At 38.0% G+C, this 144,179-nt stretch overlaps 3 protein-coding genes, 1 long non-coding RNA gene and 2 pseudogenes across 6 annotated transcripts in view; 2 read left to right on the forward strand and 4 right to left on the reverse strand.

Moving 5' to 3' along the window:
• Positions 1-2,314, forward strand: part of LOC306641402 (transport and Golgi organization protein 1 homolog) — a 19,475-nt gene extending 17,161 nt beyond the window's left edge. The window contains exons 22-23 of the mRNA XM_079106468.1: positions 450-609; positions 1,608-2,314. Coding sequence (XP_078962594.1) covers positions 450-609; positions 1,608-1,936 — 489 coding nt within the window. The 3' untranslated portion in view covers positions 1,937-2,314. The remainder of the gene's footprint in view (positions 1-449; positions 610-1,607) is intronic.
• Positions 2,315-24,874: 22,560 nt separating this feature from the next.
• LOC306641960 (refilin-B-like) lies at positions 24,875-28,831 on the reverse strand (the record flags this gene model as incomplete). Its single annotated transcript, XM_079107287.1, has 3 exons — positions 24,875-28,185; positions 28,227-28,434; positions 28,802-28,831. The coding sequence occupies 3 exons, from the start codon at positions 28,829-28,831 to the stop codon at positions 27,644-27,646; spliced, it is 780 nt and encodes a 259-aa protein (XP_078963413.1). The 3' UTR covers positions 24,875-27,643.
• Positions 28,832-30,237: 1,406 nt separating this feature from the next.
• On the forward strand, positions 30,238-114,524 carry LOC306641575. The gene is made up of 3 exons (XR_013758199.1): positions 30,238-30,482; positions 110,910-110,992; positions 114,391-114,524. It is a non-coding gene; the product is annotated as an uncharacterized lncRNA (long non-coding RNA).
• Positions 37,793-42,622, reverse strand: LOC306641404 (disks large homolog 5-like; annotated as a pseudogene). The gene is made up of 2 exons (XR_013766844.1): positions 42,601-42,622; positions 37,793-42,446 (listed from the first exon to the last, which is right to left on the reverse strand). The product of XR_013766844.1 is annotated as a disks large homolog 5-like (transcript).
• Positions 58,430-61,593, reverse strand: LOC306641543 (ribosome biogenesis protein BOP1-like). The gene is given in 3 exon segments (XM_079106680.1): positions 58,430-59,703; positions 59,709-59,814; positions 59,816-61,593. Coding segments are annotated over 3 exon segments (2,136 nt in total). The 5' UTR covers positions 60,625-61,593; the 3' UTR covers positions 58,430-58,482.
• Positions 74,184-77,528, reverse strand: LOC306641405 (dnaJ homolog subfamily C member 14-like; annotated as a pseudogene). Its single transcript has 2 exons — positions 77,493-77,528; positions 74,184-76,116 (listed from the first exon to the last, which is right to left on the reverse strand). The product of its transcript is annotated as a dnaJ homolog subfamily C member 14-like (transcript).
• Positions 114,525-144,179: the final 29,655 nt, after the last annotated feature.

Raw genomic sequence — 144,179 nt, forward strand, 5'->3', positions numbered from 1 at the left:
GAAAGGCTTGCCGAAGAGGCTCTGAATAATAGCTGTTATTGGATGCATAGAGAATGGAGTTTCCGTTATGTTCTGTACCTTCTTAATATGCAAGTCTTGAGCTATTGTGATGAAAGAGGTGTGGTGGGGGAGGGGCTCCCTTTGAAATCGGCTGTAGTGTATAGAGCATGGCGTACTGGTCAGAAATCACCTGTCAATACCTTCTGCCAGTCTTCCTGCCTTTCCCTTTCCCTTGCAGATATAATCGGTAACACACACTGCTCGCTCTTGCAGCATCCTTCTAACCTCTGTCAGCTGTCAATGGGAACCTGTGGGAGTGGTAGAGTTTTGTTGCACTGATGGTGCTCTCTGGACAGGTGCCTGTCCTGGGTTTTGGCGTTCACCTGGTTGTTACTTTGTCTTAATATACAGGAATTTTAAAACTAACTGCTCTCAATCTTAAATCACAGGTTAATATGGCTACCAAAGGGCCCCCTCGTTTCCCAGGGGTATCTCTCATGGGCTCCCCTGTGGGAGGGCCCCTACCACCACCTATTCGATATGGACCACCTCCTCGGCCACTTCCTTGGCCACTTCAGCTCGGTGGGCCTTTTGGACCTCCACCATTTGGTATGATGATCTGAACACTACTGATTGACCTGTAAATCATTTTCATCTTTTCTTTCTATTCCTTGCTAAACCAGTTGCTATCTCTGGGCTTTACAGTGCAGGGACAAAGGTGACTTAGTACATTTTAGCTTTTCCTCCAGTTTCTTGGGGCACATAGGGCAGGCACTACAATATTATACCGAGATAGGCAGTAGCTCTCTCTCATAGAGAAGGAAAGCGGCTATGTACAGGAAAACCAGAAAAATTACTTGTGCAGATGTTTGTTGGAAATCAGTTGGTATGTACTGCAATGGATGAAAAGGTGGATGAGATGGACAATGTCACAGATATGTACAGACTACAAGATAAAGTTGTAACCACCCATGATAGAAGCATAAGCAATAGGTTACAGAATATAGCAAAGGAAAAGTCAAACCCTCCTCACCTTGAGAAAATTCAGAGAGAAGTGTTAAGAAGGATTTAACACTGACCTAAAAAATGTTGCTGAGTTGAATTAGGTGGATGTGGAAGGCCTTTTCCAGGAGGGCATGCACCTTGATTCTGATGGCATGTATAAGGTCCATGCTGAAATACTGCATGAATTTTTAATTGATACAGTAGTAGACAATGGCATTTCCTTTTATCAAAATTTCTTTGATGCAATGAAGTTCTTATTTCACAATCTATCCTCTTGTCATGGTATATAGTACTTCCAAATAATAATGGAGGTCTTTTGAGGTAAAAATAATTCTGCCGTTATATGGTGGGGATACAAAAATGACAAGCCTGGAGCTAAGTAGAGCCATGCTTAAATCCTTCATATGTTGCTTCATGGCTGGTTGGCCATAGGCTGTGAGGTAAATTTGTTCAAGCTCAGTTTGCCTCTCCTGTCAAGGCAGGATGTCACCACTTGATTTTCTAGGCTTGGGAGAAATGATGAAAAACTATATTAACATACTTGAAATCATCCTCATTTATACTTTTGTGGGTATTTACATAACTTCCTTTTTATTTTCCAGGTCCTGGTGTGCATCCACCACTATGCTTAAGAGAATATGCACCAGGTGTTCCACCTGGAAAACGGGATCTGTCTCTTGACCCTCAGGAATTTTTACCAGGACCCACACCACTTAGACCTTTAGGTTCATTTGGTCCAAGAGAGTACTTCATTCCTGGTACCCGATTACCACCCCCAACCCATGGTCCCCAAGACTACTCACCATCACCTGCTGCAAGAGACTTGACACCTTCAGGCTCTAGAGATGAGCCTTCATCTGCCTCTCAGAGCAGTAGCCAGGACTGTTCGCAGGCTTTAAAACAGCCTGTAACCATGACCTCTGACACTTAGTCAGAATGTGGACTGTGCACTCTTCATTGTGTAAAGGGATTATTGGCTTTGAAATCCAAAAGTCTTAAGGGTTTATTTTTAGAAGTAAGCTGCCTTGGCAGTCTGGGTTTTTGAGCCAAAAAGTTCCAAACTATCATTCCCCTTTTAAATAATGATCACCACTTAAGCTAATGTAGCCTTCCAACTTTGAAGTGTGCAATAAGGAATACCTGTGTTTTAGTTAATGTAGCATATATAATTGGTAAATGATTTAGAAAGTCATAAAATATGAACATTTCCTGTGGAAATGCTTTAAGAACATGTATTTCCATTATCCTATTTTGAGTGCAGTCCAGTTGATAGAGAGCAATGGTGTTCATAAGCTTGATGTTTCTGCCTCAATACAATTACAATAGTATAATCCTATGAGAAAGAATGATTGAAACTAAGGTTTCTGACGTGTCTTCAGTCAGCACCTATGGGCTGAATTAAATCCTTTTTTTGTTAGATACTATTTTACAATGAATATTTGAACACTGCTACTTTTACTGAAAACTCAGTGAAGGCTCAGAATCTGGAATTTTACCATATTTAAAGTCCTGAACCTGTAACTAGTATCTTTAAAATGATACTTCTAAGAACTAGTTCTCCAGAGCTGTACTATCAATTATAGTCACTTTTACAGCACATTTAAAGATTTAGATGAAATTAACATTGTAAAAGGCTGGTGCTTTTGTTTACTGCCAGGCTACATTCTTCTATTCTTTTAAGTCCTAGGAAGTAATAGGATTATTGAAACCTAGAGCATGACATGTCATTGTTCTGTTGAACTCACTAAGAGTATTCTGAAAAGGGAGCAAAGGCTTCAGTGTGAAACAAAATCTGTTTATCCTAAAACTACTGAAGACAGTAGTTTAGAAAGACAGAATCCCTGAAAGAAGATAACTCAGAATTCAAAAGGAATTCATGAGTCCTCCAGGAGGAATTCAATCTACATGACTTCCATTTAATAACAAGAACAGAAGCAGCTGTATATAATAGGAAAACTTCATGTAATAGCATATGCCATTTTTAACCATGTAAAAATAAAATTAAATTCACAAACACCAATTTTGTGCGTTCCTTTCTTCCTCCTAAGGACATAAGGCAATACTGCAGTTAGTATAATTTCTAATTTTTTTTGGTACTGGGGATTGAAATCCAGTTTTCAACCAGAGGCACATCCCCAGTCTTATTTTGTATTTTATTTGGACAGGGTCTCACTGGGTTGCTTAGGGCCTTGCTTTTGCTCAGGCTGGCTTTGAACTCATGATCTTCTTGTCTGAACCTTCGGAGACCCTGGGATTACAAGTGTGTGCCACTGTACCGGGCTAATGTAACTTCTAATTTAAAAGTCAGATTTAAATAAAAGTGAAACCAGGTATGAAGATAATCAAACAGGAAAGGTAAATTTATTTTTTTATTCAAAACAATAGTATTTTTCCCTTTAAAGCCTTTTTTTTTTGTATTAATTCAGTTAGTAAGATGGAAAGCATTGTATGTAGTTTATGTGAGTAGTTCTGAACCCACCCATAGTTGCCTTCCCTTACATCCATCTGAGTGTAGCGCTTCTGTAGCAAAGCCCAAGCTAGCTGCCCATATGCAGATGGTGTAGAGAATACTGTCGTTTGTTTCAATCAAACTTTTCTGTCTCAAAGGTGATGTGTTTCAGAACTCCTCTTCTGCTCATTGTTTCTGGTTGTAGTTGCTAAGATTATTTCATTGGTGAAGTAGTAGTGTTTTAGCCTGAAAGTATTATGACTGCAGTTATAGTTATTATTCAGCAGCTCATTTTAGCCCCTCCCAATGGAAAGTGAATTTAAATAACTTGGGAGATATGGAGTATTTTGTGTGAACTGCTTCAAGACAATCACTTTTTTTTTGTTTGTTTTGTCATTTCATGCAGGCCTGAATTAAAACTAAGCTATTCATAATGTTCAATTTAAAGTTCTTTAATTCTGAAGAAATATATTTGTTCATTTAATCCATGCTTATGTGAAGGATGCTAGATGCTTCTTCGTATAAATTATTACTCTCATATACATGTGTTATGGTCTATGAGAAAAGAGAAAGAACAATTTTTCAGTTTTGCTACATTTAATAGTAGGTTTGAAGGGAGTATTTTGTAGATCTCCTCAGCAACATCAAACAAAAAGTTACTGAGTACTCCACAGGGTACAGCGTGTTGCCAAGCACCTTGGAAAATCTAGATGACATGGGGTAGATGGTATTCTTGTCCCTTGAGAAGTTTGCAGTGTGGAGATTTGACAACAGAGCTGTCTTAAAAATCTTAAGACACTTTAGTACATTGAATAATTTAAAAAATATTGACACAAAAATATACTTCAGTTTCACATATATGCAAAGGTAACAATATTTACAAGATTATCATTAAATATTTTTGTGTCTTAGTGTACTTTCTGAATGAGTATGCAGTTTTGAAAGTGGCCTACTAAACAATGTAAATATTCTCCCATATACTACATATGTGATGACTGGGAACATCAGAATTTAAAAATATCACAGTATTAGTGCTGTGAGTCATGTTCCCTACATAAATGTTTTTCTTTGTGGCCATATTACTTTTTCTTTTAATTAGCACTAATGAAACCATGGATCTGACTTTCTTTTTCCAATTGATAAAAATTCCTCCATTTAAAGAGTGAAACGGGGTATCGCAATACCAGATCTTCAACTCTACTACAAAGCAATAGTAACAAAAACGGCATGGTATTGGTACCAAAATAGAAAGGTAGATCAATGGTACAGAATAGAGGACACGGACACAAACCCAAATAAATACAATTTTCTCATACTAGACAAAGGGGCCAAAAATATGCAATGGAGAAAAGATAGCCTCTTCAACAAATGGTGCTGGGAGAATTGGAAATCCATATGCAACAGAATGAAACTAAACCCATATCTCTCACCATGCTGGAAACTAAACTCAAAATGGATTAAGGACCTCGGAATCAGACCAGAGACCCTGCAGATTATAGAAGAAAAAGTAGGTCCAGATCTTCAACATGTCGGCTTAGGATCAGACTTCCTTAACAGGACTCCCATAGCACAAGAAATAAAAGCAAGAATCAATAACTGGTATAGATTCAAACTAAAAAAGCTTTCTCTCAGCAAAGGAAACTATCAGCAATGTGAAGAAAGAGCCTACAGAGTGGGAGAAAATCTTTGCCAATCATACTTCAGATAGAGCACTAATCTCCAGAATCTATAAAGAACTCAAAAAACTCTACACCAAGAATACAAATAATCCAATCGACAAATGGGCTAAAGAAATGAATAGACACTTCACAGAAGAAGATCTACAAGCAATCAACAAACATGGAAAAATGTTCAACATCTCTAGTAATAAGAGAAATGCAAATCAAAACCACCCTAAGATTCCATCTCACCCCAATTAGAATGGCGATTATCAAGAATATGAGCAACAACAGGTGTTGGCGAGGATGTGGGGAGAAAGGTACACTCATACATTGCTGGTGGGACTGCAAATTAGTGCAGCCACTCTGGAAAGCAGTGTGGAGATTCCTTAGAAAACTAGGAATGGACCCTCCATTTGACCCAGCTATCCCACTCCTTGGCCTATACCCAAAGGACTTAAAATGAGCATACTACAGAGATACAGCCACATCAATGTTCATAGCTGCTCAATTCACAATAGCCAGACTGTGGAACCAACCTAGATGCCCTTCAATTGATGAGTGGATAAAGAAACTGTGGTATATATATCCAATGGAATATTACTCAGCCATAAAGAATGATAAAATTATGGCATTTGCAGGCAAATGGATGAAATTGGAGAATATCATGCTAAGTGAGATAAGCCAATCTCAAAAAGCCAAAGGACGAATGATATCGCTAATAATTGGATGATGACACATAATGGGGGGAGGGAAGGGTTAGTGTTAGGGTTAGAGTTAGGGTTAGGGAGGGGGCAAGTATGGAGGAAGGGAGCACTGTATAGAGGGAAAAGAGGGGTGGGAGGAGTGGGGGGAAGGGAAAAAATAACAATGAATCAAACAACATTACTGTATGTAAATTTATGATTACACAAATGGTATGCCTTTACACCATGTACAAACAGAGAAAGAACATGCATCCCATTTGTTTACAATAAAAAAAAAATATATATATATAATTAAAAAAAAATTCCTCCATTTAACTTTAGCCCTGAACTGTTTCTTTGATGCCAAATGACACATTAAAATAAGCCATAAGTGCCGATCCAAAATAGTGGACTAGAGGAAGGTTGCATTCACTTGTTGCTCCCTGACTCAGAATTCAAGCAGAGAAAATAGTGTTTATCTGTGAGGCATCAGTCACTGCCCAACTCTGCTGCTTACCCCCCATTTGTATGCAGAGATCACCCATCTTTTGAACGCAGATTGCTCTCTTACCGCCACGTATCAGTCACCATTTGCCCATCTGCCTACCTCTTGCCTGCCTATCACCCACCTTTCACATACCCATGCCTGACATCCACCCACCAGTTACTTGCTGTTAACCTGCAGATCATCTGCACACTGCAGCAGATCACCTGCTGCCCACTGTTGCCTGGAAGTTCATTTTCACACTACCCACATGTTTAGTTACACCCTGCTGCCCCATCTTGGGACACCGGCCACAGGCTGGGGATACATTGGGGTACCTGCAAGTCTGGTTGCACCTGAGATCTTTCTGCTAGATATGTTAGTGGATGCCATCTGGTTGCCTCTTTACAGGGTTGCTTCTTCATGTGAGCACATCCCTGGTTGTCCCCCTGCAAGTTGAAGGGTCACTGAGATATTGGGACTGCAGCAAGACAGAGCCTGGGGAAGGTGAAGCCCAGGTGCATCAGATTGTAGCTAGGTTGGCATGGCCCAGTCTGGGTCTGGCAAGCCTGTGGAAAGCCAGACACTAAGGGCAGTGCCTCAGGGGGAGCACAGGTTGGAGACACTGAATTAAACCAGGCTCTCTCCAGCTCAGTGAGACCTGAAGGATGCAGGGACAGAAGGGGCCAGCTACAATGGGTGGGAAGACTGGAAGAAGGTGTGAGGGCACCTTGTTATTGGCTCGTCCACTCAACTGCTCCCCCACTGGATGGAGCTAATATCAAACTTCAGAAAACCCCACGTATCGGTGGAGAAGGGAAGCTGGGAAAATTTTTGGATGTCAACACAAGTAATCATTCAATTTTCCATTGAGACTTTTCTTTTTATCGCCCTCCCTCACACATCTACCATCTTTGAATCTAAACAGGATTCACACAACAATTTATTGAGGAATGGAATATCTGAATAGTATATTCAAGTTTTGTTGAATAGTCTTATATTTTTACTTTAAAAAAAAAGTGTATGTATTTTTTCACTCACCTATCTGTCTCCCTGGGTTCTCCTTCTCACTTCTATCATACTAAACACCTATCTCTATTAATTCTTCCCTCGCTCCTACTATAAATTTTTACCTATATCTTCTCTCCTCCCTCATATACATCACACCTTACACTACTTCTCTTCCCTCATTTCCATCATTTGAAACAGTAAACCCTTTTAGCAAACTTAATGTTTATATCACAGACAATAATTGAACACTTCGTTACTGTATATCCTTAATTGGAACCATTTGGTTTAAGGTTGTGTATAGTTTGTATTGTGTGGAACTATTAATATTGGTCTCCCCCTTAAAGGTGAGGTGCTGGAAGCCTTCAGGGACACTAGAAGACTACAGGAGAGAAACTGCACTGCCTCTGATCCATACCGCTAGATAAGAAGACACACAAACAACATGAGAAAACAAGGGAACAAAGTGCCTCAAACAAACCAAGATCTTCCAACAATAGAATCCATGGACAACACTGTAGAAGAAATGTCAGAGACGGAGTTTAGAAAATACATAGTTACACTGATCTTCGAAATAAAGGATGATACCATAGAGAAACTTCAGGAAGTGAAAGATCACTTCAATAAAGAAGCAGAGATTATAAAAAGGAATCAAGCAGAAATCCCTGAAATGAAGGAAACAGTAAACCAAATTAAAAATTCAATGGAAATTGTCACCAACAGACTAGACCACTTATAAGACAGAACCTCAGACAATGAAAACAAAACATACATCTTGAAAATAAAGTGGGCCACACAGAAAAGATGGTAAGAAACCATGAACAACTTCCAAGAAATATGAGATAACATGAGAAGACCAAATTTAAGATTTATTGGAATAGATAAAGGCATGGAGATACACACCAAAGGAATACACAATCTTTTCAATGACATAATATCCCAAATCTAGAGAATGAAATGGAAAGTCAACTAAAGAGGCTTACAGGACCACAAATGTGTAAAATTACAGTAGTCTCAGTCCAAGGCACATTGCAATAAGAATGACTAACATCCAGAATAATGATAGAATTATAAAGGCTGGGAGGCAAAAAAAACCAAATTACATATGGGGGAAACTAATGAGAATTTCAACCCATTTCTCAGCCCAGATCCCCAGTGCCAGGAGGTCTGGAATAACATATATCAAGTTCTGAAAGAAAATGGATGCCAACTGAGAATTGTATATCCAGCAAAATTAAGCTTCCAATTTGATGATGAAATAAAAACCTTCCATGATAAACAGAAGTTAAAAGAACTCACAACCAGAAAGTGTGCACTACAGAATATTCTCAGCAAAATATTTCATGAGGAGGAAATGAAAAGAAGAAAAAAAACCATGAAAACCAGTAAAGGGAGAAACTACACTAAAGGAAAGGTCAATCATAGGAGAAACTAAGTCAAGTTAAAAACCAAATAAACCCCAAAATGGCCAGGAATACAAACCATATCTCAATAATAACCCTGAATGTTAATGGGCTAAACTCATCATTAAAGGACATAGACTGGCAGACTGGATTAAAGAAAAAAGACCCTGCAATATGCTGTCTTCAAGGGACTCAACTCCTAGGAAAAGACATCCACAGACTGAGGGTGAAAGGTTGGGATATAACGTACCACTCACATGGACTGTGAAAACAAGCAGAGGGTCCATCCTCATATCGATGTGGACTTCAAAACAAAGTTAGTCAGCAGGGAGAAAGGACATTTCATACTGCTTAAGAAAATCACATATCAACAAGACATAGCAATGGTAAATGTATATGCCCCAAACAATGGAGCATCTATGTACATCAAACAAATCTTTCTCAGTTTCAAGACTCAAAGAGACCACAACACAATCATACTGGGTGACTTTAATACACCTCTCTCACCACTGGATAGCTCTTCCAAACAAAAATTTAACAAAAACTATAAAACTAAATAATAATCTATTGATGATTTAAGACTTAACTGACTATATATAGAGTATTTCATCCATCATCAAGCAAATACACTTTCTTCTCAGCAGCACAAGGATTCTTCTCTCAAAGACCATATGTGATGCCATAAAGCAACTCTCAGCAAACACAAAAAAGTAGAAGCACTACCCTGCATTCTATCACATCATAATGGAATGAAACTAGAAATCAATGATAACATAAAAAATAGAAGGTACTCCAACACCTGGAGACTAAAGAGCATGCTATTGAACAATGAAAGGAAAGCAGAAGAACTCAGGGTTGAAATAAAAATATATTTAGCAGTAAATGAGAACACTGATACAACATATCAAAATCTCTGGGACACCATGAAGGCAGTACTAAGAGGAAAGTTCATTGCATTGAGCTCATCCATTAAAAGAATAAAAAAATCAACAGATAAGTGACCTAAAATTCCATCTCAAAGCCCTAGAAAAGGAAGAACAAATCAACATTGAAAGTAGAAGATAGGAAATACTTGAAATCAGAAAAAAGTAATTAAAATCAGAGCTGAAGTCAATGGAATTGAAACAAACATATTTTGAAAATTTATACTCAAATAAAATAGAAAATCTCAAAGACATAAACAAATTTCTAGAGACATACGATCTACCACACTGAAGCAGGAGGACATACACAGCAGATCAATTTTAAGCAGTGAAATAGAAGAAGCCATGAAAAGCATACCAGTCAAGAAAAGCCAAGGACCAGATGAATTCTCAGCCGAGTTCAACAAGACCTTCAAAAAAGAGTTAACACCAATACTCTTTCAAGTGATTCCATGAAATAGAAAAGGAGGGAACTCTCCAAACTTATTTTTGGAGGCAAATATCATCTTGATAACAAAGCCAGACAGAGACACATGAAGAAAAGAAAACTTCAGACCAATATCCCTGATGAACATAGAAGCAAAAATTCTCAATAAAATTCTGGTAAATCACACACAAAAACATATTAAAAAGATAGTGTGCAATGATCAAGAGGGTTTCACCCCAGGGATGCATGATATTTGGAAATCAATAAATGCAATATATCACAAGAAGTTGACTTAAAGATGAGAATCATATGATTATCTCAATAGTCACAGAGAAAGCATTTGATAAAATACAGCACTCCTTCATGTTCAAAACACTAGAAAAACTAGGGATAGTAGGAACATACCTCAAATTGTAAAAGCTATCTGTGTTAAGCCCAAGGCCAACATCATTCTAAATGGAGAAAAATTGAAAGCATTCCCTCTAATAACTGGAACAAGACAGGGATGCCCTCTTTCACCCCATCTATTCAACATTGTCCTTGAAACTCTAGCCAGAACAATTAGACAGAGCAAAGAAGTTAAAGAGATAAGAATAGGAAAAGAAGAACTCAAGCCATCACTTTTTGCCAATGACATGATTCTACAATTAGAAGATTCAGGCGGGGTTTCAAGATGGCGGCCTAGAGGGTGGCTGCATTTCATGTTGCTCCAGGACTCAGGATTCAAAAGAGGAGATATTGAGAGACTTGGGACCAACTCAAAGCAGCCAGGTGAGTCTCTCCCATTGGGGAGGCATCCCGGATGGGACGATAGTCCCGGAACGCAGGGAACTTTGTGAAGTAGAGCTGCCGGCGAGACGCCCCTTCCCCCGCTGGAGCAGTGAACTCGGACAACTGGGAGCATCGGAGAGGAGGCCGCTCAGCACAGCGCTGGGACTCGGAGCAACCACTGGGGCTCCGGCGGCTGCCCAGGGGAGGAGCAGCGAGGAGAGCTGTGTGGACTCAGAACACCGGGGCCTGCCCTGAGGAGGAGGAGGAGGAGCGTGGCCGCTTAGATTCGGAGTGGCTATGCCAGAGCTACAGGTGGTTGCCAGAGGAGGGGCTGCGTGGCGAGCTGTTTGGACTCAGACCACTTCTGAACACCAGGGCCTGTCCAGAGGAGTAGGAGTAGGAGTAGGAGGAGCACGGCGGGTCGTTTGGACTCGCAGTGACTGCATTAGAGCTCCAGGCAGCTGCTCAGAGGAGGCAGGGATTGGTGAGTTGTTTGGACTTAAAGCCACCGCTCCTGAATACAGGGGGGCTGCCTGGAGGAGAAGCGTGGTGGGTCGCTTGGTCTTGAGTGGCCGCACCAGAGCTCCAGGCGGTTGTCCAGAGGATGCGTGCAGCGGGTCACATGGATTCAGAGCCACTCAGAGCGACCGCTCCTGAACACCCGGGGGGTTACCAGGAGGAGGAGGAGGAACGGGGAGGGCCATTTCGACTTGGAGTGATTGATTGCCCAGGGCTACGGGTGATTGGTGGGAGGAGGCACGCAGTGAGTTTCTTGGACTCCTAGTGACCGCACCGGAATATTGGGCGGCTATCTGGAGGAAGAGGCATGTGGCGGGTCTCTGGGACTCCAGAGCGTTTGTACGGGGCCCCAGGTGGCTGCTTAGAGGAGGGGCCGCATAGCCAGGCGATTAGGTGCACAGCAGGGTCCCAGGATCTAGGAGGCTTCTTGGTGGAAGAGCCCCACAGAGACATGCTTAGGGGAGCAGCGAAGGTTCCAGGACTGCGGGCAGATTCTCTGAGGAGGGGCAGCCTAAGGAGATTCATCTGTGAAGGGTGAGACTCCCAGGCCCAGGAGGTAGGGCCGGGTCCCTGGGAACTTTGCAGAGGAAGGCAGCCCAGCCCAGGCAGTAACTGTAAATTGAGGGGAACCTCTAGGAGGGAACTGACCAACGAGACCTCCCCACCGCGTGAGTCTTCCCTGCCGGGTGAGGTTTCCCCACAAGGACGGTAAAACCAGAGACACAGGACCAAACAGGCCTTGCCTCAGCCCGCAGTCTAGTTCCCCTTTGGATGACCATTGATCAACAAGTGGAGGCACCTCTGCCCACTAGCAGGGAATATTCCCCACCTGAAGGCCACCACTCCTAGAGAGGCAGTTTCCTTGTGGAGCACCGCATTATCAACTTCCTCCAAGACTTCAGCCTACTGAAGGCTAAGAGGGGATATATATAGAAATCTTCAGGGACATTGTAAGTCAATAGAGGAAACCTACAATATCTCAGCGGTCCACTGATACCTGAACAATATGAGAAAACAAGGAAAGAAAATGCTGCAAACAAATCTAGATGTTACATCAATAAAACCCAATGACAGCATGGCAGAAGAAATGACAGAAAAGGAGTTCAGAATGTACATAATTAAAATGATCAGGGAAGCAAACGATGAGATGAAAGAGCAAATGCAGGCATTGAATGATCGCACCAATCGACAGTTAAAAGAGCAAATACAGGAAGCAAAAGATCATTTCAATAAAGAGTTAGAGATAATGAAAAAAAACCAAAGAGAAATCCTTGACATGAAGGAAACAAACCAAATTAAGAACTCCATAGAAAGCATATCCAGTAGGATAGAACACCTGGAAGACAGAACCTCAGACATTGAAGACAAAATATTTAACCTTGAAAACAAAGTTGAACAAACAGAGAAGATGGTAAGAAATCATGAACAGAATCTACAAGAACTATGGGATATCATGAAAAGGCCAAATTTAAGAATTATTGGGATTGAGGAAGGTCTAGAGAAACAAACCAAAGGAATGAACAATCTATTCAATGAAATAATATCAGAAAATTTCCCAAATCTGAAGAATGAAATGGAAAATCAAGTTCAAGAGGCTTATAGGACTCCAAATACACAAAATTACAACAGACCCACACCAAGGCACATTATAATGAAAATACTTAACATACAAAATAAAGACAGAATTTTGAAGGCTGTGAGAGAAAAGAACCAAATTACATACAGGGGGAAACCAATGCGGATATCAGCAGATTTTTCAATCCAGACCCTAAAAGCTAGAAGGGCCTGGAACAACATTTTTCAAGCCCTGAAAGAAAATGGATGCCAACCAAGAATCTTATACCCAGCAAAACTTACCTTCAAATTTGACGATGAAATAAAATCCTTCCATGATAAACAAAAGCTAAAAGAATTTACAAAAAGAAAGCCAGCATTACAGAACATTCTCAGCAAAATATTCCATGAGGAAAAGATGAAAAACAAAGAAGCAAATCAGCAAAGGGAGGAATTATCCTAAAGGAATTGTCAAATAAAGGAGGAACCAAGTTGTGTCAAACAAATAAATTAATAAAATTTAAAAAATGAACCAAATGACTGGGAAACCATATCATATCTCAATAATAACCCTGAACGTTAATGGCCTGAATTCATCAATCAAAAGACATAGACTGGCAGATTGGATTAAAAAGAAAGATCCAACAATATGTTGCCTGCAAGAGACTCACCTCATAGAAAAAGATACCCATAGACTAAAGGTGAAAGGATGGGAAAAACATACCATGCACATGGACTCAGCAAAAAAGCTGGAGTATCCATCCTCATTTCAGACAATGTGGACTTTAAGCCAAAGTGAGTCAGAAGGGATAAAGAAGGTCATTTCATACTGCTTAAGGGAAGCATAAATCAGCAAGATATAACAATCATAAACATCTATGCCCCAAACAGTGGCTCATCCATGTATGTCAAACAAATCCTTTTCAATTTCAGAAACCAAATAGACCATAACACAATAATACTAGGTGATTTTAACACGCCTCTCTCACCACTGGACAGATCTTCCAAACAAAAATTGAACAAAGAAACCATAGATCTCAATAACACAATCAACAATTTAGACTTAATGGACATTTATAGAATATACCATCCAACCAAGAGCGAATACACTTTCTTCTCAGCAGCACATTGATCCTTCTCTAAAATAGACCATATATTATGCCATAAAGCTAATGTTAGCAAATACAAGAAGATAGAGACACTACCATGTATTCTATCAGATCATAATGGATTGAAGTTAGAAATAAATGAAAGAGTAAAACACAGAAACTATTCCAACATCTGGAGATTAAACAATATGCTATTATATGATGAATGGATAACAGAAGATATTAGGAAGGAAATTAAAAAATTCTTAGAGGTAAATGAGAACAAAGAAACATCATATCAAAACCTCTGGGACACTATGAAAGCAGTACTTAGAGGGAAATTTATTTCATGGAGCGCATTTAATAAAAGAAGTAAAACTCAACAAATAAACGACCTAACACTGCAGCTCAAAGCCCTAGAAAAAGAAGAACAGACCAGCACCAAAAGTAGTAGAAGACAGGAAATAGTCAAACTCAGAGCTGAAATCAACAAAATTGAAACAAAAGAAACAATACAAAAAATTGACAAAATAAATAGTTGGCTCTTCGAAAAAATAAACAAAATTGATAAACCTTTAGCCACACTAACAAAGAGAAGACGAGAGAAAACCCAAATCACTAAAATTCAGAATGAACAAGGAAATATCACAACAGACAGGATTGAAATACAAAACATAATTAGAAGCTATTTTGAAAATCTATACTCCAACAAAACAGAAAACCTCGAAGACATCAACAGGTTTCTAGAGACATATGAATTGCCTAAACTGAATGAGGAGGACATACACAATTTAAATAGACCAATTTCAAGTACTGAAATAGAAGAAGTCATCAAAAGCCTACCAACAAAGAAAAGTCCGGAACCAGGTGGGTTCTCAGCCGAGTTCTACAGAACCTTTAAAGAAGAGCTCATTCCAATACTTCTCAAAGTATTCCATAAAATAGAAGAGGAGGGAACCCTCCCAAACTCATTCTATGAAGCCAATATCACCCTGATACCTAAACCAGACAGAGACTCATCAAGGAAAGAAAATTTCAGACCAATATCCTTAATGAACATCGACGCAAAAATTCTCAACAAAATTTTAGCAAATCGCATACAAAAACATATTAAAAGATAGTGCACCATGATCAAGTGGGTTTCATCCCAGGGATGCAAGGTTGGTTCAACATCAGGAAATCAATAAATGTAATTCACCATATCAATAGACGTAAAGTCAAGAATCACATGATTATTTCAATAGATGCAGAAAAAGCATTTGCTAAAATACAGCACCCCTTCATGCTCAAAACACTAGAAAAAATAGGGATAGTGGGAACATTCTTTAACATTGTAAAGGCCATCTATGCTAAGCCCATGGCTAATATCATTCTAAATGGTGAAAAACTGAAAGCATTCCCCCTAAAAACTGGAACAAGGCAGGGATGCCCTCTTTCACCACTTCTATTTAACATCATTCTTGAGACTCTAGCCAGAGCAATTAGACAAACCAAAGAAATTAAAGGGATACGAATTGAAAAAGAAGAACTCAAACTATCCCTGTTCGCTGATGACATGATTATATATTTAGAGGAACCTGGAAATTCCACCAGAAAACTCTTAGAACTCATAAGTGAATTCAGTAAAGTAGCAGGTTACAAGATCAATGCTCATAAATCCAATGCATTTTTATACATAAGTGATGAATCTTCAGAAAGAGAAATTAGGAAAACTACCCCATTCACAATAGCCTTGAAAAAAATAAAATACTTGGGAATCAAGCTCACAAAAGAGGTGAAACCTCTACAATGAGAACTATACAACACTAAAGAAAGAAATTAAAGAACACCTTAGAAGATGGAAAGATCTTCCATGTTCTTGGATAGGAAGAATTAATATTGTCAAAATGACCATACTACCTAAAGTGCTATACAAATTCAATGCAATTCCAATTAAAATCTCAGTGACGTACCTTACAGAAATAGAGCAAGCAATTATGAAATTCATCTGGAAGAATAAGAAACCCAGAATAGCTAAAGCAATCCTTAGCAGGAAGAGTGAAACAGGGGGTATTGCAATACCAGATCTTCAACTCTACTACAAAGCAATAGTAACAAAAACAGCATGGTATTGGTACCAAAATAGAAAGGTAGATCAATGGTACAGAATAGAGGACACGGACACAAACCCAAATAAATACAATTTTCTCATACTAGACAAAGGGGCCAAAAATATGCAATGGAGAAAAGATAGCCTCTTCAACAAATGGTGCTGGGAGAATTGGAAATCCATATGGAACAGAATGAAACTAAACCCATATCTCTCACCATGCATGAAACTAAACTCAAAATGGATTAAGTACCTTGGAATCAGACTAGAGACCCTGCAGATTATAGAAGAAAAAGTAGGTCCAAATCTTCACTTTGTTGGTCTAGGATGAGACTTCCTTAACAGGACTCCCATAGCACAAGAAATAAAAGCTAGAATCAACCACTGGGATAGATTCAAACTAAAAAGCTTTCTCTCAGCAAAGGAAACTATCAGCAATGCGAAGAAAGAGCCTACAGAGTGGGAGAAAATCTTTGCCAATCATACTTCAGATAGAGCACTAATCTCCAGAATCTATAAAGAACTCAAAAAACTCTACTCCAAGAATTCAAATAATCCAGTCGACAAATGGGTAAGGAAATGAATAGATACTTCACAGAAGAAGATCTACAAGCAATCAACAAACATATGGAAAAATGTTCAACATCTCTAGTAATAAGAGAAATGCAAATCAAAACCACCCTAAGATTCCATCTCACCCCAATTAGAATGGCGATTATCAAGAATATGAGCAACAACAGGTGTTGGCGAGGATGTGGGGAGAAAGGTACACTCATACATTGCTGGTGGGACTGCAAATTAGTGCAGCCACTCTGGAAAGCAGTGTGGAGATTCCTTAGAATACTAGGAATGGACCCTCCATTTGACCCAGCTATCCCATTCCTTGGCCTATACCCAAAGGACTTAAAATGAGCATACTACAGAGGTACAGCCACATCAATGTTCATAGCTGCTCAATTCACAATAGCCAGACTGTGGAACCAACCTAGATGCCCTTCAATTGATGAGTGGATAAAGAAACTGTGGTATATATATACAATGGAATATTACTCAGCCATAAAGAATGATAAAATTATGGCATTTGCAGGCAAATGGATGAAATTGGAGAATATTATGCTAAGTGAGAGAAGCCAATCTCAAAAAGCCAAAGGACGAATGATATCACTAATAATTGGATGATGACACATAATGGGGGGAGGGAAGGGTTAGTGTTAGGGTTAGAGTTAGGGTTAGGGAGGGGGGCAAGTATGGAGGAAGGAAGCACTGTATAGAGGGAAAAGAGGGGTGGGAGGAGAGGGGGGCAGGGAAAAAATAACAGAATGAATCAAACAACATTACTCTATGTAAATTTATGATTACACAAATGGTATGCCTTTATGCCATGTAGAAACAGAGAAACAACATGTATCCCATTTGTTTACAATAAAATAAAAAATAAAAAAACCAGAAGATTCAAAAATTCCACCAGAAAACTTCTAGAACTCATAAATGAATTCAGAAGAGTAGCAGGATATAAAATCAATACCCATATATCAGACTGTAGACCACATTTATACCTTTGCCAAAACATAGAATTTTATACTTAAGATGTAGGCACTTGAATAAATTAAGAGATTATGCTTCACATTCGTGAATATGTGTTCATATTTTGTCTGTCAAGATAAATGATATTTTCCCAAAGGTCAAGTTTACACACCCATTGCCTAAGATAACCACTTAGATATCATGCAAAAACATTGTTGAATGAGTAGGTGCCAGAAACTAAATTTGTTAAGTTTTATAGACTGAATTTGATTACTAAAGATAGTGAAGATTTGACTATGACATATATTTTTATCTTAAAAATGGATGATAGTGGGATCATTCAGAAGTGTTTTATTTGGGAAATGTTGAAGGGAAATTAAGTTAGTTTGAAGATATGAATGCAATTTTGAAAATAGTTTGGGATAATTATAGAGCATTCATAATAATACAAGAAATTACTGAGTTTATTTTTCATTATTCCTTCTAAAATAATGCAGGCAACAACAGATAACCCAATAACAGCTAAATCAGAATTGTGTCCTATTAACAAAGATATTTACTGAGAGATTTGTAATAGGAAGTATCTGTAAACACTAAGCATGAGTGAAACTTCTTTTTTCCTCCCTCTAATGTAATTTTGCCGGGAGATTGCTAAAAATATTACAAATTAGCCTGTGACATGATCATATTAGAAAATGTGTACTGATTAAAAAATATCAAAGACTAATCTTTCAAGAAAAGTTACTTAAAAAAAAAATACCCATAAATCAAATGCTCCTATACCTAAGCAATGAATCCACTGCAAGAGAATTTAGGAAAACCACCCCGTTCATAATAGGCTCAAAAAAAAAAAAAAACTTGGAAATCGATCTAACAGAAGAGGTGAAAGGCCTCTACAATGAAAACTGCAGAACACTGAAGAAAGAAATTGAAGAAGACCTTAGAAGATGGGACGATCTCCCATGCTCTTGGGAAGGCAGAATTAATATTGCAAAAATGGCCATACTACCAAAAGTATTAAACAGGTTTAAAGCAATTCCTATTAAAATCCCAGTGATGTTCTTCATAGAATTTGAGAAAGCAATCATGAAATTTATTTGGAAAAATAAGAAACTTAGAAGAGTCAAAGCAATTCTTAGCAAGAAGACTGAAGCAAGAGGCATCACAATACCAGACCTTAAACTATACTATAGAGCAAAAGAAAACAAAACTGGCATGGTATTGGCACCAAAATAGACATGTAGACCAATGATTCAAAATAGAAGACACAGAGACAAACCCACATAAATATGGTTATCTCATACTAGACAAAGGAGCCAAAAAACATACATTGGAGAAAAGATGGTCTATTCAACAAATGGGAATATTCAGACTTTGGATTGGCTTATTTCACTTAGCATAATAGTCTCCAGTTCCATCCATTTACCAGCAAATGCCATAATTTCATTCTTTAAAAGAGATTTTTAAAAACATATTTTCCACAATCAACTCTGCAAAATATATAAAGTTGCTGATAGGAGTAATAAATGAACAAGCCATGATACCTTGAGATTGTGAGACAATAGCAATAAATCCAGGGAAATCTATTTCTTTTCAGCTAAGAAAAATACAAGAAGGTGGCAAAATATGTCTTCCCATTTAAATTTGGAAGCTTAAAATTCAAGTTCACTGTTAAGTTGCATAAATAATCTTGCCACTTGCATTCTTGACATTTTAAATATTGCATTTCCATCTCTACCCTGGGGAAGAAATTTGTGCTGTCAATAGTGTTGCTTAAGTAGTGTGGGTTTTAAATTTCTGTTATGAATTCCTACTTTTAGTATAAACCACTGTATATTAAACAGTGGTTACAATAACATATCAATGAAGGCTATTTTCACCCATAAATGCAGTCTAATTGCTATTCCAGATTGTTGCTCATTTTATTTGTTTAGTGAATTATTTCTTTTATCTCTTCAGCAAAAATTTGACTAATCTAGAACATCTTAATACATAAGCAGATTGTTCTGAGATCTTTGTATTGGTATTAATGAGTCATATATTAGGTTTACCTGGAAATTTGGGTGGTTAATACACATAGTGAAAACACTTGTTATTTCTCATATTGAAATTAATTAAAAAGAGATTAATCTGCTGAACTTTTTCTAAAACTTAAAATATGTTCTGTATTATAAAAGACAAATCTTCAACGTTTTGTGGCCCTCTTCTATGAACTGAATAGTTGATTTGGTTTATGTTTTTTAGGAGGGCTAAAATTATATATATACTACAAATGTAATACACGTCTCATCCCATTCAGATACAATTGAAATAGTTTGTATGTTTCACTTATGTGTTCTTTCAAAATGCTTTGTCTTAAAAAAATAAAAATAAATAACCTGAGATTAGTTAATATTAACTGAGTTATCTGATGAGACCAGGAATGAATTGATTATAACTCAACCCTCAAAACATTAAATATTATTTTCCACATTATAAAAATGATGAAAATATTAGAGTCTAAGAATTTTTGAGCCGGTGTACTTTTGTAAAATGAAAACTTCTTGTTCTTGATTAGTTTCTTAAATTAAATCAATTTGCTTTGTTTTCTCTTTTAATTTGTTCATCAACTCTCTAGACTTAAACCTAGATGTCTTTGCTCGTCACATTAAATTTTGTAGGCCAAAGTACAAATTCCTTCAGTTACTTTATAGTGAATTTCCCCCCTCCTTTCTTTCTTTACCCCAAATTAAATAAGTGCTCTGTTTGAACTTTACAAAACTACCTATCATTACTCCCTCTTTTGCATGCTTTGTAGATATACCTGTGGAGCAAGGACAATGGGATGCCTCCCAGCCTTCACTCCTGCATCCTCTTTGAGGAATGTCTGTCTCTCCAGTGTTAATGATTGACATGAGAGGGGCTGCTCATAGTTTATCATCTTCAGTAATGAAGCTTGTGATCTTTTTCAGCATGTATCTGTAATGAGAACAGAAAAAATAATTGGCCAAATTTCCACTTTATGAAGTACAGAAGATAAAACTACTGACTTTCTGAGGTATTCTTTTGGCTTTCATTAACTCGTTAGTGCTTGCTAAAGCTAGAGTAGCGTTTTACAGTCACTCTCTAGACAGTTAGAAATAAATGACAACTTGAACATAGGAAGTTTGGTTACTCAAATAGTAAGGCAGAAAATTCTTTTATTTTTCTCTACTGTCATCTAATTGCATTTTCTTGTATAGAAGTATAGAAGTTTTGAAACTTGTAAACTAAATAAATTCATATCCACTATGAAAAGATGGAAAAGTATTTGTTTTTCTTTTTCTGCCTGAAAAAGTGAATGCTCTGGTAGTCATTTATTATGTGAAAGTCCTGTGTTTTAGAATTCACAAATACGAAATCTCTCTCTATACAAGGTGGAAAATGTCAGACTTATATCAATGTCACCAGGATCACAAGGCATATAGTACAATAATATAGTTTAGAGAGAGAAATATTATAATGGGCCACCTCCTTGACCCCAGGATGATATTCCCAAGATATCTTAAGTAAAAAGAGATGAAACTACTGAAGCTTAGCCTGTTTGGATAGGAGCCAGTATAAACACCCTATGAAGAACATTTTCCTATCTTAATTTCCTTGTAAGTTTTCAAAACCCCACGTTTCCATCTTTTACTTCTGAGCATCTACTCATATAGGTCCTTTACTTTCATCTTCAATTCTAATTTCTGCCCAAGGTTAGATGTTGCCCTCAGCTCTCTCTGTTCTTACATATTTTTTGTTTTGCTTCTATATTAAAACCTTCCCCTCTCCTTTATATTGTTGTGGTTGACTTTTTCTCTCATTAGATTTTAAGAGTATTTGGATGAGGCAGCTACCTACTCATCTTTTTGTCCCAGTGTTTAGGAAAATATATTGAACATATACTAAGATATATACATATATTACAGCTATTTAAGACATATCTGATGGATTAAATTAACAATCAAGTCATCAAGACTTTATTGTATACTTAATTTTAGCTTACTGTGTTAGTCAGCTTTCTCTCCTTTAACAAAATATCTGAGATAGTCAACTTAAAAAGAGGAGAAGTTTTTTTGGCTCACAGTTTTGGAAGTTTTATTTCATGGTCAGTCCTTTGCTTTGGGGACTGTGTCGAGATAACTCTTTATAATGGAAGTACACGGGAGAGAAAGCCCTCTCCTCCTGGCTGATAGGAAAAATGAGAAGTTGGGGGTCCTATTATCCCTTTCTTAGGTCATATCACAAGTGACCTTAGACCTCCCACTAGACCCCAACTCTTAAAGATTACACCACCTCTCAGTAGCGCCAAGCTAACGACCAAGACTTTAACACATGGGTCTTTGAAAGTCGTTCCAGATCCAAACTATAGCACTAATGTAATACGGGCCCAGAAGTAAGTATACATTTCAGTATTATAAGGAACCATTTCTAGGGGAAGCCCGATGCTCTGTTTGCTTCCCCTTCTTTCTCCTCCCCTTCTACTCTCTCCATTCAGTTTAAGAAGGAAAAGTTTGCTGTGATAGATCTCAGGAGGTTTCATGATTCTAATAATGAGACTTTCCTCTTTTTAGAAAATTTCTCTTGTCCCCTCAGGAGATTTGAGTTGTAAAATATCACCCTGAATTTGCTCCCTCTGGGGAAAATCCTTGTAGATCTCTTTTTCCTTTTCTTAGCTAGCGGTAAGGAAATATGTCTAATCTCCCTGGAGAGGCAACTCTGCTGTCTCTTAGCATATCTCTGATTTTTGCTGGCTGTTAAGACACTGAGGGCAGATCCTGGAGCAAGTCTCACATTAGAAAGCTTTGGATTATACAAGCTCTGCTGCAAATTTTGGGAGAACTTGCTGGAGCTGGCTATTTCTACTGCTTCCAGTTTACACAAAAAGACATATTTGAGTGCAGTCTGCAGTCAAGTTTCTAACTTGTATCAATGTACCCCTTTATCCTGCTTAGTTTTGGTGTACGTGTTGAACTGGAATCCCACCATCAGAAAGGGGGCTAGTCTACGACATGGGTGGTGTCTAAGGCCTGTACCATAGTCATGCTTCTTACTCTGTGAGTCTCCATCACCTTGTCCATTTTGAAATAATTTACCTAAGGCAGAATCCACAGTGGCTTGGATAACAATCCTATTTAGCAGTCAGAATTCATTTTTATGTAAAAATAAAGAAAAAATATTTGGCAATTTATAAAGATCTGTAATATATTACTATACATATTCTCTATAGCAAGTTCATCTCTACCCCAAGACTTTTCTGATCTTTTTTTCCCCTTCCAAACAACTCAATCTTTTGCTGTGCTGAATATCTTTTTGTTTCTTTCACATTCCTTTTTATGATATAATCATCTCTAATTGTTACATATACTGTTTCTTCTGTCTAAAATAGCCTTCACGAGATTCCCACCTTGATGAACTCTACTCATCTTTTAATAGTCAACTCTGGCATAAATGGTCTGGAAAGATAATTTTTCCTTGCCTCACTTCCCAAGTCCCTGCCAGTAGACCCTCAAATGGATACACACACATGCGTAAAGAAACATGAACTTTCCTCTGTGCATTTATTGCGTCTTGTGAGTATATCTACCATAAAACTTACCACATTCTACTTATGTTTGTTATCTCATTTCCTACCCTCTACTATTATGAAGTAAGTTGTATTTAGTTAGACTGCATCTTCTATCATATGTTTCATCATTATATCTTTTTCAAAGTACATAGTATGTAATAGCATTTCACTTAATTTTTGTTTAATGAATACATATCTAGACAATGGAGAATTCATATGGGTGGAAATGGGTACATTAAGCTACCTTGGAAAGCTAGGTGTTAAGCTGGGCTTTGAAAGATGGGTATTGCATGCATTCGCATTTCAGGAGGAGGAACATGCACAGAGGAACAGAGGCAGAAGGAGGACTAAAAGGTAAATGGCGATGACAGAACAGAAGGTAAGAAATCTGAACAGATCAAGCACATTCTAAGAAACCTGACAACTAGGTTGAAAATTTAGACTCGAATCAACAGGCTATAGAGGGTTTTAATTTGAAAGTTTGAGTGCTCCTTTAATGAAATAAATGGATTGTGCAGAAAACCTAGTTTTATGAATGAATATGGTAGGGCTACATGAAAAGGGGAGAAATGAAAGAGAGTTGTAAGGAAAAAGAATAAGTGTAATTTGTTAGAGTTCTTATTTGGGAAGCTCTATTAGTATATTATATGCTCAATGTATGAAGGTTTTATTGTATATTTACATCGGACCTATTTTCCCTGAAGCCAATTGACATTTTAATTTTTGCTTCTTGAGATCTCTACCAATTCTGTAACTGCCCATTCAAGTAATGGCTTATTTGTATAGACCACTGTATATCCACATTGTTTTGAAGAATTTATGACAGATCTCCTTGGTAAGGCTATAGAAATAACAGGCAGATCCATCTTTTTTTTTCTTTAATATGATGTTCAAATAATTGGAAAATAGTCACTAAAAGCATAAAGTACAACTGTATATTTAAAACTTGTAAATGATAACATTTTGAAATTAATTTATGTTCTCTAAAATTTGATTATAAACCAGAGTGATTTGTGATTTTAAGGGTTTTCCTAGCTATTTATACTCTTCCTTGAAGTGCTGGTGATTGAACCAGGCATCAAACATGCTAGGCAAGCACTTTAGCACTGAGTTGTACTTCTAGCCCTGCTTATATTTATCAAATCCTATTTGAGAATTAGATGATTTCTCTCTTAACTTTAACATAAATATTAAAGATTACTTATAAATATATATTTTTTGAATATGTATACTATATATGCACATATACACACACATTCTTGAGAATATGCATGCATGCCACTTCAATGAAATGTTATGTCTATGAAAGCAGAATTAATTCTTGAGCAGGGAAATACCTAGTCTTTCAGCCTTGTCTTCTCAGCCATCCATTCCCTTGAAGAAGCAAATATCATTCAGACACAAAACAAAGATGTACTATTAAAATGCAATTCAGAAGTGATAAAAATTGTAAGTTCAGCAGCCCGCTCACAACACCTCCTTTTTATACTCAGGGACATTGGGGCCACATTAATTTTTGTGTGTATGTGATGTACATCCCATGTGCAAATTAGCCCTGGAAGGATCCTAATCTATCTTATATGAGAGCTCTTTTCCCAAGAGCAAATATAATCCATGCTTCTGCAACTTTGTACATTACAGAGCTCTGTATTCTATTTATTTGTCTTATTTTAAATACTGTAAAAAATATTTTTTTTTATTTTAGATAATTTATTATTGAATGGAGAAGTCACAAAGCAAAATGGAATGGGCCAGGGGTGGCATAAATTTAAAACACAATTTTGTTCAATGCTATTCTGGATTTCCTAAGGTTAGAAATAGGAAAAAGGTCAAGTGGGAAGATACTCGTTCAAATGAAGTCTTTCTAAAAGTCTGAACTTTGAAAGGAAAACAACTTTTCTCTGAAAATATAAATCATCCTTATTCCATGAAAACCCTAGTTTAGGAAACTGAGCGAAAAGCTTTTAGTTAACAACTGTCTCTCTCAGGCACACTTAGGAATGTTTGCTTTTAATCAGTGAGTTTAAAAATCACCACTTCCATCCTGAAGACGAGCATGATTCCTCCACGGACTGGTGGCATTTCAGCCACACTGGAGAGTTCCACCGCGTCTCCCCGTGCTTCCGCTTCTGCAACCCTTAGCAAAGCAGGTTTGGAGGGAAAAAAAGGACTAGAAAGAACTACAACTAGTTCCCTAATGAATGACCTAACCACACGCCTGTCCACACGCCTTACACATCCGCCATCACTCACTTCTACGCACTTGACTGATAAGGTTTAAGTTCTTTCCACACCTAGAGTGACTTGCCTGAACTCAACACGATCCCCTAAGAAAATCTCATGAGGGCCCTCAAAACACCTCAGAGGCCACATTCTCGTACATTCTGTCCCCTGTCACCCTGTCCACAGGGTTCCTCAGAGCTCATCCAAGTGAGCTCTGGGAATTCTCCTAGCATAATTAAAAAATCACACTTACCACTTAAGTGTCCACACTAAGAAATCAGATAGAAAAATCCACTTTTACCAATAAATGTGGAATCTGCTCTTCCAAAGGCAGGCAGCATCTGTTGCTCTGCACATGATGGAAGAGACTGCGGAGTCCCAGAGTGACACTCCTGATCCCAGCTAAGACGCACCCTGGCAAACTTGGGACCCTGAAGTTGACTGCAGCTCCATCAGGGGATGTGTCCCATTTGTTAGGAGCATGAGTGGATCAGACATTGTTGTCTGTAGAGGACACCAGACTCAATGGCTCTAAGGAGGCTCCAGTGCCTTTAAATGAGATCAATTATCATGGCACCTACTTTCATTGTAACAAAAACCCCTGCTGTGGCTCCAGGGTTCCCAGAGAGCTCTCAGTTCTGCTTTTTAGAACACAAGGAAGCCATCTATAAAAACCTGGAGATAAGGGGGAAGCAGAGCTTGCGGAGCTCTGTAACCCTGGAGCACTTGACATAATTTGGATGCATTCAAAGGAAATCTGTGTGGTTTGTTTTTTCCAATATTAGGGGGCAAAGTCCATCTGCCACTTTCTATTCTCCAGCCCTGCAGAGAATGGCAGGAGGTTCTAAGAAGCAAGGGCTGGGGCTGGTGTGACAGTGGGGTGGTGGTGGTGGGAGGCAGGTGAGGAGGGGCAGCCTGGTGCCACTTTGCCCCACCCAGCACCATGCCTGCTGCAGCGGCTCAGCTGCGCTCTTGAGGTTGCCTTGGGAACATCTTCAGTTCACACCCAACCCCCATGGTGGTTACTTCCACATACACAGTGGCAGGAAAGAAGTATCCACTATGGCTACAGTAGCTGGGTTGTGACATTGTTCCTTACACTAAATTCACTGAAGCATAACCTGGGGGGACGTTAAACAAGATTCCTCGTTTGTTACAATTTCTCTGCAATTTTGATACCACCAAAGTCCTCAGCTTGCGTGCACTTAGACAATCATGATGACCCGGATCACCAGAAACATCTACATCTGTCTCCTCCTGGTGGCAGTGGGTCTTAGGCATGGCAGACCTGAGTGGAAACCTCCCACCTGGAGTCCCCAAAACATTTTCCAAAGCATTCTTTTAAAATGTGTCTCTCTCAGAAGAGCCCTCTGCTATGTTTTCCTTTATGAAAAAATTTTCTTTATGAAAGTATTTTTGAAACCCCAAAATACCTACCAGGAGAGTTACACAAGATGTTAACCAGATGCCAAGTGTGCCAGGCCACTGCCAGAGCCTGTGCCTGCAACCAACCTGCAGGGAGCAGACGGAAGCCACTGTCCCCAAAGTGGGCCATCTGTCCACCTGACCTTCTGAAACAGGAAAGAATGCAGTGATGTGGATTTTTTTTTTAAGGCATCTCTTATTTTGGTTAGGGGTTTTTCCATATCCTGAAAAAGATCTAGAGGATTCCAAAAGTTTTGGTTAACAGGAAATACAAATGGAAGTGGCAATGAAGAATGGAATGGAACTCAACTCTCCACAGACTGAACACATACGGGTGTCACGATCTACTGAAACAGCTCCACTTTCGTAGCAGGGAAGACACCTGTGGCTGAAAGGTCTTAAAACTCACTTTTTCTGTCCCAGAGACTTTTCCAACCTCTTTTTTTCAGACACACTGACAATGGAGGAAGAGCTGTCCTCCTCCCCTCCCTGGTTCAAACTGTTGCCACCGTTCCTCTGCTCTGGTTATCTTTTTATTTTCTCCTCAAATCAAGACTTTCAGGAAACTCTGGAAATAGACTCCTTCTAAAGCAGCAAACCAGGAAAAATAGTCCTTTGAAAGATAATTTGAAAATTGAAAAACCAAACCAAGTATCTCAATATTTGCAAGATGCAGTGATTTTTTTTCCCCTCTTCTTCCCCAGGCTGGGCCCAGAAGTATCCTCAGGTCATCCTGGGGTTGGAATGATAAGCAAGGGCAACATTGTCCAGCTTGCCCAGGGTGGTCTGGGGACCAAGGCCGCGGAAGAGCTGGCTCAACCCCAAGCCTCCTGCTCAGTCAGCACTCATCCGAGAGGCAATCGCTGCCCAGGAACTCTGTGGCCTCGAGCTCCACGCTGGACAGGAACCTTCTCAGCTTCTTGGGGCAGTTGTACTCCAGGGTGGTGGTGTAGATGGTCTCGGGGTACTTGGGGTAGACGAAGGTGGTGCTGAGGAAGCGTGTGGGCTTGTGGCGGTGCTCAAAGCGCACCTCAGCCTTGTAGGTGCGCCATGTGCAATTGGGGATGCAGGAGACCATCTGGGTGCAGGAGGCCACTGCCAGGCCCAGTGGCAGCTGCACGTCATCAATGAAGTGTCGCTCTGAGTCATACTGGATGGAAGAAGTGTACCTTACTTCCGTTGGTGGTAAGGGGTCAAACTCCACTCCTTCGCCAAAGGACAGCGGGCACAGCCTTGGTGAGCAGCTGGTAGCCAGGGTGCTGGGGAGAGATGCTGGGTTCGGAGCCGCTGGGGTCACCGCCGCATCGGACTCCAGCGTCCCGGGGCCGGCGCGCGCTCCCCGCCGCTGCCTCCACCCCGGCCGACGCCAGCCCCCAGTGGCTGGGGCTGGGGGGCAGCCCCGAGTCCGGGCTGTCCAGGACGCCGTCGCCCTTCTTCTTCGTGTCCAGGAGCTCGGGCACATCCTGCAGGCACAGCCGACACACCACGGCTGTGCGCGTGGCGGGCCCGGGAGCCCCGAGCGGGGTCGCGGATGGGAGAGCGCGGAGAGGGGCGCGCACGCCGCCAGGCGCCGGGGCCTCGGGCCGCCCTCCCTGCCCGCAGCCCGCGCGCGGTCTGGGTCTCGCCGGCCTAAAGGATTTCTTATGAAAACTATTAAGAAGAGATTTTTAAATGTTAAAAATAAATATGAAGAGAGGTACAAAGTGGATGAATGATACTCCTTTCCTAAGTTTATTATTTTCAAGGAAATTATGATCATAGTGGCAAAAATTGTCAACTGTCTTAATGAAATAATATGTATGAACATTTTAGTATATGATAAGGGTTCAGTAAAGATTTGTTGAACCTCACTAAACTTTAATTTTTCAAAGCCTAAATTTAAAATATTTTCTTTAGAATAATTTTCTATGTACTTTTCTTTAATTTTCCAGTTTGTTCTTTTTTTTTTAATTAATGTTCCTTTTATTAAAAAAAAAAAAACTAATTTCATTGGTACCATGTCTCCTTTGTTTACTCGTTTCCTCATGTTTAGATGTTCGTCTTCCTTTCATGTTGATTTTCCAATCACTAATCCACTCTTAAATTCATATTTAAAGGAGACTAAAAATTAAGCCAGGAACTGTAGGAGAGTGGCTTTTTGACTCAGAGGCTTTATTGCACTGTGATATGACCTTTTAATTAAGACGTCCTTGTAGGTTGAGACTTCAACTGACGTGTCTGGGAGTTCTCTGTGTCTTTTGATACAGGCAGTCCCCTGAAGCACGTTAGTGCAGCTGCCAGTTCATGCAAGAGATGACGGTGGGTAGTTAAAATCGTGTAATTCCATCTGTGCCTGCCATTGACTTTGTACTGTATCCGCTTTGCCTGAGACCTGAGTTCTTTTTGTAAACTCACGTGAGAATTGGCTCTTTTTATTGATATGTGGACAGGGACAAGGACCTGGGAGTTTATTCCAGATATAAACTTTTCATCTCTTTCCCTCACTCTCACTTCTGCAGTAACTTAGCTTCAGTTCCCAAGCTTTTCTGAGGATCTGTAGGACACATTGCCTTTCTGGGACCTCTCCTTCCTTTGGCACTTAGCTTTCAGTTTTAACTCTTCCCTATCATTTAGGTATTTGCAATCTTCTTGCCACCTGCCTAAACTTTGCTGTTATTTTCACCTATTATTTCTCATCTTCTACCTTATCAGATTTTTAAAATTCCTTTTATGTCAGTGGGTACTGGGAGGGATTTACACAATTGACCAGGTTACACACACACACACACACACACACACACACACACACACACACAAATCACAATCATAGATGTTCTCAGAGTTTGTAGGGTTTTAAAATCTTGATTTTTCTTTTATTTTGATTATACTAATACCTAAAGGTAATAAGAATGATAATAAAAAATAAGTATTGACACTCATTTTACTTCTATTTTTACTTCTACTTTTAGCACCACCATTATTTATTGGACTCTTGTTCTTTTCAGCTTCCGTGTTTAATGTTTTATGTATATTAAGTTTTTCATCCCTCATATCAACCCTGTATGGAAGTAGAGATTCACAGAGATCAAGAAACAGTAAGGGTATAGAGCTAGCAAAAGTAGAGCTAATACATGAATATGTCTAGCTGACTCAAAAGCCCCATTATTCATCACCCTTATCAAAAATGTCTCCATTTTGGTGGTGATAAGTTTTTAAGAAAACTTATTTCAATGAGAATTGTCTGTACTGACTATTTTTTTTTGAAGGGGAGCATCCTATTTTAATATTGAGTGTTTTTACTTACATGATAGATTTTGAGTAATTTGGCAACTTTATTGATAAATTCTTTACTTAACATTGTCTATATTTGAAACTTTACAAATTCCATGAGGAAAGTTTTACTTCGTGGAAGTTGGTAACACTGATAGTCAAAGGCAGAAGTTGAAATGGAATCCAGGTATTCTGATCTCAAACTATGGATTATTTTTACTATACTATTCTAATGTTTTAAATCAAATGTCTATAGAAATCAATTTAAGAATGTTCCTCAATATTCTTTCAGGTTTTTTCCATTTTCTTCTTATCATCAAAAAGAAAAGTATACCCCATCAATTCATTCATCAAGCAAGTATGAGCCTGATTCTTATGGAGAAAAACAATTTCGAAGTGAAAATCCTAAAAAATGGATCTGTGACAAGGTGAGTTAACAAAACATTAAAATTTGGAGTAAAAATTCACATTACCTAGAGCAAGTATAAATATTTTCATTAAAATTAGGAACTTTATGGTTACAAAATTATTTATAACTGTTATGTAAAGATAGTACAGCTGACTTAAGTCACAAGATATTTAAATTATTTTTCACTATTGTGTTCTTATATGTTTTATGGTCATATGCCCTATGATCAGTGACATGGAATATTGACTTTGGCATATGACCAGGGTCAGGATTTGAATGTGAAGTAACAGAAAGGAGTTAATTCTGAGGCATAGCACCAAGTACTTATTCGTTTGCTCTCAATCTCTGTGTGTAAGCATAAAGATAGGAGAGAGGAAGAAAGTTGTGAGATATATATTTTTTCTTTTATTTTGATTATACTAATACCTAGTTAGGTATTCGTATTTTATGTACATATATATATATATATATATATATCATGTATTCCATACATTTAACCTACATATATGTCTGTGTGCAAACACATTTTTTATATGCACATGTATAACAGGTGTATTTGTGGCCAGGCTGCAATAAAGAAATACCATAGGTTGTATGACTTAATAATAGATATTTATTTTCTTACCAATGTAGTTAACTTCTGGTGAGACTTCTTTTCCTGGATTATAGGTAGCTGTCGTCTCCCTGTGTGATCATATGACCTCTTCTTTATAGTCAGAGAGAAAGAGGCTCTCTATGTCTCTCCTTGTAAGTGTTTAAATCTCATCAGATCATGATCCTACCTTTGTGACTTGACATAATCCCCTTCTGAAAGGCACTATTTCCAATATAGTCATATTGGGGGTTAGGGCTTCAACATATAAATTTCAAGGATACACAATTCAGTTCATAGCATTCCATCTCTGCCCCACCCCACCATGTTCTCTTGCATGCCAAGTAATTCCTTCCATCCCAATAGTTCCAAGAGGTTTAAAATGTACCAGTATCTACTCATTTAAATATCATCTAAACCATAGGAACAGGACATGGATGCCCACTATGACTACTATTCTTCAGTAGGGTTCTATTGCAGCTATTTAATTTCATGTTTTGAATGTGAATAAAGTCATCTGTATCTCATTTTTTATTTGAAATAAACATTTTCGCTTTTGTGTCTCCTCACCATTCTATTTAATTCAAGGAAGTAGACCTTCCCTTAAAATATAAATGACTTATCTAGAACATTAAAGTACTTAAAGTAAGAAATGTTCTTGTGCAGAATTTGTTTCCTTAAATAAAATAGTACTTCCTTTTGTTTTTCTGCAGTAGATTCACTTTATATATTGTTTATGTATTCCAACAATATATTATATGGAAGAAGCAAATTAATGAAGCTTTTAGATACTCACTAAAAGGACAAATAGGTTATTTTGGAAGAATCATTGGGTTATTTCTGTATACCAAAATTAATCCTAAATAATTGTTCTTCTATGCCTTGAAAATTAAATAAAGTGCAGGAATTCTTTAAATCTTAATAAATCATTGGCCTAACTAAGCAAAACTATATATAAAATAGTAAATTCAAGTTTACATTCCTGCCTCCCTCCTTACCTGTCTTCATCCTTCCTCCTTTCCTCTATCCCTTTCTTATTACATCCCATCTTCCATCTTATCTCTTCAAATAACCATATTAAATAAACAAATTAGCCCTCTGTGTGACTAAAGGTAATCTTCACATATTATAGAAATAGTCCATTTGTTGTTTGATTCTATGTAAAATCATAGAATTACTTAAAATATTTTGTTTTGATTTGCTCTTAGGTGACTTGAGTGAGACTTGCGGCCAATAGGTTGCCAAAAGTAGGCTTATTTTTACAAAACTTTGTTTTTTGATCTTGAAAGTTAGATGGTAAAGCTTTTTATACTGGATTAAAGATAGTCTTGGGAAACTAGAGCTATTAATTTTGAAATGTTGAAGAAAGAAAGGACTGACATTGAATTATATGAAGATAGAGTACTCACACATTTAAATGTACATAAGTTTAGTTGAATTCAGTAGGATTGATTTCAGCTAAGAAATAGCTGGAGTAGGATATTTGCGTCTTATTCTCCACCTTTCCATTAAGTTTTAAGGTTGCCTGTATGAATAATTTACTTTTTCTTTTATCATCATTAAACATGGAAGTTATACTTTTCAAATTATTTGTTAACTAATTGTGTTGAACTGCCGCTTGCCGCCGCTTGCCATGGCTTGCCACTTGCCCTCAACCAGTGGGACAAATGACACGTATACTTCAGAAGTTCATGAAGCAGCTTCCACTCAATATATAAGCAGTCTCATGCATATGCAATTGTAACCAGATATGTCCATCCAATCCTATTAAAGGTCAAGCGATCACGAGCTCAAGCATACACGTAAGATATATCTGTCCATGTGCTAAGCGGCTGAACTAATTATCATACAGCCAATGGTGAATGCTTCCTGTTTTTCTCAAGGCACATTCAGCAGGCCTTTGGCTCTCTGCCAGTCGCCATCTTGGATGCATGTGGCATAACCCTGGGCCCCAGGTCTCGCCCGCCACATTGAACAATGTCAGTTGCCAGAAGATAAAATGTTCAATATTCTTTCTCTAATCACATTCATATTATATCAATTAATATATTTAGTATCATTTGATCTTTTTGTTTTATTTTTAATGATATTGACCTGAAAAGCACTGTACAAAGAAATCACTAAGTTAGCCCACCAAGAGCCGATAATACCATTTTCTTTCTGAATGTATGAAAATCAATAATGAAAAATAGCATGTACATAATTTTTCCAAAGAGTGAAAATAAATAATAAAATTACATACATATTATATAATTTACTCATATTTCTCTGATCTACTTATAAATTGTCCCACATTAAATTTAGACTCTAAGTTTGGGTTTTTCAATGGTCAAACTTTTAAGTTTGGGTAAATACTTTGTATTTATAAATTCAGTATTTAAAATAGACGTGAAATTAAATAAGGAGAGCCTATCAGTCAGTCACTTATTAATTTAGTCTATTTGGGTAGGTCTAAAAGAGTTGGACAGTAAAAATTCAGTGTACTAAAAACATTCTTTTGGTTGTCAAAACATTCACATATGTTCATATTTTTACTGAAGCAGAAATTATAGTCTTAGGCCTTTATCTGAATTGGAATGAGTTTCCATATGCATTTTCGACATCTGATTTTAATGGAACCATTTCATGTTTTTCCTTGTTTGCAAAAATCAGGAAGAGACTCTTTTAAGATGGTTCATGTTCATAGCTCCTTTCCTCACATGCCTTATTATAGGTGAATTATAACAGTGGAGCAGGCATTTCCCCTTATTTTCACAAGCATTTTTGGTGCTAAACAGGATTGTATAAGCCACAAAGCATAAAAATATCCAGTACTCCAAAGAATTAATTTAGAGAACCTAGGCATATTGCACAGAACATGAAGTTGACCTTTACTGTCTACAGCTTTTGGAATGGAGTGGGATGTGGAATACATCATAGATTTAATGTGGCACATCGTTGTCTGCAGAAACTTGGGTGGGACTGTGACTGCTTGCCCATTGCATCCAGTGATTGAATCTGCTGTCGCCAGCATCCTGAAAATAATGAACATGCAGCTTAATGACCGTGATTATGATTATCATAATTGATGTGCAAGTGTAGTGTGTGGAGCTCATTACAGGTGAACTGTACGGCAGAGAAACATGCCTCAGTTATGGATCATTTTACTTTTATGCATTGATTGGGATAAAATATGCTTTCTATTTAAACAGCTTTCCATAATTTTAAGAATCTTTCTGTATGTGCTGATTGATGATTATTCATTTGCTGAATGAATACATGAATACATGCCTAGGTTCTCTCAATTAATTCTTTGGAGTACTGGATATTTTTATGCTTTTCATTTGCTGAATGAAAACAACCCCTTACATTTGTTTGCTTTGTGTTGTTTCATTTCATTAGTAAATGTAAACAATGAAGTGTAATTGAGGGAAAATAGTTTGCTTATGAGGAAGGCCTTCAATAATCAAATATTCTGTTAAGTGTTTCTCTTTCTCCCTCTCTTTCTGCACTCCCTCTCACTCAGTAAAAAAGGTACTGAAATTCTTATTTCTCTCACTGATTACCCTTGCTTAGTCTTCTTAAGGTCGATAGGCTTTCAGAAAATATAAATTTATATAAATTTTTATTGTGAAACTAGAGATATTTATGCATGTATATGTATATGTATATATACCCTATTATGCATTTAAGGTATTAGGGCAGAACTAATATTGCATCATATTATTTGTCAAAATAATATTTAACCTATAGACAGTTTAAAGATGTAAAGATATATAAATTTATGTAATCTTTGCTTTTTAATCAGTTTTATTTCTGATCAATTTGTTACATTGTTCAGTAATTTTCAATTACAGTTCTAATAATGACTTCAACAGAGTTTCTGGTTTGAATTTTAACTTGTGAATAAAAATAAAATGTGCAGTAATGTATCCAAGATTTTCAAAAAATTAGGACTGACCTCATTAATCTATGACCATTAACCTAAGGACTTGATTTGCATTTCAGTGTATTTTATTTGAGTGATGAACAAACATAAAGAAAGCATGGTAAGCCACTTTTTAAAACTTTATAATTGCAGTAAAGTCTAAAATTGAGAGATTCTCAGATTATTAATAACTGAATAGCTCTAAAGAGATTCTACTTCCTGTTTCCTTTTGAGATCTGTAAAATTTACATCACCCCAGGTGAAATGCTTGCTCTAGATGTGCAGCTGGACGCTGTGGTGGAGGACAAAAGCTTGGTTTGACAGTGAGAGGTTTATAACTTACCTATAAAATTTTCCATCTGACATTTTTTAGATGAATGTGACTCGTAAACTTTATTAAAAAGTTTCCCTTGAAGGTTTTAAGTCTCTAAAAATTCAACGTGAGCATTTCCCCTACATTATTGATTTTCTAGAGTAGCAAGAATTAAATTCTTCATCTGATGAAGATCAGAGAATATGTTATTTCTGCACTTTTCTGTAATTAATCTCTTGACCTTATTGTTTTTAAACGTAAGGGCCTCAGTTTGCTTTCTCATGTTGTTGGTAACTAGGTCCAGCCCTCTGTGGGGATTTTGGTCTCTGTCCCTTAGTACTCTCATCTACATGTATAGGATCATTGCTCCAATTTCTTTCTGTGCTGTCCTTGTCTTGATTTGACTTGGCAAAAGAGCAAGTTTACCAGATTCACAGGGCCCTAGATGACTAGAAATATAACTAGTAAATAGACTTGTTGCTGTAGAAAGAGACTCGCTTTGATCTAAAGAACCTTGGAAGCATTGATGCATTTTGTGAATAGAGTAGTTAGCATTAACTGCACTTAGCTGACTATCACTGTGGCTATGCTGGAGGTTCCATGTGGAGAAGTAAAAGGAATGTGGGTGTGTCCTTATAGGAAGGCTCCTAATAAACTGCTTAGCACCAATGTTTCGGTATTGCCACTGAAATGAACATTCTGACACGTATGTTTTTGCCTTACTTAATTTCTGAAAGAAAGTTTCTGAGTCAGAAGATTGATGGTTAGTTTTATGTGTCAGTTTTACTAGGTTATCATACCATTATTTAATCAAATACTAATCTAAGTATGCTGTGCAGGTATTTTACAGATGAGGTTAACATCTACAGTCCGTTGACTATAAGTAGGCTCCCTTCCATAATGTGGGTGGGCTTCATCTAATCAGTTGAAAGCCTTGAGGGAAAAACTTAGGTTTCCCACAGAAGAAATTCTGCCTCAAGACTGAAACATCATCCCCTCCCTGTATTTTCAGCCTGTGAGTTTGCCCTACAGATTTTAGATCAGCCAGTTTCCAGAATTGCATTTGCCAATTTCTTTCTTTCTTTTTTTTTTTTTTTAACTGAAATTGACCTTTATTTGTTGTACTAAAACTTTTTGATACAAAGTAACATTTTAGTACAGAACATCCCAGGCTGTCAGATCTGCACCTGCCTGCACACTGCCCATCACAACCCAACCTGACTGCAACATAGAAAAACAGCATGCAAGCAATGTATCCAGAATAGTCTACAATTTTTCTCAGTTGTCTGAGCTAGAAAACTTGTACCTGGAAAACAAAGGACAGCATTGAGGACTGAAACTTGTTTTTCTTTTGAACAGCTGTGCAAGAAAATATATCCCTTTTTAAAAAATGTCAGTAATGGCTAAACTACAATCTAGTTTCTAGAATTCCAAAGAATAAAATCAAATCAAAGATATCCTGCTATTAAAATGAAATGTTAGGAACAGTATTAAAATATAGGTCCTACCCCATTGACACTTACGTGGAGCCTGGTACAGTACCTATTAACAGGACACACAGTTTAAGGAGGAACCACATCAAATCTTCAGCCAGACTTATCCAGCATCAGAAGTGCAAAAGAAAGAAAACAACAGAAACCCAACAAAACCCAAAATAACCCAATGAAGACCAAAGTCAGGTTCATGCCGTGAACCCTGGAACCAAGATGAACGAGGTTGCAGGTTTTATTTTTAGATTTTCAAAGGTGGCAATGCTAACCATTAAACTCCCCCTGAAAGCTCTCATTCAAAATATGAAACTCGAGTGTTTTCACATCCAAAATTGCCCACACTGCACTGAGAAAGGGCTGTTGGGGCTCTCGGAATCTTGAGGGGAGCCATGGCATGCGGCCACCCCGCCCAGGTCCCAGCCATGTCACTGAGACCCACGAAGCCCTGATGGACAACACACATGCTTAAATATACGGAAAACTGCTGCTTCTAGCCCGGGTTGCTCCAAGCGGCTCACCACGGCTTCTCGCTCTTATGGCCTGACCAACGGAACGAAAGACATGTACACTTCAGAGGTTCATGAAGCAGCTTCCCCTTTATTCAAATAACACCCTCAATATATAAGCAGTCTCATGCATAAGCAATTGTAACCAGATATGTCCATACAATCCTGTTAAAGGTCAAGCGATCACTCGCTCGAGCATACATGTAAAGTATATCTGTCCACGCTAGGCAGCTGAACTGATTATCGTACAGCCAATTGTAAACACTTCCTGCCTCTCTTCAGGCATAATCAGGACGCCGTTTGCTCTCTGCCAGTCGCCATCTTTAGATGCACGTGGTGTAACCCTGGGCCCCGGGTTTTGCCCGCCACATAAATAATAAACGCAACTGGAGAAGAACCAGGAGACCAATGACATTTGGAGGCAGGGGAAACAGGAGGGAGAGGCCAAGAGGCGAGCTTGTAAGGATGCCCAAGTCACGTCCCCTAGTGTGGGAGAAAAATGCTGCTCCGTCGAGCTGTCCTCACCCAGGCACTGGTTCTCCACCTCCAGCGGTCTGAGTACCTGCAGTCATGTCGCTGGGAATCTGCCCATGCTGGATCTTCTGGGCATTCTGGTCCAGCTGCCACGCCATCCAGGACCCAAATGTGCCCTGAGGCAAAGTGTCATCCATGTAGAGGATGTCCTCTTTCCTAAAGCTCAGCTCATGCTCCACCTCTGCCAGCCGGCCATACAGGGCCCTGATGTAGAAGCTGTTGCCAGGCAGGCCCTTGATCCTGGTGAACTACTCAGGGTGGTACTGCACCTTCAGGCAGACAGTGTCTTTTGGCTTCAGCATCTCCACATACACCTCCTCCACCATCTTATTGTGCACATCCAGGTTGCCATACTCGAGGATCAGGTCCCCTGGCACCAGGCCATCAGGACCCCTGGCAGGACTTGTCATCCTCCACTTCGGCCACAAACACCCTGTGCAGGTTCCCACCATACAAATGCACCCCAAGGTCCAGCTGGAACTTCTTGATGAGGACAATGCATGGTTCCAGGGTCTTCTTGTTGGCATCTCCCATGATCCTGGAGCAGGGGGTGCTCTGCTTGGCTGGGGGTGTGCCAGGCCCTTGTCCTGTTCCATGAGCAGATCAATGACAGAGGGATGCTCGGGGGTGGTCCTACCACTGCCCTGGAGAGTGGAGTGGGCACCAGCAGGGTCCAGGTGGGAGCCAGAGCGGGAGTGGCTGCCAAGCTGGTGCATGTGCGGGTTGTACTGGGCCAGGAGGTGATGGTGTCACACTGCTGCCCTATGATGAGCCAGGCCTGCTGCTCTGTGGCACTCTGCAGGTTTATACCATTGAACTCAAGTAACTAGTCCCCATACTCAAGGCCAGCCTGGTGGGCGATGCTTCCAGTGGTCACCTTGGAGATGTAGATCCCGTCCTCTCCACTCACAATGGAGATGCCCAATGGCTCTGAGCCCTTCTGTACCTTCACATGGCACGGTGGTTCCTCCACATAAGGCCTGTCCTTTCTCCGCTCCCCAAGGGATGCAGGGTTGACAGCAATTCTGGGCAACGTGGAGGCTGAGGTCTGGGACTGACTACAGGTAGACAGGGTGTTGATGTTGAGGGGTGACTGAGGAGTGCTGCATTCAAAATGTGACAATGAACCTCTGTCAGAGCCCATGAGAGAGTGAAGTTACCTGGGCGTTAATGGGATCTTAATGCATTTTGCCTTGAACTGCAAGTTACTCGAAGACGTGAGGCGGGCGCTGGAGGGCAGCGAGTTGGACCCGTGGGACACTCTCATCTCAGCGTAGTTGCTTCTGGCCCTGTAGCTGAGGTCTAGTCTCAGGTGGCCCTGGTGCTGGACACTGGGAGGCAAGCCCTGGGGGCCGGCATCTTGGGGCACAGGCGGAGAGCTGCAAGGGCCAACCCTGTGGCTACGCACAGTATAGATGGGGTTCCGCAGGATGGAGCTCACAGCAGTGCTGGGGGTCATGCTTCGGGGAACAGCGCCCATGGATGGCCTGTTGGGGCAGAGTGGGGGGTTTCCGTGCTGGCTGGAATGCCCTGGTGAATAAGGGGACTGCTCCTGGACCTCTGGGGACAGCTCTCCACTAGCTGGGATGCACTTCTGCTCTGGAGCAAGCTTGGGTGGAAAACTGGGCGCACACTTGGGCCGGCGGTGCTTCTGTCCCAGCTCTTCCACCTTCTGGGAAGTGAGATCCTCATCACAGGACTTCTTGGCTGGCAGGTAGGAGGAGTCCCTGACCCCTTCGGGGTGGTAGCTGGAGGCAGTGCAGACCCTGGCTTTGTGAGGGGGTGATGCATGCATGGGTTCCCCGAGGCTGGCGTCCGGGGCCAGGGCACCTGGTGGGCTGGTAGAGGCAAGCTGCCCACCAGTGTGGCCTTGGACTCAGAACTGGTTTCCAGTCTGTGCTGGAACTTGATGGAGTCACTTCTCCTGGGGATTTTGGGGGTGTCAGAGGCCCCATCCTTTTGGAAGGTTGGGGGGAGTGAGCAGGCCCAGGGTCTGGGAGTAAATAGTCTATTTTGGGGGGTGTCTGGGGACGTTTGAAAGTGTTTGGGTCAAAGGTAGATTTTCTTTGCTTTGGCTTCTTGTAAACGGAGAGCTTCTCCGGCCCTGCCATGGAGCCGGGCACGGCCTTGGGCCAGGTCACATAGCTGTTGGCGCCCTCACCATCCACCTTGTCCAGAGGGGCCTCCACCCCACAGGGGCCCGCCTCAGTCTCGAAGGGCAGCAGGGCTGCCTGCTCCGCATGTCCACCAGTATGTAGCTACGCTCCCCAGAGGCATCAGAGTGGAAGGAGCTCAGGCTGCGCTCTGAGGCGCTGGGACAGGTCTCTGGGGAGACTGGAAAGGGGCCCCAGGGAACGTTTTGTGCAAAGAGAAGGTGCTGCTTCCCCGGGGACTGGTTCCTTCCTGTCTTCCAGCCCAACACGGAAGCGCTCCATCTGCGGTGCTGCATCGAGGTGCGCTTGTGATGAGCCTGGACCTCCAGGCCGTGGGTCCGAAGACTCAGCATCTTATCAGAGTCCTTGACGTTTCCGAAGATGTTCTGGCCACTCCAAAAGGCGCTCTGAGGGAACACCTTCAGGAGGGAGAGGGTCAAGGATTCCTGGCAACTGCGTAAGAGATTCACATTCATTCAGGGACTTGTCCAGTGTGATGCCATTGATTTCCACAATCCTGTCTCCCACAGCGAGGGACCCTTCTTTGGCAGCAGGGCTTCCAGGTACCACAGCAGCAGCATACGCTCCACTCTCCAGACTGATGCCACTGTCTTTCTGTCCACTGAGGTTGATGTGGAGGGGCATGACCACTTTCCCACCTAGGGACTTCCTCCACTGCATGACCATGTTGATGGTCCCTCTCCATTGAGGAGGGCCTTGATGGCCTGCTTCTTGTCCTTGTTGATGAGGTCCACATGGTTGATTCTCAGCAGCTAGTCATTGACCCTTAAGCGGCCATCAGCAATGCTTCCTTTGTCCACTTTAGTGACAAATATGCCACAGTCCCCCAGGAAACGAGGCTCATTCACACCTTCTGCCATGTCAAACCCAAGTGCCTTCAAGTCAATATCCTCCGTCTCCCTTTCAAACTTGACCACTCTGTTTCCCACTCCATGGAATCCGTATCGATGGCCGAGTGGTGGGAGCTGTGGGCCATCAGTTGCGGAACCCGGCCTCGTTTTCCAGCTGGGATTCCATCTGCTCTTTGAGCTCCTTAAGCTCCCGGCTGACGTCATTCTTCTGTTTCCGAGAGTCCTCCTAGCTGCGCAGGGCCTCAGCCAGCTCACTCACTCCCCGTCCCAGGCCCACTCCAGCCCAAGATTGTCACACAGTGTCCCGGATGCTGTCTCGCTCCGCCACAATATTGTCCCGCTCCTGGAAGGCCCAATCCAGGCGGCACTTGGCCACATCCGCCTCCGGGAGGGCTTCCTTCAGCTCCTGGCACAGAGCCCTGCACTGGTTTCGAAAGATTTCCACCTCCTTGTTGGCTCTCCCAGCATCCATTGTCACAGTGTCTTTGATCTGCCGCAGCGCCTCCATCTCCTCCTTGGCTGCCTTCTTCTCAGAGGTGCTGCTCTTGAGCTTGGATTCGGCCAGCTCCACCTCGGTCTGCAGCTTGTCCAGCTCAGAGATGACCTGGTCGCGCTCGCTCACGATGAGCTCGTACTCGCTGTACACGGCATCCCGCTCCTCCCTGTACTTCTCCGACTCCTTGGCGGTTCTGACCTGCGTGGTCCTCAGCCATGTCAGCTCTGACTGCAGCAGCTCCATCTCCCACTGCAGGTCCTTGTTCTGGGCGGTGGCCTTGATCAGTTCGTGGTGGACTGCCTCGAACCTCCGCAGGGAGAGGGCACACTGGTGCTGCAGCTGGATGGCGGTGTCCCTCTGCTGGGTCAGCATCTCCGTCCGCTTCAGCAGGCGCTGGTTCTCCTCCCCCAGCTGCTCCAGGCGGCTCAGGTCTGAGTTGTGGATGGCGACTTTCTCGCTGCACCGCTTCCGCAGGGCGTCTAGTCCTTCTTGACCCCCTCCAGCTTGTCCATGGCCGTGTCGTACAGCTTGTTGAGGATCTGCAATGACCCGTTGTGCTTCGGCACCTGCCGCTCCTGTGCCCAGAGGTCTCCAATCATCTTCTGGTCCTCCTCGTGGAGCCGCTTCATGTCTTCCCAGGACTGTTGCAGTAGGTTCTGCTCCCGCAGCAGCTGCCCATTCTCCCGCCTCAGCATGTCCACATCATCCTTCAGCTGAGTCTGTTCACTCAGGAGTGTGGAGTGTGTGGTAGAAGTCGGTCTCCTTGGCCACCTCCTCGCACCTCTTCAAGGCATTGGTGTGCTGGTTCTGCAGACTCTGCAGGTCCGACATGGCCCGCACACACTGGATCTTCAGCCTCTCATAGTCAGATTCAGTCTGTGGTAGGGCCTCTTATCAAAGGTCGTCCCATGGGTCGCAAAGGCCAGGCGTTTGAGCAGCTCATTCCTCTCGCGGGTCATCAGCCACAGCTGAATGGACAGGTTCTCCACCTTCTAGTTTGCCTGCTGGTCGGTGAGGAGGGACGGTGGGGATGGCGCCTTCCGGGTGGTGCCCACACTGCTGAGGAAGCTGCTGCTCGCTGAGTCCGAGGGCATGATGGACAGGACACTGTAGGTGGAGCCTCATGGAGCTGCAGTGAGGGCCAAGTCAGTATATGAAAAGTGCCTAAAACACACCTGGCACTGCCAGTGTCCTGGGTGTTAGCTGTTGTGATTATGGCAGACCAGGCCTGCAGAGGGCCCTTCCCACCTTGCCCTTCGTGATTCCTGGATTACCAGCGCCCTTGGAGGGATGCGGCGGCCCCACGATGCCCAACTTCTTAAAATTAAATTCTCTCTCTCAACCGCATGACCCTGAAATCCCAGCATAATTTGAATTATGTGATTGCAGAATTTACATTTAAATGAGTCATATTACTTGAGTCTGTTATCTTTATTCTATGTACAGTCTTCTGCCCTGCCATTGGCCACATCTAGCTCCCTATCCATAGATTAATGACCAAGAATCACACATGCGTAGTCTGCAGAACTACACAATCATTCATGTCCAACTTTTGAGGCTCTTTATGTTACTGGACTTCAGTCTCCATTTATCTCTCCATGCGATTGTCCCCTGAATTTCAGCATTTCTGGTGCAATCTCTGTGCTTTGTTCCCATCAGAGAAGTGGAATAACAAGCAATTTAACTGAATTTTGTGTTAAAATTGCATTTTATATGACTGGATTACAGTAATAATTCATTACAGGTTTAGAAAATTTGGCAGGAAACACTTAAAAAAAACACTTATATTTACTCTTGTAGTCCTATTGCTAACTTTGATGTATATTATTTATCACACAGACACATACAGAAAGTGAAATTATACTTGATATATTCTTGTGTAGCTTGTTTTATTCACTTGCCATTTTCAGACATAATAACTTGCCTGGAGACCCTTGACTGTTTTTTCTTTAAAAATTCATAGTTATATTAGGATATGGCTTACAGTTTATAATTTTGATTTAATGTCCCCAGGTACACAGTGGTACCTTTCAACATATAGACTTAGGCTTTTCTATTACTGTTAAAATTTTTCCTTAGATTGTAGTTTTAAATATTCTTTTTTTAGTATTGTATCATCTCAGGAACTGTAATTATATTGAAGGTTGGATTTTCTTTGCCCATCTTCAGTGTTAAATACTTTCTCTTTGACCTTTTTACTTATTTATCTTGTTCCTTTTTTTGTTGTTTTTCTTCTTTTCTTTAGTGAACATTATTAAGGTTTCATTCAAATCTATTTCTCTTGGGCCAAGTATAATTTAATCTTCATATCTGATATGGTTTTTCTTTTCCTTGATTTCTTTCCTGGGTTCAAGTTAGTTTTCCTGCACATTATTTTATTTATTTATTTTTGATTCATTTAAGTTCTTTTTGCATATATGATTATAAGGATTTTATATAAAAATATTTTCTAAATCTGTACTAGAGGATATTTAATTCAATTTGGAGTTGAATTCATATCTTATTTATTTCTTATTTATTTATTTAACCTCTTTCATGAGATTTTTATTTTTCTTGTTCTTTTATATTTTATGGAAAGAGTTCCTAGGTTAAGTGCACACATTCCTGCCAGTATAGTAAGTTCAGTATTTTAGTGAAATGATGTTGTAAAGGAGAGAGAATTGATGTCTTGTGGTTTTGTTTCTACAGGATCCTTATTTTTCCACTCATATTTCCTTTCCTGATACTGTGACTCCAGAAGGGTATCTGTCTCCTCTTTTCCTAGAAGTAATCTCCTCTCTTCTCTATAGCTGATGCCACAAGCAGTCAAGTCCCAGGACTGTGTGCAGCATTTTGACATTTCAGTTTTGCACTTTCTCTTTCTGGAGGTGATTCTGTTCGTGCTTTGTCTGTGACTTCTATGCCCCTGGGCTCTTTCAGTTCATTCAGTAATCCTTCTTTAATCTTGTTTTCCACACACTCAGGTTTGCACCAGTGAGGGTATATACACATTCACTCTGAGGAAATTTGATATTTATTTCTTTAAGTACAAGTAATGTGTGTTCTCTGTCTCCTTGTTAATATCGAAGGAATTATTGCATATGGTTTCTCTTGTGCTCCTTGATATTAGTATGTGATTTTGGTGGCAGAGTGGATGCTTGATATTATTAAGTGCTTTTGATGGGAGGTGCTCGATATTATTGGGTGATTGGGGTAAGAGAGTGAGTTGGGGCTGATGTATAGAGAGATTTGGATTTAGGCAACTTCCATTTTCTTGGGACCAGCTAAACCTCCTTGAAGATCATATTTAGTGGCAGTTGTCTTCAACCATTCAACACATGCTCATTGAGCACCTTCTGTGGATGTGCCCAACAGGCTAGGTATCAAGGACAAAGGAGGTAGTGAAAAATAAAAAAGGAAATATTGAGGTATAGTTAATAACTGGTATGAGCTGGGATGTAACTGGAAAAAGAGCTCAAGGTGTAGGGAGATATATGATGGAAGACATTACCATGAATAAATTATGTTATGCTGTGTACTTGCATTGTTTTTTGTCTTTGAAAGTTATCTTCCCACATTTTCACATTTGGAATACTGAGGTAAACACTTCTGTAGCTCCATCTTTACCCAGATACGTATTTCCTTAGAAATAAGTTCCTTTAAACAGCAGTTTAAAGCAGTGCTTCTGTTCATGGGGTGATTTGGCGATTTTGCCAGTGTACTTTTAATTGTCACAACAGTGTAGAGGACGCTGCAGGAATCTAATAGGTGGTAACCAGGCATTCTTATAAAATACAGGTTAGCCCCTCACAATAATCGTCTGCTTAAAGTTGTCAGTCGTGCCATTGTTGAGAAACCTTTGGGAAAAATTATTGGGAAAATTAATTTATATTTCCAATAGTTTGTGTGAGTTTTCATTTTCCTACTTTCTCATTAGCACTGAATATTGTTATATCACCATTAATTTTATAGGTGAAAATGGAAACAGTAAAAGCTTACATTGTTTTGATAACATGCTAAAAACATTTTAAGACATTTACTGGCATCTCACTAGTTTGTAAATTATATGTTTATTGTTTATCCATGTTTCTTTTTATGAGCTTGTCATTTTCTTATCCCTTTTCCCATTATGTACTTTAAGAACATTTGTTTAAGTATAGATTTCTTCATATATTTCATGCTTAGAATTCCTCAGGTTCCTTAATCTATAGTGTCTTTCACAAAATCAGAAAGATTTCAGTCACTCTGTCTTCAAATAATGCCCTTTCCACCTCTTCTGTTGTATTTCCTGAAATTATATATATATATATATATATATATGTGTGTGTGTGTGTGTGTGTTATACATATTAATATTATAACCATTATTTCATAATTTTTATTACTTTGTGTTTTCCTGCTTGACTTTGATTACTTTTCATAGAGCTATTTTCCATTTCTTTTCAGTTGTGTGTACTGTTGTTCTCTTGGGGTTTTGTTTTTAATTATTGTTTTTATGTGAAGGTTCTATTTCATTCTTTCTCAAGTCAGTCTGGATAATTTTGATAATTATCTTGTTTGGTTTTCATATTTTCTTTTTTTCTTTAAATATAAAAATATTTTATAGTTAAGAATCCCTAAGACTTGTCTGATTCTAAAATTTGATTTAATCAACTCTTATTCATGATTGTTTTTTTATTTACTGTCTTTTTGTTATTTTTAAATTAAAAATGTTTCTTATTTGTTTTAATTAGTTATATATAACAGTAGAATGCACTTTGATACATCATATATAATGGAGAATGATTTATCATTTTTCTGGTTGTACTGATATAGAAATTACACAGGTCATGTAATCATATATGCACAAAGGGTAATAAGGTCTGATTGATTCTAGTATCTTTCCTATCCCCATACTCCCTCCTCTCACTTCAGTCCCTCTACCTAATCTAAAGTAACTCTGTTATTCCCTAGGTGCCCCCCACATTGTGAATATTCAGCTTCTTGTTTTGGGGGGTTGGTTTATTTTGCTTAGCATGATATTCTCCAGCTCCATCCATTTACCAACAAATGCCATAATTTCATTCTTTTTTTAGTTGAGTAATATTCCATCACACATATCCATTCATCTGTTGAGGGGCACCTAGATTGGTTCCTTAATTTAACTATTGTGAATTAAGCTGCTATAAACATTGATGTGGCTGTATCACTGTAATATGCTGATTTTAATTCCTTTGGGTATAAACCAAGAAGTGAAATAGGTGGGTCAAATGATGGTTCCATTCCAAGTTTTCTGAGGAATCTCCATACTGCTTTTCATAATGGTTGCACCAATTTGCCTTCCCACCAGCAATGTCTATCTTTGCCAACATTTATTATTGTTTGTATTCTTGATAATTGCCATTCTGACTGGGGTGAGATAAAATCTTCGAGTAGTTTTGATTTGCATTTCTCTAACTGCTGAAGAAGTTGAACATTTTTTTCTTATATTTGTTGACTGATTGTATTTCTTCTGTGAAGTGTCCATTCACTTCCTTAACCAATTTATTGATAGGGTTATTTGGTTTTTTGGTGTTACGTTTTTTTGAATTCTTTATATATCCTGGAGATTAATGCTCTGAGGTGCATGTGGTAAAGATTTTCTCCCATTCTGTAGGCTCTCTCTTCATGTTATTGATTGTTTCCTTTGCTGAGAAGAAGCTTTTTAGTTTGAATCTGTCCCTTTATTGATTCTCGATTTTATTTCTTACGCTTTAGGAGTCTTATTAAGGAAGTCAGATCCTAAGCCACCATGGTGAAGATTTGGGCCTACATTTTCTTCTATTAAGCACAGAGTTTCTGATCTAGTGCCTAAGTCTTTTATCCACTTTGAGTAGAGTTTCTTGCAGGGTGAAAGATAGGAGTTTAATTTCATTTTGTTAATGTGGATTTCCACTTTTCCCAGCATCATTTATCGAATAGGCTATCTTTTCTTCAGCGAATGTTTTTGGCTCCTTTTTCTAGTATGCGATAACTGTATTTATGTGGGTTTGTCTTTGTGTCTTCTATCTTGTACCATTGGTCCACGGGTTTGTTCTGGTGCCAAAACCATGCTGTTTTTGTTACTATGGTTCTGTAGTATAAGTTTAAGGTCTGATATTGTGATGCCTCCTGCTTCACTTTTCTTGCTAAGGTTTGCTTTGGCTAGAACTTTTTATTTTTCCAAATGAATTTCATGATGGCTTTTTCTAGTTCCTTGAAGACTGTCTTTGGGATTTTTTTTTTTTTTATTTTATTGTAAACAAATGGGATACATGTTGTTTCTCTGTTTGTACATGGCATAAAGGCATACCATTTGTGTAATCATAAATTTACATAGAGTAATGTTGTTTGATTCATTCTGTTATTTTTTCCCTTCCCCCCACCCCTCCCACCCCTCTTTTCCTTCTATACAGAGCTTCCTTCCTCCATACTTGCCCCCCTCCCTAACCCTAACTCTAACCCTAACACTAACCCTTCCCTCCCCCCATTATGTGTCATCATCCACTTATTAGCGATATCATTCTTCCTTTGGCTTTTTGAGATTGGCTTATCTCACTTAGCATGATATTCTCCAATTTCATCCATTTGCCTGCAAATGCCATAATTTTATCATTCTTTATGGCTGAGTAATATTCCATTGGATATATATACCACAGCTTCTTTATCCACTCATCAATTGAAGGGCTTCTAGGTTGGTTCCACAGTCTGGCTATTGTGAATTGAGCAGCTATGAACATTGATGTGGCTGTATCTCTGTAGTATGCTCATTTTAAGTCCTTTGGGTATAGGCCAAGGAGTGGGATAGCTGGGTCAAATGGAGGGTCCATTCCAAGTTTTCTAAGGAATCTCCACACTGCTTTCCATAGTGGCTGCACTAATTTGCAGTCCCACCAGCAGTGTATGAGTGTACCTTTCTCCCCACATCCTCGCCAACACCTGTTGTTGCTCGTATTCTTGATAATCGCCATTCTAATTGGGGTGAGATGGAATCTTAGGGTGGTTTTGATTTGCATTTCTCTTATTACTAGAGATGTTGAACATTTTTCCATATGTTTGTTGATTGCTTGTAGATCTTCTTCTGTGAAGTGTCTATTCATTTCCTTAGCCCATTTGTTGACTGGACTATTTGAATTCTTGGAGTAGAGTTTTTTGAGTTCTTTATAGATTCTGGAGATTAGTGCTCTATCTGAAGTATGATTGGCAAAGATTTTCTCCCACTCTGTAGGCTCTTTCTTCGCATTGCTGATAGTTTCCTTTGCTGAGAGAAAGCTTTTTAGTTTGAATCTATCCCAGTTATTGATTTTTGCTTTTATTTCTTGTGCTATGGGAGTCCTGTTAAGGAAGTCTGGTCCTAGGCCGACATGTTGAAGATCTGGACCTACTTTTTCTTCTATAATCTGCAGGGTCTCTGGTCTGATTCCGAGGTCCTTAATCCATTTTGAGTTTAGTTTCGTGCATGGTGAGAGATATGGGTTTAGTTTCATTCTGTTGCATATGGATTTCCAATTCTCCCAGCACCATTTGTTGAAGAGGCTATCTTTTCTCCATTGCATATATTTGGCCCCTTTGTCTAGTATGAGAAAATTGTATTTATTTGGGTTTGTGTCCGTGTCCTCTATTCTGTACCATTGATCTACCTTTCTATTTTGGTACCAATACCATGCTGTGTTTGTTACTATTGCTTTGTAGTAGAGTTGAAGATCTGGTATCGCAATACCCCCTGTTTCACTCTTCCTGCTAAGGATTGCTTTAGCTATTCTGGGTTTCTTATTCTTCCAGATGAATTTCATAATTGCTTGCTCTATTTCTGTAAGGTACATAATTGGGATTTTAATTGGAATTGCATTGAATTTGTATAGCACTTTAGGGAGTATGGCCATTTTGACAATATTAATTCTTCCTATCCAAGAACATGGAAGATCTTTCCATCTTCTAAGGTGTTCTTTAATTTCTTTCTTTAGTGTTGTATAGTTCTCATTGTAGAGGTCTTTCACCTCTTTTGTGAGATTGATTCCCAAGTATTTTATTTTTTTTGATGCTATTGTGAATGGGGTAGATTTCCTAATTTCTCTTTCTGAAGATTCATCAGTTATGTATAAAGAGTAAAACACAGAAACTATTCCAACATCTGGAGATTAAACAATATGCTATTATATGATGAATGGATAACAGAAGATATTAGGAAGGAAATTAAAAAATTCTTAGAGGTAAATGAGAACAAAGAAACATCATATCAAAATCTCTGGGACACTATTAAAGCAGTACTTAGAGGGAAATTTATTTCATGGAGCTCATTTAATAAAAGAAGTAAAACTCAACAAATAAACGACCTAACACTACAGCTCAAAGCCCTAGAAAAAGAAGAACAGATCAGCACCAAAAGTAGTAGAAGACAGGAAATAGTTAAACTGAGAGCTGAAATCAATGAAATTGAAACAAAAGAAACAATACAAAAAATTGACAAAATACATAGCTGGTTCTTCGAAAAAATAAACAAAATTGATAAACCTTTAGCCACACTAACAAAGAGAAGACGAGAGAAAAACCAAATCACTAAAATTCGGAATGAACAAGGAAATATCACAACGGACAGGAGTGAAATACAAAACATAATTAGAAGCTATTTTGAAAATCTATACTCCAACAAAACAGAAAACCTCGAAGACATCAACAGGTTTCTAGAGACATATGAATTGCCTAAACTGAATGAGGAGGACATACACAATTTAAATAGACCAATTTCAAGTACTGAAATAGAAGAAGTCATCAAAAGCCTACCAACAAAGAAAAGTCCGGAACCAGATGGGTTCTCAGCCGAGTTCTACAAAACCTTTAAAGAAGAGCTCATTCCAATACTTCTCAAAGTATTCCATAAAATAGAAGAGGAGGGAACCCTCCCAAACTCATTCTATGAAGCCAATATCACCCTGATACCTAAACCAGACAGAGACTCATCAAGGAAAGAAAATTTCAGACCAATATCCTTAATGAACATTGACGCAAAAATTCTCAACAAAATTTTAGCAAATCGCATACAAAAACATATTAAAAAGATAGTGCACCATGATCAAGTTGGTTTCATCCCAGGGATGCAAGGTTGGTTCAACATCAGGAAATCAATAAATGTCATTCACCATATCAATAGATGTAAAGTCAAGAATCACATGATTATTTCAATAGATGCAGAAAAAGCATTTGCTAAAATACAGCACCCCTTCATGCTCAAAACACTAGAAAAAATAGGGATAGTGGGAACATTCCTTAACATTGTAAAGGCTATCTATGCTAAGCCCATGGCTAATATCATTCTAAATGGTGAAAAACTGAAAGCATTCCCCCTAAAAACTGGAACAAGGCAGGGATGCCCTCTTTCACCACTTCTATTCAACATCGTTCTTGAGACTCTGGCCAGAGCAATTAGACAAACCAAAGAAATTAAAGGGATACGAATTGGAAAAGAAGAACTCAAACTATCCCTGTTCGCTGATGACATGATTATATATTTAGAGGAACCTGGAAATTCCGCTAGAAAACTCTTAGAACTCATAAGTGAATTCAGTAAAGTAGCAGGTTACAAGATCAATGCTCATAAATCCAATGTCTTTGGGATTTTAATTGGAATCACATTAAATCTGTAGAATGCTTTTGGTAGTACAGTCACTTTGACAATATTAATTCTCCCTTTCCAGGAGCATGGGAGGTCTTTCTGTCTTCTAAGGTCTTCTTCAATTTCTTTCTTTCGTTTTCTTAGTTTTCATTGTAGAGGCCTTTCACCTCTTTTGTTAGATTGATTCCCAAGTATTTTATTTTCTTTGAGGCTATTGTGAATGAGGTAGTTTTCCTAATTTCTCTTTCTAATTTCAGTAGATTTGTCAGTGTTGTATAGGAACACATTTGATATATGGTTATTAATTTTATAACCTGCTACCTTGCTGAATTCATTTATGAGTTTTGGGAGTTTTCTGGTAGAATTTTTTGGCTCTTCTAAATATAGAATCATGTCATTGGCAAGTAGTGATAGTTCGAGTTCGTCTTTTCCTATTTGTATCCCTTTAATTTCTTCTGTCTAATTTCTCTGGCTAGAATTTCAAGGATGATGTTGAATAAAAGAATTTTTTAAACCATTTTTTGTGTTAATACTTTTGATTTTAACATTTTGTTCCTTGAAACTTTATGTATGGGAATTCTTTGAAGCCTGCTTTAAAATCCATTTCTTCAGAGAAAGTTTTGTTTTCCTGCCAAGGACTTGTTGGCACTACCCACCAGGGACCATAAAAACCTAAATTTGACTTGAAAATTTTATGCATTTTTTTCTTCTTTATACTCAGTCCAGAACCAAGGATAAGACAGGTACATACACTGAAAGTCTTCCTACTACTGTCTTTTTCTAGTTAAACCTTGAGAATGTTATATTTCGGGAGTCCTGGTTTTATGCAGAGTTCTCTGGTTTAACTTCCCACTCTGCTCCAGCTCTAGATGTCTACTTCTTGAGCATGTGACAGATTATACCCAGGTTCTAGAACTCTATACATGAGTAAGTACCATAGCAAAATTACTAACTGTGACCCTCACTGGAATAGCAGCTTTTTTTCAGTTTTCTTCCAAGAAATGTCATTTTCTTGTTTATGATACAATTTTGAGGAAAAAAAAATTTAAAAGATTTTAAAATATATTTTCTTTCTTTTTTTTTTTTTGGTGGTGCTGGTTATGAAACCTAGGGCCTCACTCATGTTAAGCAATCCCTCTACCACTCTACCACTGAACTACATTGCCAGTGCTCTTACGATCTCTTATTCAGAAGAGGAATTTTCTTCCCCGCTCTGGTTTGCTATATGCCAGAAATTAAAGTGATGACATTTTTCCTTTCTCAAATGTTGGAAATATTTGGAAATGTTGGAAATATTTGCTAGGCAACAACTTCTTTGTTGATTTTATAGGATTGTTTTAGAAGAGAAATGATTTTTAACATAGGATAAACTTAAAAGATTCTTCTAAAAATTAAATAATTTTGTTTCTTTTGCTGTGTTCATGGTGGTAGAAATCGAGTTAAAGTTTATTCTTATATGGTAATGATTTAATTATATTTTTCCAATTTAGGCACATAATATTAAGCAAGTTATTTAAACTCTCTGTAACTTAGTTTCCTCATTTGTGGTAATTAGAAAATATTTTACCCTCTTCATAGCTCTATTGTGATGACTGAATTAGAGAATCATACAAATCATTTAGAAGGATACCCGACATGATAAACATAGTACATTTTAGTCATTATTATATTCACAATCCTTTTTATTTCTTTACCTATTAGTATAATTTTGCATGTGTGTGTGTGTGTGTGTGTGTGTGTGTGTGTATCAGGGATTGAACTCAGGGGCTCTTAACCACAGAGCCACATCCCCAGCCTTTTTTTATATTTTATTTAGAGACAGGGTCTCACTGAGTTGCTTAGTGCCTTGCTAAATTGCTGAGACTGGCTTTGAACTCATGCTCCTCCTGCCTCGGCCTGAGCTGCTGGGATTACAGACATGTGCCACCTCAGCTCGCTACCATTAGTATAATTTTCTGTAGGTGGAGTGACTGCACACTTCATTTTGGGGGATAATAGGGATTGAACCAGTTCTTTTTATTTTGAGACAGCCTCATTAAAATGCTGAGGCAGCCCTCAAACTTGCAATCTTCCTGCCTTGGCCTTCTGAGTTGCTGGGATTACAATACACACTGCACAGGGATATTAGTATAATTTTATTCCTTAACCTAAACTTCACATGCTATTTATATCATTTAAAATTTATCCATTGTTGACTTCATTTTATGTATGAATATTAGAATGACATATTTAGAAAAAGATTAAAATATGAATTTGCCTTTATTAATATAAGCTCATTTTCTATGCTGTATAGTTCATGTTTTAACATAAAATTTAAATATGTCAAATACGTAACATATTACTTCTTAAGGCAAATATATGAATGCTTACTGTCAAGTCAGATTTGAAATTGTAGATAGCATTTAATATTCTTTTGTATCTTATTTGATTTTATATCATAATATTAAAAAATTAGGTCTTTGAAAATTAGTTTTGGTAAATTCCCACGTCTGTGTTGTGTTTTTTTTTTCTTTTTATTTAAAAACATAAAAGAAAGCTAGTAGTGACACAGACCCTAAAAATAAAAGATATGTCACATAGTTCTCTTAACTTTGCCTTACCTGTTCACTTTATATCACTTTACGTAACGCGATATGAGCACTCAGGTTCACTCAGCATCCTGAGTCCTATACAGAGCACCTACCGAACTCAAGCAAAACTCCATTCTTTTGTGTCACATACTGGGCATCCTGCTTGAGAATTTGTTTGAAAAGAAATTGTTAAAATTATTGTTAATTTATTTTAGTATCCTTAACTGAGTATTTTGAATTCTGCCCAAATGCAATATATTTGTCTTAAAAGTTTTCTTCATGGAATTATTTTACCTAACCATTTGTATCCTAAGGTACTAAAAGTTATACTGCCAGGCTGAGTTTAAGAATGCTGCAGTTTGTAATTTCAATTATTTATGTGGGAGATTAATAATTTCTGAATTAATATACAGGTTACTTTTCGGTGACTATTTTAAGATTAGAAGTATTTTATTAGGGAAAATTTTAAATCTGCTTCCATGTTAAAATTTTAACAACTATATTTTGCCAGATGACCAGAAAGTGATTACTTGATAAATGCGGACTTTCAGGATAGCTATTAAATACTATAAAAGTACAAAACTAGGGAAAATATTTTATATTGTTGTTGTGAGGATAAAAATGTTGACCTTACTTTCTTATTAAATCTACTCCAAGAACTATTTGCAAAGGATTTGCTCACAACAATTGGGATATTTAATAAAATCGAATTTTCCTCTTTTGTAATTCTTCAGTTGGAAAATGTGGTCCCTTGATGATGATCCAGGGCTTTGAAGAATAAATGGATTCTAAAGAGAAAATTAGATGGTACTTATTATGCTGTCTAACTAGCAATGCATTGTCATTTGTCTGTTGTATTATAAATTCTTGCTTTCCCTACCTTCTTCATTTAATCATGTAACTTGCCAGTAAGCAGCAACAGAGGAAAAAATATGTTGCTGTATTACTCTTTCAATTGTTTTCTTTGCTTATTCCAGAAGTAGCTCACACTTACCATGCCCAATACAAAACCCACTCCCTGATAACTGTTCTCTTCTAAATTTCTTCCGCCCCTTCAGTCAATCCTTTGGTTCAATACCAGGGACAGTTACTAGTTTTCTCCTAATCCTTCCTTAGGAAAGGATCTTCTACCCACCCACCCCCTGACCTCGAAATTATACATGACTAGAAATTTAATTGTTATTTGAAAGATCAAATTCTAATGTAAAAATGACATCCAAGTCCAAAAAATATATATTCTTATGGTAAATAAAATCTAATTTTGTGCATTTACATAATGTTTTAATATTTTATTATATATCCTTTCTAAATATGTTTTTGAAAGAATCTATTTGCCATTAGACAACTGGAAGCATATCTGCCCAAATTTCTTTATAGCTCACCATCCTAAAGTCATATAATAGTATGACATTTATAGCATTAATAAAGAACAATTAACATTTACCTTATCATTTTTCCTCCATTTTTATGTCATGTGTGTACTACATTAAGAAAATAGCTTCTATCTTATTTTTCCATATATTCAGTAGAACCTCATTCATATTGTTAAAGCCTAGAAACAATTTAAAAAAGTTAGCATTTTAAAATATTATTTTCAAAAAGGAAACAATTAGAATTTAAAACTATACCTGTTTGAACCTGAAGCTTTGCTATACTCCATGATATTTGAGATACTGCATATTGTTTTGCTAATTGAATCCAGAAATCATCTGTCATCTTAGTTTTGATATCTAATATATATAAATAATGTTCAAAGGGTGGAAGCAATCTAATCTGGAAGGACTAATATACTTTCTAGTTCTAATAGCATAATTAAGGAAATACGAAATTTCTACATATAAAATGTATACCTAGTTCAATAAGGTAAGTTTCATGTTCATGGTTAGTGATACCTAAAATTCAAGGTATAGTAAAAATTCTAAAAATATATCAGAATTATAAAGTATATTAAGTTATGTTCATAACTAATGTACATTTGTTCTTATACAAAAACACTACAGATAAAATTTTCCATTTAACTTTCATCTTTCTGTTCTATAATAGATAGAAATGCTAATAATAAAAAAAGATTTGAAGTTGCATGAATTTGTGAGAATGGGAGAGTTTCAGGTTTCAAATGTTAAGTATTTGATGTTCTATGAAGAAAATCATTGCAGAATGTAGCCACTGCATTAACATAAAATTATGGCTTAGTAGCACTGAAATAATCAATGGTAGCTTTTATGTTACATGTCATTGATGTCATTGATTTTCAATGACATGTAACTTAAAAATAAAGTTCACTTTGAAGAAAACTTTTTTCTGCTGTATTTATAACACTGCCTCAAGAAAGCCTATTATTCCAAAGCAAAGACAGACATTTTCAAATTTTACCTATTCTTCTGATAACACATTCTGTAACACATTCTAATTTTTGTAATCATTTTCATCACTATTATTGTATGACATGATCTCATTGGGGATGACAGTATGCTTGATTTTGTTTTTTAAAGAAGAGTATTTACCTTCAGAATACCTTCGCTGAAGTATGTCTGCTGTGCTGAAATAAGGTTTGTCTGCCTTTGCCCCATTGAGCTCACTAGTCCTTTCCTGTACAAGTAGGAGCACATACCTGGGTATAGGAAAGGTGACATGGGAAAATAACTGGAAAACTGTCTTCTCATATTGAAACTTACATATCAAAGTAATGGTTTGTGCTATAGTATTTCCTCTACGAGAGTACAGTTAGAGTGATTCAAGACAAACAATAAGTTCCAAGTGTATGTTGCCTGCTTATGGGCTTGAGCTCCTGCATCAAGCCTGTCTACTCACAGATTCACTCGTTCTTAAATAAACCAAGTCACTACTTTTTTCCACTTAACCATTTGACTTTATTTTCCTTTGTGAGAAATCTTTTTGCCTACTTTATTTCTTGTACTTAATTGATGTGAGAAGTTTCATTTGTGGAGTGGCACAGTGAGTTTTCAGTTGAATATAGGAAACTGTTGTTTTCTTTTAAAATAATGTGAAAATACCAAGTTAATAGTTTGATACATTTTTGGATGTGTGACTTTAGAGAATCTGATTAAAGCTATGGACTTTCTCTCCAGAATAAAGTACAAACATAAAAATGTTCCCAAAATTTACATATAGCCAATTTTATTTTATTGGAAACTAATTTCCTTCACAGTCCAAATGAAATAAAATAATAGGTTTTTTAAAGTTACAATTAGAAAGTGTCTATTTTTAAAATGTAGAAATAAATTCACATTTTGCAAGTAAAGAAATTTTATAAAGCAAATTTTTATGAGAAAACTGCTATTTTTCACTTGAATAAAAATATTGGTTTGATTTTATTCTTCTAAATCACAAGGTAACTTCAACAATTATTTTCATGCCACAGGTTCCCCACTCCCCAGTGGTAGATGGCCTCTCTTGGTTGTATCATAATATGTTTTCAAGCAAAGATCTTTAGATGGGGTGAATAACAGTTTGGGATAATTTCCACTCTTTTCAAATCAAATCACTTTTTGTGACAAAGGGCACATTCTCTTAAATATTTTTACAAAGGACAGAAGTGCTCAAGTTGCATGTTTTTCATTTTTAATGGCAAAAATCTTCACTCAAGAAGTTATTTATTCTTTGCTATTTTGTAATTTAAGTTTAAAAATTCTGTGTGTGTAAAAGATGCATAAATCAACAATTTTGAGTATTATGGATCAACTCTAAGAGCTATTTTGGGGTGTATCTTTCACTATTTAAAAATTAAATCAAAGATAAAAGTAGATATGGAGAATTGTGGAAGTAAAATCTTCCACAAGCTGCAGTATCCTCACAGAAATAATCTTTATAATATTTTTGAATAACAAATAGCTTGGCAGACTTGATTGAGTTTAGTCTCTATGTGACTTGTATATGACTGTTCAGAGCTACTCAATTTAGGCCTTTTACTTATCAGTCTTTTTGCTGATGGTAGGAAGAAACAATTTGATGAAAAGATCAACACACAACAATATGACTAAATTAACTAGATTTGCTAGATAATTAACTGTGGTCATTATGAACAGCTAATTATGTATAGACATGAGTGATAGAAAAATATTTACTAAATACACTACACAAGCACTAAATAATCAGAATGGATAGTAATCCTGGGCTCCCAGCTGGAATAGAAAGTAACTCTTCAATTGCTGGACATAGGGGCATTTAGGGTTGGTAACTGAGTTAACAGTTATTTACTAACAAATAAGGAAAGCATTTTCATGTGATAATATCCTTTTTAACCATACTGGTGCATGCTGGCTGAATCTCAGCTCTGATTACAGCTAAGGAAAATGGTCTTGTTTTAATCACACACCTCTGTCCTAGGATTTGGCACTATCTTTGTGGCCCAGTGTGTGGCTCCATTCAGTCCCTGCAGTGTGCACAGTTCTCTGTCATCTGCACTTTCCCTCCTTGTCTGTTGATTTCTTTCCTTTTTAAAAAAAATATTAGAGCTTTATGATTGTATATAGTATGTGGGTTCATCCCTACAAACTCATTCATGCATGGAAATCGATTTCAGTTCATGATACACCCCCTCCATTCCCTCCTTCCTTTCTTTGACGTCCTCCCCTCTTCCCCTTCCTTTACTCTACTAGACTTCCTTTTGCTCATCTATTAATTTGTATTTGATTGGTTCTTTATGGTATCTTATCCTTCCCTCCCTCTTTCCATTATTTTACTCTAGCTTCTGCATATGAGAGAGAACATTATTTGACCTTTGAGTTTCTGACTTTGGTTAATTTCACTTAGCATGATATTCTCCATTTCCATCCATTTACTGGCAAATGCCATAATTTCATTCTTTTTAATGACTGAGTAGAACTCCACTGTGTGTGTGTGTGTGTGTGTGTGTGTTTATATGTGTGTGTGTGTGTGTGTGTGTGTGTGTGTGTGTGTGTATAACACAATTTTTTTTTTTTCACAGTAAGAAAGCCCCTGTTGAGAAGGTCAGCCCCCACCCCGCAGCAGGGCAGTAGCCTAGGTGAAGAGGCGGACAATGCCATCAGTCCCTGAGGAGAAGACCCACAGCTGCGTGGGGTGGAAGGCCATATCCAGCACACCCAGGTCCCGGGTCAGCACATGCCCCTTCAGCACCTTGACTGGCACCAGGAGTGGGTTCTGCAGCAGGTCATCGTACACCATGCCATGGCAGATAATGACGCTGCCGTCGTCCGAGCCCGACGCAAAGAATGGGTATCGGAAATGGAAGGCCACAGCCCACAGAGCCTTCCTGTGGTGCCTCAGCACTTTGTAGGGGTTGGTGGAAAGGTCCAGGTCAAACCACGCCAGCTTGCTGTCATAGCTGCCGCAGGTGATGTTGTCACCTGTACGGTGCACAGCCAGGCTGGACACACACTTGCAGTTGGGCATCAGTTTTTTGGTGAGTTCCTGGCGCAACAGGTGGTAGACTCGGATGCTGCACTGAGAAGCCACGATCTGGAAGGGCCGGGTGGGGTGGAAAGCCACGCACTGCACCTGTCCATGGCTATGGCGGAAGGGGCTCTGGCTGCGACGCTGGCTCAGCTGGTGAATCAGCACCACAGCCAGGTAGTCCCCGCGCCCGTACCAGGTCACCTGTGTCACGGGCTTTCCGTGGCAGATGCGCAGCTGCAGGCCCCGCTGTCGCTCCTCCTCCAAGGCCTCCATCCAGAGCGCAGGCTGCAGGGCAGGTTCCTCTGGCAGGGCGAAGGCGCTCAGCAGCTGGTCTGTGCTGTCCGCCAGCAGCCGGTCCCCCAAGGCTGGGTTCAGCAGCAGCACTGCGTCGTCCATGGCTGCGGCCACTAGGCAGACGCTGGGGTTGGGGTTCCAGGCAACACTCCTCACCACGCCACCCACGGGCACCACTCTCATGCAGCGGGCAGTGGCCACCTCCCAGAGCCGCAGCGAGCCATCATCTGAGCCTGAAACCAGCCACTGGCCCCCAGGGGAGACACTGAGGCAGCGGACAAGGTCACCGTGGCCCCTGTACACCAGGGCCTGGCACGTGGGGAAGAGCTGCAGGTCCCTGGGCCGAGGCAGTTTGGGGATGAGGTCTTCAGGATCCACGTTCACCCACATCATGCGCTGCCGTGGGCACAGGTAGAGATCAAGACAGCGCTCAAAGCGCTCCTGGATAAAGCGCCCATAAGCAGGAACAGCCTGCAGGCTTGGGAACTTCCGTGGCAGGAAACTGAGCTTCCTCTCTCCTGGCTCCTGCTGTCCCACACCAAGCGCTCCTCCTCGCTGGGCAGATACTCGGGAGGGGGGTTGTATGACTCGGCGTGGCCAGGCAGGGCCAGCTTGGGTGCAGGCACATGCGTCTTGTGGCGCCCACAAGTCATAAAATCTGGAGGTGGGGTCCCGGGACCTGCGAGGCTGGATCCAGCCCATCTTGATGGCACGCACCATGCAAGACACCTTCTCCTTCTCCACCAGGGACGGGATGAAGCTGCGTTTGTCTTCAGGGCGGTTGGTCACTGGGTGGATCATGACGTCCCCGCTGAAGAAGTCCACAGCCGGCTCATAAGGGTTGAAGCTCACATCCCCAAACTGGCCCCGCTGTAGTCGCTGCAGCAGGTCCACCTGCTCATCAGTCAGCCGCAGGTCCTGCCCCGTCATCCTGTCCTTCACTGTGCGCCAGAAGTCAGGATCGTCCAGTTCACCCCGGGTCCGCAGGGGCTTGTAGATGCGCCTGCCATCCAGGTCGTAGCCCACGTGTGGGAAGTCCTCGTACCACTCCAGAGGCACGTTGCCCACCGTGTTCCGGATGTCCTCCTCATCAGAGCTGTCTTCTGCGTACGCGTCCCTGCTCAGCACTCTCGCCATCTCTGTCGCTGGGCGAGAGGCTTGCGCCTGTGCCTGCTCCTCTGTGCTACCGTCGTCTTTGTCACAGTTGCTTCCATCTTCTTTATCCTCAGTGTCCTCACTACTGTCACCGCCAGAATCTTCCAGACCTGAGAATGCACTCTCCTTGCTGTCAGAAAGGCCAGAATCACTGTCATTGTGGTTGGGAGCAGGGTTGAAGAGAAGGGAGGGCTTCTCCAGTTGCGGTTCCAGTTGGCGCTCTGGCTCTGGCTCCGGACACCACTTTCCGGGCCGCACTCTAAGCGCCTCGCGCCGGGCACCCCTCTCCGCAGCCATTCTGAGTGGCTCCTGGCTCCTGATGGACGGCCACTTCCGGCCTATAACACAATTTTTTAATCCCTTCACACATTGACAGGCATCTGGGTTGATTCCATAATTTATCTATTGTGAATTGTGCTGCTATGAATATTGATATGGATGTGTCACTGTAGTATGCTGATTTTAGATCTTTGGGGAAAATATCAAGGAGTAGGAGCTGGGTTATATGGTGGTTCCATCCATAGTTTTCTGAGGAATCTCCAAACTGCTCTCCAGAGTGGTTGTATTAGTCTGCAATCTCACCAACAATGTGGAGGTGTTCCGTTTCCCCACAACCTCGCCAGCATTGATTGTCGTTTGTACTCTTGATCATTGTCATTCTGACTTAAGTGAAATGAAATCTTAGTGTAGTTTTATTAAGTCTTCCATTTCACACTGATTTGGGGTGTATTTATAAACTGTGTACATTTGTGAAGATGGAAGCACTTTTTACTCTTCATTTTCCTCTTTATTGAGTATGTAACTTCACAGAACTCTGAAATTGTTCTGTCCCCTAAATAGTCGCAACTGCTTTCTGGGAAAGAAGCCTACACATTGTCTAAATCTGTGTTGTCTGATATGATAGCCACGAAGGTATCGGACACTTGAAATGTGGTTCCTCTGAATTATATGCTATAATGTAAAGTGTGTTGGATCTTGAAGACCTATTTGGTTAGCATATCCTAAGTATTTCTGTATTAAGGACATGTGATGGTGGTATTTTAAATAACTTGGGTTAAAACACTTTCTTAACATATATTAATTTCGTCTGTTTCTGGTTACTCACTATGTAGCTACTAGATAAATAAAAGTATATTTGTGGCCTACATTATGTGTCTATTGGACAGTGCTGCTGTTCAGTGATGTATTTGCCAAATTGGGATAGAAGCAACTTGATTTTAACAGAATCTGTGGAAAATTTCCCTCTGGAAGCTCAGACAAGCCCTTTAATCTTATTTTTCTTGACTTTAAAACTTTTCTGCTCAGGTGTCGAAGTAGAATTGAAAACACTCCAATTTCTTCAGCGATGGCTATTTCCTCCACAACTCACTAAATGACTTCTTCCAGTTCATTTATGATAGGCCTATTAAAGAAATAAGTTTTGAAAAAAGATAGATAGGGTGTACTTTTTCCCTTTAAAGTAACAGTGAAAATAATTAAATAATAGTCAATCCAGGGGATTAAAATTAAGGTTTTTATGTAATTTTAATGATGTTGTCCACTAATACATGCTTTCAATTTGAGATCAATTTTACCTGAAGACTAAGTGCAAGTCCCTTCTTCCCATCCCCTTTAATGAGATTTCATGAATTTGTATTATGAAAAGTCAGAGTGCATGCCATTAATCCAGGGATAAGACTATAGTGTAATAGTTCTAAATATATGTACAATTAGCGTAGCTTTCTAGGTTGCTTTAAATCTTTTGTAGTCTTAGCAGATTTATAAAATTATTAGAAAGATGTCATTATGCAATCACAAAAATATATGAAATCGCTATTTAGCTAATATGTAGTAAGAAGGAAGCTATGACTTGTGGCAAAGTACATTAACAAAATCTCTCAATATTTTAGAGACAGTTTAAAAATTCTAATATAAATAAATAGTTGTGACTCATGGACCCAGAAAAAAGGAAGAAAAATCAATCAAGAACACCCTGGATATTAAAACCGACTTTGTGCTCTAATGTGAAGCTGCTTGATTGAGTAAAGCAGTGTCAACCATACCTTTCTTCTAATGCTAAAAGTAATGCACATAGACAGAGTGACAATCACAGCACAGCCTCCCATCAGCAATAATTAATCTTTTAGTTATCAGAGACCAGAAAAGCCTCTCATCAGCCTCTTCTGAAGTCTGAGGGACCCTTGTTTTTGATGTTTGCATTCTGAGGAAAATTGTCCCCACCAGTTCTAACAAATTGAAATACCAGGCTATTATGGCAGCTATTGAAGTGTGTGGAATGGTCATAGCTTGTCCTGAAACTGTTCCTTCAGCTTGGATTAGAGTTTCATTAATCACTTTTTAAAACTGATCCAGAATTGCTTCTGCCCAGTGCTTGACATTTTTAATGCTGTTTCTGTAATTGGTTTTTTCCCTAAAGCTTAGACTATTTTTTGAAAGATTACAGTCTCAGGACAGGACTTGCAAACCCCAGTTTATTAAAAAAAATATTATTAGTGATATCAGCTGATCAAGTGGTAGAAAGCTAATAAAAGGACCACCAAAATAAAAATTGATATAGTGTTACAGTCCTGCTAAAGGAAGTAACAACGCATATCCATTTATATCATTTTTTTTCATAGCATGTAAAACACAACTTAGGAAAATTATACTTGGTGGTTAGGTAAATAAAATTCCACCAAGAGTTTCTATGAAATTAGTACATAGGTGTTACCTTGTTTTTAGCTCTACATTTATAAGATTTGTAAGATGTCTGCATTTTTCATTGAGCCAAACATTTTAAAGCACTAATATTGAAAGTGTATGTATGTGAATGTGTGTGTGTGTCTATTATATAGATTGATTTTTCTCCCTATTTTCTGCATTCAGTTTAATCACGTTGCATAATCCTGAAGTTCAATTCATAAAACTACATTTACTTAAAAGTTTGGTCTTAGAGGGAATCTCTCATTTTGTACACGACGACAATTTCTGTATACTAAAATCTCATTTTTTTGTTAATTAAGAGTATCAACTACTGAGCACACTCTGTGTGCAGAGTACTGTCTTAATTTGTAAGACAATTCAATAAAACATTAAATTCTATTTCTATAGACATGTCCTTTAAAATGATACAAAAAAGATTTTTAGATGTTTTTGCTAGTTCTCTTTCCTTTGGAGGCAACAAAGTTTCTGTACATTTCAACTCTTCTCTTTTTATTGATGAATGATCTCAGTTACAATTGTGTTCATTAAATTAATATGTATTTAGAAAGAATTTTAGATATAATATCACTTTTAATCTTCTGAACTAATCTAGAATGCTTATTCCATCGCTTACTCTCATCTCATAGATTTAAAATTAGGAATAAATAAAAGTAATCATTGCCAAAGTCTCAACTGTTAACTAATATACTGTATTATCTCAATTAACACATTACCTATACTTTCTCCTATCATAAGTAGATTCTAAATTTCATAAATTCTCTTCAGGAATTTGGAAGATTTACTGGTAATCATACTATGTCAGAGCTAAAACCATATTAAAAATAATTTAGCTCTGCTTTATACATATTTATATATAGACATGCATATTTAGAAATGCATATGATATATAGAAATGCTTATTTTATATGCATATTGACATGCATATATATTCAAAAGTATGAAAGTGTGTTACTATTTTTTTTTTTGTTTTTTGGGTTCTTTTTTTTTTTTTTTTTGGGTTGGGATGGGGATCAAGCCCAGGACTTCTCCCAAGCTTTAAGCAAGCACTGTACCAATGAACCAGCTTCCCAGCCCCTAATATTTATTTTTTGAACTAAATTTTCTTTGACTTTTTATGATTCTTTGCATTGGGATACTTATTTTCACATTAAAGTGATAAAGTTTTTCATTAAGTCATATGGTTTTATTATGAGGCATCTATTAAATAATATACAAACCTTGAATTGGAAAATGTGTAACATAAAGTTTCTAAATGTGGTTTGTTATTTTTATTTTTTTGTTTTTGTGTTTTTTTAAAATTTATTTATTTATTTTTTTTAGTTAAACTTTAAGTTTTTTTCAGGAATGAAAAAGGGGAAATTTTGGGACATGAAGAGGAAGTGATAAAAAATTTATGAATATAAAAATACCTCTGAGAAGACATTTGACCATACTTGAAAATTTAGGTATTTATTTTTCTCATGAGACTCATATAACATTTTTAGTCATGGAAAATATGTATGTATGTAGAAAGTGGCAGAAAATATATCAGTTAAAGCTAGATAGTGGGTGCATTACATATATATTTATAGCTATATATGTAATTATATATTATTTAGGGTTCAATTCATATATTTACAGTTTAAAATATACAGAAATGATGTACTTTGTTTTGTAACATTTTTTCTCAGCTTTAATTTTGTGTCCAATGAGTCACTAATAATAATTTCTTACGTTTTTTCTATTTACAAAATCATGTTTTCTGTAAATTTTTATATCATTCTTTCTAATCATATCTGTTTTCAAGTGAAATATTTTTACTCTTTCCCATTAAGTGTGATGTTTTATGGTTCTTTTCTATTTTTCTGGGTTATTTTTAAAAATATTGAATGCTTCCTCTATATCTATGAGATGATCATGTGATTATTGCAGTGAACTAATAGGATTTGATTTTTTTAAAATATTAACCCAGCTTTCTATTCCTAGAATAGACTCAGCTTACTTATGTGATATCATTTTTATATATTAATGCATTGAATTTGCTAATATATTTAAAAATTTTCATGTCTATATTTATTAGACAGATTGCTTTTTAATTTTCCTCTCTTAAAATGTCCTAGTCAGGATTTTGGTAACAAGGTTACACTGACATCTTAAAATAATTTGGTTAGTATTCTCTCTTTTCTAATCTTGAAAAGAGTTTATATAAATTGTTATTTCTTCCTTGAATATTTAGAAGAATTGACAAGCTCTTAGAATACTCCTTGCAGAGTAGGTTTTTATTTATTGATTCAATTCTTTAATATATATAGGATAATTCAGATTTCTGTTTCCCGAGTGTGTGTGTTGTATTTTATTCCTTTCAGAATTTGATCTATGCATATGAATTTTCTAATTTATTGACAAGAAAATTATTCATTATTTTCTTTTGTTATTTATTTTATAGTATATGTAGTTATGTTACCTTTTTCATTCATGAATATTGATCAATGTTTTCCTATCAATTTTTCTAAGGATTTTTCAATTCCATCAATCCTTGTAAAGCTAATTTTGGCTTTGATGATTTTCTTGATTCAGTGATTACTTACTGTTTCTTTAATCTCTGTTCTTTTGGGGGTTTTTCTTCCTTAAGTTTTTTGAGTTTATTTTATTATCTCCTTATCACCCTTCTTTCTGTCCCTCTTTTCTCTTCTTTCCTTCCCTTTCCTTATCTCTCTTTTTTTGCAGTCCTGGAATTCAAAGCCAGGTCCTTGTGCATGCTAGGCAAGTGCTCTACTACGGAACAAACTCCTCATTTTGTTATTCTTGATATTTATACTTAGATAATACATTTTAAATAATTGTCTCTTACGTATGCCCTAAGTCTCTAAGTTTCTCTGTCCAACATGGAATTAGGACATCCCACAAGTTTTTATCTTAAATTTCAAAATGTTTTCTATTTTTAATTTCTGTACTGACTCATGTTATATATACTAAACTATATTATTGAACTTTATTTTGTTTGGGGATTTTCTAGTTGTATGTTTATTAACTTACTAGTTTAAAAGTCCTCTGTGGTCAGACTATACTCAGTGATTTTTATCCCCTGAAATTTCTTGAGTATTACTTTATGGCCCAGAATCTGGTTAGTTTTGGTAAATGTTTCAAGAACATCAAAATAATATATATTCTGAAGATGTTGGATACAATATTCCCTATCAATTTCCTGAATTTTACTAATTATCAAAATCCTCTTCATTCTCACTTATTGTTTGAGATTGTATTATTGATGTAAATATTATTGATATTAAAACAATCATTTATTGGTGCATGGGATATGGCTTTATTTAAAAAGGGTATCAAGAGTACATTTTCTGAGACCTTGAATATCGATGGCAGAGTTCATTAACCCTTGGTATCAGTTTTCCTCTTCTGTGCCACAAGTTAGAAACATTTTCCTTAAAGGAAAAGATAGTAGATATTTTAGGTTTTTATGGCCACAGGGTATATATTCCACTACTTTGCTCTGCCATTGTAGCATGAAGCAACCATAGGCAATACATAAAAGGCATGATTATATTCCAATGAAACTTGATTTCCAAATTAGGAAGTAAACTCATTTGAGCCTCAGATCTATATAACTTGCCAACACCTATTCTGTATTCATAGAACCTCTGATTTATGTCTGGGTACATGGCTGCCTAAAATAAAAGCTACATTTTCCAACCACTTTTTAAAACTAGGGGTAGCTCTGTGATTAAGTGCTACAAAGTGGAATAAAAGTGAAAGCTTGGGTCCACCTCCCGGTAAGTATTTATTGGAATCTTCCTTATATTAATAAGTCTGATAGGGTGATCAACAGCTAAAAGAAGGACTTTTTACAAAAAAAATCTATACAAGTTAGTAAATTAGTTTAATAGCTCCATAGATGCCAGTCAGTAAAAGATGGAAGTCTCCTAGGTCAGAGCCTTTATTCCTCACAGTATAAACAAGAAGTTTCAGCATTGTGGTGCTAGAGCCTCAAATTCTACAGTGGTGCAGAGAGCCTGCACATATGAGTGTGTGTCATAGGTGGATTTACTAAGTGTAAGAAGTCTATTACTTATATAGGAAACGATTAGCAAGCCCACTCTGCCCAGAGGATAACAGGCATAGCACAGAACTATGTGATATGTGCCTGTAATGACTTCAAGATTTCCAGTTGCATAAAGAAATTTGAGAAGTGGTCCCAGGTAAAAGAATGATAAAGACTTTATGATTTGGGTACCTTCATCAACACGTGTACTAAATCAAGAGTTATATGGTAGACTTCCTTTCAAAAATGCATTTCAAGAAAAGTATTTGTTGTTGTTTTTTCATTTCCTCCTTTGGATGTCTGGAATGGGGAATTTGATAGCTAGAGAGATTGATGGACTTCAGTCAGAATGTAATTCTTGAATCCATGTAGGGTACAAAAGATAAAGCAATAATATAGAAAAATGATGAGTCCCTTAAACTGTGGAATATCATCCTATCCATGAACTTTAATGTAAAAGAGAAATAAACTTTTTTCTTTGCTTAAGTCAATGTTAATTTGGACTTTCTGTCAGTTATACCTGAATCTAATTCACATTTATTTAATGTCTAAGAACGTCTTTCTGTTGCTTTCATAAGTAAGTGATAACTAATGTGTGCATAAAATACTAGGCTCAGATTCTTTTCTCAATTTTATAGATATTAGGTTGTAATCATCTCTTTATTACCAAGGAACTACTTAGGACTGATTGTTTTTGATAGGGAGAGAATGGAAGTACATTTTAAAATTATTTTATTTATTCTAAAATAGGACTGTCTTTGCTACTTCAATTTTGAGTAGCTAATTATTATCGCTAAAGAAAATTTTAGTTCTACCTTATAATATTTGTTTATTTACTCTTTTTTCCCCCTAACACATCTGACCTACTTTTCATGAATAACCTTTTTCTTTGAGCTTCTCTTATCTATTTAGTTTTTGATTTGGTCTTAGAGAAACCATGATTTTAGGAGTTGGTTGAAATTGCATATGCTCTTTACAATTACATTTTCTTTAGTCTCCTGTAAAGAATGATTCTCACATGTGTGCTTTTCATATGGCTTTTCAACATGTGGGTCTGCATTTCTTCCCTGGGCCTACATGATTCTATCCTCTTACCTTCTTTCTCATTTGAAGAACACTAGGCATATTGGCTGTGATTTGCCTACAATTCATTTAACTAAGACTATAACACGACCACTGGTGGAGGGCCTGTGGATGTTGGATCAAGATCTGTTTTCAGGTTCAATTTGGAAGGCAACCAAATTCAACTGTCTCTATTTCCAAGTTGTATAACACTAATAATTGATGGGAGAGATGAAAGATTATAGCTCTAACTAGCACTGCCTCTTGCTTGGCACAGAGATCCTACATGTAATGAGTCTCAGAGCAAGTGAGTTGATTGACCTGTGTCCAGCCCAGCCTACAGCTTGACTTCTACAACTCCTCAATGTTGTATTTTTCAACTCCTGATACTGGACTTTCTCTCTAAAGGAAAATGCCTTTCTTGAGTCAAATGTAAGGTGAAATTCCAGAGCAGTTGGACTGAGCATTATCTGCTCTTTGAAAGTTTCCAAATTTTACATAATTTCTATATTGTTAAAAATATTAAAGAAATATATTGAATATTGAGACTAAATTCTTTTATGTATCAGGTATTAGTATCCTTATATTTGACAGTTTTTCATTTATAAAGTCCAAATAAATTAGTAGTTATATTTATGTTTTTCACTAAGTTGCACTTTGAAAGGTAATATCAAATAAACATTCTTTAGTTTATTAAATACCAAAGTATTTTACCTACACGTGCTTTTTAGTTCAAGCTCAGTAAAGTTCAAGGACATCCAAGTATGAAATAGCTTGTGAGGAAATTCGCATTGCTTTCTTAGTTTGATTTAATTAGAGAAAAGGACACTAGTTCAGAAAATAGATCTCTAATAATTTTGGTTCAAATGTAGACACTAAACATTGTATGTAGACCTGTAAATGTGTATGTAATGTTCCCAAAACTTACAGAGGGAGTTGGCATTATAAAATAATAGATTCATTTCTGTTGACTATCTTATCTGCATTTTAATATGTTTTAATATCTGCACTAGCTTGTGGGAAACATTATTAAAATGTTCAGAAAGGAAAATATGACATAGATTTTTAAAAATCACATAATAAATCACATATTTAAGTATTTAGATATATGTAAGTATTTTGTATAAATGATTTTAAAGGCATCAGTTATTAAGAGGAATGTGGTTGTTTCATGATTAAATGTTCTAGTAAAAATAAAATTTAATTCTAAGAATGGTAAACATTCGATGCACTAGTTACCTTCTTTTTCTTTATATTAAAGTAAAATATGTGCATAAAGTATGTTCAAAGAATGATAACAAAAGATAAAAGACCCCTGACCCACTTATCCCCATTCTACTTATTCAGTCCTCCTTTTCAGAAGCTGCAATGTTCAACTCTTTTGTCTTCTAGTAGGCAAAATGCTATCTCTTGATTTATCAATTTTCAGTGTTAGCCATTGACCGTCAGCTATGGTAAATTTGGATTTGGGTCTCTTAAACCATTATCTCCGTGTTTTCATGGAATATAGTCATAGCTCATGAGTAAACAAATAGAATTGGCATTTTTTCAATATATAAAAATTATTATTATTATTTTTTTTGTTTTTTGGTACCAGGGCTTGAACTCAGGGACACTGGACCACTGAGCCACATTCCCAGCCCTATTTTGTATTTTATTTAGAGGCAGGGTCTAACTGAGTTGCTTAGTGCCTCGCTAAGTTGGAGGCTGGCTTTGAACTTGCAATCCTCCTGCCTCAGCCTCCTGAGTTGCTGGATTACAGGCGTGCACCACACCGCCTGGCTTAGAAATTGTTTCTTATTAAACCAAGACATGTTCTATGATGTTTCCTTCTGTATCTCTTTTTATATTTCCTGCTATTGCTTATCTTTTCTCCATTTGCTTAACTTTCTTTATACCTCTTGTCCTTTCTCCATGCCCTGTAACAGTCTTGCAGTATAATTTTTATATTTAAAAATTTCATCTCAAACATAATTGATAGAATTTTAGGTTGAAAGTTGTTTCTGTTATGTCTTAAGCCATTATGGACTGTTGTTTGATTTGGGGAAATTTGCTTGATTTATTTTTTTCCCCAATTTATTTGCATTTTGTTTTCTCAGATCCTTTCTACTAGAACTTCTATAGTCAGATGTCAAATCTGTACTTGACCCTCATTTGTTTGTTTTCATCTTGTGTATCTTCTATTTCTACTTCATTGTCCTTTTGTTTTACCCTGCAAGAAAACGCCTTGGTGTTAAATTTCAATTTTTCTCTCATGTTGTGTTTTCTGCTCTCATATTATTACTTCACTAAAGTTCTTTTTATTCTCTTGTTTTCTTAAATTGCAGCCCATACTTATTTGATGGATGCAATATCCTTTTTAATATCTTCTTAGAATGGGTGTCATAGATTTTTAGTGAAACTTTGTTCTGTTTCATGCATACTCTCAAATTATCTAAATTGTTTCTTTTTCTAAGCATAAGAGTTTTCATTTTTTTAAATTTTATTTTCTACAGGCTGCAATTTGATTCATTGTACACAAATGGGATATATTTTATTTCTATGGTTGTGCCCGATGTAGATTCATACCATTCGTGTAATCATACATGTACATTGGATAATGATGTCTGTCTCATTCCAAAATTGTTTTTTTTCTTATTGTTTGTTTGTTTGTTAGCTTATCTTTGTCTTTTAAATTTGAGACTTTCTTTGACAGCTGTTGATCTTTTCTCTTCATTCATTTAATAAGGAGACACAGAAATGCTAGTTGAAATCATCATATACTTGGGCAGGATTTATTGACTGGTGATTTTTACTGTAGAGGCAGCTTACTATGGGAGGAGCCACTGCTTATAGCCTTTCAGTTCTTCCAACAAAGAAATTCTCTAATCTCTTGCCAAGTGTGCTAGTATTCTGGGAATGGGATGAGCAATAGGAAGGTGTTCTCTATATTCAGTATGAGGACTTTTACCTTTTACTTCATTCTTACCACATTGGTCCACTTAGCCGTGGGATAGTACAATAGTACATTACAGACCCCTCCCTGCAGGGTATACTTGAAAACATGGATGGTACCAAACCCTAGATATACTTTTTTTTTTTTTTTTTGCTTATTCATATGTAGATAAGTTCAGACTCTTCCTCTGAAGGTTTGATAACCACGTCTGGAGAAACAAGCTAATAGTTTAATGGGAGAAAATGTGTAAATTTATTAACGTGCATGCACAGGCCACCAGGAGCCTTACAAAATATGAAATTAAAGGAAAGGCCAGATGGTTGACAGTTAAATTCCCTCTTCTCTACGTGAAGGATGTAGGTAATTTCAGAGGGTTGTGATAATTTTTTCGGAATTCAAACGGGCTTAAAGAATAGATGATGCCGACAGAGGGACATAGCTCCATTGGGCTGCTTGTGTGGTGTTTTGGTTTTCAGGTGCTTCTGTGGTATGAGTTTAATTTTCCTGAGTTAATGAAATCTTACCAAAAAGATTGGAGGAAACTGTGTTCCCCTTTGGCAATTTGGTCTTTCAGTAAATAGGTGAACTTCAGAGAAAGATTTTTCCTGCAATTTCTGTTTCTCAGGTGCTCTCAGTTCAAGTTCAAAGTGGATATGTTGGGTTATGGTTTTCTGAGTCCAACACATACATACCTATGATAAAAGTTTAATTTATAAATTGGTCACAATGAAAAGCCAACAACAATATAACTAATAAAATAAAACATTCAGAACCACATTATAATAAAAGTTATTTAAAAATTATCAATTGTTTATTTCTGGAATTTTCCTTGTAATTGTTTTAGACTGTGGCTTGCCATATGTAACTGAAGCTGTAGAAATCAAAACCTCCAATTAGGGGATACTACTGTAAAGTGCTTCGCCCATGCCCTCTCGTTGCCTGGTGCCTCTTGTCCTCCCTCAGAGAACACTCCCCAAACTGGGGGGAGGAAGTGGGAAAAGATCCCCGGGGAGAACCTGGGAAGGAGCTTCATACAGTCTTTCAGGCAAGCCCTTTGCCTCACTTCTGCCCTCTGGGATATCTGAAGCTGCCAGAGTCAAGGGTTCTGGGTTCAATTAGGAAGAACAGGATGGGATCTTGTTTATATCCCTCTCCAAGTGTCCTCTGCTGTATTTGTTTTAAATCTGTGGCCACTCCTGTCTGTTTCTCAACATAAATTATGATTTGGGGTCACTGCTGTCTTCTAGTATCATGGAAGATGAAGTTCACAGGATGATTATAATTCTCATGTTTGAAGTGAGGAACATTTCTGAGAGTATAAAATAGGACAAGAAATTCACCGCTCTGCCATCTTAACATTTAAAGTCTTCTAATGAAAATTTTTGATACATAGAAATCTTTTTTAATATTTTTTATAAAAACAACGCCTAGAACATATTAATCATACTTGGGTTTTCATTTTTAAGTATATTTGAATGTGTTAGGTGATGAGATGAACATGTAGGGGAATTATTTAAGTGTAAAACAAAAAAAAAATAAAAGGGATGTGAGCAAGATATAACTATGTACCATAGGCATTCAGTGCAGGAAAATTTAATTTACATCTGAAGAGAGAAGGATTTCCTGGAGGAAGTATCATTTTTAATGAAACCTAATGTTCAGGTAGGAATCGTGCCTACTGAGAGTTTAATAAATATTTGCTAAATATAATTAATACTGTTCAGCTTTGGTGGTTTGACTTTTCTTTAGTGCATTGTGTCAGCAGCAATCAGCTTCATTTATTCTTTTTTTTTTTTTTTTTTTTTTTTTAGGGAAGGCCAACCTCACTCATTTTATTTTTTTTCTCCCAGCTACCTCCTGGCCAGCTTCTACACCAAATATGATGCTGCTCACTTCCTCATCAACACTACCTCACTGCTCAGTGTACTGCTGCCTAAGTTACCCCAATTCCATGGGGTTCGTCTCTTTGGCATCAACAAATATTGAGGGAAAGAGCTAAGAACAGCTCCACAGGCATGGAGAAGGCACTGGAACAAAGGGCTGTAACATCTTCCCCTTCTTCTCCATACTGTGTGTCTTAAAAGTCTTGAGAAGTATACAACCTTTCTCAAACTCCTGGGAAGGGGAGAAATTGGGAAATGGAGCTCCTAGGCCCAGCCCTGCTAGGTGCAAAATTATTTGAATCAGGAAAAGCAGATGAGGTTAAGAGCCAAATCAACAGGAAGGTATTCAAGATTGGGCAGTTCATTTGGTGATTACATTTTTCCATATCTTCCACCCCACCACCTTTAGCTTTGTTTTGTGGTGTCTTTTCCTTCTAATAAAGTAATTTTTTCAGTGATGGCTAAAATTTGGTCAGCAAGAGGTATAAGAGGATGTCTTCATAATGCTGGGGAGGGAAGATCAAATACTAACTGTACAGAACTAAGCAATTTTTTATCCCTTCTCCTTTGGTCCAATAAGGAGGTACCCTTCACTTAGCTAAAAGCAGGGAAAAGATTCTCAAATGAGAAAAAAGAGCTGCAGCTATGTGGCAAAGAAGAAAGGAGGATACAGGTTGCCAGTTATATATTTATAGAAAGATAGTCCCTGGCTTTAAATAGATATGTACATACAAATATGAACAAACTTAAAAAAATACAAACCCTTGGATCACAAGAGGGCTTCTAGGAACCCTCTTATCCTTTCCCCTCACCCAAAGGCAGAGGGCATGAGTCTGCTTCTTAAAAATTATTAATTTTGGCCATCCTTGCAGCAATAAGCCTGAAGTAGAGTGATTTTCCCACAAGGTGAAAGTCAAAGGAAAAGTTCAGTTTACACTCTTTGAACCCTATGCATCTTCAAAATTAGGGCTACATGCTTTCTTGTTCTGTCTTATCTAGTATATCAGAGTAAAGGAGGGGGTTTCCCCCTGAAATGGGTCAAGAAATAAGAGACTCAGTTTAAAAAGCAGGGGTGGGGTAATATCATCTGCTATAAAAGCAAATGACAAGACAAAGGCATATATACCCCAGGGAAATACCCAGTTCCCATACCTCAAAGGGATACATTGTGCAGCCTAGGTCCAGGCCTTAGGTTCTTTGCTCTAACCCCCCCTATTTCTTTGGTATTGTTAGAAGACAAGATTCAGTTCCTGGGTGCTGGGGGAGGAAGGCGAGTGGTTCAGGGGCTTCCTATGAGTACTGAGTGAACAATTTAAGCTTAACATTTTCCCTTTTTAAAATATTTAAAAATAATCAAATCAAACTCCATCCTGTGCTGTACACAGCCCTTTTGACTCCCTGACATTGATTTGAGGAAAAAAGAGAAGGGGCTTCAACGTTGGAAGGGCCTTCTCACTTTCTTCCACCGCTTCGGTTTGGCTTCTCCCTTGGCTACTGTGCTGTTGGGCTTGGAGGCTGCAGTGGCCCCAGGGCCAGGCTGAGGAGCTGCAAAGAAGTTCCCATTGGACATCTGGCAAGGGGGTACTTGAAATCCGACTCAAGAAATCCTGAAGGTCAGCGGGAGGGGCATCTGGGGTGGCCCTCTGGCAACCACTGGTGCCTGGGATCCGAGAACCAAATGAGATGTGATAGGGAACTCTGTGGGTATCTGGGGAGATTCCGACACGCTGGCATCCAGCCCACTCTGTGATGTCATACACCTTTCCATCCATCAGTGCAAAGTAGGTAATCTTGAGGCCCAACATGCTTGATTCTGCCCAAAAGTCTCCTTCTTCAGCAGGGTGCAGCCTATTACATTCAGCACAATATCTGGCACTTTTAGGTTCCCGGTCCATTTCAAACCTCCTGAAATGCAACAAACTGTGCTTTCCTTGGCATCGGCTACACATCATAGTATTCATCGCCTCCTTGAGGCCATCTTGCAGCTTGGACAGAAACTCATTCACAGACCGGCTCAACTCATTTTCTGCCATCCGTTTCATCTCATATTCCTTCCGCCTTTCAGGGTTGCTGACAATGTCCCAAGCTGCCCGCAAAACCTTGAAAGCCTCTTCAGCCTGGGGATGTTGATTTTTATCGGGATGAACCATCACCGCCAGCTGCCTATAGGCCTTCTTCAGTTCAATATCTGATGCTGTGGTTTCAACCCCAAGCACATGGAAAGGGTTTAACTCATCCTCAGGAACCCCAGTCATACTCAAGAGTCGAGCCACTTCCTCTTCAGGATGGCAATAGCGTCCACTAGCTACGGGTGCATTCCCCTGTCTATTAGTCCTCTGCTTGCCCCAAGGCAACTCTAGCCAACCCCACTGAACTATTCTTACCAGCTGCTGCCATGGCCGGCTATCTCTCAGCACAGTCAAGCAACGCTGCAAAGCTGGAGAATCTAGCCAAGAGAAGAGCCAGGTGGCCTTATCCCTCCAGCCTAAACGGTCACCCAGTCCCACCAGAAACTGCCAGCCCAACTGCAGACAGCCCAAAAAGAGGGCCAGAGCCAGGAGCAGCAAAGCACCCAGTAACCTAAGAAAACGGGTTAACAGTCCAACCCCATAGTAAAGCCCTTGGCTTAGAAAATGGAACATCATCTGGGCCTAGCCCCCCACCCTCCCTGCCCAGACTCCCACCCAAACTCGAAAAAGGTCCAGATCACTGCCTTTCAGCTGCCTGCATGCATAGATGAGATGGCCACAAGTTTCCACATATTCTCCCACCAATACCAGCAGTTCAATCAGCCACCAGAAGCCTGCCTGTCCAAGTTGACATAGTTCCTCTGCTCCCCACAATCCCAGGCCTCTGCGCTTATCTGCCTGACTTCGTTTCCTGCCCAGTCGATGTGGACCAGCAGATCTGGGATCTCTACGGCCACCCTCCCGAGTATCCTCCTGGGTTGGAAAGCGATGCCGCTGTCTTCGAGATGGGGGTTTCTTTCCGCTGGACACACGTGAAAAATCACTGGGGAATTTAAGAGTTTCTTCATCATCGTATTCCTCTTCCAACTCTTCATCTTCCCCCAAGGCGAAGAGCGGCGGTAACTCCTCCCCCTCGAGCAGCTGGGCCTGGGGCCAGGGGGAGCTACGAGAGCAGCTCCCCCGGCTCCGCCTCCCGTTCACGCTCTCTCATTTATTCTTGTCTTTGTTTTTCAGAAAGAAATTAACAGAAATATTTCTATGGAGAACATTCGCCATTCAATGACAGTTATTGATATATCCTATAAAACAGAAAAATCCTTCCTGTGAGAATTCCATTATATTAATGATGCATGTATATTATTAAGACTTATACATTCTGAGTAATAAAGCTCCAAGTTCACATGTTCCCAGATGTTATTTTGGGGCTACCACATTAGCAATTTTTCAAAAACATAAGCAGTAATTAGAAATCTTTAATAATAATTTCTTTCAGAAAAAGCACTTGATTTTAATTATTTCATCTAAAAATACTTGTAAGAAAAAACTGTCAGAACTATTGACATTTTTGTAGTTTGACAAAAATCAACCAAAATTAAAATGAAATATTTGTTGCATAAATTAAACTGCAATTAATATGTTTTCTGCTGCTGCTTCAAGGATAAGATTAAAATGGTGTTGTTAGCCGACTCCCTGCTGCCAGACTAATTTCTTGATTTTTTATACCACACATTATCACACGTCCTTATAGTAAAAGAGTAAACCAACAAGTAGAAAACACTGTTTGATGACAATGGTATACAGAAGAAGAAAAACTGAATTTTATGAAGGCAAGGCAATATTGCTTTTCATTTTAAGATCTGATAACTAGTTGATTCCAAGGGTAAGATTTGCAGTATTAAAGCCATTAAAATAAGTGGAAAATTGCCCTTCATTTTAGTTGGCTATGCCTTTTAAATTAGCCAGTTTATTGTTTCAGTGGTGTTTGCCTTTTCAGGCAATAATTAGAAATGAACAAGACATTTTGTGCATAGGTCTCCCCTCCAGTTAACCCAGAAATAATAATAAATCTCATCATAAAAACTTAGGTGTGGACAATTCAAGAAAGTGGAAGAAAATCACAACCTGTTAACATTCCTCTTAGAGGAGGATCACTTTTTCTCACCAAAGTCCACTGTTACAAAAAGAACACCTAACCTTGACAAAAGTCAGTTATTGCTATGAAAAAATTCCCAGCTGCCACCTGCCCAGACCATGCATCAAGTATTATTTCTCTGTGAACTTTTTTTCTGGCTAATTACTTTCTGACATTGGACACCATTTGTGGTACCATGAAAGAAATAGATAACCATTATTAATAGTTCTCTTCATTTCTCCAAATGTCTCTCTTGGGCCTTGCTGCTTAAGGGATATAAATACACATTTGGGATTAGAAATTATGGGGTAGGGCCCATTCACCAGCTGAACTATAAATATATATTTTTTTGCTGTGATGGGGATTGAACCCAGGGCCTATGTGCTTGCAAAGCAAGCACTCTGTCGACTGAGCTATCTCCCCAGCCCCCAGCTGAACTATTACACACCTCTTTCTCAGGGGCTGCAATGGAGGCAATGCACATTGTGTGATGACTGAATTAGGATTGACAGTGCCTGTCGAAGGAAGTGAAATTAGCATAACTCTTCTCTTGTACAAGGCCAGCGTGTCCCTCTCTTGCTGCCTATGGTGAAAAGACGGTATTATTTTATTGCTTGGTGCTGACCTGCATTATGCATTGCAAGTGTCAAATGCACTAACAGGTTTCAGATGGTGGAAAATTTTACCCTACAAACTTCTTAAAGCAGGTAAATCAATCATTTTGGGATGGCTTAGTTTTGGTCACTTAAAGTGATACTTGTGATATAGTGACAAAATTGGTGGTTGCGCTTGTGCTCTTAGATTGCATGTGTTCACCATTTTGTGACTTGTACTTAGATGTCACCTCGAGCCATCCTTTCCTGACCACCTTATTTAAAATTGCCAGCCCTTTTCCTAACTTCCACATTAGTCTTATTTTTCTTTTTTTTTTTATAATTTTTTTCAATATTTTTTAGTTGTTTTATTTATTTTTATTTATTTTTATGTGGTGCTGAGGATCGAACCCAGTGCCTCACACACAGTAGGCAAGCGCTCTGCCCCTGAGCCCCAGCCCCAGCCCCATTATTTTTCTTTACAGCATTATCAGATGACTTTTTAATTTCTTTGTTGCCTGTCTTACTAGAAATTTAAGTCCCATGAAATCAGGAATTTTTGCCTGACTTGGTCATTGCTGTATTTTTACTGCCTCCAATAGCACTTGGTTTAATTAGGCACTCCAGTCTTCTTAAAAGAAAGGAATGTTTAAAAGTCAATCCTTCAAAAAAAAAAAAAAAAAACCAGAATGAATTAAGTTTCTATACATTTGTGTATTCCTAATCTGAGTATCCAAAAATCCCAAATCCCCCAAATTCAAAAGGTATCTTATGCTCCAACATGATGCCACAAGTGGAAAGTTCTACTCCATGCAACTTTTGTTTCATGCACAAAAACATGGAGGACGGTTAGAGTAATTTTATGGTTTGGATGTGAACTGTCCCCTAAAAGCTCATGTGTGAGACAATTCAAGAAGGTTCAGAGGAGAAATGATTGGGTTGTGAGAGTCTTAACCTAATTTGTGAATTAATCCCCTGATAGTGCTTAACTGAGTAGTAACTGAAGTTTTAGGGTGTGGCTGGAGGAGGTGGGAATTGGGGGCGTGGCTTTGGGGTATATATTTGTATCTGGCAAGTAGAGACCTCTCTGCTTTCAGATCACCATAATGTGAACTGCTTCCCTCTGCCACACTCTTCCACCATGATATCCTGCCTCACCTTGAGCCCTTTGGAATGGAGCCTGCCTCTTATGGATTGAGGTTTCTGAAACTTGAGCTCCTAAATAAACCTTTCCTCTATGATTGTGCTGGCTGGCTCCTTCAGTCACAGCAGCGAAAAAACTGACTAACACAGTAAGATTTCTAGGTTTTATGACTGACTTTGGGGAGAGGAATTGTACTTTCTAACGGTGCTTGGGGAAGAGGAATTCTAGTGTCTATGATCTTCTTGGGGATAAAAGTGGATCAGGAGAAAGAATGGCAGGAGGTCAGAAAGATCTTACTTCTGAGCCCCTCTCCTTCAGTTAAGAGTAGTCAGCTATCAAGGTGCCAGACTTTGGGTATCAGTCCTGGCACTGCAAATTACTATGAAAGCACTGTGAGTATTGATTTTGTGGTTACAAATAAATTTTAGCATGTAAGCAAATTTACAATTATGCAATCTGTGAATAATGAGGCTTGACATTAATTGTGTTCTATAAAGAACATTTCTATAAAAAGTATCACTAAACACATCATCACAGTCTATTTACTGATGAAAATAGGCATTTTCTTCCTTGCAAAATAGGATCACACTGAAAAGTCCTGTATTTCTATTCAATCAAGATTTATTGATTCTCAATATGTGTCAGACACTGTTATGGGACTAGGAATACAAAAAGCAAGACGGATATAGTCCCTCTCCTCAAAGAACTCAGAAACAAACACATTAGGAACTAGTGGAACTTTTAGGATATGGGGCCTATTATAAAGCAATTAGTTATTGGGGGTGTGTCTCTGAATGGGATATTGAGATCTTGGCCTCTCTTCTGTCTCTCTTTGCTTTCCAGCCACCATGATGTGAACAGATCTCTTCCTTTATTATGTGCTCTGTAGTGACACACTGTGCTCACAGGCCCAAAGCAACAGGGCTAACCAAATACAGATGGAAACCTCTGCAACCATGAGCCCAATAAGCCTTTCCTGCTTCTAGTTGATTTATCTCAGGCATTTGTTATAGGAACAAAAAGCTGATAAACATGTATTTCTTCTGATATATCTATCTTGTATATCTTATGGCTTAATATATATATCCCATAATTGCAATGAACAGGTCAAATAAGAAATCCTGTCATTTATCCTTCATCTTACATACCTGGCCTGCCAATTCTTATATGTGCATTTAAAACCAAGACTGTGAAGATAAAAAAGAGTTTTATTGGAGAACTAAATAAGAAGAATGTAGATAAAACTATTAAGGAAGTATGTAAAAATAGAGAGGACTCTATAGAAACTCAAATATCTAACTTCTTAGAATGTAGACATACCAATGTTAAAATGAAAATAGGAGTGTGTATACCAAAAGTAAATATAAATGACTTTTGAATTAGCAGCTAATTAGGAATATTTATCCCCAAGTATGTTTTAAAGTATTTCTGAGAATTTCAGATTGAAAATAGCTAATGTTTAAGTACTTGCTGTATGTCAGACACTGTTTTAACTACTTCACATGCATGAACTAATGTAAATCATTTTAATAACCCTGGGGGTATTATTATTATTATTATTATTATTTATTTTAACATTATTTCATCTCTGATTCTCAAATCAGGAAGCAAGCATTACAGAAGTTTAATAATTTGTCCAAGATCACAGAGCTCTTAAGAATACAGCTGGATTTCAAGCCCAGACAGCTTGACTCTCAGAAATCCTGTAGAAGTCACACAAACAGCCTATGCATCCTCAGTAGATTCTGAGCATAAAGTAATATGCAGATGAACTTGATAATGCATCATCAATTCATGTCAATTAAAATTCATTTCTTTGGAAACATTTACAAATGTTTTAATTGAGAGAATATTGAATAATTTCTAAATCTCTGGACATTAGAAGGACACAAATAACAGTGCTCGAGGATGTTTTCTAAAAACTCAGAGTGAACAGAAATAGGGGAGCAACTTCTGTAATTCAAACAATGGCCTATGTATTCTTTTGTCAAAACTGTAGAGATACTCATATTGTCAGCATTTTCTACATGCGATAAAGGTGTTGCCAAGCCAGGTCTGTTTTACCACTGTACAGTATGCCAATCATAAAAACAATGAGTTAAGTAAAAAAAAGAATGAGTTAATTAACAAGGGGGACAAGTGTAAGAAAGCAGGAGACCTATGTCTCAGATCTACCTCCTTGAGGACAGAATTTGGGGATATTTTTATAATAAAGAAAGTAGGTGAATGATAGTTTGCACATGCATAATTAATCTTTATAGCTCTTTATAGAAGGTATGTTCAGAAAATGGTGACATTAGTATGATGTAAAGGTAGAGATTTGGGCCCTCTAAAAGGTCACCCATCAGACACCTAAGCAGGCCAACTGGTGAGCTTCTACAAAAGTGATCAAGTCCCTGAAAAGTAAACTAGGCAACCATTATCATCAGGACCCACACATCAGAGGTGTGACCTACAGAAAAGCTAGTGGGAGACTAATCATCTATTTCCCTGCTGTGACCTCAAAACTAATTATTTTTGAAGTCAACAAAAACCAAGCAACTAAAGCCAATGAAGCTGGGAAATTTATTCAGAATTTCTCTTGGATTTAAGAATAAAGTTTGATCTAGCAGAAAAAATGTCAGGTGATTGCTTCAATCTCCCTATTAACTCCTATTTGAAGAGTATGGAAAAACCTAGTGCTAATCAGATTTACATATGGTTCCATTCAGGAAATGGTTTTGATTAAAATAGTATTTGATATTCAGCCAAAAGTTCTGGCCCCACTCCTTCTCATTTTAAGCTCTAAAAGAAAAAAATTTTGAAATATTTTGAAAGTGAATATAAAAAATTAAGCTGAAAAATATATTTGTAACCTTAGCTTTTTCACCTTGTCCCTATAATCCCAGAGGTTTTGTCTCATGTGGTGCATTAGCATGGTCCTGCTTACTAACATTGAAGCTGGTTGTTTAAGTACTCAGTTGTGAGTATCTGGTGAAAAGCTTTAAATAACTAGATAAAGAGTGCAGCTGCCAACCTAAAGTCATCTTACACTTAGGGCTGAGTGGCCCAGGAAATTTGCTCTTTGTCATTTTGACTTGGGTTTGAAAATTGACCTGGGCTGCATTCCAGCTCAAAGAGCCGTTCACTTCCAAAGACTCCTAAATTGTCCCAAGGAGCTCATTTTGGCAGTAGATGATTTGTGTTTGGCTGGCATCCTAATAGCAAAAACTGTCTGCCCTGACAAGCAGGGGCTGTGGCAGGATTTAGAATTACCATCCCCAGTGTTTTTTCTTGATGAGGTTATTTTTCAGAAAAGCAATCCCCTACCCCCATTTAAAAAGTGACATTGCATGAGTGTTGTGCAGGTGGCTTCCTCGAGTTAATAAATAGCTTCCCATGCAGGATGAGTATTCTACTGGGTCAGAGGCAAATTTTAAGGAAATGATAATCAGCAGCAGATTTTTCCCCAAACCAAAGCTGCCTTAACAGCAAATTCACTCCTATACCTTAGTTAAGACTTAGTGGTTGACTAGGGCTACCATAATACGTGAGATTGTAGGTTATAAACTGAGAGTGATAGTGTCTAAAAAATTTTTTATGGGGCCTAGAGAGTAGGTATTGTAAGAGTCAGTTCTTGTTTATCAGCACACAATTGCACATTATCATCTGACCCTGGAAAGGCATTTCTCCTTGCCATTGGGTGGATTCTGGCACTGTAGGTGCCTAAATGTTAACTGAATACATAGCTGAAAGTTTAGCACAGGAGGAAATGATGCTTCATTATATCAGAGAAGTTCAAAATTAAGAAGATTCACAAGATTAAAGGAAGAAAATATCAGACATTTTATTTCTGTTTACCTTTATCTTGTGTGTGTGTTATAATTATGTTATACTATTACAGTGTTACACATAAATAAACACAAATGATTAGGCACATTTTCAGGATGCTTATCCAAAATAGTTTAATGGATAGTATGAACGACATTGTCTCATCACACATTTGTCTAGGTATCCATGGAATTTACCTCCCCTGGTCATTGAAAGAACATGGTAAGTGAAATGCGGGTGGAATTCTGCCACTGAACAGACCAGAGGGGACACAGTGGTGCTGAGAACCCAAAGCTTTGTCCTGTGTAAGCTTCACACAGTGTGACAAGGAAGACATCCCCCTGTTACAGGGTACAAAACAGGAGTTAGGAAGTACTTCTTGTGCTTTTATTTTCTGGAACAAATTGTGGGGAACGGTTTTATTTGTTCTTTTTTTGGTAGAATTCACAGTGAAACCATCTTGGCGTGTTTGAGAGGGTTATTAATTATTGGTTCAGTTTTTTAAAAACTGAAACATAATTCTATGTCTCTGTGTAAGTTTTAGTAGATTGTGTTTTCAAGGAATTGGTCCATTTCATCCAAATTATCTAATTTGTTCTCTCAGAATTTTTTACAATATTGCTTTATGATGCTTTTTTAGTATTCATGAAATCACAAGTGATAGTTTGTCTTCCATTGCTGATCTTAGTAATCTATGTGTTCTTTTTTATTCTTAATTACCCTAGTTAGGAATTTATCAGTTTTATTGATGTATTTAAGGAAACATCTTTTGATTTTGTTGATATTCTGTTTTCCTGCTTTCAATTTCATTGATTTCTTCTTGAATTTATTATTTCTAAATTCTACTTACTTTGGATTTAATTTAGTTTTTTTAAAATTTATTTTTATTGTAAACAAATGTTGTTTCAGTTTGTACATGGAGTAACAGCATACCGTTTGCATATTCATAAATTTACATAGAGTAATGATATTTGATTCATTCCATTATTTTTTACTTCCCCCCCACCCCTCCCACGTCTCTTTTCCCTCTATACAGTCTCTCCTTCCTCCATTCTTGTCCCACTCCCACCCCCCATTAAGGGTCATCATCCGCTTATCAGTGAGATCATTCCTCTTTTGGATTTTTGAGATTGGCTTATCTCACTTAACATGATATTCTCCAATTTCATCTATTTGCCTGCAAATGCCATAATTTTATTATTCTTTACAGCTGAGTAATATTCCATTGTATGTGTATACCACAGTTTCTTTATCCATTCATCAATTGAAAGGCATCTAGGTTGGTTCCATAGTCTGGCTATTGTGAATTGAGCTGCTATGAACATTGATGTGGCTGTATCTCTGTAGTGTGCTGATTTTAAGTCCTTTGGGTATAGGCCGAGGAGTGGGATAGCTGGGTCAAATGGTAGGTCCATTTCCAGTTTTCTAAGGAATCTCCACACTGCTTTCCAGTGTCTGCACTAATTTGCAGCCCCACCAGCAATGTATGAGTGTACCTTTTTCCCCACATCCTCTCCAACACCTATTGATGCTTGTGTTCTTGATAATCGCCATTCTAATTGGGGTGAGATGGAATCTTAGTGTGGTTTTGATTTGCATTTCTCTTATTACTAAAGATGTTGAGCATTTTTTCATATATCTGTTGATTGCTTGTATATCTTCTTCTGTGAAGTGTCTGTTCATTTCCTTAGCCCATTTGTTGATTGGATTATTTGTATTCTTGGTGTAGAGTTTTTTGAGTTCTTTATATATTCTAGAAATTAGTGCTCTATCTGAAGTATGAGAGGCAAAGATTTTCTCCCACTCTGTAGGCTCTCTCTTCGCATTGCTGATAGTTTCTTTTGCTGAGAGAAAGCTATTTAGTTTTAATCTATCCCAGTTATTGATTCTTGCTTTTATTTCTTGTGCTATGGGAGTCCTGTTAAGGAAGTCTGATCCTAAGCCAACAAGGTGAAGATTTGGACCTACTTTTTCTTCTATAAGATGCAGGGTCTCTGGTCTGATTTCAAGGTCCTTGATCCATTGTGAGTTGAGTTTTGTGCAGGGTGAGAGATAGGGGTTTAGTTTCATTCTGTTGCATATGGATTTCCAATTCTCCCAGCACCATTTGTTGAAGAGGCTATCTTTTCTCCATTGCATATTTTTGGCACCTTTGTCTAGTATGAGAAAATTGTATTTATTTGGGTTTGTGTCCATGTCCTCTATTCTGTACCATTGATCTACCTGTCTATTTTGGTGCCAATACCATGCTGTTTTTGTTACTATTGCTTTGTAGTAGAGTTGAAGATCTGGTATTGCGATACCCCCTGTTTCATTCTTCCTGCTAAGGATTGCTTTAGCTATTCTGGGTTTCTTATTCTTCCAGATGAATTTCATAATTGTTTGCTCTATTTCTGTGAGGTACATCATTGAATTTTTATTGGAATTGCATTGAATCTGTATAGCACTTTAGGTAGTATGGCCATTTTGAAAATATTAATTCTGCCTATGCAAGAACATGGGAGATCTTTCCATCTTCTAAGGTCTTCCTTAATTTCTTTCTTCAGTGTTCTGTAGTTTTCATTGTAGAGATCTTTTACCTCTTTGGTTAGATTGATACTCAAGTATTTTATGTTTTTTTGAGGCTATTGCAAATGGAGTTGTTATCCTCATTTCTCTTTCAGCTGTTTCATTGCTTGCGTATAAAAATGCTGTAGATTTATGCATGTTGATTTTATAGCCTGCTATTGCAGGCTATAAAATTTCTAGAGACATATGCTCCTCCCAAACTGAACCAGGAGGACATACACGATTTAAACAGATCAATAACAAGCAATGAAATAGAAGAAGCCATTAAAAATCTACCATCCAAGAAAAGCCCAGACGGATTCTCAGCTGAGTTCTACAAGACCTTCAAAGAAGAACTCATTCCAATACTTCTCTAAGTATTCCAGGAAATAGAAAAGGAGGGTACCCTACTGAACTCATTCTATGAAGCTAATATCACCCTCATACCCAAACCAGGAAAAGACACATCAAGGAAAGAAAATTTTAGACCAATATCCTTGATGAATATAGATGCTAAGATCCTTAACAAAATATTGGCAAACCATATCCAAAAACATATTAAGAAAATTCAATGAATTCATTGATGAGGTCTAGAAGTTTTCTGGAGGAGGTTTTTGGATCCTCTAAATATAGAATCATGTCATCCGCAAATAGTGACAGCTTAAGTTCCTCTTTTCCTATTCGTATCCCTTTAATTTCTTTAGTCTGCCTAATTGCTCTGGCTAGAGTTTTGAGGACAATGTTGAATAGAAGTGGTGAAAGAGGACATCCCTGTCTTGTTCCCGTTTTTAAAGGGAATGGTTTCAGTTTTTCTCCATTAAGAATGATGTTGGCCATGGGCTTAGCATAAATAGCCTTTACAATGTTCAGGTATGTTCCTACAATCCCTATTTTTTCTAGTGTTTTGAGCATGAAGGGGTGTTGTATATTGTCAAATGCTTTTTCTGCATCAATTGAAATAACCATATGATTCTTATCCTTAAGTCTATTGACATGATGGATTACGTTTATTGATTTACGGATTTTAAACCATCCTTGCATTCCAGGAATGAATCCCACTTGATCGTGGTGCACAATTTTCTTAATATGTTTTTGGATATGGTTTGCCAATATTTTGTTAAGGATCTTAGCATCTATATTCATCAAGGATATTGGTCTAAAATTTTCTTTCCTTGATGTGTCTTTTCCTGGTTTGGGTATGAGGGTGATATTAGCTTCATAGAATGAGTTCGGTAGGGTACCCTCCTTTTCTATTTCCTGGAATACTTAGAGAAGTATTGGAATGAGTTCTTCTTTGAAGGTCTTGTAGAACTCAGCTGAGAATCCGTCTGGGCTTTTCTTGGATGGTAGATTTTTAATGGCTTCTTCTATTTCATTGCTTGTTATTGATCTGTTTAAATCGTGTATGTCCTCCTGGTTCAGTTTGGGAGGAGCATATGTCTCTAGAAATTTGTCAATGTCTTCGGTAGTTTCTATTTTGTTGGAATACAGATTTTCAAAGTAGTTTCTCATTATGTTCTGTATCTCAGTGGTGTCTGTTGTGATATTTCCTTTTGCATCATGTATTTTAGTAATTTGAGTCTTCTCTCTCCTTCTCTTTGTTAGTGTGGCTAAGGGTTTATCTATTTTGTTTACTTTCTCAAAGAACCAACTTTTTGTTATGCCAATTTTTTGAGTAGTTTCTTTTGTTTCAATTTCATTGATTTCAGCTCTGATTTTAATTATTTCCTGCCTTCTACTACTTTTGCTGTTATTCTGTTCTTCTTTATCTAGGGCTTTGAGCTGTAATGTTAAGTCATTTAATTGTTGACTTTTCATTCTTTTCTAGAATGTGCTCCATGCAATGAATTTTCCTCTTAGTACCGCTTTCATAGTGTCCCAGAGATTTTGATATGTTGTATCATCATTCTCATTGACCTCTAAGAATTTTTTAATCTCCTCCCTGATGTTTTTTGTTATCCATGTTTCATTCAATAGCATATTATTTAGTCTCCAAGTGTTGGAGTAATTTCCTTTTTTTACTTTGTCATTGATTTCTACTCTCAGTCCATTATGATCTGATAGAACACAAGGCAGTATCTCTATTTTTTTGCATTTCCTAAGGGCTGCTTTGTGGCATAACATATGGTCTATTTTCGAGAAGGTTCCATATGCTGCTGAGAAGAAAGTGTATCCGCTCGTTGATGGATGGAATATTCTATATATGTCTCTTAAGTCTAGGTTATTGATTGTGTTATTGAGTTCTATGGTTTCTTCGGTTGGATTTTGTTTGGAAGATCTATGTAGTGGTGACAGTGGTGCGTTAAAGTACCCAGAATTATTGTGTTGTGGTCTATGTGATTCTTGAAATTGAGAAGGATTTGTTTGATGTACAGTGATGCACCATTGTTTGGGGTATAAATATTTACTATCGTTATGTCTTCCTGATTTATGGTTCCCTTAAGCAGTATGAAATGTCCTCCTTTATCCCTTCTGACTAACTTTGGCTTGAAGTCCACTTTATCTGATATAAGGCAGCATATTGTTGGGTCTTTCTTTTTAATCCATTCTGCCAGTCCATGTCTTTTGATTGATGAGTTTAGGCCATTAACGTACAGGGTTATTATTGAGAAATGCAGTCAGTCAATGTGAGGGCCCCAGAGGCAGGGAGTGATCGGTTGGGCTGAGGGATCCTGGAGACGGGACTCAGTCAGTCAGGCCAGGGGTCCTATAGGGCCTGGCTGTTGTCTCAAAATGGCGGCAGCCACGTGTAATCAAACCTGCAGGTACTGTAACAGTGAACTTCCAGGTAGCAGCAGGCAGCTGGTTCTCCACTGGCGGTCTGCGGTCAATCTGCTGGCAGCTGTTGGACGATCGGGAGGTGAACCTCGAGCGTTGGGTGATGGATAGGGGTAAGGAAGGCAATGGACCGGCGAGTGGCAGGCAAATGGCGGATGATAGATGCCTGACAGTGAGCAATCTGCTCTCAAAAAAGGCGTCGATATGCTGGCAGATTGCAGGTGATCACAGCAGACAAATGGGGTAAAGAGCAGGGGATCGATAAGCAGCAAAAACTGCCTCACCGAGAAACAGATATCCTCTGCTTGAATCCGGTGTTGTGGAGCGACAAGGAACGCAGCCTCTCTCTAGACCGCCATCTTGGATTCTCCTAATTTACTTTTTTTTTAACTTTTTAAAATTATTTATTTATTTTAATTAAAAATCATAAATTTACCTAGGGCAATATTATTTGATTCATTGTTATTTTTTCCCTTCCCCCCACCCCTCCCACCCCTCTTTTTCCTCTATACAGTCCTTCCTTCCTCCATTCTTACCACCCTCCTTATCCCTAACCCTATACCTAACCCTAACCCTAACGCTAACCCCTCCTATCCCCCATTATATGTCCTCATCCGCTTATCAGCCAGGTCATTCGTCCTTTAGTTCTTTGAGTTTGGCTTATCTCACTTAGCATGATATTCTCCAATTTCATTTGCTGCAAATGCCATAATTTTATCATTCATCATGGTGGAGTAATATTCCATTGTATATATATGCCACAGTTTCTTTATCCATTCATCAACTGAAGGACATCTAGGTTGGTTCCACAATCTGGCTATACTGAATTGAGCAGCTATGAACATTGATGTGGCTGTATCTCTGTAGTATGCTGATTTTAAGTCATTTGGGTATAGGCCAAGGAGTAGGATAGCTGGGTCAAATGGTGGATCAATTCCAAGGTTTCTGAGGAATCTCCATACTGCTTTCCAGAGTGGCTGCACTAATTTGCAACCCCCACCAGCAATGTATGAGTGTACCTTTTTACCCACATCCTCACCAACACCTATTGTTGCTTGTGTTCTTGATAATCGCCATTCTAATTGGGGTGAGATAAAATCTTAGTGTAGTTTTGATTTGCATTTCACTTATTACTAGAGATGTTGAACATATTTTCATATATCTGTTGATTGCTTGTACATCTTCTGTGAAGGGTCTGTTCATTTCCTTAGCCCATTTGTTGACTGGATTATTTGTATTCTTGGTGTAGAGTTTTTTGAGTTCTTTATATATTCTGGAAATTAGCGCTCTATCTGAAGTATGAGTGGCAAAGATATTCTCCCACTCTGTAGGCTCTCTCTTCACATTACTGATAGTTTCCTTTGCTGAGAGAAAGCTTTTTAGTTTGAATCTATCCCAGTTATTGATTCTAGCTTTTATTTCTTGTGCTATGGGAGTCCTGTTAAGGAAGTCTGAACCTAAGCCAATAAGTTGAAGGTTTGGACCTACTTTTTCTTCTATAAGATGCAGGGTCTCTGGTCTGATTTCAAGGTCCTTGATCCATTTTGAGTTGAGTTTTGTGCAGGGTGAGAGATAGGGGTTTAATTTCATTCTGTTGCATATGGTTTTCCAGTTTTCCCAGCACCATTTGTTGAAGAGGCTATCTTTTCTCCATTGCATATTTTTGGCCCCTTTGTCTAGTATGAGAAAATTGTATTTATTTGGGTTTGTGTCCATGTCCTCTATTCTGTACCATTGATCTACCTGTCTATTTTGGTACCAATACCATGCCGTTTTTGTTACTATTGCTTTGTAATAGAGTTGAAGATCTGGTATTGCGATACCCCCTGCTTCACTCTTCCTGCTAAGGATTGCTTTAGCTATTCTGGGTTTCTTATTCTTCCAGATGAATTTCATAATTGTTTGCTCTATTTCTGTGAGGTACATCATTGGATTTTTATTGGAATTGCATTGAATCTGTATAGCACTTTTGGTAGTATGGCCATTTTGACAATATTAGTTCTGCCTATCCAAGAACATGGGAGATATTTCCATCTTCTAAGGTTTTCTTTAATTTCTTTCTTTAGTGTTCTGTAGTTCTCATTGTAGAGGTCTTTCACCTCTTTTGTGAGATTGATTCCCAAGTATTTTATTTTTTTCAATTCTATTGTGAATGGTAGTTTTCCTAATTTCTCTTTCTGAAGATTCATCACTTATGTATAAAAATGCATTGGATTTATGAGCATTGATCTTGTAACCTGCTTCTTTACTGAATTCACTTATGAGTTCTAAGAGTTTTCTGGTGGAATTTCCAGGTTCCTCCAAATATATAATCATTTCATCAGCAAACAGGGATAGTTTGAGTTCCTCTTTTCCTATTCGTATCCCTTTAGTTTCTTTGGTTTGTCTAATTGCTCTGGCTAGAGTCTCAAGAACGATGTTGAATAGAAGTGGTGAAGAGGGCATCGCTGCCTTGTTCCAGTTTTAGGGGGAATGCTTTCATTTTTCACCATTTAGAATGATATTGGCCATGGGCTTAGCGTAGATGGCCTTTACAATGTTAAGGAATGTTCCCACTATCCCAATTTTCTCTAGTGTTTTGAGCATGATGGGATGCTGTATTTTATCGAATGCATTTTCTGCACCTATTGAAATAATCATGTGATTCTTAACTTTTAGTCTGTTGATATGGTGAATGACATTTATTGATATCCAGATATTGAACCAACCTTGCATCCCTGGGATAAAGCCCACTTGATCGTGGTGCACTATCTTTTTAATATATTTTTGTATGTGATTTGATAAAATTTTGTTGAGAATTTTTGCATCGATGTTCATTAAGGATACTGGTCTGAAATTTTCTTTCCTTGATGTGTCTCTGTCTGGTTTAGGTATCAGGGTGATATTGGTTTCATAGAATGAGTTTGGGAGGGTTCCCTCCTCTTCTATTTTATGGAATACTTTGAGAAGTATTGGAATGAGCTCTTCTTTAAAGGTTTCGTAGAACTCAGTTGAGAACCCATCTGGTCCCGGACTTTTCTTTGTTGGTAGGCTTTTGATGACCTCTTCTATTTCATTCCTTGAAATTGATTTATTTAAGTTGTCTATGTCCTCCTTGTTCAGTTTAGGTAATTCATATGTCTCTAGAAACTTGTTGATGTCTTCAAGGTTTTCTGTTTTGTTGGAGTATAGATTTTCAAAATAGCTTCTAATTATGTTTTGTATTTCACTTGTGTCTGTTGTGATATTTCCTTATTCATTCCGAATTTTAGTAATTTGAGTTTTCTCCCTCTTTCTCTTTGTTAGTGTGGCTAAGGGTTTATCAATTTTGTTTATTTTTTCAAAGAACCAACTATTTATTTTGTTATTTTTTCCAATTGTTTCTTTTGTTTCAATTTCATTGATTTCAGCTCTGATTTTAACTATTTCTTGTCTTCTACTACTTTTGGTGTCGGTCTGCTCTTCTTTTTCTAGGGCTTTGAGCTGTAATGTTAAGTCATTTATTTGTTGATTTCTACTTCTTTTGTTGCATGTGCCCCATGAAATAAATCTTCCTCTAAGTCCTGCTTTCGTAGTGTCCCAGAGATTTTGATATGATGTGTCTTTGTTTTCGTTTACTTCTAAAAATTTTTTATTTCCCTCCTGATGTCTTCTGTTATGCATTCATCATATAATAGTGTATTATTTAATCTCCAAGTATTGGAGAAGTTTCTGTTTTTTATTCTGTCATTTATTTCTAATTTCAATCTATTATGATCTGATAGAGTACAAGGTAGTATCTCTATCTTCTTGTATTTGCTAACAGTAGCTTTGTGGCATAAAACATGGTGTATTTTAGAGAAGGATCCATGTGCTGCTGAGAAGAAAGTGTATTCATTCTTTGTTGGATGGTATATTCTATGTAAGTCGGTTAAGTCTAAATTGTTGATTGTGTTATTGAGATCTATGGTTTCTTTATTCAATTTTTGTTTCGATGATCTATCCAGAGGTGAGAGAGGTGTGTTAAAATCGCCTAGTATTATTGTGTTATGGTCTATTTGATTTCTGGAATTGAGAAGGATTTGTTTGACGTACATGGATGACCCAATGTTGGGGCATAGATATTTATGATTGTTATGTCTTGCTGACTTATGCTTCCCTTAAGCAGTATGTAATGTCCTTCTTTATCCCTTCTGACTAGTTTTGGCTTGAAGTCCACATTATCTGAAATGAGGGTGGATACTCCATCTTTTTTGCTGTGTCCGTGTGTATGGTATGTTTTTTCCCATCCTTTCACCTTCAGTCTATGGGTATCTCTTTCTATGAGATGAGTCTCTTGCAGGCAGCATATTGTTGGATTTTTCTTTTTAATCCAATCTGCCAGTCTATGTTTTTTGATTGTTGAGTTCAGGCCATTAACATTCAGGGTTATTATTGTGATATGATTTGTATTTCCAGTCATTTGACTCATTTTTGTTCTTTTGACATGATTTGGTTTCTCCTTTATTAGGCTATTTCTTTAGACTAGTTCCTCCCATTGCTGATTTGCATCCTTTTTTTTTAATCTCTTCCTTATGGAATATTTTGCTGAGAATGTTCTGTAATGCTGGCTTTCTTTTTGTAAATTCCTTTAGCTTTTGTTTATCATGGAAGGATCTTATTTCATCATCAAATATGAAAGTAAGTTTTGCTGGGTATAAGATTCTTGGTTGGCATCTATTTTCTTTCAGGGCTTGGTAAATGTTGTTCCAGGCCCTTCTAGCTTTTAGGATCTGGATTGAAAAATCTGCTGATATCCGTATTGGTTTCCCCCAGAATGTAATTTGATTTTTTCTCTCATGGCCTTTAAAATTCTGTCTTTATTTTGTATGTAGGTATTTTCATAATAATGTGCCTTGGTGTGGGTTTGTTGTGATTTTGTATATTTGGAGTCCTATAAGCCTCTTGTACTTGGTTTTCCATTTCATTCTTCAGATTTCAGAAATTTTCTGATATTATTTCATTGAATAGATTGTTCATTCCATTGGTTTGTTTCTCTAAGCCTTCCTCAAACCCAATAATTCTTAAATTTGGCCTTTTCATGATATCCCATAATTCTTGTAGATTCTGTTCATGATTTCTTACCATCTTTTCTGTTTGGTCAACTTTGTTTTCAAGATTAAATATTTTGTCTTCAATATCTGAGGTTCTGTCTTCCAGGTGTTCTATCCTATTGGTTATGCTTTCTATGGAGTTTTTAACTTGGTTTATTGTTTCCTTCATTTCAAGGATTTCCATTTGGCTTTTTTTCAATATCTCTAACTCTATTGAAATGATCTCTTGCTTCCTGTATTTGCTCCTTTGACTGTTGATTGTTGCGATCATTTAATGCCTGCATTTGCTCTTTCATCTCCTCCTTCAATGCCTGAATTTGCTCTTTCATCTCCTCGTTTGTTTCCCTGATTGTTTTAATTATGTACATTCTGAACTCCCTTTCTGACATTTCTTCTGCTGTTTTGTCATTGGGTTTTTTTGATATAGTATCTAGGTTTGTTTGGGACAGTTTCTTTCCTTGTTTTCTCATATTGGTCAGATGTCAGTGGGACTTTGTGATATTGCAGAATTCTTCTGTTGGTTTATAGTGTCCCTGTAGATTTCCAGTGTATCACCTTCCTGCCTTCAGTAGCCTGAAGTCTTGGAGTAAATTGATAATGCAGTGCTTCCCAGGAAAGCTGCCCCTAGCCGCTACTGGTTCCAGGACTTGGAGCTGGCTGTATGTGGAAAGGCTCTCACTGGGCAGTCTGCTCAGAGAAGCTAGCCTGGAAAGGCACTTCCCGCCGCAGGAGGCCGGGCTGTGGGCTGCTTGGGAAAGTCCCTGGCTGCCCTGTCCTGGTCCCTGAAGCAACCTGTGGGCAGGAACTCTCTGCCCTGGTTCAGGGACTTGAAGCTTGGTTCTGTGTAGAAAGGCTCTCACTGGGGGGCCTGCTCCGAGATGCTGGAGAATCGGCCCTGTAAGAGGAGCCCACCGCCGGAGTGCGCAGAGCTGCCTGGGGAAGACTCTAGCTGCCCTACCCTACTCTAATAATCCACCCGAATCCAGGCCTGCCACCCAGGCAAGCGCTTCACCGGGTGGGGGAGACTCACCCCATCGCTCTATTTTAGTCCAAGTCTCTCAATGCCTCCCCTTCTTGAATCCTGGGTTCTGGAGCGACTGGAGATGCAGTCACCCTCTAGTCCGCCAACTTGGATCGCCCCTAATCTTTCTTTTTGACTTTCCTAAAGTGGAAACTTATGTTATCTTTTTAATTGAGTTTGAGACTTTGTTTTTAAAAGTCTTTTTTGACCTTTTGTGTTTTTTTTTCCCGTTGTTGTTGTTCTTTTTTTGTTACACATTAGAGTATAATTTGACTTATTTATAAAAACATGAGTACATTTTATTCCAACTAGGTTCCCAAGATTGTGATCGTACATGATGTAGAGATTCACTGTGGCGAATCTGTAAATGTACATAAGAAAGTCATGTCAGATTCATTCCACTGTCTCTCCTTTTCCTCTCCAACCCTTCACTTCCCTTCACTCCCCTTTGTCTAATCTACTGAACTTCTGTTCTTCCCCTGCCTTCTTGTTGTGTATTAGCACAACAAAAAGAACATTCCACCTTTGTTTTTTTTTTTTTTTTTGGGGGGGGGGGATTGACTTATTTCACTTAGCATAATAGTCTCCAGATCCATCCACTTTCCGGTGAATGTCATCAATTCATTCTGCATTATGACTGCGCAATATTCCATTATGTATATATACCACATTTTCTTTATTCATTCATCCGTTGGAGGGAAGCTAAGTTGGTTGCATACCTTAGCTATTATGAATTGGGCTGCTATAAAGATTGATGTGGCTGTGTCACTCTACCATACTGTTTTTAATTCCTTTGGGTACATACCAAGGAGTGGGATAACTGAATCAAATGGTGTTTCCATTCCGAGTTTTCCAAAAAATCTCCACAATGCTTTCTACAGTGGTTGCACCAATTTGCATTCCCACCATCAATGTAAGAGTGTAGCCTTTCCCACATCTTCTTCAACATTTATTGTTACTTGTATTCTTGGTAATTGCCATTTTGACTGGAGTGAGATAAAAATCTCAGTGTACTTTTAATTTGCAATTCTCTAATTGGTAGTGACATTGAACATTTTTTCATATATTTGTTGGTCATTCATATGTCTTCTTTGAAGTGTCTGTTCAATTCCTTTGCCCATTTATTGATTGGATTTTTTCTTTTGTTGTTAAGTATTTTTTAGCTCTTCATATATCCTGGAGATTAACACTTTATCTGAGGTGCAGGTGGCAAAGATTTTCTCCCATTCTGTAGGCTCTCTCTTCATGTTCTTGATTGTTTCCTTTGCTGTGAAGTAGCTTTTTACTTTGATGCCATCCTGTTTATTGATTCTTGATTTTACTTCTTATGCTTTAGGAGTCTTGTTGAAGAAGTCAGTTCCTAAGTTGACATGATGGTGTGTTGGGCCTATATTTTCTTCAGGTAAATGTAGATGTATATTTCTGGTCTAATTTCTATGTCTTTGATCCACTTTGAGTTGGGTTTTGTGCAGGTGAGATATAGGGGTTAAATTTTGTTCTGTTATATATGAATTTCCAGTTTTCCCAGCACCATTTGTTGAAGACGCTATCTTTTCTCCAATGTATATTTATGGCCCCTTTCTCTAATATGAGATAACTGTATTTATGTGGATTTGTTTCTGAGTCTTTGTTCTGTACTGTTCTATTCTGTACTGTCTGTTTTGTCACTATAGCTCTGTAGTATAATTTAAGGTCTCGTATTGTGATGCCTCCTACTTCACTTTTCTCATTGAGTATTGCTTTGGCTATTCTGGGCCTCCTATTTTTCCAAATGAATTTCATGACTGCTTTTTCTATTTCTATGAAGAAAGTCATCAGAACCTTAATAGAAATTGCATTGAACCTGTATAGTACTTTTGGTACTATGGCCATTTCGACAATATTAATTCCCTATCCAAGAGTATGGGAGGTCTTTCCATCTTCTAAGGTCTTCTTCAATTTCTTTCATTAGTGTTCTGTAGTTTCCATTGTAGAGGTTTTACACCTTATTTGTTAGATTGATTCCCAGATATTTTATTTTATTCTGATTTTTTTTTGGGGGGGGGCTATTGTGAATGGGATGGTTTTCCTAATTTCTCTTTCAGCTGAGTCACCACTGCTATATAGGAACCCAATTTTTTTATGGGTGTTAATTTTATATTCTGCTACTTTGCTGAATTCATTTATGAGTTCTAGAAGATTTCTGGTGGAGTTTTTGGGTCTTCTACATATAAGATTATGTCGTTAGTAAACAGAGATAGTTTGAGCTCTGCTTTTCCTATTTGTATCCCTTTAACTCCCTTTTTAAAAAATTTTGTCCTAATTGGGCTGACTTGAATTTCAAGGACTGTTATTGAACAGAAGTGATGGAAGAGAGCATCCTTGTCTCATTCCAGGTTTTAGAGAGAATTTTTTCAGTTTTCCTGAATTTAAAATGATATTGACCTTGGGTTCAGCATATATACCTCTTACAATGTTGAGGCATACTTCTACTATTCCTAGTTTTTCTGGTGTTTTGAACAGGAGTGGATTCTGTATTTTGTCAAATGCTTTTTCTACATCTATTGAGAAGATCATGTGATTCTTGTCTTTATGTCTATTGATGTGATGAGTTCCTTTATTGATTTCTGTATGTTTTTAACAAATTTTGCATCCCTGCAATGAGACCCACTTGATCACGGTGCACTAGCTTTTTAATGTATTTTTGTATGCATTTTGCAGATATTTTATTAAGAATTTTTGCTTCTATATTCATCAGGAATATTGGTCTGAAGTTTTCTTTCCTTGATGTGTCTTTGTCTGGTTTTGGTATCAGGTTGCTCCCAGCTTCATAGAATGAGTTTGGAAGGGTTCCCTCTTCTATTTCATGGAATAAATTAAGGAGTATTGGTGTTAGTTCATCGATGGCATCTTTAACTTCCGTGACTTGAAATTGATCTGTTTAAATTATCTATGGCCTCCTGGTTCAATTTGAGTAGGTCATATTTCTCTAGAAATTTGTTGATGTCGTCAAGATTTTCTCTTGTTTTGGAGGATAAGTTTTCAAAATAGTTTCTGATTATCCTCTGTATTTCAGTGGTGTCTGTGTTGATATTATTTTCATCATGAGTTTTAGAAATTTGAGTTTTTCCCCTCATTTTGTTAGCAAGACTAAAGGGTTATGAATTTTACCTATTTTTTCAAAGAACCAACTTTTTTTTCATTGATTTTTTTGATTCCTTTTGGTTTGTTTCAATTTCATTGATTTTCAGCTCTGATTTTAATTATTTCCTGTAATCTACTGTTTATAGTGTTGATTTATTTCTTTTTTCCTGGGCCTTGAGATGTAATGTTAAGTATTTTATTTAGTGACTTTCTATTCTTTTAATGAATGAGCTCAGCATTATAAACTTTCCTTTTAGAACCACCCTCATAATATTAAAGAGATTTTGATATGTTGTGTCATTATTCTCTTTACCTCTAAGTAGTTTTTTATTTCATCTCTGATTTCTTCTGCTATCCACTGATCATTCAGTAATGTATTATTTAGTGTCCACATGTTAGAATATCTTCTATTTTTTAAAAAAAATATTTATTTTGATTCATTGTAAACAAATGGGGTACAACTTGTTTCTCTGGTTGTACATGAAGTAGAGTCATACCATTTGTGTAATCATACAGGTACACAGGGCAATGGCGTTTGTCTCATTCTGTTATTTTTCCTTCCCCCACCCCTCCCACTCCTCTTTTTCCTTTATACAATCCATCCTTCCTCCATTCTTGCCTCTCTCCCACCCCCATTATGTATCATAATCAACTTATCAGAGATACAATTTGACGTTGGGCTTTTTGGAATTGGCTTAACTCACTTAGCATGATATTCCTCAACTTCACCTATTTACCTGCAAATGCCATAATTTTATTTTTCTTTATGGCTGAGTGATATTGCATTGTGTATATATACCACAGTTTCTTTATCCATTCATCAACTAAAGGGCATCTAGGTTGGTTTTACAATCTAGCTATTGTGAATTGAGCAGCTATGAACGTTGATGTGGCTGTATTTCTGTAGTATGCTGATTTTAAGTCCTTTGAGTATAGGCCAAGGAGTGGGACAGCTGGGTCAAATGGTGGTTTCATTCCAAGTTTTCTAAGGAATCTCCACACTGCTTAGAGTGGCTGCAGTAATTTGCAGCAATGTGTGAGTGTACCTTTTTCCCCACATCCTTGCCAACATCTATTGTTGCTTGTATTCTTGATAATTACCATTCTAGTTGGGTTGAGATGAAATCTTAGGGTAGTTTTGATTTGCATTTTTCTTATTACTAGAGATGGTGAACATTTTTTATTTTTCTTTTTTTTTTTTAACAGTATAGAATGGCTTTAATAATTTCCAAGTAGCTTCATGAATGTGTGTCATCTTTCATGGGTATACAAGCTTTATACATGTGCTTTGTGATTCCATGCTCGGTTTAATGCTTTGCTGTTGCCATCTTAAAATTCTTTATAATTTATTAACAAGGGACTTCTCATTGTCATTTTCCACGGTGTCAGCCAAGTTATATATCCAACTTAGTCCCAGATCATGAAATCTGAAATGCCAGTGGCTTGGGAGGCTGAGATAGGAGAACAGCAAGTTCAAAGTGAACCTCAGCAACTTAGTGAGACCCCCAGCAACTAAGCAAGGTGCTGAGGTTTTGTCTTCCTATTTAAGATTTTGGGATCTCTGAGTCTCCATAGTGACTCCTGTGAAATTTCATGCTGTTCTTGCCGTACCATGCTGGCTTCTCACATTCCTAACACACTCTTGGCAATGATCGTATCAGATAAATTGGCTCAGCATCTCAAGTGGATTCCCTGAGGTTCCTTGGCACCTTGCAGCTGCTACAAGTGTGTTGTTATTGATTCCTTAGGCAAGTTTCATTATGCTTTTCTCAGTCACCTGTTCATGTGATGCTTAGGAAAATTCACCTTTTGTGACAAATGTCCTTTCTTTTCTGTCAGGCAGCGATTCAGCAAATACCTTAATCAGACATTTCATCATCTAAAACCTTAAATGCATTTTCTGTTCTATTGTACATATGTATACAGTTCTTCTCATTGTTCCAATGTGTTAACGAAAATAATGTCACCATCCTAGGAAGGATCTGGTGTGAGAAAATGATGTTTTTTGAGTGTTTAAGTTTTTAATTTTGAACATGTGAGTATACGTACCCATTAATTCCTGATTCATCAGCAGATAATTGGCAAAAACAAAATGGACCTTATGGAAATATTGTACGAGTGCATGTGTATATTTGTGTGAGTAACCATTATCTATGGAAGGCTATATGGAGGAAGGAGGAGCTGTATAGATGGAAAAGAGAGGTGAGAGGGGTGGAGGGGAAGGAAAAAAATAACAGAATGAATCAAACATCATTACTCTATATAAATGTATGAATATGCAAATGGTATGCTGTTACTCCATGTACAAACAGAAACAACATGTATCCCATTTGTTTACAATAAAAATAAATTAAAAAAATAAATACAATTTAAAAAAGAAAATGCCCTTAAATAAGCTAAAAATTAATAAGGAAGTGCACAAATACATAAGAAAATGCTTATGATATATTTGTTCTTTGAATAAATTGCAAAACAACTGCACAACTTGTTACTTGAATAAAGATTTGTTCATTTTATTTTGTAAGAAGTTAAACATTTTTTCATATATCTGTTGATTGCTTGTAGATCTTCTGCTGTGAAGTGTCTGTTCATTTCCTTAGCCCATTTGTTGATTGGGTTCTTTGTATTCTTGGTGTAAAATTTTTTGTGTTCTTTATAGATTCTGGAGATTAGTGCTGTATCCAAAGTATGTGTGGCAAAGATTTTCTCCCACTCTGTAGGCACTTTATTCACATTTCTGATAGTTTCCTTTGCTGAGAAAAAGATTTCTAGTTTGAATCTATCACAATTATTGATTCCTGCTTTTATTTCTTGTGCTTTGGATGTCCTGTTAAGGAAGTCTGATCCTAAGCTGACATGATGAAAATTTGGACCTACTTTTTCTTCTATAAAGTGCAGGGTCTCTGGTCTGATTCCAAGGTCCTTGATCCATTTTGAGTCGAGTTTTGTGCAGGGTGAGAGATAGGGGTTTAATTTCATTCTGCTGCATATGGATTTCCAGTTTTCCCAGCACCATTTTTTGAACAGGTTATCTTCTCCATTGTATGTTTTTGGCACCCTTGTCTAGTATGAGAAAACTATTTGTTTGGGTTTGTCTCTGTGTCCTCTATTCTGTACCATTGATCTACCTGTCTATTTTGGTGCCAATACCATGCCATTTTTGTTAAAATTGCTCTATAGTGTAGTTAACGTTCTGGTATTGTGATACCCCCTGCTTCACTCTTCCTGCTAAGAATTGCTTTAGCTATTCTGGGTCTCTCATTTTTCCAAATGAATTTAATGAGTCCTTGCTCTATTTCTATGAGGTACATCATTGGGATTTTAATTGGAATTGTACTGAATTTGTATAGGACTTTTGGTAGTATGGCCATTTTGACAATATTAATCCTGCCTATCTGAGAACATGGGAGATCTTTCCATCTTCTAAGGTTTTCTTTAATTTCTTTCTTTAGTGTTCTGTAGTTCTCATTGTAGAAGTCTTTCACCTCTTTCATTAGATTGATTCCCAAATATTTTTTTGAGGCTATTATGAATGGGGTAGTTTTCCTAAATTCTCTTTCAGAGAATTCATCACTTATGAATAAAAATGCATTAGATTTATGAGCATTGATTTTATATCCTGCTACTTTACTGAATTCATTTATGAGTTCTAGAAGTTTTCTGGTGGAAATTTTCGGCTCCTCTAAATATAGACTGATGTCATTGGCAAATAGGGATAGTTTGAATTCTTCTTTTCCTATTCACATCCCATTAATTTCCTTGGTCTGTCTAATTGCTCTGGCTAGAGTTTCAAGGACGTTATTGAATAGAAGTGGTGAAAGAGGGCATCCTTGCCTTGTTCCAGTTTTTAGGGGGGGGATGTTTTCAGTTTTTCTCCATTTAGAATGATATTGGCTCTGGGCTTAGCATAGATAGCCTTTACAATGTTGAGGAATGTTCCTACTATTTCTATTTTTTCTAGTATTTTGAGCATGAAGGGGTGATGTGTTTTATCAAATATTTTTTCTGCATCTATTGAAATGATCATGTGATTCTTAACTTTAAGTCTACTGATATGATGAATTACATTTATTGATTTCCAGATATTGAACCAACCTTGCATCTCTGGGATAAAGCCCACTTGATCTTGATCTTGATAGTGGTGCACTATCTTTTTAATATATTTTTGTATGCGATTTGCTAAAATTTTGTTGAGAATTTTTGCATCGATGTTCATTAAGGATATTGGTCTGAAATTTTCTTTCCTTGAAGTGTCTCTGGTTTTGGTATCAGGGTAATACTAGCTTCATAGAATGAGTTTGGAAGGGTTCCTTCCTCTTTTATTTCATAGAATACTTTGAGGAGTATTGAAATGAGCTCTTCTTTGAAGGTCTTATAGAACTCAGACTCCATCTGGTCCTGGACTTTCCTTTGTTGGTAGACTTTTGATGACTTTGATTTTATTGCTTGAAATTGATCTATTTAAATTGTGTATGTCCTCTTGATTCACTTTGGGGAGATCATATGTCTCTAGAAAACTGTTGACATATTTGAGATTTTCTCTTTTGTTGGAGTATAGATTTTCAAAATAGATTTTAATTGTGTTTTTTATTTCAGTTGTGTCTGTCATATATCCTTTTTTATCCCAAATTTAAGTAATTTGAGTTTTCTCTCTCCTTCTCTTTGTTAGTGTGGCTAAGGGCTTATCAATTTTGTTTATTTTTTCAAAGAACCAGTTTTTATTTTGTCAAATTTTTTTCAGTTATTTCTTTTGTTTCAATTTTATTGATTTCAGCTCTGATTTTAACTATTTCCTATCTTTTACTACTTTTGGTCTTGTTCTGTTCTTCTTTTTCTAGGACCTTGAGCTATAATGTTATGTCATTTATTTGTTGATTTTTTCTCTTTTTTTTGAATGTGCTCCATGAAATGAATTTTCCTCTTACTACTGCTTTCATAGTGTCCCAGACATTTTGATATGTTGTAACTTTGTGCTCATTTACCTCTAAGAATTTTTTTATTTCCCCCTGATGTCTTCTTTTATCCATGCAACATCCAATAGCATATTATTTAATCTCCAGGTGTTGTAGTATTTTCTGTTTTTTATTTTGTCATTTTTTCTAATTCATTCTATTATGATCTGATAGAATACAAGGTAGTATCTCTATCTTTTTGTATTTGCTAAGAGTAGCTTTGTGGCATAAAATATGGTCTGTTTTAGAGATGGATCCATGTGCTGCTGAGAAGAAAGTGTATTTGCTCATTGATGGATGAAATATTCTATATGTGTCTGTTAAGTCTAAATTATCAACTGTATTATTGAGATCTATGCTTTCTTTGTTCAACTTTTGTTTGGAAGATCAGTCCAGTTTTGAGAGAGGTGTGTTAAATTCTCCTAGTGTTATTGTGTTGTGTTCATTTTGGTTCCTGGACTTGAGAAGGATGTGTTTGACGTACATGGATGAGTCATTGTTTGGGGCATAAATATTTATGATTGTTATGTCTTGTTGATTTATGCTTCCCTTAAGCAGTATGAAATGTCCTTTTTTATCCCTTCTGACTTACTTTGGCTTGAAGTCCACTTTATCTGATGTGAGGATGGATACCCCCACTTTTTTGCTGAGTCCATGTGCATGGTATATTTTTTCCCATCCTTTCACCTTTAGTCTGTTGGTATCTTTTTCTATGAGATGAGTCTCTTGCAGGCAGCATATTGTTGGGGTCTTTTTTTAAATCCAATCTGCCAGTCTGTGTCTTTCGATTGATGAGTTCAGGCCATTAAAATTCAAGATTATTATTGAGATATGATTTGTATTCCCAGTCATTTTGGCTAACTTTTGGTTTTTAACTTGACTTCGTTTCTCCTTTATTTGGCTATTCCTTTGGGGTAGTTCCTTCCTTTGCTGACTTACATCATTGTTTTTCATTTCTTCCTCATGCAATATTTTGCTGAGAATGTTCTCTCGTGCCATATTTCTATTTGCAAATTCTTTTAGCTTTTGTTTATCATGGAAAGATTTTATTTTCATTGTCAAATCTGAAGGTAAGTTTTGCTGGGTATAAGATTCTTGGTTGGCATCCATTTTCTTTGTGAGCTTGGAAAATGCTGTTCAGGCCCTTCTAGCTTTTAGGGTCTGGGTTGAGAAATCTGCTGATAGCTATATTGGTTTCACCCTGAATGTAATTTGATTTTTTTCTCTCACAGCCTTTAAAATTCTATCTTTATTTTGTATGTTAGGTATTTTCATAATAATGTGCCTTGGTGTGGTTCTGTTGTAATTTTGTACATTTGGTATCTTATAAACCTCTTGTACTTGATTTTCTATTTCATTTTTCAGACATGGGAAATTTTCTATATTATTTCATTGAATGGATTGTTCAGTGAAATAGATTTGGTTTGTTTCTCCATGCCTTCCTCAATCTCAATAGTTCTTAAATTTGGCCTTTCATGATATCCCATAATTCTTGTAGATTCTGTTCATGATTTCTTACCATCTTCTCGGTGTGGTCAACTTTGTTTTCAAGATTAAATATTTTGTCTTCAGTGACTGAGGTTCTGTCTTCCAGGTGTTCTAGCCTATTGGTTATGTTTTCTATAAAGTTTATAATTTGGTTTATTGTTTCCTTCATTTCAATAATTTCTGTCTGGGCTTTTCTCAGAATCTCTATCTCTTTATTAAAATGATCCTTTGCTTCCTGCTTTTGCTCTTTTAACTGTTGATTGGTGCAATCATTCAATGCCTCCATTTGCTCTCTTATCCCATCATTTGCTTCTCTAATTATTTTAACTATGTACATTCTGAACTCTCTTCAGACATTTCTTCTGCCATGCTGTCATTGGATTTTATTGATGTAGCATCTAGGTTTGTTTGGGACGTTTTCTTCCCTTGTTTTCTCACATGTATCTTTCCCATTAGGAGTGCAAATCTGAGGTATTGCAGTTTTCCCCCATATACTTAATAGTGTCCCTGCAGATTTCCAATAACTCACCTCCTAGTCCTCAGTAGCCTGAAGTCTTGGAGCAACTTGATAATGCAGTGGCCCACAAAGGATGCTGCCCCTCTAGGGATTGTGGCCTCCAGGCAGGGTATATTCTCTGCTAGTGGGCAGAGATGCCTGCACGTGTTGACAGATGATAAATTGCAGGGGCATTAGACTGTGGGTTGGACCCAGTTGTTCTGGGCCTGGGTTTCAGGACCTACCTCCCTGGCAGGGAAGACTCACCCAGCAGCTCTGCGCTGGTCCCGGTTCTCTGGGCCTACATCCCTGGCATGGAAGTCTCACCTGGCAGCTCTATGCTGGTCCCGGCTCTCTCAATATTTCTTTTTCTTAAATCCTGAGTCATGCAGCAACATGGAATGCAGTCACCCTCTAGTCCACCATCTTGGATCTCCTTCTTCCATTTTTATTATATTATTCATTTATAACTTCATTCCATTATGATCTGATAGAATACAATATATTATTTATATTTGCCAAGAATTGCTTTGTGGCCTAAGATGTGGTCTATTTTTGTAAATGATCTGTGTGGTGGTTAGAAGAAAGTGTATTCAGTTATTGGTGGATGAAAAATTCTACATATGTTTTTTAAGTATAAATTATTAATTGTATTTTTTAGTTCTATAGCTTCTGTGTTTAGTTTCTGTTTGGAAGATCTATCCAGTGATGAGAGAAGCATGTTAAAGTCACTCAGTATTACTTTGTTGTTGTCTATTTGATTCTTGCAATTGGGGAGGGGTTTGTTTGATGTAGATAGATGCTCAATTATTTGAAGCATAAATATTTAAATTGTTATATCTAGTGATGTATATAATTCCTTTAAACAGTATGAAATGACCTCTTGATCCCTTCTGATTAATTGTGAATTAAAGTTCACTTTATCTGAGGATAGAAACCCCTGATTGTTTATGAAAGTCATGTGAATGATATGATTTTTCCTATCCTTTTACCTTCAGTGTTTGGATTTCGTTGCCTATGAGGTGAGTCTCTTGGAGACAGCGTATTGTTGGGTCTTGTTTTTTAATCTAACCTGCTTGTCTTTTAATTAATGAGTTTAAGCCATTTACAGTTAATGCTTTTTTAAGAAATAATTTTTATTCCCCTCACTTTGATTTACTTCTGGTTTTTTAATTTGAATTAATTTCTCCTTTGATCAACCCTTTCTCTAGTGTAGTTCCTCCCTTTGCTGGTTCTCAGTTTTATTATTCATTTCCTCATGAAATATTTTATTGAGTATGTTTTATAGTGCAATCTTTCTGATTCTGAATTCTTTTAACTTTTGTTTATTTTGAAAGGTTTGTATTTTATCATCACATCTGAAGGTTAATATTGCCAGATGTAGTAATTTTGGTTGGCATCCATTTTCTTTCAGGGCTTTGTGTATATTATTCCAAGATCTCCTACCTTTTAGAATCTTGGTTGAAAAATTAAATAAGTCTGGATTGGTTTTCCTCTATATGTGACCTGTAATTTTCCTCTAGCAGTCTTTAAAAATTTGTCCGTATTTTATATGTTGGGCATTTTTATAATGATGTGCATTAGTGTAGGTCTATCATAATTTTCTATACTTGAAGTCCTGTAAACCACCTATATTTGATTTTCCATTTTATCCTCTAGGTTTGACAAAATTTCTGATATTATTTCTTTTAAAATATTCTGTATTCCTTTGTTTTGTATCTCTGAGACTTTATCTATCCTGATATCTTAAATTTGGTCTTTTCATGTTATCCCATATGTCTTGGAAGTTCTGTTCATGTTCTCTTAACATCTTTTTTCCACAATTAACTTTACTGTACAGATTATATATTTTGTTTTCATTGCCTGAAACTCTATCTTCCAAGCAGTCTAGTCTTCTTGTACAGACTAGAGTTGATGCAGACTTGAGTTTTTAATTCAGTTTAATTCAGTTTACTTAATTTTGAGAATTTCCAATTGATACTTCTTCAGGATTTCCATCTCCTTATGAAGTGATCATTCACTTCTTGGATAATCTCTCTGATTACACTCCTTACATCATCTTTTAACTTGCATATCATTTTAACTATGAATTTTCAAAATTTTTTCTCTGATGTTTCCTCCACTGTGATATCATTGGATTCTCTTACTGAATTACTTTGGTTTGTGTGGGATGGTTGTTTCCTTGTCTTTTCATGCTGTTTGTATGTCTACCCATTTATCAGTAAGAATCTGAGATAGCAGAGTATGTGCCCTATGAATTCATAGTGTTCTTGAAGATTTCTAGTACCTCACATTTTAAAGGGAGACAGTAAAAACAACCAATGCAATCTATATGCAGCATTAAACTAAATACTTTGTTCTTATTTTGGCATCTGTAATGCTAATTGGCACTATAAACAGAAATGGTATGATAGGCAATTGTCAACAGTAGAGATATTATGTTTGAAAAACAGTTTGCTATTCAAAAAGATGAAGAGGGAGAATGCCAAGAAGATGTAGGGTGTAATAATTGAGAGGAAGATGAGAGAGAGTAGTAGTAATGAGTTGAAGAGTGAAATAGAGAACAATAGAATTTGGCTGTTCTGGAAATGAAAGGGGGAAAGAGAATCAAGGGAAATAGGAGAAAAAGAATATAAGAACAATATCAAAAAATTATAAAACAAATCCAATATATGCTAATGAAAAACCCTAGTTCTTAAGATACAGAATAAAAAAAAAAAAACTACCTTCAAGAAATCCTAGAAATAAGAGCAAGACACATATTTGTATTTATAGATAAATATCCATGAACCATTCAGCACACACTGTTCAAAAAAAAAAAGTTCTTGATGGAAAATAAAGGAATCTTTTCTGTTGCAATTGTCAAAAAATTTCTATAATATTATACATTGGTTGTCAGTTCCCAATTGTCTTTCTTTCTGTTTTTTTCTTGAGGTATGTATTGTGTGCAAGAGTAGTAGTTGGGGGCTGTCAATTCTTTCTTTTTGTGAAGTCCATCATTGTTGCCTGTTCTTAGGTTCCCTTCTCAGCAGTATGAGATGGGGCAGGTTGGGAAGTGTTGTCTACTTCACTCATATTGAGGGATCGCTGTAGAGTTCTGTGAAAGGAGTTCCCAGAGTCAGAGCTCCTATAGGTGGGGTTTGGATTCCCATGTGCTTTGTTGTATAATGTTTGGTGAAGATTTTAAGTAAGCCCACCTCCACAGCCTGACTGTTTCTTGTCTATTCTGGGCATCTCATCACTTGGATAAAATAAAATAAAAATAAATAACTAAAAGAAAACATCCACTGCCAGCACCAGCAGCTACTGACGTGGATCCACCACAGGCAAGTCAGGGACAGAGAGTTCTGGTTCTGCTTGAGTGGTGGAGGACCCTAGTCCTTTGACCTACTCTTCCTCCCACTGCTCCCACATCTTGGTCCCCTGGGCTCAGTACCAAAGCTCACATTTACTGCCCCCATCAAGTCATAGGTCATCCCCAGCTAATTCTGAGACTCAAAGAGTGAGAGACATCCAGGATGTCTCCTGTCTGAGTGTCTCAAATTCCCTGGGGTGCAACACTTTTCACACCTGAATTTCAGCTTGTTTTCTAGTAACACACTAGGTCGAGTGGCAGGCCCCAGCCAGGTCAGGTTTTTGGACCCAGCCGTAATGACACAGGTCTGGGAACACCTGGGTTTGGACCCACACCCACCAGATGCCCTATGTAGCACAGTGGGAAAAGATGGTACTGACCCTGCTCTCCTCAGGTCACTGGGAATGCACACCATCCCTCTCAAATGAACACAAAGTGCAGCTCACCCACTGGATCAGATCAACAATGTCCCCAATCACCGTCCTCTCCACTTACACCTCTCCACTTCAAGACACACCTTGGCACCACCCAAAATTCTGACTCTTCTTCTCTCTGTCCCTGACCTGCCTGTGGTGGATCCACACCAGTAGCTGCTGGTGCTGGCAGTGGATGTTTTCTTTTATTTATTTATTTTTATTTTATTTTATCCAAACTTCTGAGTCCCTGGGCCATTCTGAGAGTGCAGTATTAAATCCTAATAGGATTTTTTAAAAAAACTGACCTCAAAAAGAAACTGGCTGTCCTCTTTCCTGGTCCCACACCATGGAGCAGCTTGGAAAGTAACCTTCTCTACCATCTTCACCCCTTCCTGAAACTCTTTTTATTACTCCTGAGACCTCATCTTTGACTTATGTATTATTTAGAAGTGTGTTACTTAATCTTCATGTGTTTGGGGTTTCTCCACCTATCTTTCTGGTTTTGATTTCTAATTTAGTTCTGTTGTGTTCTGAGAGCATACTTCACATGATTTCTATGTTAAAATTGAAAGATGTGTTTTGTGGCTCAACATATGGTCTGCCTTGGTGAATTTTCCATGTGAATTTAAGAATGTGTATTCTTCTATTGTTGGATAAAGTAATCTGTAGGTATCAATTATATTCAGTTGATTGATAATTCTCTTCAGTTCAATTATACCCTTGCTGAATTTCTACCTGCTGGGTCTGTCAGTTGCTGATAAAGTGGCTGAAGTCTCAAAGTATAGATAGTAGATTTTTCTATTTCTACCTGCAGTTCTATCAGTTTCTGCCTGATGTACTTTGATACTTTATTTGCAGAGCACATTGATATGTCTTCTTGGAGACTTGACCATTTTATCATTATGTAATATTTTCTTTATCCATGATGATTTTCCATATTCTGAAGTTCATTTTGTCTGAAATTGATATAGATATTCCAGCTCTCTTTTGATTAATGTTAGTGTGGTATATATATTTTTTCCATCCCTTTACTTTCCTTCTGTGTTTTGATAATTAAAGTAGGTTTGGTAGAGATAACATAGTTGGATGTTCTTTTTTATTGTCTTTTATTGGGGGTATTTAAACCATTCACATTTAAAATTATTATGAATATAATTGGATTAATGTCTACAATCATATTTATAACTATTTTCCCTTCATTGCTTTTGTTGTTTGTTTTGTCTTCCACTCTTTCAGGCTTCTCTGATTTTAATAATCATTTTATATGCTCCATTTACTCTACTGTTATTAGATTAATTGTATTCTTAAAACATATTTTTGTAGTCACATTAGAACTTAAAGTATGTTTCCAACAAACCCAAGTACACTTTCAAATATCACTATCCCACTTATGGGTAGGACAACTATATTTTAAAAGATTATTCCCAATTTCTGCCTCCAAATACTTATATGTAACTTTACTGTCACTCATTTCTCTTACCTACAAGTTATTATCATTGTTAACATTGTTATTATGATTGTTTTAAACAAACTACTCTTAGGTCAAATAAAAGTTAGAAAAATAAAAGATTTTGGTTTATCTTTATTTCTTCCTTAGCACTCTTCATTTCTTTATGTACAGTTGAATTTCTAACTGATATTATTTTCCTTCTCTCTGAAAACTTATTTCAATATTTCTTGCAAGGTAGGTCTACATTTTTGAAAACAAAATAAAATATTGTTATATATTTTTATATATTTATATATCTTATAATATTTTATATATTTACAAGTTTTTATATAAATATATTTATATATATATTTTAATAAAAAGTGAAGCTATTCACATTTTTAAGTTTCAGTTTTCACTGAGTTGCCAACATAAAAAAATCACTGTCATGCTTTGCAGGCATGCCTAAGCTTCATACACTTAATTTTATGAATGCTGTGAATTGCAAAATGTTCCTGAAATGTCATGTGCATGTATTGTAAATACTATGTTGGTTTCTGTTTACCTCCATGATTATAATTTGGAATAAAAAGAGAGCAAGAATATGAATACTGAGCATAATAGGAATGATACTTCTTAAATAAAATTCCATAGCATTCATGCTATCCCAGAGGAAGGATTTTGGTCAGAAGAATAATTTGTCTTTGACCTAAGCATTTTTGTTGCTCCTATTTTCTTAGCAGTCCAAAAGAGTGTCTGTCTCAACCCATCATCCTTCAAGTCACATGGGCATGACAAATAGAACAATAGATGTAGAAATTTTTCCTGGGGATTGAAAAGTATAAATTATAAAAGCAGGTATTTAGGGTCAGGAACTCTATTGATCCAGAGCAGAGTGTGTGCTTGTAAATTTGGATCCTTTAAAGAGCTGGACCCAAGGTACAGATTCTTCTCTTTTAGGCTTTCCTAAGGGGGAAAATATTTTTTTTTTAATCTAAAATTAGCTCCATTACCAGATGGCCCCCATTTCTTCTATATAGTCTAATCATTTATTTATAGTATTCACTGTTGACTCAGTAGTTACCTCTTTAATGACTTTACCTGTTTAACGTGCATGAAAAGCATCCATTTCTATCTTCATTAAAAAGCTGCTTCTCTGGTTATGAAACAAAAAAAAAAGAAAAAGATTTTTCTCCTGTTCCTTCTTAACTCCTTGAGCATTCACTTGAATCAATACTGTAGTACATGATACTCTGTCCTTTATTATAGTTGTTTGGATGTGTCACTATTTCCTTTTCATTCATTCAGTCAACAGATAATTTGCACAAACCAAGGTGGTGACCCCTATAAAGCCAAGGTAAAAAAATTATTTTGAGTTACTTGAAGACAGTGGCTATGTCTGATTCTTGCATTGCTCAGAGCTGCTCTGTGTTCCACTGTCCATAGCTATTAAAAACAGTGTGCTTCAGTATATCTGACTTTCAGTCAATAAAACGTCTAAAATGTAGCTGCTATTTTTGTTTTGAGGCTATAATGAGGTATTTGAAGAGCAGTTAAGTGACATCTATCTCACAACTTAACATAATCTAAATAATAATGATTATAAGAACAATACAAAATCAAACCTATCTCTCTGATAATCTTTGATCTTTTTCTTCCTAGGATTTCCAAACTGTATTACCATCATTTGATCTCTTCTCAAAGTATGGAAAATTATATTCAAGAACTGGACAAATTGTATAAAGGTATATATTCTTGCTAAGAAGCACTTCAAAAAGTATTCTAAATTAAATAATCAAATGAAATTGACTTAACTGTTGAGCATTTTTTTAAAAAAATGCTATAATAGCATTTTCAATATAATGACTCCATAAGTTCTTTTTATCCTAATCTAGTGGTTTGCACGTTTAAAAACAGTGGATTCTGTTTGTCAAATTTCTTCTTCAAAATGGACCAAAATACATGAACACAACTAACAAAAATATGAAGTACTCTTTATCTTTAAATCAAATAATACATTAAATAGTTTTACACAATATAATAAAAAAATGCCAGTGGTCTTCAGAAGCTATAATACTTTTCAGTATTTTATGCACAGAGTGTCATTTAATATTCCATAGTCAATATGTGCATTGTTTGAAGTACAAATCATCATAAGGGATAGCAAAGAAATGGAGTCTAGGGTCTTTGATTATCAAAGAATAAAGATACCCACTGAAAATTCAAGAACAAAATGAGCTCTCACTGAATGTTGTATTTAATTGCTAAGGTATTTTAGAACAGAGAAATGATTACAATTAAGTAAGGCTAATTTGGCACATTTTAACCAAATTTAAAGGTGATATTAGATGAAGACAGCAAGGTCAGTACATTTGAAGGGAAGGGGAAGAAATGAGAAATAAGGCCAGTTAGCATTCCTCAGTATTCTTCCAAACCTAAAAACAAGGGGAAAGCACTGACCTATTGGAAAAAGCACAGAGCAGATTTATGGAATGTAAGTTTCTTCAGTATAGTGTTAATATGTCTCCTCTACTGCACATATAACTCTGAAGTCTTCAACTTGGAAATTAATATGCTAAATTGGATACCAATATCTGCCTTTTAACTACTCCAAAGGAATATATGAGGGAAAATATAAAATATTCTGAGCTAATAGAAAAATGTACAGAAAAAGTAAAATTGCTCTTTCAAAGGTTAGTCAATTATCTTTACCCATTGGAGCATTTGTCTTGTATTTTTGAGCCACAGTATGAAGTAGATTAAATAAAGTGTTTCATATTTGTGAGTACCTTTGGATTTTAATTCAAAGATATATCAATCTATGGAGAGAGACTGAAAACAACTTCACCACTCATTAATATATACTAAGTTAAATGAAGAATGCACACAATGCAATTCTATGTAGATGTTAAATGTTAGCATAAATCTTTACCTATTTATTTGAAAAAGTGCCTACAATGTATTTCTAAGAAGGCTATATAAGAAGCCTGTGTAGGCTGGGGATATAGCTCAGCTGGTAGAGTGCTTACCTGGCATGCACAAGGCTCTGGGTTCAATCCCCAGCACCACAGAGAAAAAAAAAAAAAAAAAAAAACTCGTGTAGTTTGGTTTTATTTTTTAAAGGATGTGTATATGTGTTTATTCATGTGAATGTACATATATATGTCTTTGTGTATAAAAATACACATCCATATACATAGGTATATGTATATACCTATGTATTGCAAAAACGTAATGGCAATAATCTCTGGGTGGTGATATTATGGAAACTTTTTTGAGGGCATTTCTATGTGTTTCAATTTTTTGATTTTTTTTCTTAGTTAGACAAAAGCAAAGTGTTAAGATACTCCAATAGGACTATTTCTTCTACTCTGTTAATTAAAATACATCTTGACTTTATTCTGTTTAATTATAATAATTTAGAAACAATTATCTTTTTTTCTGAAGACAAAGTAATTACTTGCTAAGTTATTTATGCTGAAAGACAAGGATGAGTAACAAATGTTTTACATTATTTTTAATTAAAAAGAGCATACAATGTAAAGATACAAATATGTGATGGAATTTTAAAAAAATGTTTTCAAACTTCTCTCTTGTATTTTAAAGTCTTTTGTGAATTGACAATATTATTAAAATGTCATCTTTTACTCTTAGATAGGAAATGAATGTCTGATCTTTAATTTCAGAAAGTGAAGGGCAGCAGCCTTAGCTGAGGCTCTCCTATTAAGATTTAATTTCACCAAATACAACAAAGTGCTTCTGTTCCTTATAAAGAAGGCCAAGATGAGAACACTTGCACCAAACTATTGAATAAAGATGCTATAGTAATTTTTGGAGCTATCTATTTGATTGCTCCAGCTTCAAGGTAGTTCATCACTTCACTAGAATTCACCTGACATCTTTGCCTCTTACACCCAATACTGCATTTTCCCATCATCCCATTAGAAATACCAATGCCTTTATCAGATTGATCTTTCTTTCCTCAGTATGTCTAAGTATAGAATAAACAGAGCCTCCACCTACCTATTATCACTTAATGCACTGCGGTTTTAGCCACTGAATATACTCAGGGAGAATTTAACTTAAAATGTATGCATATTCTTAAAAGCTGCTCTCTGACTAGGATCATATGATTCCTTTTAATTTCTTTAATTTATCCTTAGATTGGTCACTTTTTGTAATCTTTTATAGTTTCCCCAGAGTAGTTTTGTCTAAATCAGACAAAAGTGTCACAGTGTTTTGCCAACCTCTTAGCTCCATTCATCTCCTTCAGGCAGAAAGATTCTGCAGACTGATTAGAGTGGAGCAAAATGATGAGGATAAGATGAAATCATTGGTTGTAATTTTATGAATTGGATAAGTTATCCAATTCCATCTGGCATCAATTGGAGTTTTCTTGCATTCTGTGCTGCTCACTTTTCTCAAATTCTTCTTTGTAATAGACTTGGTTCCAGGCTGTCTTCCTACTACAATGTGGTTCAGTTTCAAGGTGAGTTGAGTTTTAATAAAATTATTTGTTAGGCCTGAAAAACAATGTATTCTCCTCTTTCATAGGAATTTGGCATATGAATGATTGAAGTAGCTGAGAAAAAAGTGAAAATGAAGAATAAGTATGGTTAACACTGAATTGGGAAGGGGGTAAAATGCAGGTCTTTTTGCAGAGGGAGTAAGATCTTACCAGCTGCATGAGGAGAAATAAGTTATATAAGGGGAGAGTATAATTAAGAATATGAGTTGTGTATGTGCCTGTGGGAAGTTAAAATTTTAATCCAGTAAGAAAAACTATTAAACCTTATCACTTTTGCTTGGTATTTTGTGAATTTATAACCCTTTTAAGTTTGTAGTAAGTCATAGTAAATTGGCAAAGAAAAAAATAAAGATAACTTCAGTATCTTCTTGGTTAAATTGCCCTTTCATTAAAAATGCTCAGGAGAAGGTGTTTTGCTGTGTTTTTCTATAGCAGAAATCCAGACCAGCAGACAAACCTCAGAAAACAGTTTAAATTCAACTGGACTTAAATGAATGAATGAGGGACCTTGGCCTCCCAAACATTAACTAAACTAAAACTAAGAGTGAAGATTTAAATCTCTATTTGAGATCTAATAAGATTCTTTTCCTTCTTTCATTTTATTCTTGTTTTTAGAAAATAAAAGAAGACAAAATGTCAAAATGAGGTTAAGATGTGAATTGAGGGTAAAATAGAAGACCCCACTTCCTGGCATCCTGGATTCTTCTTTCATGGCTAATGAGTAACCTTGACCTGGATCTCTTAACCCCTGAAGTTTTTTTTTTTTCCTATTACTTGTCTGTAACTCATAGAAACAACATCAACAAAAACCTTTACACTTTAAAGTACAAATGAGGATCCTGTAGGAAATTCACTTAATTCAGACTATGATCCAATAAACTATAATATTTTGTAAGCTTAGTCATGAATTAGTTATGATGTATTGTGCATGGTGTATGTGTGTGTGCTTGTGTGTGCGTTAAATCTCCTAGATATATCTTTTGATTAAATTCTTAAACTTGGATCTTTTATCTTTGAGAATGTCTGTTAACAATTTCAGCCCTTGGTGACCTAAAGTGCCATAAATAGTTCCAGGGAAGTGGCCATAGTCTGACCCATCACCTTGGTCACAAATGATGAGGCCAGGGTTGGGTACCCAAATTAAGGGCAGTTAATGCATCAGTGGCAATGATTAATGATTTAAAATATGCATAGCAGAAATAGTTTGGTATAAAAGCTCTTCTTTGAGACCAATTAGAACCCCCTCAGGTCATTGAACTGCAGGTACACAAACACAACAGACATAGACAAGTGTGTGTGGGAGCAGACACACAAGAGCTCTCAAATAAAAAGACATTTACCTCTGGGCACCATTATGCCAGAGAATCAGAAGGCTGAGGCAGGAGGATCATAAGCTTAGGACTAGCCTGGGCAGTTCAGTGAGACTGTCTCAAAATGAAAAATAAAAGGAACTGTGGAGGATCCAATATGGTGGACTAGAGGGTGAGTGCATCTCCCATCACTCCAGAACTCAGGATTCAAGAAGGGGAGATATTGAGAGATCTGAACCAACATAGAGCCGCGGGGTGAGTCTCTCCCTCTGGGTGAAGCTTGGCCTGGGCAGCAGGCCCAGACAGTGGGCAGCCTCTTGGAGCAGGGCAGGGCAGCGAGAGTCTTCCCCAAGCATCCCTGCTCTCTCCCATGGCAGGCACGATCCACAGCCAGCTTCTAGGAGCAGATCCGCCCAGTGAGAGCTTTTCCACACAGAGCCAACCCCAAGCCCTGGAACCAGCGGTGGGCCCACGACCTGCAGGGGGCTTCTTGGAGCAGAGCAGGGCAGCAAGAGACTTCCCCAAGCAGACCAGCTCCCTTGCACAGCAGGCCCGGCCCACAGCCATGTTCTCAGAGCAGGCCGGCCCAGTGAGAGCTTTTCGCACAGAGCCAACCCCAAGCCCTGAACCCAGTGGCGGCCCTGGCCCGCAGGTGGCTTCTGGGACCAAGGCAGAACAGTGAGAGGCTTTCTCTGAGCTACCTCAGGTGGGGGCAGGCCCCGTCTATAGCCAGCTTCTGGGAGCAGGCCCGTCCAGTGAGAGGATTTCCATGCAGAACCAGCCCCAAGTCCTGGACCCAGTAGTGGGTTAGGGGCAGCTTTCTTCAGAAGCACTGCATTATCAGTTCTTCCAAGACTTCAGGCTACTGAAGGCTGGGAGATAATATACTGGAAATCTGCAGGGACACTATAAGCCAAGAGAGGAAATCTGCAATATCTCAGAGTCCCACTGATATCTGACCAATATGAGAAAACAAGGGAAGAAAATGTCCCAAGCAAACCTAGATACTATATCAATAATACCCAATGACAGCACAGCAGAAGAAATGTCAAAAAGGGAGTTCAGAATGTACATAATTAAAACAATAAGGGAAGCAAACAAGGAGATGAAAGAGCAAATGCAGGCATTGAAGGAAGAGATGAAAGAGCAAATGCAGGCATTAAATGATTGCACCAATCAACAGTTAAAAAAGCAAATACGGGAAGCAAAATATTATTTCAATAAAGAGTTAGAGATACTGAAAAACAAACAAACAGAAATCCTTGAAATGAAGGAAACAATAAATCACGTTAAAAATGCTATAGAAAGCATAACCAATAGAACACCTAGAAGACAGAAACTCAGACATTGAAGACAAAATATTTAATCTTGAAAACAAAATTGACCAAACAGAGAAGATGGTAAGAAATCATGAACAGAATCTACAAGAATTATGGGATATCATGAAAAGGCCAAATTTAAGAATTGTTGGGATTGAGGAAGGCTTAGAGAAAAAAAACCAAAGGAAGGAACAATCTATTCAATGAAATAATATCAGAAAAATTTCCCAAATCTGAAGAATAAAATGGAAAACCAAGTATAAGAGGATTATAGGACTCCAAATATACAAAATTACAACAGACCCACACCAAGGCACATTATTATGAAAATACCTAACATACAAAATAAAGACAGAATTTTAAAGGCTGTGAGAGAAAAGAATCAAATTACATTTAGGGGAAAACCAATAAGAATATCAGCAGATCTTTCGCGGTTTTTTTTTTTTTTTTTTTTTTCTTCTCATTTGCTCGGCCTGGGTTTCGAACCACGGTCCTTCCGCATGCTAGGCGAAAGCTCTCCAAAGGAGGCTATTTCGTCAGCTCCTCAGCAGATCTTTCAATTCAGGCCCTAAAAGCTAGAAGGGCCTGGAACAACATTTTTCAAGCCCTGAAAGAAAAAGGATGCCAACCAAGAATCTTATACCCAGCAAAACTTACTTTCAGATTTGACGACAAAATAAAATCATTCCATGATAAACAAAAGCTAAAAGAATTTACAAAAAGAAAGCCGGCATTACAGAACATTCTCAGCAAAATATTCCATGAGGAAGAAATGAAAAACAATGATGCAAATCAGCAATGGGAGGAACTAGCATAAAGGAATAGCCAAATAAAGGAGAAACCAACTCATGTCAAGAAACACAAATGAGTCAAATGACTGGGAATACAAATCATATCACAATAATAACCCTGAATGTTAATGGCCTGAACTCATCAATCAAAAGACATAGACTGGCAGATTGGATTAAAAAGAAAAATCCAACAATATGCTGCCTGCAAGAGACTCATCTCATGGAAAGAGATACCCACAGTATCTCTTTTTTGCACATGGACACAGCAAAAAAGCTGGAATATCTATCATCATTTCAGATAATGTGGACTTCAAGCCAAAGTTAATCAGAAGGGATAAAAAAGGACATTTCATACTGCTTAAGGGAAGCATAAATCAGCAAGACATAACAATCATAAATATCTATGCCCCAACATTGGCTCACCCATGTACGTCAAACAAATCCCTCTCAATTCTAGAAATCAAATAGACCACAACACAATAATACTAGGTGATTTTAACACACCTCTCTCACCACTGGATGGATCTTCCAAACAAAAATTGAATAAAGAAACCATAGATCTCATTAACGCAATCAACAATTTAGACTTAACGGACATATATAGAATATATCACCCAACAAAGAACGAATACACTTTCTTCCAGCAGCACATGGATCCTTCTATAAAATAGACCATATTTTATGCCACAAAGGTACTGTTAGCAAATACAAGAAGATAGAGATACTACCTTGTATTCTATCAGATCATATTGGAGTGAAATTAGAAATAAATGACAGAATAAAAAACAGAAACTTCTCCAATACCTGGAGATTAAATAATATGCTATTATATGATGAATGGATAACAGAAGACATCAGGAGGGAAATAAAAAAATTCTTAGAAGTAAACGAGAACAGAGACACGTCATATCAAAATCTCTGGGGCATTATGAAAGCAAGACTTAGAGGAAGATTTATTTCATGGAGCACATTCAACAAAAGAAGAAAAAATCAACAAATAAATGACCTAACACTACAGCTCAAAGACCTAGAAAAAGAAGAGCAGACCAACACCAAAAGTAGTAGAAGACAGGAAATAGTTAAAATCAGAGCTGAAATCAATGAAATTGAAACAAAAGAAACAATCAAAAAATTTACAAAATAAATAGTTGGTTCTTTGAAAAAATAAATAAAATTGATAAACCCTTAGCCACACTAACAAACAGAGAAAACTCAAATTACTAAAATTCAGAATGAACAAGGAAATATCACTACAGACAAGAGTGAAATACAAAACATAATTAGAAGCTATTTTGAAAATCTATACTCCAACAAAACAGAAAATCTCGAAGATATCAACAAGTTTCTAGAGACCTATGAATCACCTAAACTGAACGAGGAGGACATACACAATTTAAATAGACCAATTTCAAGGAATGAAATAGAAGAGGTCATCAAAAGCCTACCAACAAAGAAAAGTCCGGGACCAGATGGGTTCTCAGCTGAGATCTACAAAACCTTTAAACAAGAGCTCATTCTAATACTTCTCAAAGTAGTTCATGAAATAGAAGAGGAGGGAACCCTCCCAAACTCATTCTATGAAGCCAATATCACCCTGATACCTAAACCAGACAGAGACACATCAAGGAAAGAAAATTTCAGACCAATATCCTTAATGAACATCGATGCAAAAATTCTCAACAAAATTTTATCAAATCACATACAAAAATATATTAAAAAGATAGTGCACCACGATCAAGTGGGTTTTATCCCAGGGATGCAAGGTTGGTTCAACATCCGGAACTCTATAAATGTCATTCACCATATCAACAGACTAAAAGTTAAGAATCACACAATTATTTCAAGAGGTGCAGAAAAAGCATTCGATAAAATACAGCATCCCTGCATGCTCAAAACACTAGAAAAAATAGGGATAGTGGGAACATTCCTTAACATTGTAAAGGCTATCTATGCTAACCCCATGGCTAATATCATTCTAAATGGTGAAAAACTGAAAGCATTCCCCCTAAAAACTGGAACAAGGCAGGGATGCCCTCTTTCACCACTTCTATTCAACATCGTCCTCGAAACTCTAGCCAGTGCAATTAGACAAACCAAAGAAATTAAAGGAATATGAATAGGAAAAGAAGAACTCAAACTATCCCTGTTCCCTGATGACATTATTATATATTTAGAGGAACCAGGAAATTCCACCAGAAAACTCTTAGAACTCATAAGTGAATTTAGTAGAGTAGCAGGTTACAAGATCAATGCTCATAATTCCAATGCATCTTTATACATAAGTGATGACTCTTCAGAAAGAGAAGTTAGGAAAACTACCCCATTCACAATAGCCTCGAAAAAAATAAAATACTTGGGAATCAATCTCACAAAAGAGGTGAAACCTCTACATTGAGAACTACAGAACACTAAAGAAAGAAATTAAAGAAAACCTTAGAAGATGGTAAGATTTCCCATGTTCTTAGATAGGCAGAATTAATATTGTCAAAATGGCCATACTACCTAAAGTGCTATACAGATTCAATGCAATTCCATTAAGATCCCAATGACATACCTTACAGAAATAGAGCAAGCAATCATGAAATACATCTGGAAGAATAAGATAACCAGAATACCGAAAGCAATCCTTAGCAGAAAGAGCGAAGCAGGGGGTATTGCAATACCAGATCTTCAACTCTACTACAAAGCAATAGTAACAAAAACGGCATGGTATTGGTACCAAAATAGACAGGTAGATCAATGGTACAGAATAGAGGACATCGACACAAACCCAAATAAATACAATTTTCTCATACTAGACAAAGGTGCCAAAAATATGCAATGGAGAAAAGATAGCCTCTTCAACAAATGGTGCTGGGAGAATTGGAAATCCATATGCAACAGAATGAAACTAAACCCATATCTCTCACCATGCACGAAACTAAACTCAAAATGGATTAAGTACCTTGGAATCAGACTAGAGACCCTGCAGATTATAGAAGAAAAAGTAGGTCCAAATCTTCACTTTGTTGGTCTAGGATCAGACTTCCTTAACAGGACTCCCATAGCACAAGAAATAAAAGCTAGAATCAACCACTGGGATAGATTCAAACTAAAAAGCTTTCTCTCAGCAAAGGAAACTATCAGCAATGCGAAGAAAGAGCCTACAGAGTGGGAGGAAATCTTTGCCACTCATACTTCAGATAGAGCACTAATATCCAGAACATACAAAGAACTCAAAAAACTCTACACCAAGAATACAAATAACTCAATCAACAAATGCGCTAAGGATATGTGCAGATGCTTCACAGAAGATCTACAAGCAATCAACAAACATATGCAAAAATGTTCACCATCTTTAGTAATAAGAGAAATGCAAATCAAAACTACCCTAAGATTCCATCTCACCCCAATTAAGATGGCGATTATCAAGAACACAAGCAACAATAGGTGTTGGCAAGGATGTGGGGAAAAAGGTACACTCATACATTGCTGGTGGGGTTGCAAATTAGTGCAGCCACTCTGGAAAGCAGTATGGAGATTCCTCAGAAACCTTGGAATGGTCCCACTGTTTGACCCAGCTATCCCACTCCTTGGCCTATACCCAAAGGACTTAAAATCAGCATACTACAGAGATACAGCCACATCAATGTTCATAGCTGCTCAATTCACCATAGCCAGATTGTGGAACCAACCTAGATGCCCTTCAGTTGATGAGTGGATAAAGAAACTGTGGTATATATATACAATGGAATATCACTTCGCCATGAAGAATGATAAAATTATGGCATTTGCAGGCAAATGGATAAAATTGGAGAATATCATTTTAAGTGAGATAAGCCAATCTCAAAAAACCAAAGGATGAATGATCTTGCTGATAAACGAATGATGACACATAATGGGGAGTGGGAGGGGTTAGTGTTAGGGTTAGGGTTAGGGTTAGGGAGGGAGGAAGAATGGAGGAAGGAAGGACTGTATAGAGGGAAAAGAGGGGTGGGAGGGGTGGGGGGAAGGGAAAAAATAACAGAATGAATCAAACAACATTACCCTATGTAAGTTTATGATTACACAAATGGTATGCCTTTACTCCATGTACAGAGAAACAACACGTATCCCATTTGTTAACAATAAAAAAAAAAAAAAAAGGAACTGTGGATGTAGCTCAGTGGTAAAATGCTCCTAGGGGGAGTCCCCAATACTAAGGGAAATAAATTTGCAAGTCTGCTTTCAAGGAGATGATCTGGTTTCTGATTTTTGGTTACTAGGGCTTTGTTTGATCCTGTACAAGTTTTTTTTTTTTTTTTTTTTTTTTTGTACTTTTATACCTTTATAATTTGTGGCCCCTGGATTCAATCCTAAGTACTTAAAAAATATTACAACACATAATTAGAATATATATATTTTTTTAAATTAAGGTAACACAAATGATTGAAGATGTTAAAATGATGAAAAGTACCTAAGGTCTATAGTCAACCAATGTCAATTTCCTGGTTTATTATTGTAGTGCTGCTATATGAGATGAGTCTTTTGTAGGTTGGGGGTGTGGTTAAGTGGTAGAGCACCTGCTTATGTACAAGGTCCTGCGTTTGATTCCCAACACCCCCCCCCCCCAAAAAAAAAAAAAACCAAAAAAGTCTCCTTTGGGAGAAACTATTTAGGGTACATGAAACTTTTCATACTATTTTCATAACCTCCTATAGTCTTTAAATAAAAATGTGTGTGTGTGTGTGTGTGTGTGTGTGTATTTGTTACTGAGCATTGAACCCAGGGGTGTTTTATTACTGAACTACATCCCCAGTCCTCTTTTTAGCCAAGACCACACTAAATTGCTAAGGGTCTTGGTAGGTTGAGAGTCTGGCCTTAAAATTACCATCTTCGTGCCTTAGCCTCTCATGTCATTGAGATTCTAAGCATGTGCCACTATACCTGGCTGAAATAATTTTAAAAGTAAATTTGAAACAGGAACCTTGAATGTCATGTAGGTAGTATCCAATCTATTTTCTGTTCTGGTCACACAGACTATATTTTTCAGTTCCTTTGGACTTTGGAAGGGTGGTGTTGAGGGGTACTTCTAGCCAACAGGAGGAGGAATGGGTGGGTACCACTTCCAGCCCTGCCCTGTGAATCCGCCCAACTTCCACGCTTTCCCTTGCAACCCTCCACACTCTCTCCCTTCCCAATAACCTAAGCAGAACACTGACAGATTCTACGGGTGGTAGGGCTACAACATGATTAGTCAGGGCCGGGGTGCTGCCCACTGACCCAGTATATGAGCAAGAAATAAAACCCTGTTAGTTTCAACCATAGGCCCTTTACACTTCTCCTTTACATCAAAATACTGGGGACCCATAAGTTTTCGTTTATGTAGGCAATAGTCATTGATCATTACCGTGTTAGATGTTAAAACTGAAAAAAAAATAGAATATTTATTAATTCATTAAAGAGTAAAAAATCACATGAGGCAGGAGGATCACACATTTAGGGCTAGTCTGGGCAAATAAATGTCTCAAAGTAAAAAAAAAGAAAAAATTTAAAGGGCCGGGGATGTAGCTGAGTAGTAGATTAGTCCAGGGTTCCATCTCCCAGTACCACAAAAAAAAAAAAAAAAAAAAAAAAAAGAAAAGAAAAAAAGAAAGCAAGAAGAGAAAAAGGAAGAATCATAAACACATTCATCACATTTTAACCTAAATAGCATATTTTTATATTTTAAAATCACTCATTTCAGAACTAAAATTTTACATTTTTCTGTTTGTTTTCTTTCTTTTATTTTTATTTTTTAAAATTTATTTTTATTGTAAACAAATGGGATACATGCTTCCGTTTGTACATGGAGAAACACCATACCACTTGCATAATCATACATTTACATAGGGTAATGATGTTTGATTTATTCTGTTATTTTTTCCTTCTCCCACCCCTCCCACCCCTCTTCCCTCTATACAATCCCTCCTTCCTCCATTCCTGTCCCCTTACCCCCCATTATGTGTCATCATCTGCTTATCAGCAAGATCATTTGTTCTTTGGTTTTTTTGAGATTGGCTTATCTCACTTAAAATGATATTCTCCAATTTCATTCATTTGCCTGCAAATGCCATAATTTTATCATTCTTCGTGGCGGAGTAATATTACATTGTATATATATGCCACAGTTTCTTTATCCATTCATCAACTGAAAGGCATCTAGGTTGGTTCCACAATCTGGCTTTGGTGAATTGAGCAGCTATGAACATTGATGTGGCTGTATCTCTGTAGTATGCTGATTTTAAGTCCTTTGGGTATAAGCCAAGGAGTGGGATAGCAGTGGCTGCACTAATTTGCAACCCCACCAGCAATGTATGAGTGTACCTTTTTCCCCACATCCTTGCCAACACCTATTGTTGCTTGTGTTCTTGATAATCGCCATTCTAATTGTGGTGAGATGGAATCTTAGGGTAGTTTTGATTTGCATTTCTCTTATTACTAAAGATGGTGAACATTTTTTCATATGTTTGTTGATTGCTGGTAGATCTTCTGTGAAGCATCTGTACATATCCTTAGCCCATTTGTTGATTGAGTTATTTGTATTCTTGGTGTAGAGTTTTTTGAGTTCTTTGTATGTTCTGGATATTAGTGCTCTATCTGAAGTATGAGTGGCAAAGATTTTCTCCCACTCTGTAGGCTCTCTCTTCACATTACTGATAGTTTCCTTTGCTGAGAGAAAGCTATTTAGTTTGAATCTGTCCCAGTTATTGATTCTTGCTTTTATTTCTTGTGCTATGGGAGTCCTGTTAAGGAAGTCTGGTCCAAAGCCAACAAGTTGAAGATTTGGGCCTACATTTCCTTCTATAAGATTCAGGGTCTCTGGTCTGATTTCAAGGTCCTTAATCCATTGTGAGTTGATTTTTTTCCAGGGTGAGAGATATGGGTTTAGTTTCATTCTGTTGCATATGGATTTCCAGATTTCCCAGCACCATTTGTTGAAGAGGCTATCTTTTCTCCATTGCATATTTTTTGCACCTTTGTCTAGTATGAGAAAATTGTATTTATTTGGGCTTGTGTCCGTGTCCTCTATTCTGTACCATTGATCTACCTGTCTATTTTGGTACCAATACAATGACATTTTTGTTACTATTGCTTTGTAGTATAGTTGAAGTTCTGGTATTTCAATACCCCCTGTTTCACTCTTCCTGCTAAGGACTGCTTTAGCTATTCTGGTTATCTTATTCTTCCAGATGTATTTCATGATTGCTTGCTCTATTTCTGTAAGTTATGTCATTGGGATTTTAATTGGAATTGCATTGAATCTGTATAACACTCTTGGTAGTATGGCCATTTTGACAATATTAATTCTGCCTACCCAAGGACATGGGAGATCTTTCCATCTTCTAAGGTCTTCCTCAATTTCTTTCTTCAATGTTTTGCACTTTTCATTGTAGAGATCTTTTACCTCTTTGGTAAGATTGATTCCTAAGTTTTTTTTTTTTTTTTTGAGGCTATTGCAAATGGAGTTGTTTTCCTCATTTTCCTTTCAGCTGTTTCATCAATTGTGTAAAAATATGCTTTAGATTTATGTGTGTTGATTTTATAGCCTGCTATGTTGCTGAATTCATTGATGAGGTCTAGAAGTTTTCTGGAGGAGGTTTTTGGATCCTCTAAATATAGAATCATGTCATCAGCAAATAGTGACAGCTTAAGTTCCTCTTTTCCTATTCGTATCCCTTTAATTTCTTTAGTCTGTCTAATTGCTCTGGCAGGAGTTTTGAGGACAATGTTGAATAGAAGTGGTGAAAGAGGACATCCCTGCCTTGTTCCCATTTTTAAAGGGAATGTTTTCAGTTTTGCTCCATTAAGAATGATTTGGCCATGGGTTTAGCATAAATAGCCTTTACAATGTTCAGGTATGCTCCTATTATCCCTAGTTTTTCTAGTGTTTTGAGCATGAAGGGGTGTTGTATTTTGTCGAATGCTTTTTCTGCATCAATTGAAATAACCATATGATTCATATCCTTAAGTCCATTGACATGATGGATTATGTTTATTGACTTATGAATGTTATACCATCCTTGCATTCCAGGGATGAACCCCACTTGATCGTGGTGCATGATTTTCTTAATATGTTTTTGGATACGTTTTGCCAATATTTTGTTAAGGATCTTTGCATCTATATTCATCAAGGATATTGGTCTAAAATTTTCTTTCCATGATGTGTCTTTTCCTGGTTTGGGTATGAGGGTGATATTAGCTTCATAGAATGAGTTCGGTAGGGTACCATTCTTTTCTATTTCCTGGAATACTTAGAGAAGTATTGGAATGAGTTCTTCTTTGAAGGTCTTGTAGAACTCGACTGAGAATCCGTGTGGTCCTGGGCTTTTCTTGGATGGTAGGTTTTTAATGGCTTCTTCTATTTCATTGCTTGATACTGATCTGTTTAAACTGTGTATGTCCTCTGGTTCAGTTTGGGAGCAGCATATGTCTCCAGAAATTTGTCAATGTCTTCGGTAGTTTCTATTTTGTTGGAATACAGATTTTCAAAGTATTCTCATTATGTTATGTGTCTCAGTGGTGTCTGTTGTGATATTTCCTTTTTCATCACAAAGTTTAGTAATTTGAGTTTTCTCTCTCCTCTTTGTTAGTGTGGCTACAGGTTTGTCTATTGTGTTTACTTTTTCAAAGGACCAACTTTTTGTTTTGTCAACTTCTTGAATTGTTTCTTTTGTTTCAATTTCATTGATTTCAGCTCTGATTTTAATTATTTCCTGTCTTCTACTACTTTTGCTGTTATTCTGTTCTTCTTTATCTAGGGCCTTGAGCTGTGATGTTAGGTCATTTAGTTGTTGACTTTTCATTCTTTCTGGAATGCGCTCCATGCAATGAATTTTCCCCTAAGTAGCGCTTTCATAGTGTCTCAGAGATTTTGATATGTTGTATCGTCATTCTCATTGACCTCTAAGAATTTTTTAATCTCCTCCATGATGTTTTTTGTTTTCCATGTTTCATTCAATAGCATATTATTTAGTCTCCAGGTGTTGGAGTAATTTCTGTTTTTTATTTTGTCCTTGATTTCTACTCTCAGTCCATTATGATCTGATAGAACACAAGGCAGTATCTCTAATTTTTTGCATTTCCTAAGGGCTGCTTTGTGGCATGGCATATGGTCTATTTTCGAGAAGGTTCCATGTGCTGCTGAGAAGAAAGTGAATCTGCTCATTGATGGATGGAATATTCTATATGTGTCTATTAATTCTAGCTTATTGATTGTGTTAGTGAGTTCTATGGTTTCCTTGTTTGGTGTTTGTTTGGAAGATCTATGTGGTGGTGACAGCGGTGTGTTAAAGTCACCCAGAATTATTGTGTTGTGGTCTATTTGATTCCTGAAATTCAGAAGGATTTGTTTGATATACAGTGATGCACCATTGTTTGGGGCATAAATATTTACTATCATTATGTCTTCCTGATTTATGGTTCCCTTAAGTAGTATGAACTGTCCTTCTTTATTCCTTCTGACTAACTTTGGCTTGAAGTCCACTTTATCTGATATAAGGATGGAAACCCCCTCTTTTTTACTGAGTCCATGTGTGTGGTAGGTTTTTTCCCATCATTTCACCTTTATTCTGTGGATGTCTTTTTCTATGAGATGAGTCTCTTGCAGGCAGCATATTGTTGGGTCTTTCTTTTTAATCCATTCTGCTAGTCTATGTCTTTTGATTGATGAGTTTAGGCCATTAATGTTTGGCATTATTTTTAAGATATGATTTGTATTCCCAGTCATTTGGGCTTATTTTTGGTTTTTAACTTGCCTTTGTTTCTCCTTTGAGTGGTTTTTCTGTAAGGTAATTCCTCCCTTTGATGACCTACATTGTTGTTCTTCATTTACTCTTCGTGGAATATTTTGTTGAGAACATTCTGTAGCGCAGGCTTTCTATTTGTAAATTCTTTTAACTTTTGTATATCATGGAATGATTTTATTTCATCTTCAAATCTGAAGGTTAGTTTTGCTGGATATAGGATTCTTGGTTGGCAGCCACGTTCTTTCAGAGCTTGAAATATGTTGGTCCAGGCCCTTCTAGCTTTTAGAGTCTGGGTTGAGAAGTCTGCTGCTATCCATATTGGTTTTCCCCTATATGTAATATGATGTTTTTCTCTCACGGACTTCAAAATCCTATCTTTATTTTGAATGTTAGGCATTTTCATTGTAATGTGCCTTGGTGTGGATCTGTTGTGATTCTGTGCATTTGGTGTTCTGTAAGCCTCTTGTATTTGATTTTCCATTTCGTTCTTCAGGTTTGGGAAATTCTGATATTATTTCATTGAATAGGTTGTTCATTTCTTTGGTTTATATCTCTGTGTCTTCCTCAATCCCAATAATTCTTAAATTAGGCCTTTTCATGATGTCCCATAGTTCTTGGAAATTCTGTTCATGATTTCTTACCATCTTCTCAGTTTGGGCAACTTTATTTTCAAGATTAAATATTTTGTCTTCATTGTCTGAGGTTCCATCTTCCAAGTGGTCTAGTCTTTTGGTGATGCTTTCCATTGAGTTTTTTATTTGGTTTATTGTCTCCTTCATTTCAAGGATTTCCGTTTGTTTGTTTGTTTGTTTGTTTTTTTTTTTTTTTTGAGAATCTCTATCTCTTTGTTGAAATGATCTTTTTCTTCCTGCAGTTGCTCTTTCAGCTTATTGGTATTATCATTCATTGCCTGCATTTGCTCTCTTACCTCATCCTTTGCTTCGTGAATCATCTTAATCATGTATAATCTGAAGTCCTTCTGATGTTTCTCCTACCATACTGTCATTGGATTCTATTAATATAGAATCTAGACTTGTTTGAATCATTTTATTCCCTAGTTTTTTCATGTTGTTCATGTATCTTTTCACTAGCAGGGCAGATCTGGGGTATTGCAGATTCCCCTCTATAGACTTATAGTGGCCCTAGAGGTTTCCAAAACCTTTTCTTTAAGGGGAGATCAATATTAGCAGTGCCCATTTCAGACACTATGCAATCCTAGACCAAATAGCCCCTATGAGAACAATAACAAAATTGTCATAATAAACAGAAGGAGTTCAAATATTATCTACAGGAAAACAAACAGATTTGCAATAAGGTCTGCAGTTTTTAATGGAGGACAAAGAAGATGCAGAGGAATGTAGGATATAGCTGTTAATGGGATAAGAAAAGAATATACAGAAGTTGTAGATAATAGGGTGAGAGTGTAATAAAAAGAAATTGGATGTTAGCATGCAAAAAGGAAGAAAGAGACTCTGAGGGAACAGGTAAACAAAAGGAAAAGAGAGCCGAAAAAAGTAAAGAAATAAAAACTTAAAATTGTTCAATAAGAGAAGCAAGAAAATCTACACTATAACAGTCATATAGTATTGAAACCTCCCAGTCTTCAGTAGCCTGATGCATGAGAGGTACCGGACAATGAGGTTCAGGTCTCCAGCAGGTGTCTCATGATGGGATTTGCCCCACCTAAAGATCAGAACTACGGCTTCCAGGATTATCCAAGATGGCTGTTCTGGCTTTGAAATGTGTTGGCAAATGGGGAGCTGCAGCTCAGGCATGGACGTGGCCAGCTGGAGGTCCTGGAGACAGGATGCAGTTGGTCCAGCAGGGGTCCTGGAGGCCCGGTGTGTTTTGTGTGGTTGTGGGATCCTGGAGGCCCGGTGTAATCAGTCCATCTGGGGTCCCGGTGATAGGGTGCAGTCAGTGGTCTGGGGGTCCTGGCAGCAGGGAGCAGTCAGTCAATGTGAGGGCCCCAGAGGCAGGGAGTGATTGGTTGGGCTGAGGGATCCTGGATACGGGGCTCAGTCAGTCTGGCCAGGGGTCCTATGGGGCCTGACTGTTTTCTCAAAATGGCGCAGCCACATGTAATCAAACCTGCAGGTACTGTCACAGTGAACTTCCAGGCAACATCAGGCAGCTGGTGCTCCACTGGTGGTCGGCGATCAGTTTGCTGACTGTTGTCGGACGATCGGGAGGTGAACCTCATGTGGTGGTTGATGGATAGGTGTGAGGCAGGCAATGGACAGGTGAGAGGCAGACAAATGGTGAATGATAGGCACCTGACAGTGAGCAATCTGCACTCAAAAAAGGCATCGATATGCTGGCAAATTACAGGTGATCACAGTAGACAAAAGGGATAAACAGCAGGGGACTGATAAGCAGCAGAAACTGCCTCACCAAGAAACAGATATCCTCTGCTTGAAACCAGAGTTATGGAGTGACGAGTGACAAGGAACACAGCCTCCCTCTAGTCCACCATCTTGGATCTACCCAATTTCTTATTTCATTTTCTTCATAGTTCTTGTTACTACTGGATGTTTATTTGTTTATTGAATGTCTTCCCCCACACCCTAGAATATTGTTCCCTAAGAGCTGAGGGTTTTCTGTCTTGTCATTAATGGTGTCTTGGCACCTCAAACACTATCTCATACATTGTAACACATGTTGGATTCCTATGAGTGAGTGAGTGAATGCATGAATACAGAGGAAGATGGTTCCTAGACCAGTCAGTTTCCCCTATAATGAGGTTTAATGTATTAATGTATCTGAAAGATGTCCTCCCACAGAGTAGGTTAGTCAGCACATGGCAGGCACAGAGGCAAAACTTATGGTGCTCATCTAGATACTATCCAGAAGAGAGGACCCTTAGTCATCACACTCTAGAGCTCTTATGAATGACAGAAGACAGGTAGGCTTGGCCTTTGCTCGTAGACAACTCTCCACCTTCCTTTCTTGCAATTTTCTCTTCTTTCTTTCTTCTCCTCACAAGACATATAAAAAAATACTAGGCCCTAGATCCTGAACTCCTGGGTTCAATTCTGACTTTTCCACATTCAGGGTGGAAAGATTTAAAGTAAATTACTTCATCTCTCTCTCCTCACTTTTAAAAACACAAAATAATCACAACAGTTCTTAGGTATGTTTTGAATATTTAAAGAAGTAATACACATATATCACTCATAATAATGTCACTCATGATAGTGCCTATTATAGCACACAGTAAGCACTTATTAAATGCTATTATTATTACTTTATCTTCTATTGATTTCAACTCTTACATTTCAAGAACCCACATATTTGATTAGATTTATTTGACTCTACAATTTCAAAAGCATGTTATCTTTTGCTTTAAGGAATTTAAAATTTTTCTCTTCCTTATAAATTTGTACTATACTAATTTTTGTTACTTTCTTTTTGATACCATGCTTTCTGTTTCATCTGGTGAGAAATTCTAGTATATCTATAGTAGATATAATATACTATATCTTCATTCATATGTTCAAATCGCTCCTCCTTCATCTTGTTTGAGCTTCAGTCCAGACGAAGTCACTCTGGATCTTTTACTTCACCCTTTTCCAGATGAGATGAGTGTGATGGGCAGAATTCTAAGGCAGCCCTGCAAACTTCCTGTTTCCCTGGTGTCCATACATTGCATGATCCCCAGGTGTGAGTAAAGTGGATTTTACTCCTGTGATGAGGTCATGTAGTATGGCCCAGGCAGGAGGTTATGTAGGTGAGCTTAATTACACAAGCTCACCTTAAAACAGAGCTTTCTCTGGTTGGTCAGAGGTGAATCAGTGATTCAAAGCATGAGAAAAATTTCATGCCCTCTTGATAGCTTGAAGATGAAGGGAGCCATGTGGTAAGGAATGAGGGTGGCCTCTGGGAATGAGAGCCACTGAATGACAGCAAAGCAAGGAGGACCCAGTCCTACAAATGCCAGGAACCAAATCTACCAACAAGAAGAATGATCCTGGTAATAAATTATTCCCCAGAGACTCTAGAAAAAAACTCAGCCCAACCAACACCTTGATTACAACACTATGATTCTCACAGCAGAGAAACTAGACATGCTGTACCAGACTTGAAACCTACAGGATCATTGACTAATAAAAGCTCATAAATTTCTGATGATTTGTTACATGGCAGTAGGAAATGAAAATCATGTGTTTTCCTTGAGGTATGCTGACAAAAAGTCTGTATTAGTTTTCACATATGTAGCCAAATCACAGTTATATACTGCAGTTATCATCAGCCTAAGTTAGTAGCTGTCCAGACTATGGAAAGAGAGAAAAACATCTGTAATACCGACTTCCTAACACTAAACTGACTCCCAAGACCTTCACATGTTTTTACCTGGCAATATACCTATATTTCAAAAGTTTTATTTTTAAATATATATATATATATATATATATATATATATACATATACATACATACATACACATGCACATACATTACAGAGTGGATAATTATTTAGTACCCTATAATTTCTCAAATAACATAATAATTAAATAACCAAGTAAAAACAATATTCTGTAAATATTGTAAATTATGAAACATGTCTAAAAGTGACTATTATTCTATTCCCTTTAAGGAAAAGTCACTAAAAAGGCCATCGCCAGTTAGACGAATATCCGATCAAACAAAATCTATTCACATAGCAGTTTATAATTTGACAATACATATTATCATTTATGAAGATTTCAGATGAACCCAAAGTCTAGAAGATGTAAGGGACCCCATGAAAACCATGCTGGACACGGGAAATCACATAAGGGAGTTTATTAAGTAAACAAAATGTCTCCCTGCAGGGTAAGAGAGAAAATGAGAGGAAAAGAAAGGGAACGAGAAAGGGCATGTGCTAGAGAGAGTGGAAAAGCGTGGAGGATAGAAAAAGTGAGTAGGAGAGAGAATGCAAGAGAAAAGATGGTGGGGTAGCTACCGTGAAGCAGTTGAATTCCACCGGGCTAAGAGGGGACCAATAATGGAGAAGGATACTTGCAAGCTGACTGATGAACCAATAGCTAGCTAGGATGTTCACAGACTGACAGTAGTTGGGAGGCGGGGAAATGGCTGCAAGGCAAGGGTGGGGAGAGCAGCTTTGTACATTACAGAAGAGATCATCCATTTCTCCCTTTCTGGGATATAGCTGCCTCTTGATCTTGGAAACCTTTTATGCATGAGATCCTGTTGTGATCTTGCTAATGGGAAGTTTGAGGAGTTATGATCATGTTACTTCTTCTGCCATTCCCACTTCCTCAAATATTTGCTACTCATGTCAAGGAAATCTGAAGGTTTTCAAATTTACAATTTCTCTCTTATGGTTGAATTTTGAGAAGTCAAATTTATACACCTGTATTTTACCCTAGGTTTGCTCAGAAAAGCCCAGGATGACATCTCTCATGGGCAGAAGACAGAAGAGGGCCTGACAAGGCCTGTTAGAGTTTGTACAGTGGTATGAGAGTGATTAGGTGGAGAAAGTAGAAGGAAATGAGATCACTTTCCCGTAGCTGTTAAATGCTCTCCAATATAATGCTCTCCAAAAAGACTTATACAGTGAGGTCATTTTGGTTTGGTGTTCTATTTAGTGAAAGACATGGATTTGAAGAAGTTTTGTGAATAGAGCTGTGTAGTAATATATCCAATAAATCTGATCTGTCATCAAGAGTAGCATTTTTCATAGCAGGGGTTGGAACTTAAAAAAAATACCATAAAGTATGACACTTTGATGTGCTGAGCACTTTGAATTAAAGAAAACCGGAAGACCTTAGAAATTGCCTTAGAATCAAAGTCTTTCTAATCTTCTCTTTATCCTCCTTCAAATGCAGAGAGGGACTTTTCTCTAAAATCCCTTATCTACCTAAAAACTAGAACCACCTAAAAGGAACACAATTACCTTTGATTCTCTCCTGAGAGTCCATTGGCCTGGTAAGATTAAACTCATACCTCAGGACTGAAGATTGAGGAATGTCACCACACCCAAACAGACTTTGTCACAAGTTATTTTCTGGTCTTCAGGCCCTTCAATATCCAGACAGATTCATTAATAATCTATTGTCCATTCTTTGGGCCCATTTAATTCCCTGAAAATCATTTATTACTCCTCAAAATTGTTTATATCCCCCTCAGTTTCCCACTCTCCTTTGAAGAAGTGTAGAAAGTTTCTGAGTCTTATTGGGCTAGTGGGTACTCACTGTCCTGTGATGCACCCAGACACTTGAATTTTTATGTGTTTTCTCCTGTTGATCTGTCTATCATTAGTCCTTTTCAGCAAACCTTCAAAAGGCAGAAGGGAAATTTTCTTCATTCTTACATGCAGGAGGAGAGAGAATTTTTTTTCTTTACAGTTTACATGCTACTTTATTTCATTGGGGAAAAAGCAATTATCCAGGCACCAATCGCCTGATAAATTACTTTGCAATGACTCATAGAAACCAGGAAGCATCAGTCAGGGTCCAATCAGAACACAAAACCACGAAGTAATTTGGACAGGGAAAGTTTAATTATAAAGAATTAGCAACTATAGGATTGGTACATCAATAGATTGATTAGTAAGGACTCCAGAGAATACAGGAAGAGCAGATAGAACAGTCACTATCTCTAGTATTGAAAAAGAGTATCCAAGGAGAGCTCTCAACTCCTAGGTTAGTTGGAGAACTGGTTTTGGGTCAGTGAGTGACAGAGAAGTTTCTATGGTGCTGCACCAGGACAACATGCTATAATTTCACCCTTCAAGGGTGCTGGATAAAGCTTTTCATAGGAGGTGTCCCATTAGAGCCACTCTGCCACAGAAATGCCCTGGGTGTGTTTCAGGGGGAAGCTCCTGGCTGGTGGGTGCTGCTGATTGGCACACACTGCAGGGGTCAGGAGAAGCTGCTCATACCGGAAGAACCAGATACTGGAGAAGCTGCCTACATTCCAGGAGTCTGGTGTTGGATTCACAAGAGGCAAGTGCTAGAAAAGGGACTCATGCTGGAGAAGCATCACAGACTTCAAGAGCCTGCTGATAAACATGCTTGACCCACAGGGACTCCTTCCTGAAATGTCTCTCCAGTGCCCTGTACAGATGAAATTTAACATCCTGCCATCTGACATGGGAAACGTCTACAAAACTCATATCTGTTTTCACAGATTAGGCATCAAGGGGGAGCTGGAATGGAGAGGCAATGAATTGATATGTAAGAATATTCAGTAGTGCAGTATCTGTACTTGGTATAGTGCTTTTTATCTGTGAATTTCTTTCTGATATGTACATGGACTGACTGCTTGGAAATGTCATCCCCTTTCACCATCTCCAATCCTTGGGAATATTTACATTTTAATGATCAATAGATAACTTAATTAACTTCTGTATTTTTAACATGCGGTGAATCCATACAACTCTTTGCATTCCTATCTTTCAGCATCTACAGACTTTCCCCCATCCCTCTTTCTTTTGAAATTGTCCCTGAGTGAGAATTTATTTCTATGACACTGAACTTTCTTCCTCTTGGCATATAACTCCAAGTGCTCTGGAGTTAGAGAAAGCAGTATTGACAGTGTATTTCTCTTATCCTGACTGGATTGCTGGAGTGATCCCAGGTCTCAGGAATGGATGCTGTTAGTTTGGATATGGAATGCTTTTCAAAAGCTTGATCCACAGTGCAGCAGTGTTTAGAGGTGGGGCTATTGGGTGGGCTCTTGAGAACAGATTGGATCATGAGAACTCTGAACTCAACAATGGATTAATCCATTCATGAATTTATAATTTGATGGCACTATTGAGAAGTGGCAGAAGCTGTAGGAGGTGGGCTCTAGTTGGACAAAGCAGGACACTGGGAGTGTGCTCTGCTAGTGTACACCTTGTCGCCAGTGCTTTCCTCTCTTCCTCTCTCTGTTTCCAAGGTGAAAAACTTTGCTCTGCCACATTCTTTCACCATGATGTACTGCCTCACCACAGGCACAGAAACAATGGAGCCTGCCACCATGGACAGAAACCTTTGAAACCATGAGTCAAAATAAATCTTTCCTCCCTTAAGTTGTTTTTCTGAGATATTTTGTCACATTCATGAAAAGCTAACTAACACAACTTTCCTGGTACATTTACTTCCTTTGCCTGCAAAGGTGGCCATTGATACTCTATATGGTTTTACACAGAGAATCAGTGAAGCTGAGGATAGTTGAGATAGCTTCATTTTGAATGAAGCATATGAGAGTTTTTTTAAAAACATTGCATTTATTGTATTTTGGAAAGTATGATATAAAATATATTTTATTCTCAAAAGTGCTTTGAATACACAGAGTTTTTAAAATCTACAATGCTAAGTCCCTGTAGACCTTTATTTCAGTTATTTAATGATATTTCCCCTTTATTTGGTCCTTACGGAGTTTGGAAAATATTTGATTATAACTTGAACTTGAAGGATGTTCTATGTTATAAACATTCATTCAATTAGCAGTTACTCATTCATTTGTGCATTGATTCATTTAATGCATAAAAGAATATTGAGCATATAATTGTCTGTGGGTGGTTGGAGAAAGAGGGGTGATTATGAAAATGCATGACAGATTTCTCTTCTGGACAACATATCAAATCAGAGGGAAGATAGGAAGTACAGGGCCACAATGCAGAGGGCTTCATAATGGCAAGTTAAAAAGAGATACATTTTATAATCTGAGAAAAATTAGCTGAAAACAGAATTTCAGTATCAAAATCATGTAAGAAGATAATCACAGTGTTTGCTTTTAAGGAGAGCTGTTCTAGATCCTGCTTAGCAGACTCTATACATTTGATGGTTGCCCTTATGCACGTATAAAGGCAATTAAGGAGCAATTGAGTAGCTAAGTAGAGCTGCAAAAATGAATGAGAAGGTTGATTTTCTTCTGATTCTGCCACTAAATAACTGAAGTTGGAAAAGTCAACTTGGGTTCTGGATTCCCTAAGACCATCCACAGCTTCAGTGATTCACTTGGAGGACTCAGCAAAGCTGTTATACTCCTATTTGCACTTAATAAAATCAGAGTAAAAAAAAAAAAAAAAAAAAAAAAAAAAAAAAAAAAAAAAAGAAGGAGCATAGAGAAGAGTAGAAGATACCAGGAGCAAGTTTCAGTTGTCCTCTGAACCTTGTGACTCATGTGAGCACCATTTATTTCTCCCAGCAAGGATGTGTGACAACCCTCAGGGAGTATTGATAACCAGGGAACTTCACCTGAGCCTCCTCCTTCAAGGTTTTTATTGGGGATCAGACAGGCATTGTTGACTAACCAGGTGGCTGACCTTAGTCTCCAGCCTTGTCAGAGGTCAAGTTGATAGTGCATAGCCCAAGCCTCCTGCCATAAATCACATTGTTAGCAAAGACAATCCAATGGTGGCCCAAAGTCCACAAGTAAACAAAGATACTCTCATAAGTAGGACATTCTGAGGGCATATAGATTACTTCCCAAGAGGCAGGCAAGGCCCAAACATTTCTTTTACACATGCAGTGTGGACAACCCTGAGTTAACCCTAAACTGTTCATCAGTTAACCTCTGTGTTTGCCTGACTGTCTTCATGTATAAACTGAAGTGAAGTTAAGATGGACCAAGACAATAGCTAGCTTTAAATGCTTCAGTGACTTAAAATTTTAATTAAGCTATAAAGCCACTGTAATTCAACAAATCATTTAAGAAATAGCAAAGTGTAAAGGAAGGACTCATTTTTGTATATTTCTTACAATTATATAATAGTTTTCTTTATCTCTACATTCAGCTTGTAAAGACAATGGTGGACCACACTCCCACCCCTCCCGGCCCTTTTACCCTGCCTAGAATCCCACCCAAATCTCTGGAAAATGAGTGCCTCTCAGGAGATGTTGAAAATTAGTTCAGGCTAATTGCTACTGCATAAGTAGGGTTTTGCTGTTGTTTAAAATAAGAGAGAGAGAGAAAAAAAAGAAGATGGGCTTATATTGCAGCAAGAAGAATTTAGGTTCAATTTGAGGACAATTTGCTAACTAAAAAGAACATAAAAAACTAAAATAGTTATCAAGGTCTATGGAGTCTCCTTATTTAAAGAAAAATGAAAAATTGTATTCCTTTAACTAGGCAGTTTAAGTTTAGATTTGACCTTACAAAGATGCTGTTTTTGTTGTAACACCCCTAGCTCAGAAGTTAAACTATATCCAAAATAAACTCAGCAGCTCAGACTCCAAAAGCACACTAGAATGTCTTAGTAGACAGAGCATATTTATGGCATTTCCCATTTCAGTTGAAGCTTCACATTGAAGCTGGATGACTTCTGGAGTATTGCATGGGGTTATTTGGGATGAGATATGTTAGAACACAGAGCTGTGTTTTGAGCTAACATTCCAGTTCCCTGTAGAAGTAGGCTTTTTAGAAAGCTAAAATTAACTTGAAAGTTACAATTACCATGCCTTCAGAGAAAGAGAGTTTTTACTCAATGAACAAAGCAATCAGTACCTAGTTTAGTAGGTAAACTTGACGAAGACTTGGACAGGGTATGGCACCCATTTTTGTCCATTGTAAGGTCAAGGCCAACACTCCTATAACAAAAGGCAGTCTATCATAGAAAAGCATAACATAAGTATTTAATCAAAGTTTTATGTGACTCCAAAGCCTCTGGAAATTAAGCTCCAAATACTCAGAGAAAACGGTCTATTTTTATGCCTAGATTCCGTGAAGAAAGCACAGACATGCAGAGATGTGATTGAACATAAAGAATATAATGGTGATAGACTGAGGAGGAAAGACTCAGCAATAACTGTCTGTTTGGATTCTTCTGGGCCTCTCTGAGGCCATGAAGAATTTCCATATGGCCAGTTACTAACCAAAAGGGAGGAGGAAGTTAGAATAATATTTCTAGGTTTTATGGCTGGCTTTTGGGGTGGGGGTTAGTTTCTATGGCCTGCCTTGGGGGAGAAAGAGGACCAGGAGAAAGAAGAACGAGACGATCAAAAAGGTCTTGCTTCTGAACCCCATTTTTTCAAACTATTCAGCATACCAAGGTGCCATATTTTGAAATATTGTTATCTGAGTCCAACAATATCCACTTGTGCCACCTGCCTCCTACTGATTGACAATTCCTTCACTGGTTTTATAGAATGGAATCTGCACAACTGGCATAGGAAGCTATCATAGGAAATGATTATTCCTGTCATAGACAAGGAGGTATATCATTTTAAATCATCATTGAAAGTGTGATATGATGGCCAGCTCACAGTTTGTGTAATTCTAGAACAATTCCGTTAATTAAGAGCTCATTTATTCCCAAAGCAAGAGAAAGAGAGAAGGACAAGATCTCTCCACAGAAGAAATGTTTTTGGTCAAAGCAAAATCACCATTACATCAATGAAATAATGTTCATAACACAAACATTTCATTAAAAATGCATGGAGGGAGAAATGGTAAATGGATTGTTAATATGAGGTGGGTGACTGATTTTGAGAAGTTGGCACTCTACCTATACATGAAGTATGTACAGTAGTTTGAGTACCAGAACAGTTTCCCAGGTTGTCCTTGTGTGTGTGCTCTCTCGAGTCCAATTAGTGGCAGTAACAGCATTGTGCTTATAAGGTTGTTAGAGATGCAAAATCAGGTCCCAGTTCAGATGCACAGAATCCAAATTGGCATTTCAGAAGATCATTGAGGGACTCATGGTCATTCAAGCTTGAGAAGCACTGCTTGAAAATCTGACCAGCTGCCTATTTTTGTAAATGACGTTTTAGGAGTCATGCATTTTACATTTACCTACCTGTTGTCCATGGGGGCTTTTGTATGACAGTGGCAGGAAAAATACTTTCCCCTGAGATTGTATGACCCACAAAGCCTAAAATATTTATTATCTGAACTTTTACAGGAAAAAAAAAAAGTTTTTGCTGATCCCTATGAAGTAAAATGTTACTTCTTACTGTTTGTCAACTTTTTGTTGCTGGGACAGAATACCTGAAAACAACAATTTAGGAGGAAAGATTTACTTTGGATCATGATTTCAAAGGTTTCTGTACGTGGTTGGTGGCACCATGGCAGAAACATCAGGGTGGAAATGTATGGTGGAACAAAACTGCTCACCTCATGACAGCCAGAAAACAGAGAAAAAGTGAGGGAGAAATGGTGACCTAATTCTTCCTGTTAGATCAGAACTTAGGCGACTGCAGGGGGCAGAGCAGAGCAGCTGAAACAAAGGCCAGCCCACCAAATGGTGACTGATCAACTAGGCTAGAAAATTCCACTGACCCTTAACATCCACCTGTCACTCAGCAGGATATCCTCCCATTCTGGCCTATAAGAACCCTGGGCAGCCAGGGCCACGGCACAATTTTCTCCAGGTTCCTACTTGAGCTGTACCCTGGGGGTCTGGGAATTTAACCCGAGAGCCAAATTCTGATAAAGCCTGCTCTCGCAGCTTTCTCTCCAATTTATTTGGCCGCTATCCGTGCCCCCGAGCTTAGATTTGGTGCTGAAACCGGGAGGGGTTTTCTGGGATCCCCCGCCTCAGGGTTGAGACCCATCCCCTTCTCAGAAGAACCAGGAGATTCTGTTCTGTCCACTCAGCTCTGCTCCATTCTGCTCCATCCTACTTCTCTTGATCTGGCTTCAGAACGGGGTAAGTTCCCTAGGTTCTTTCCCCATCCACCATTCCAATTTATACCCTCCATTCTTCAGGAGGTCTGTCCGTGGGTGCCCCACAGACACCCCCCACCATTCCTTTTGGGCTCCAGTCACTGTGAAGACATTCCAGCCTCCAGTTAGTCCCTGTGTTTATTCCTTTTTGGACCCCAAAAGTTGAGAAACGTCTAAACTTTTGGCCCATCTGCTGTTTTTCTGGTTTGCAGGAGTTAAAATTGAGGTGCCTTTTCTGGCTTCAGCATACCTATCTGGGTAAAATTGGATGGCTACTGGGAAATACCGGGAGCTCACTGGACCCCAACACTCCTTTGGGCTGTCTCTGCCATAATTTTACTAAACTGGGACTTCCCTGAGACTTAAGCCTTAAGTGGCAAGTTTTTTATTCCACCATGGCCAAGCCTCAGTATGTTTTTGAGCTCCAGATGGCCACCAGAGGGCACTCAACCATTCACAAACTTTCTTTTTGGAATTTGGTGCTCACCTGCTCCTTCTTCTACCTGCTCCACCACCCAAGTTCTACTCCCCAGGGTGGTTCCAAACCCTGTCCCCTCCATGCCCTGACCAGAACTACGCCTCCTCTTCCTGTCCTTCTCAGGCTGAAAACCCGCCCCCTTCTCCCACGGATGCAGCTCCTCCTCCACTTCCTCCTCAGAGCACTCCCACTTCCCCTCCACCTCCTCCTTCAGAATCCCCCTCCGCCCAGTCTGTGCCCTCCTCCCCTGTTGGCACTAACATGTGATTTCATCAGACTCTCCCACTGCCTAACCCAAAGCTTCTTTATCCTCTCTGAGACATAACTGGTGCAGAGGGCATTGTGCAAATCCAAGTTCCATTCTCATTTAGGGTCTTTGCTTATTCCTCTACTTACATTAAGGAATTTAAATATCTTTCCCAAACTTACAGTCTCACCTGGCATGATGTTCATGTTATTCTTTCTTACTCCCCGTATCCAACAGGCAGTACAGGACCACGCTGACCTGTTGAGAACAGGGTGATTGATATCTGTGCAGCTAACTGTCGTAATCACCAGGATGCTGGCAGTTGCGACTGCACCCTCAAGAGCCAATACAGGACAAACAGGACTGGGCCCCTGTGCTTATCAAGGTTGTTAAGAGATATTTGTCTGAGGAATCTGCAGCTGCCTAGAAACCTTATCTACCAAGGACAGGGGGCTAGCCCCAATTCATCTCCTGCATAGTTCGCCCCTTCCCTCCTCTCTTCTTCCTCTAGGACCGTTCAGTTCTGGCAGGACCCAATGAGAATCAAATAGATTGGCGGGACCCAACCAGAGGAGGACTAATGTTTAGCTGTTCAAATGTTAACCAATAACGTACAGGTCTTGTGTGTGAATGCTTGGAAATCTGTTAAATAGAGTGCTGTCTTGCCCCTTGGGGCTGCTCCCCACTCAGCCATTGCAATGGTCTGAGAGGCTGGTTGTGGTCCAGGCTCGAGCTTGCAATAAAACCACATTGTGTGTCTTGCATTAACCTGTGTGCACTTTGACTCTCTGGGGGTCAGTTGATATCGGGGACCAGTAGATATCGGACCCTAACAGACCAAGCCCATTTAAAGGACATAACTTTACCCACATGGGCAGCAGTGGTTCCAATAACTGAACCAAACTGGAAGTATCAGAAAGGCCAGCAAGGCCACCATTACTGTGCTTGCGTGGTCCAATATCTCATAGCAGGCCTGCAAGCAGTCTCCAATAAGGTGGTAAACTTTGATAGACTGAGGGAAATTACCCAGAGTCCAGATGAGAATCCAGCTCTGTTTCTTAACTGCTTTACACAGGCCCTTACTCGATATACTAAACTGGACCCTGAATCTCCCCCTGGAGATACAGTGCTAGCAACCTACTTCATTTTTCAATCAGCCCCTGATATAAGAAAAAAGCTCGAACAAACTGAGGAGGGCCCTCAAACTCCTATTCGAAATCTGATGAAAATGGACTTTAAAGTCTATAGTGCCCAAGAGAATCAGCCGAATTGGCCAGGTAAGTTTTTTTTTTTTTTTTTACAGAAAAAGGTGACACTCCCATCCCAAGCCTTGGTAGCTGCCCTGTGGCCTGTGGCTCCAGCGAGAGCTTCAAAGGGGGACCAGCAATTTTCTCTGCCAGGGGCTTTCTTCAAGTGCAAACATGAAGGTCACTGGGCTCATCAATGTCCAAACCCATGGCCCCCCACCAGGCTGTGACCCACCTGCAAATAAGCAGGACACAGGAAAAGTGGCTGACTATGGCCGGTCCCTCCCCAGTGTCTCTACGCAGAGGTGTGGCCAGCCAGGCAGTCCCTTCCCATGAGCGTTTGGGATTCACAGAAGACTGAAGGAGCCCATACTGGAGGACAACTATAACCCTAGTGGGGCCCAGGGTAAAGCTCCAGGTAGCAGGTAAGTCCATAACTTTTCTTGTGGACATGGGGGCTACATATTCTGTCTTGCCTGCCAACTCTGGTCCTTTATTTCCTTCCCAGGTTTTGGTTATGGGAATTGATGGAAAACCCTCCTTCCCAAGCAGAACAGCTAGATTAGCCTGTGCCCTGGCCAAGCCAGTCATAGCCTCCCACCACAAGCCAGTCCTTATCCAACTAAAACCTCAAGCTAACTTTTCTTCATGTCCTCACTTTCCAATTTCTGGTACTCACAGGGAAGGACTTAAACCCATTATAGACTGGTTGCTTACTCAGGAACTCCTTATCCCTACTGACTCCCCTTGTAACACCCTCATACTGCCAGTACATAAACCACCAGAAATGGCAGATTACCTTCTCTCCTTCCTGGGTTCAACTGTTTTTTTCAGACACTGGGTCCCTAATTTTGCACTCCTTGCCAAACCCCTGTATCAGGCAGCAAAGGAGACTTCACATGGGCCCCTTACCACCCCCAAGATGCTAGCTAACTTTTTTTACAAGCTCAGGGATGCTCTTACATCCTCCCCTGCTGTCTTTCCCCAATGCTAACCATCCTTTCCGCCTCTTCATGGATGAAAAACAGGGTGTTGCCACTGGCCTCCTCACGCAACCAACTGGACCGTCTCACAGACCAGTGGCATATCTCTCCAAGCAGCTTGATTCCACGGTTTGTGGGTGACTACCATGTCTCTGAGCACTGGCGACAGCAGCTGAATAACTAAGGAAGCTGAATAACTGAAGTAGCTCACCCTACTTCAACCAATAACTGTGTTCTCCACCCATCGACTGCAGGCCTCTTAAACCATGAGTCCCTTCCACTCCCACAGGTGCTGGAGGCCCTACTTTCACCTTGGGAAGACCTCTTCAATCACCCACTCCCCTCGCCTAACCTAACCATTTTTGTAGATGGCAGTTCTGTGCTGGGTCCCGATAGACGCCACAGAGCCGCTTACCCAGTGATCACCACTGCCTCAGTTCTAGAAACCAATTGCCGTCCAGAAGGGAGCACTTCCCAAAAGGCTGAACTCTTTGCTCTGATCAGGGCTCTAATTTTATCCAACGGTAAACAGGTCAACATCTATACAGATTCCAAATATGTCTTCTTGATTGCTCACTCACATTAAGCTATATGGAAGGAGTGTGATGTTTTCACCAGAAAGTGCTCACCAGAAAGGAAAGAAAAACAGAAGGTTCTAAGTATGGGAATGTATTCAATAGAATGGAAGAGAATGTTTCTGGGTAAGAAAGTTCTTGTGTGATGGAATATATGAGGGTCAAAATAAGTGCTAAGAAAGTCTGTGTAAGTAAAGGGCAAATTTCAACAAGTTTGCATGTAACTAAGTTGGTTATATGTACATGAGACATTTAGTTAAACTACTTAAGGCTTTTCCTAAGGTCAAATAATAATATACTGATAATCTGTATGTTAAAATGACATTGAGTCTTAGGGTTTATTCTTCTTTTTAATTGTAAACAAATGGGATACATGTTGTTTCTCTGTTTGTACATGGCATAAAGGCATACCATTTGTGTAATCATAAATTTACATACAGTAATGTTGTTTGATTCATTCTGTTATTTTTTCCCTTACCCCTACCCCACCGACCCCTCTTTTCCCTCTATACAGTCCTTCCTTCCTCCATTCTTGCTGCCCTCCCTAACCCTAACTATAACCCTAACACTAACCCCTCCCACTCCCCATTATGTGTCATCATCCACTTATTAGCGATATCATTTGTCCTTTGTTTTTTTGAGATTGGCTTATCTCACTTAGCATGATATTCTCCAATTTCATCCATTTGCCGGCAAATGCCATAATTTTATCATTCTTTATGGCTGAGTAACATTCCATTGTATATATATATACCACGGTTTCTTTATCCATTCATCAATTGAAGGACATCTAGGTTGGTTCCATAATCTGGCTATTGTGAATTGAGCAGCTATGAACATTGATGTGGCTGTATCTCTGTAGTATGCTGATTTTAAGTCCTTTGGGTATAGGCCAAGGAGTGGGATAGCTGGGTCAAATGGTGGTTCCATTCCAAGCTTTCTGAGGAATCTCCACACTGCTTTTCAGAGTGGCTGCACTAATTTGCAGCCCCACCAGCAATGTATGAGTGTACCTTTCTCCCCACATCCTCACCAACACCTGTTGTTGCTTGTATTCTTGATAATCGGCATTCTAATTGGGGTGAGATGGAATCTTAGGGTGGTTTTGA

The sequence above is a fragment of the Sciurus vulgaris genome, assembly GCF_902686455.1.
Source record: "Sciurus vulgaris genome assembly, chromosome: 12".
Classification (NCBI taxonomy): domain Eukaryota; kingdom Metazoa; phylum Chordata; class Mammalia; order Rodentia; family Sciuridae; genus Sciurus; species Sciurus vulgaris.